At 44.7% G+C, this 144,179-nt stretch overlaps 1 pseudogene; it reads left to right on the top strand.

The window, feature by feature from the left end:
- Positions 1-123,076: 123,076 nt before the first annotated feature.
- LOC144095425 (uncharacterized) lies at positions 123,077-124,299 on the top strand (annotated as a pseudogene).
- The last annotated feature ends 19,880 nt before the right edge of the window (positions 124,300-144,179 follow it).

Raw genomic sequence — 144,179 nt, 5'->3', positions numbered from 1 at the left:
GCGCGTGAATACGACTTCTGGACTTGAGACAGCAGAGCCAACAAGCCGAATATAGGTAATTACAAAAATACACCACACTGCAAAAGAGAGCGTTGAAAAAAACGATGTGATCGTCACATTCGAAACTCGCCAAGTCGTGTTTTCTTGATGTCAGCTGGTGACTTGGCAGACGATAGCGTGCGTGTAGTTTGGTTCTTATCATGATAATATAAAACAGACGTGTTTAAAAGTAAGAGGAACACTTAATGACTGATTGCAGGGGATAATGCGATAACACGTGCCGGCACCGGTTGGCGCTCGTGTGTCAGTTCTTGGGCAGTTGCTGGGCATGGTTGGCAGGTGGTGAGACGAGGGATTTGACAGCTGGCAGGCTTTCAGGCGGAACATAACGTCATTTGATGATGTCATTACTGTTTGTGCCAATAACCAAGTTTTATGCAAATTACAACGCCGTGTTATTTCCATGATGAGGCTTTTAATGCGGATGGGAAGCAGGGAGGGGTCAGTAGGGAGAAGAGGTAGTTTAGTAGGTGGCAGGCGGAGAAAGGGGGCGTGTGCTGAGGAGTACAGCTGGCTGGTGAAATGTGCGGTTCGATCAATCAGCGTAGTTTGTAAGAGATCACAATGCGAGCAATCAGCAAATGTTATGAGAGACCACAACGCCACGCTTTTTCGCGCTGAGGCTTCCAAAGAGCAGAGGAGAAGGAGAGAGCGGTCGCGGGGGAGTGAGGGTGGTTGGAAGGTAAGGCTTGAGAGAAGAGGGGGTGGCGAAGTCGTCGCAGGCAGCACCTCACGCTACCTGATGATATCGCAACACCGTTGCACATAAACCAGCATCTGAATGCGACATGTATATAATGATCCTATCGGCTGACTAAACTTGATGCGTACCTTGGCATTCTAGGTCATGACAGAGAGCCGGATTTAAATTCTAAACCCATTTTCCTGCAGCAAAAACAGGAATCTTTTTTCTTTTAAAATGTGTGCCGATTTGAAAAAAAAACATGTCATCAAAAGATAAATTCAGGTTATTTTAAGGTAACAAAAATATTTGTCGCCTCCTCACTTTCGTGTATGAGAATGTTCAGGTTGCAAAACCGACACTCTGTTTTCACCAGGCGTAGAAAGTAAGCGCTATAAATTTTATCTTGCAAGACGGCTCAAGAATTTATTCTAACGCTCGGCATTCATAAACTTTAATTAGAAACCCAATGTTTCGGATCCTTCATCAGGGGTGAATGGGGCCAGTAGCTAGCGTCTTTAAGTATAGAGGTGAGGAGGGGGTCAAAAGAACGAAAACTGTGATGCGAAAGGCGTAGGGCAGGGAGTGGCGAGGGGGGGGGGGATTTAAGACTGTTAGTCACGTTGCCGCACTGTGGGAAGGCGGTCAACGGTAACTTTTTTTTCTTTGAGTTGGAGAGGGAAGTCCCTGGGCATATACTGGGGGCACGGAGGCGCCCTGCCCTCCCCCTTAACAGCGAAAACAGCTTTGACGCTAATCCCTCGACGTGTTATCGCGTCCTAAACTGTTGTATTGGCCTTTAATTTGCACATTGCTTTCCTCGCATAAAGTTTCAAGTTTCAAATAGGTTTTGTTTTTCAGATAGGAGGGCGAATTTCAGCTGATAAACCTGACTAGGTGCCGCATGTCTGCGTCATAGTAAAGCTTGGACGCACTTTTGAGTCATCTTGTATTAGAGTGGCTACTGCGGTGTCTGCATCAGTTAGTAAAGGGCGCTAGGAAGAAGGCATGCGTCGCTTACGCGTAACAGTAAGAGTGTCAAACGACATGCGTGCAGGCTATGCAGAGTTCTCACGTTGGCGTTCGTGAACTCTTTACGTACGTGAGACTAAAAGTGCCTGTTGTGGCTTTACGTGCGTGCAGGAACATAGACGTCTCTAAGAGTGCAGCTGTTTATCATCAACATAATTTAGTGCGATAATAGCCCCCTTTTAAAGGGCATGTCTTGGTCAAGATTCCGTTCGTTTTTGAGGGCCTAAACTCCTAATTATCAAGAGTAAGCAGGGCCCAGACGGCATGTAGAAGCAAACGCGGCGTTCTACATGGAAGTGAGCCGCGCTTTTATCCGCCCAGCTGTGCTTGCCGCGTTCAGTATAGGACGTGAGTTGCCATCCACTAAAACGACCGCAAAGAAAGAAGCAACGAAATAGAAACAGCATTAACTGTGTCTTGGTCATGCACCGAAATACTGTCTGGGCCTAAAAAAAAATTGTTACGGCGTTCCTTTTTCTCAGTCGAGAATTGCACGCAAAAAGGCGGCGATGAATAGGGTCCTGGGATAAGGGCACCAACCCCTTGAGCTCTCTCTTTAGCCATAGTTCCAATTGAAGAAGTTTTCGCTATTTTTCTCTTCTGTTTCTATGGAAGCCTTTTCACCGTTTCCTGATGAAGGAGCCGCAGGATTCATAAATCCTTTTACCTTTGTTTGTTTTCCTTTCTGCCCAGAGAGAGAGAGAGATTAAAAAGCATGAAAAACGTCTCATTGGTTGTTAGAAATTTGGACCGGACAGTAAGGTGTAAAGGGTGTTAAATAGTGCCTACGAACTCAATTTTTGCCGTAGCAAACTTCCCAGTATCTTCACCGCTACGGCGTACGATATTGCGCTTCGCACACTGTAATCATTGAAGTCTTTAGCCCTTGGCTAGACATGAAAGGTGTGGCGTAAATTTCTAGGGGGATATAAGCTATACCGTTTTTTCTTGCCCAGTCCGTCACCTTCTGCGTGCAGTACAATTTATTTTTGCATGTACGAATTGTGTTTCTATCACAAAGATACCCCTTAGGGTTGCTTTGACGCTTTGCGTTCCTTCCGTCGTGTTCGTTATTAATCTTTAGTCACACAGGCTTCCTTTATTAGCTCCTTCCTGCTCTCTCAAAGTACTATATATTTCATTTCGTTTTTTGCCAAACATGGTACATGTAATTTGCATATATCCTGCTCTAATGGTCTTCTTCGGTCGCTTGGTTAAAACGTTTTGGCAGTAATGTGCCCAAAATTATTTATATCAGACACTGACGCAAATTGTGGTCGTAATAAATAGTTTGCATCACGATTTCACCTGCTTTCGTTTCCTCTTAAAGTAGAGCTGAGGGCAAGCTGCCGTTATAGATGGAATATAAAATTCCCTTCATCATCTGTTGATTGTGTGTTCTCAGAGAATGTAATGTAAGCCTCTCTTTATCTTCATACGAAAAACATGTTGGCAGGAACAGAAACAGAGCTTCCGTCTACTGCAAGGAGAAAGACACCAAGATATTTATTGGCACGCTGAAAATTCTAAACCCTTGACCTAAAAAGGGAGCTTGTGAAAAATGGCTCAATATCACGAAAGCCGAACGGATGAGGTGGTGAAAAGGGCCGTTTATTGCTGCGGTTGGCAGAAGCTGAAGAAAAAAATGCTCTAAGAGAGCAAGCTGACGCAAGAGATCGAATACCTAGAATGCTCCGTTTTATGAGGCCGCCGATACATGGAGATGGAAAGGTTTGAGGTGAGCTGCATTTCCTGCCGGAAACCGTAGAATTCATTGCTTCCAGACGGCTTGGCAGGTTATATATCCTTGCTGACTTGAGTTTCAATCACTCGAGGTAAGTTTTGTTTCCTGCTTTGCCGGTGTTGACTCCAAACAATTTTTATCTCGAAAGTGTCTGAGAAAATTCGCTCAGTGATATAGGTCATGATCACTTGTAGCCTGGCTTTTTACCAGTACGTCACTGTGCCTATAATGCTCATTGGGCGCTTCCACTACTAAACATACTTCTCATTATCAGTAGCGCACATGAGATTGTAGTTTTCTTGTTAACTACGCCGTTTTTTTGTTCAGCATAATTCCTTGAAAAGAAATATTAATTTTTGTTGAAGGAACAAATTTACATCTTGAGCAAAAAGTGTTTTTATAGGAAAGCGGGCTGTTTTTTTTAATTGGACCGCTAACCAATATTGTGTGGTTTCAACTAGAAAAACGTAAATGGGACACAACGCAAACAGCAGGCACGAAAACTGTGCGCTTTTCATTACTGGTACTCTTAGCAAGCCAATTGACACGCGAAAATACAATGTGGAAAGGATCGATCAAGCTTCAGAAAAGTAAAGAATCGTAAAGGTGGCAAAGACAACATTGCGTTTAAACGAAACTGCGATGTACGCGCTGAGAAACAAGCACAACCGAGTAACACGGAAACAGAGTAAGTTTACAAGAATTCTTGCGGCCGCCGAAATGGTCAAGACGTTAAAGAGAAAGGCTGGAGTACTGAGGAAAATTGATATCCTACCTGTACTCAACGCGGAAATTGAGAAAACTGTACAACTACCACAGATTAGGAAAGTGGACGTAAGGGATTAATTAACTTTAGACCTACTTAAGGATAGCGAAGCTATTTTGCTAGAAATACTTGCCGCCTTATATACTCCAAACATCAGGTGCTCAAGTGTTCCAGACAATCAACTAAAGCCAGCAATATCCTTGTTCGAAGGAAATGTACACGGATTCAAAAATGTAAACAGAATTGTGTACCATTGATTCTTTGCAGGATGTTTAGAAATAGGTATCAATAATAAGTTTAAAATAGATATTATTAAATGAAAACAGAAGTCTTCGACTGAAGTCAAGCAGGCTATCACGCTGGGCTGACGAAAGGTACTTGACAATGGACCATTCACACCGTCATTCAGGTTAGAAAAGAATCCGCAGAGTCTAGAGAGCCCTTATGCGCCCATGTAATCTTGGACAAAGCACTGGACGCATTTGAAACCTCAGCAGTAATCCTGCTTTTTCGTAACCAGGAACCCAGAACATAAAAAATACACATGTAATGGTGCTAGAAATATCTGCAACGACAGCATAGTAATCACAAACAGCTATAAAAAGGCTATGAAATGCCAATCGAGATGTGTGTTCTCAAGACGACAAATTGTGTCTCGTGCTACTGACCGCGTGTTTATTGTTTGTATTGAGAGGGTAGTACTGACAATATAAATTGAAACAGAATTTCTTATTAATCCTAGATTAACTGATGGCACCGCCTTGGTGTCATTGCGTCGAAAAACCAAGTGGAGGTTATGTCTGAAGATTTAGAAACTCAAAGGAGGACGCTGACACTAATATTTAAAAGTAAGAAAACTAGAGTGAGCAACAGTTCACTATGACCCACGTTGATATCAAAAGTTTAGAAGAATTCATATCACTTGGGCAAAAGTAACTGCAGATCATGACCATGAGTAGGAAAGATCTAGAAGAACAAAAATAGGGTGAAATGGACATGACAGGAAGGTACTCTTAGGTCATAAATAAAAGCTTTCCATTACCCTACAGGAAAAATTTTATATTTTATCGTAGGTAAACCGAGTAGGACGTGCGAAACCTTTGGCGGACAGCTGGAAGGTGACGGAGAATACGACGGGCAATACAGAGCTCCAGAGTGTGTTGCAATTTAACATGAGCCGTCATCGGCTGCGGATATATCATAATGCCCTCGTGGAGTAGCCAGCGAAGCTGATTTGTTGCTGGCGCCGCAGGTTCAAAACCCAGGTGCGCCAATATTTATTTTATTTCTGCTGGTCGGCCAAAACCAGCCTCACGTTCATGTAAGATACAAATTTCGTGGCTGAGTTTGACCGTGTTATGGAGAGCTTTCCCAATAAAAGTGCATCATAATTGTGCATCTATAGCGTTCACTTGTTAGACAGAAATACGGAAGCTAACAGGAAAGGTTCAAGGTAAACTGAACACCGTACGGCTAGCTTTCGAAAGAAGTATGCTGCGGAAAAGTCTGACTAGCCAAAAGATCGCTTAGTGGGCATTTAAGGAAACGAGAGTTAAAGATATTCTATAGCCTAGATCAGGAAGAAATGGGCAATGAGTGCGCATGTAATGCGGAGGCCGGGCAACCGGCGACCTCTTAGGGCGACGCATCAAGTTTCAAGGCAAGGCAGATGATTATAGTATGCGGGTAGGATGAGTTAGGTGGACAGACAAGGTTAGAATCTTGCAGAGATAAAGTGGCTGCACGTGGTGCCTTACAGTGTTAGTTGCGGGTCTATGGGAGGGGCTTTTGTCCAGTGAACGGTTGTTAAACTGATGCTCATGATGGATACAGCTCAATCTGAACACCCTTATACAAGGCTGCTGCAGTGTGAGGGTAAGAAAGACTGAACAGAGTTTTTCTCATCAAGCAATCATATATTACACGAAGAAATCTATAGAGTTTAGGCATTGTGGATTCTCTATGAAGTAAGCGTGTCAAAGTATTCATAGTTTCACCTCCTAGCCTACCAAATTGACTTGCAGAGCTTAGAGTGTGACTACTAGCGCTGTTTTTTTTTTTTTGAGAGGGAGGAAGGAGATGGGTCTGATAGTCTTTTTACTGGTTCCTGAAGTTCGTTTTTATGCGCCGAGAAATGTTCATATCGATTTAAATCATTGACAAGAGGTGCTGCCCTTTTTGCTTTCATCAATTTCTAACGTAACATACGATAATTTACTCTTTGCTAACTTTTATAATCTTCAGAGCATCATATATTTTTCAAAGATAAAGTATGGCAACATTACCTAGTAGTGTACTACTCATGTCGGCAGCAGTGTTCGGCCGATGTCCCATTTGTCTGAAATTACGTCCGGTTTGCTCTTTAGACACCCCCAATTTGCACGCACGACCAAGCAGAGCTAAGTGTTGCCGGGTGTTCAAGCGCATTGAGGTGTTATCTTCATTGATTCCTCGTCGAATGCGTCCACAAATTATTGCAACGTAAAAGGTAAACAGAGCTGAAGATAGTACGGAAAGCTAACAAGTTCAGTTGTCAACGACGGCATGTCTGAAAAACGAAACCACGGTGACTACAGGATCATGCAAGATAAAAGCAATGATTACAGCTTAAATCGATGATTCCCAGTAAGGAAGAAGCACTATCGTGCGCAATGGTTCGAACGCACGACGATGGACGGTAGCTTCTTTCCCATCCCCAGGCATTTGATCGATAACGCTTTCTAGAGCGCGCCGTCTGTCCCTGGGTAAATTGTAAACATACACTGTGCAGATACTGAACAGGAACGACATATGAAATGTAGTGCAACAAGACTCTTTCGATGTTCGCCTCTCAGTTTTCCGCCTTTCGCACGGCAGCATAGAGACAAGTCGAAAGCAATAACTTACATCCCCCAAGTAAAGAAAGCCTAGCGCTCGTTGCTATGCCGGACCTGATTCGGCGTGTTGTTGCGCTGGCCGCTATGGGCGGAGGAATGCCCGGAGTTGCGAATTCGGTCACAAGAAAACAGTGCTCGGACGGCGTTGCCAGTTACGAGGGCTCAAGAAGGTTGGGGACGTTTGTGATGCAGCCGTAGTAATTAGGTGGAGCTGGTGCGTGCCTTAAATAGTTCAGTGTATTGTGGCCATGAATAACGACAATAGATATTAAGCGCGCAAGCAACTGGCATCTCCAGACGCGAGAACGCATACACCTGGAGCCAAAGCGTTATTTACTGAGTGCATGATGCGGCAAAGATTGGTATTGGTATCACTGCGACGTGCGGCGCGGAGGTAAGCCAGGTAACCGGGGAAGCCAGTTTTGCAAACAGGAACAGTGTTCTTCAGCGCTGATATATCAATGCGCGGTAACGGAAACTTGCCGCGCTCCACAAAGAGAATGGTTGAGAAGCTTGGGTAGTGAACAGCGCTAAAGAAGACAGAATGAAGGTAGGCAAGACACGATGAAATCTCACTTGCAATTGTATCGTTATTAAGAAGGGTATCGAATAAAATAACAACCTTTGTCTGCATTCTTGTCGGGATGTTCGTCATCCAAGTATCTGAACCAACCAACCAACCAACTTGCCCAAAAGCACTTCTCACTCAAGAAATTGTCCTGGCACGTTTGCCTCTTTCGTGTACGAGTCCCGTTGAGATCATTTACGTGGAAGAACGCGCTACGCACGAAGTCAGTGCTTCTTTGTGACGCCCACTTTTTTTTTTGCTAGCTTTGGAGCCCCTTTTTCCACTTGCCCATCTGCTTGTCTCGAAGCAGATCACCTCTGCGCTTCGCGCGATTCCCAGAAGTCATTGTTTTCCCGCTGTCTACCGCTCTGCTCTAAGCTACGGCAGTGAGTGGCGAAGAGGCGTTTTCTACTTTTAACGGCTCTGGAAGGGCCTCTATTAGCCACATTTTGTGCTCAAGAATCGGTAAAAAAGGGGGGAAACGAATGTGTTTCGGAGGCGGAAACATGTAATCTTCAGGGGCCGCAATCTAGAATTTGCTATTTTTCTATGCCTCACCCCAGGAACTTCTTCACTCCGACCGATTGAGAGTGTTCAGTTTCATGGATTTTGCAACTGCTCAGTGCACCAGGCTTTCTTTATTTACGCAGACCGTAGCCTTTTGTTTTCCTCAACTCCAAGGAACGAATAAGCGGGGTAGAATATGCTGTTTTTGTCTTTTCCTTTTGTTTTTCCGGCCAGCTTTTCCGATGGGACTCCCATTTATCGATTTCGACACGCCTCTCTTGAATATCGGTCTGCCTGTGCCAGCTGTGTGCCTTGTTCACCTGTTTAATGGGGCAGGCAGATGGCTCTGGTTTTTTTCGTGCAGACATGGACGGCATTAATTGTTTTCAAGCGAATCATATTTTTCATTTAACCGCTACATCAGCGCTCTGCCACCAAAAATGTGACTTTTCAGCCTATTAGAAGACACACTCTCTTGCAGCGTCATTAATAGCGATCATACGGGTGTCACCTTGGGCAAGTGCGAACAAGTAACTGGAGCGCATTCATTCTTCTGTTCTAAATAAAGTCATGTCTCTCCCAGTGCATGTTGGCAAAATGGCGTGCCCGCGTATAACAGCAGCCGCAATATCTTTATGCACACATTTTTCACACCTCCGACTGTCAAGCATTCAATGCGCAACCAGGATGATAATAGAAAGCGCGCTCCATTTCCTTAAGCCGCGTCAGTGCAGACGTAAAGATGCTCAGTTGTACTCAGCGCTCTGATGGCTTTCCAATGGCCCCCTCTTGCGCTCGATTTTATATTTGTTCTTGGCGGCAGGGCTTTCAATAGCTTTTGATATATGAACTGAGCCCATTACTCCAGTATCGATAAAATCTTTTTCAGCCTCAAGGACTCCGATTAGCGACGCAAGTAAATTAACTACAGCTCCGTTCGGGTATACACTGGAAAATCGTGTCAAGAATTCTACACATCACATTAACACCAAGTGTCCCCACGCTTCAGTGTTGAAACAGTTCAATGCTAATAATAGTTCCTTAGTTTCGTATATCTGCATTCTCAGTGACTTTGGTGACCATGGGGACCAGGAATGCCACACAAGGTAGCGGATAAGAAACAGGGGATGCAGACAGTGTTTCGACGGAGTTAATATTTGAAAACTAAGGTGTACTGATTTTAAGGCGGGTTAATGAAATATATTTCTACGATAAACTATTCTGCCGTGCTTTATAACATCGAAATACATCACCAACAACGCGTTTTTTGTTGGTAAAAGTAGTTTTACGTTGCACTGGCTATATGTCATTCTAAATTATTACTTCATTTAGATGCCTTTTCCACATACTAGTAGCAGAATTGTTATGTTAATGATTTAAAGCTGGTACAGTCAGTGAGATCGTTTTCGTAATTATAATCCTTATTTCCAGCCACAAAAAGAGGTAAGGTGCCCTAACGAAGACGACAAAAACCTGCGGATGTAAAATAACCTATGCTTCCGGTGTATTTACGAAAATGCGTAAATACGGATGTAAGAATACCAAAAAAAATGGGCGCGCACATACGAACCTTATTTATAAGTAAATCTGCATGCACGCAAACAAATCAACCTCGGCTACGATTTGTAAAGGCTCAATTCTGTTTTCCCTCCTCAAGAGACGTGACAATGGGCGGGCTCCTTCAAAAGCCGGTCTGCCGCCCAACGCACGTTTCCTGACCCTTCCTTTCCGCTTTGGCCTAAACTGCGTTGCCACGTGTATGCGAGCTTGTCTCTTTTCGTGGTTACAAAAACGCTGCCAGCCGCTCAACGGCCCTTTGATATCAACTTCATAGCGCTTCGTTAACTTGTCGAGCTTAGATCATGACACATTAGATTTGAGGAACGCACTGCTTGTTGCCGATTGTAGGAAATAGGGTTGGACAGTCAAGGCAGTGCTTGGCCCCGGTGTTCTCGGTCGTGAAACCAGAGACCTGGCTTTCTCGAGCAGAAGAGCAAGGTTCCGGGCTAGTTGGTAATGCATTGTACTTAGAAACAGCGCGAAAAAACGCGGACACCACGAAGAAATGGCACACACTAGCGCTCGTGCGTGTCGTTTCTTCGTCGTGTTCGCGTTTCTTCGAACTGTTTCTAAGTACAATTTCTCGAGCAGTTCGCCTGAGCAGGTGCGAGAGCGCACTTCGTAGGCACCTTGTGTCGTACACTTTGGGCGGCACCGTCGCTATCAACCACGTAGCGCCGAAGCATGTGCTCGTTTTGAGGTCCCAATCATGATAAGCGGGCATTTTCAGCCACTCGAGCACTCCTATGTAGAGAAACGTCATGTCTGTAAACAAAAGCGACACTCCTATCTGCAGCGACGCGGGGTGTAAACAAAAACAGACTTCCTAGAAAGCAAAAGCTTAGCATGCCTACACTGCACGAAGACACACTGTCGTTGAAATCAATTCTCGTGCACTAAGATTTCGAAGCATGCACATGGCTTGTCGTTGGAGATATTTTTGAGAATATATGGAGAGTAGTTCGGCGTGTTTGCAACCTCTTCGCGAGATTGAATTAGGAAGCGCATACTTGCTTCCTAGCATGAAGCAGGCATACGGCTATGGGGAGAGAATAATTTGATTCAATAGCATGGCGTGAAAACGCGCGGTATAGAGAGAAACAGCTTCACCAACCATCCTATTGTTACCGACAGTTTTGTCGGTAAAAAATGGTATTTGTTTGAGTAATAGTAATATTGAAATGATTGAGTATGTTTTCCTAGGGGCAACTTTATTGGGGATTTATTTTTATTCACTTATTCAAGTTACTCACAGGCCCATTTTAAATAAGAGCATTATCTGAGTGGGGCAGTATATACATGAATTCAGAAAGCAATAGAGCAAAACAAGGACTGAAGAGAAATGTTGTATAATAGTTAGCAACAGACATTCAGCAGAATGGAAGTAAATTTTAAAAGGCGTTATAAAAGTTTTCAAAATGCGGCAAGATTTAAATGAAACATGATTTTTCACTTACATTAGCAAGGACACATTTTCATTCATAATATAGAGCAGTAAAATTGTTTTTTGGTAAAACCACATAAAACAAAATATTAGACGATTTTGGTGCTAATCATATTTCGAAACGTGGCAGGATTTCTGGCGTTTGCAACTTCGTCAGGAAGGCTATTCCAAAGGCTTATTACACGTGGTAAGGCAGACAATGCTTTAGTGCAACCAAAAATACGTGTAAAGGTGTTTTGATTGTAGAGGCGATGTTATGTACGACATGGCCGTGACAAAGGCAGATTGTGACTGTGAAGACTGAGAACCATATTATGAAATAAGCAAAGGAGCGCAACTGTACGACGTGATTCTAAAGACTCATGTGATTGGGATAACTTGATGTTAGTGACCTGGAATGACGGTTATAATCTCGCGCGATGAAGCATGCGGCATGGTTCTGTACAGATTCGAGGCTACGTTTTAGATATATTTGGTGGGGTGACCAGATTGGCGATGCAAATTCAAGTTTCGAACGAGAAAATGTCTGGTAAGCCAGTTTTCCAGTGTCACACGGTGCACCGTAAAGATTACGTTTTAAATATCCGAGAGTGCGTGATGCCTTAGCTGTGATTTTATTTATGTGTGTTCACCAGGAAATGTTTGCAGTAAGATGAATGCCGAGATATTTGTATGAAGACGCTGCTGTGGCTTGTTGTCTGCTGAGCGAGTAGGTGAAGGAGGAATATGACAGTTTACGGCTGAAAGTCCTTACGTTACACTTACCAGTGTTAACTGCTTTTAGCCACTTAGAGCACCAGTGTGTTACATGGTCTAGATCTTTCTGTAGAGCAAGATGATCGGCTTGAATAGAAATTTTACGGTAAATAATACAGTCTTCGGCAAACAATCATTAATTTACACTTATCAGTGTTAAACGTCATTAGCCACTTAGAGCACCAGTTCGTTATATGGTCTAGATCTTTCTGTAGAGTAAGATGATCGGCTGGATTAGAAATTTTATGGTAAATAATACAGTCATCGGCAAACAGATGGATGTTAGTAATAATGCCTGTTGGCAGATCGTTAATATATATTATAAATAGTAACGGACCGAGAACACTGCCCTGGGGAACACCGAACGATACTTCAAAGAGAGAGGACGAGCAACTATTCATACAGGTGAATTGTTTGCGAAATGAGAGGAAATTTCTAATCCATGATAGTGTTAATGAGTCAGTATTTAACGAGGAGAGTATGGCAATTAAACGACAATGTGCTACCCGAACGAGCGTCTTAGAAAAGTCAGTGAATATACAAGCAGTTTGCTGGTTATCATTCATGTTACACAAAACATCGTGAGTAAATTACATGAGTTGTGTATCGCCCGATAGTCCTTTTCTGAAACCATGTTGATAAGGGTAAAAAAAGCTGTTTTGTTCATGATGATGCGCAACGTTTGGAGCAATGATATTTACACAGTACCAGCCCATCCAGTGGCGCCAAACAGCGGCCGAACTGTTTCAGCTTGGACTTGTAATGCCTTGCGCATTCTAGGGGCTAGAGGATTGTCATCTTCCTCGCTCGAGCACCCTGCTACCTTTTCTCGCCTAGCAAGTCTAGTTAAACCTGATCTGTGCTTCGACCGTTCTTCGGTGACATATTTGGTGGAGGTGCTGGATAGCGTCCCCTGTACTCTGAATACGAGAACACTCTTGACGCCTGTTCTCCACACGTGGACTCAACACCCGTCCAGAAGGCGAGCCGCTGTCTACGAGGCCTACAACCGCAGTTCGGCCAACTGACAGCGCCGGTAAGGGCCATGACATTCTCCGCGTCTAGCCAGACGACTCAGCATTCCTGCAATGCCCCGCCTTTCGTCCTTCGCACATCTCGGTTGCCGCCACCGTTCCACGTAGAGAGGTTCGAGGACGTCGAAGACGGGTTGGCCAGCTTTGACCAAGTGACGGGTTTCAATGAGTGGGACGGTGAGAGCACATTGCGCAACGTCTACTTTGCGCTGCAGGACTCGGCCAAAACGTCATTTGAAAACCACGAAGCTTCCTTTACCACGTGGGAAGCTTTTCGTGGAGAGCTGCTGGCAACATTTACCAGCAGAGAAAGAAAAGAGAAAGCTGAAATAGCTCAGCACTCAAGATCACAGCAGCCGAACGAGTGTGTCGCGATGTTCATAGACGACATGACGCGACTGTTCAATCGGGCCGACCCTGCTATGCCCGAAGCCAAAAAGGTACGCCACTTAATGCGCGGCGTAAAAGAGCAGCTGTTTGCCGGACTGATCCGTGAGCCGCCAAGAACCGTGTCCGACTTCACCAAGGAGGCAACATGTATCGAGCGCTCTCTGCAGGAAAAGGGCGCGAACTACGGACGTCAGGCTACAGTAGCAGCCGCTTCCCAGTACACGCATACGTCGCTGCCCGCCGAGGAACTTCGGGAGCTTGTATGAAGCCTTGTGCGCGAGGAACTGGTGAATCGTCGCTTTGAAGCTCCACAGGTTAGCGTCGCTGCCGTAACGAACGTGGTCCGTGAAGAAATAAAATGAGTTGTGTAGCCACACCCAGCTCCAAACCCGGCGCCCTCCGTTATGGCGTACAGCGACGCGCTACGAAGTCCCGGGCCAGCGATGCCAGCCTTTTCCCCCGTCGCTCCTTTTCCACCTCTGCAGTACCGAATCGTAACAGTACCCTCCGTGCTGCAGGAGTCCAGGCCCCCCATGAGCAAAGCGCACGTGTGACGCACGCCAAAAAATAGGCCGCCCTGTTACCCCTGCGGGGAGCCCGGCCACATCCTCCGCCACTGCCCCTATCGCAGAATGGGTTTAAAGGGGTTTTCACCTAACGCGCCTCGACCGCTTTACGGTGAATGACCACGGGATATCGAATAGCACCTGGGTGATAAAGTGCAGTCCTCGGCGTCGCAGCGACGACAGTCCTGATCGCCATCCCCAAGGCGCTTCTCTTCGCCCGAAAACCCGTCGTCCTCTGGCCAGTTCAGAGGTACGTCCCCACGTCGGGAAAACTGAGGACAGCGTCCTCCGGGGTGAGGCCGCCGCGACTAGACCGAGTAAAAAGCCTCCACCCGACGATTCGCCGCGATGCCTCGACCGACGATGACCTGACCCGACGACCTCGACGAGGCGCTGCGACCGACTGGTTGTCCGACCAACGCGTTGTCCGAAATATCGGCATCCGTGGAGGCACCGACCTAGTCCCATAAATATAGTCGTGAACCTGAACCTCCAGTCTAATCAGAAACGCTCTCTGGAGAGCATTATTGAATCTTTCTGCGACTGTTTTGCGTCGACCTCCAAGGCTAGGCAGACTCCGCTTACAAATCACCGCATTATAGTTGATGCAAACAAGCGACCGTTATGCCACCTGCCTTATCAGATCTCTTCGAAGAACCGTGATGACTTTCGCCGAGAAGTTCAAGAAATGCTCCAAGACGACGTCATACAGCCGTATGGACGTGATGGAACCCTACGGTTCTGTGTTGATTACAGACGTCTAAACAAAGTCACCAAAAAGACGTTTATCCTCTCCCACGCATTGATGACTCCCTGGACCGGCCACGCCATGCCACGTACTTCTCGTCGCTAGATTTACGCAGTGGCTATTGGCAAATCGAGGTGCACGAACGCGATAGGGAAAAGACCGCCTTCATTACACCGGATGGTCTGTACGAATTCCGGGTGCTCCCTTTCGGCCTGTGCTCCGCTCCTGCCACCTTCCAGCGGATGATGGACACCGTGCTTTCCGATCTAAAATGGCAGTCCTGCTTTGCGTATCTGGATGACGTAGTCATCTTCTCCGCCGCGTCAGAAGAGCACCTAAGGCGCCTGCGCGCTGTGTTCGCAGCAATTCATTCGGCCGGTCTTTCCCTCAAGCCCGAAATCTGTCACTTCTCCTTCCAGGGGGTCTATTCTCGATATTCACATTCGCCGGCCGGCGCCATGTTTCCTCCCTGATTGGCTGTCAGAAGTGTCATTCAGCGACAAGGCAGGGCAAAGTGGGTGTCAATCATCGTCTGTTGCATACGCACTTTTCGCGCCGACGTCAAATTGACATAGCACTGAAAAAACATTTTCAGCAGCGCTATTCTTGGCGCCCGGCTTGTAAATATAGGTGATTGTGTATGGAAAAAGAAGGTGCAGGCGGTACGCTTGAGAACACATGCTCTCAACTTGCCAATTTAGAGAAAATAGATGCACACTGAAACCTGATTGCCTGGAACAATGTCACGTGTAACACGTGATACGCACACATTTTGGAGTGACGTAAAATTGGCGTTGCATCATTTTTACGATGTGCCGCCATTGCTCAAAAATGACAGCAATTCGCCGCCATAATTTCGCCTGGCCAAAGGTACCCGAATTATGAAAATGAGTGAATGCAACGCTGTTTTATACGACGTTAGGTCGCTGCAGTTTGACAGGTATTTTTTGATGCCAAAACTAAACATGTAAAAGCCTTGTTTTGTTTGCAGAATGGAATGAAACGGCGTTATAAGGGCACATGTGAAATAAGCAAGAGATCAGAGCGTTATTAGCCAGGCCTTAAATGTGCAGCCGCATAGGGGCGCTAACTGCTCTCCCGTTGCAAACCCTTCGCTCGCAGTGGGGAATCATCTGTCCAGGAGATCGCAATCGTGATCATTAGTCCTCGCCTTTTACAGAACACAGACAAACGCAGTCGACGCACTGGCTGTGGCCGAATTGCGTTCAGCGAGTATAACTGTTACTGTAAAGTACTATTCTTTGTGGATACTCGTTCGAAGTGCCCGTTTCAAGGCAAGGTATATTCTGCCCGCTCTCTTTTAGGCATGGAGTCGGAAAGCAGCCGTTATCACGATCATCGTGACGTCTTGGATATGGCTGAAGAAATGTTCCGTGGACATTGCTGACTCACGATGGATTTGGTGATGTGGCTGTGCGACTAACTGCGCGACGATCTTGAGCGGCAGCGCATGTACAAAAGTACTGCTCTGACAGTGGAGCAACAGGTGCTGTGCGCGCTCCGCTTTTACAGCACAGGCAGCTTTCAGGGAGTGATTGCCAGCTACGAACATTTGACTATTAGCCAGCCAAGTGTCAGTCGCTGCATTCACGCAGTAACAGACGCCGTTTAAGCTGCGTGGGACAGGAATGGATTTCGTTTCCATACACTGCGGCGGAACTGGTGACTGCGCTGGAGGGGTTTGAGCGGCTGGACAGGAGATTCCAGGGGTGCATCGGCGCCATCGACGGAATTTTAGTTTGCATCCGCGCACCATCTGACGCAATAAACAAGCCGGCGTACTTCTGCCACAAAGGGTACTACGCAATGAACGTCATGGTAGTAAGGGCGACAGTAACCAGTCTTGTAATGGTGTTTTTCGATGCCCTTTGTTCATTTGTAACATAGTCGAATACAAGTCAAGATTGAAGCGCCAGGAGGCCGTCCCGCCAGTGGTGTCGACCGATTTTCATGACGCCGCGGCTAATCAGGTTGAGACGTGTTTTAGCTCATTGCACCTGCGAACTCCTGTGACCTTATGCGAACATGTGGAAGGCGATTAAATACAGAATAACCGTGCCGTCAAGAATATCTCACGATACCACTGTCTGGAGGGCCTCCTTTGAGGAGTATTTCGGTATGCACGTGCGCTGCTCTTACGTGAGCATTTGATTACATTGAAGAGAAAACATGCTATTGGAGAGTGCGGGTTAACATATGTGACCGCAATGGAAAGCATAAAAAATGGTTCGATCATGACTCTTGAAAAAAATAACATGCAATGCCCGCAATGTGCACAGGGACAGGAGTTCAATCGTTCTGACGTTCTAATGAGTGCTGTTTAGCCACGTGGCATTGAAGCAAAAATAATGATGCACTAGAGAGGGTACTTCTCTCAGCAGCGCATGTCTACATTAGTATAGAATCCTATTCTGTACATTAATGGATTAAAAAATTAACACCAACATGATACACGCAAAACTCACATGCTCTCAAATAGGACATGCACAATTACTGTTAGTTTTTAACGCTACGATGCTTGGTGCTGATGCTATGTCGTCACGTTCAGAGTGAAATTTATTTTGAAAGTCACAAGTCTACTAAGTGTTCCAGGCACTTGTCTTGGAAGCATGGGCAATATATTGCATTCAGTGTGTTGCTTATGATGCGTTTTGTTGTACATGATGTAGTAGTAATATTATTGATTCGAGAAATTTCATTTACAATTTTGTTTCATTTCCTCTGCACTGCTCCTAGCGAGGACTCCAAAGTGTTAACGGATGTAAGTACTTGCAAGCAAACTGACATGTACAAGTAAAAGCGCGCAAGTAACAGGAGGAGCAGTGCTGCACATGGCACAAGCAAAAAAAGTGTGCCGAACATGAGATTACTACTTGTCATAAGTATTGCTTAAGAATAACATCTACTGCAATAGCATAAATAAGCAAAACACTTGCATCATAACATGTATGGCATACGATAGTAAACTGAGTCAAAATAATACAGGCATTTGTGCACATTTCTTAACAGGTGTGCAATTCAAACCAGCGTATCAGGGCACTGGATGCGACATTCCCTGGATCTGTTCACGATTCATTCGTGTGGTGTGCTCACCCGGTACAATATGACCTGTGCCATCACAACTTCCTTCTGTCTGGAAATATTTAATAGGTATGTGAGTGGTGGGGAAATATCTGCACTGAACAAATGTGAATGCAGCGAGTAGCTTTAACAGAGAAGTTTAATAACAATATCAATATTAGTAATAAATCTTTTATTGCACATAACGTGTACAGGGCAATGAAACGGGCCTGTCAAAGCCTCTAGTGGCTTGAGGGACGTGGCCCGGCAAAGTCGGCAGACGGACGTGCAATATAAACATAAAATATGAACATAATATCAACACAATACTAACACGAAATGAATAGCGACCAAGGTTAAAAAGGTTAGGAAAAGTAACATGAACAACTAATGAAAATAAACTGCAAAGAACCTAAGTTAAGACAACAGTAGTTTAACAATTTGTGACTGATCATGAACATTTTTCAGACATATAGGAACCGTGTTACAATGAGTGAACCATGATTTTAGCACTTTTTTTGATGTCGCGGAAACACTTCCTCTGGCAAGTCATTAAAAATTTGGGGAAAATAAACTCAGCGCCTGGCTTCCCCATACCTTGTTGAGGAGCGCGGCACCTTAAAACGAATGGAACTACGCAGGCGTCGGGAAACTGTATTTCGTGTTTTGGAATTACTGTCCCAGAAATGTAGTACGACTCCAGTATGTAGAAAGAGTGTTCGAAAGCATGTAAAACGAAGGGCTGTGAAAATATTATCAGACACAGAGAAGGGGGCGTTATAGGCTATTATTCCTAGTATGTTTCTTAATAAAGTGTAAACTCTGTTTTGCCATCTGGCGGAGAAAAAAGCAAAAACAGTAATCCCATATCGGAGAATGATGTACACTAGAGCATGCGCAATATTTTTTTTTATGTGAAAAGGAACAAAAGATTTTATATGAAAAAACAACCAGGCCGCGCTCCGAAGCTTATCACAGACGTGATAGCTGGTTTTGCCAAGACATATCACTGTCGAAGAAGACTCCCAAGTATATTACCGAATTCACATAGGCGACCGGCACGCACCGACAGGGAAAACAGCCGTGAATATGTAGAAAAACCGGCGCATCCATTACTGTTAGTTTTAACGGGGATCTGAAGCAAACGAGTTTTGCTTTAATCGGGTTAACCTCCAAGCAGTTATTAGTGAACCAAGTCATTGTTTTTGTATATTATTCTGGAGATTAGTAATGGCCATGCTGTAAGAAAAGTGCTTGGAAAGAAAAACAGTGTCGTCGGCGTATTGAAATATTAGCCCTTTGGAAATAACCTAAAATAAGTCATTAACGAACAAATTGAACAGAAGAGGTGATAATATAGAGCCCTATGGAACCCCGGCCTTCAATGGAAGATGACTACTTACATTTGTCATCCCGGCTAAAACAACAACTTGTGAACGACCGGAAAGGTAATTCTTGAGCACATTGTAAAATGAACCTCTGAAGCCTATGGAGTGTAGTTTTTCGAATAAAATACCGTGATGAACTGTTTGAAAAGCTTTAGAAATGTCTAAAAATAAAGCAACACTAAACATATTTTGATCGAAAGCTGAAAAACATTAATCGGAGAACTCTTCCAGAACAGCTACAGTACCACGACCGGAAACAAAACCAAACTGGCTGGTGACAAAATGGAAAATTTGTCAACAAAGGATGACATGGATCTCAAAAGAAATTTTCCGATTATGTGGAAAAGTATAGGCAATACCGAGATGGGTCGATAGTTTTTCATGTTGTCTTTTTGTCTTCCTTTAAATAGCGGTTTAACTAAAGAAGTTTTAATGCCATCCGGGAAAAATGCAGTGCGCAGAAAACCATTCAGCATGAAAATCAGAACATCAGACAATGCCTCGAAGTTTCTTTGAAGGAAATTTTCTGACAAGCCGTCAATACCAGGAGGTTTATTCCGCTTGAAGCTAAAGATTTTATCACGCAGTTCTTGTTTTGTAATGCTGGCTAGAAAAGCGGACGCAGAGTTTGATTCTTTCAACGTGTATTGGTATGTCTGGCTGGAAGATGCTTTCTCTGAGGCCAGCGCGAAAAAACGATTAAAACTATCTGCGACTTCGATGCAGTCTCCCGGAAAGAAGGAAAGCGGGGACGTACTTGCAGAATTTTTGCCCCGAAAGTGGTTTATCATTGACCACGTTTAAGCGGCATTCCTTGACTACTGGTGAAATTCTTGAAAAAAGTACAGGCGCTTCGTGAACCTTAGCAGAGCGACCACCCTATTTCTTGCCGCTTTATACTCCAGCCGTAAGGCTTGATGTTTTGGTACCCGTTTACACCGTCTCCAAAGTATGCATCTGTATGAAATGGCACGCATTACGACAGGGGTCAACCAGTTATATTCTCTTCGGCGCTTTTTTATTACGACGCGTTTAGAATTGTTCTCAAACTTCCTTATTTGGTCGCAGAAGATACTATAGACCTTCTCCGGTGAATTAGACTCAGTTATTGCTAGCCAGTTAAAATTGCTAATTAAGCTATCTAAGACTCTATGTTCAGCAAATGTAATATAGGTGAGGTTATTTGGAACAGCGTTTCGTGAAGCATTTGATAAAGGAAAAGATTGAGACGAACGACAAGCAACCAGATAGTGATCCGCGAAGCGCTGTAATACAACACAGGAGGCAAACGAGTAGTTAGGAGCACGTAAGACAATGTGGTCTATACATGAACTAGTTAGGTGATCGTTAACCATTTCTTCACGAGTAGGAACTGTGGTCGTATTTATTAAACCACATGAGGACAGGACAGACAAGTAATCGTAAACGGTGCTCATTGTAGGGCACAATGTATTTTTGTTTAAGTCGCCAACTAAACATATTTCTTCCAAGTAATTCCAGAGGTGCAATATTTCTTCGAGTTCTAGCAGAAATCGGGTGATACTAACGCATGGCGGCCGATATACAGCCAACAAACTTAAACACTGGGCGCCGCAAGTTATCTTCCACGCTAAACATTCCTCATGCGTGAAGTTCACGTCCATTGATGAAACATCAAATTTATCACTTACAAAGATGGCGATTCCACCACCTCGACGATGAGGCCTTGTCACAAAACGACTTTGATAGCCTGGCACTGAAAATATACGCAAGCAAGCATCTGAAGTATTGATTTCTGTCAGCACGACTACATCAACGAATCCAATTCCTGACGTAGCGACGAGCTTGAATTCCTCCCAGTATTTGCGAAGGCTCCTGATATTTGTATTTGCAATAGTTAAATCATTATCAACGGTCACACCAAAAGTGTCCTTGAACGACTGGAAGTGTGGTAGCTGGTAGCACGTGTTAGCCATGATAGCTACACAATGTTGTCAAAGTCTGCATGTCGCATTATTTGAAGCAGAGACGATCCTTCACTCTTTTTCACAGAAATCTTGCCACGCTTCACCTAGGCAAACTTGTACTCCATTTGGTTTGCTCTACTCCTAGCACGCCAGAATATGTCACGGTTTAGTCTTGTCAAGTTTTCGTTCAAAAATATCTTTTCAAGCGAACTAGCTTCTCAGAGTTGTACAAGCTTTCCTCGGTCATTGAACAGAACGTTTATGGCAGCAGTTGAAGTGAAGCGCACAAGGACCCTCGGAATAGAGTCACGTTTGCCGGGCAGATGATGAATCACCTCAGCCTCCGACAGAGAAAAATTCTGGAGGTGTAATTTTTCAGCGATATCACAAAGCACCTCCTTCAGATTTTCATTCTCTTTTTCTGGGAGACCATTGATTTAAAGTTCATGTTGCGGCTGTATTGCTCGCTCCCATTCATGTCAATCTGCAGGTGCTCTAGCTATTAATAATAATAATAATAATAATAATAATAATAATAATAATAATAATAATAATAATAATAATAATAATAATAATAATAATAATAATAATATTAATAATAATAATAATAATATATGATTGCTCCAATTGTTTAAAAAATGTTCAAAAATCCGGCCTGCCAAAGCCTCATATGGCTTGAGTGGCAGAGCCCGAGAGGCAACGGAACCGCGCAGACATACACACAGGCATAAACGATCATTATAAATTACGGAATATCAAATTAGTACAGTTGCAAAATAAAAATAGACTGAAAACCCGTGTTACATGCAAAAAAACCTCTTCAGAATAAATTGCGAGGAAGGAAAACCAAAATGGCATAACAATACCTCAGAGAAGAGCCAAAAATATAGCAGTAACTACTGAAATCACAAGATTTACAGAACAGGTGGTAAAGCATATGTTTACAAAGTCGTAAACTTACTGATTAGTGTATCGCAGCATCCTTTTTATTTTATATTTAATTTTTGCCCGGCGAGCACTTGTAGATAATCTGTTAAAGTAAAAGGGCACGTAATAATCTCCTACTCGCTTTCCATACCTTGTACACCGTCCGGGAATACAAAAAGTTTCCGTCGAAGAGGCCGTGTGGGTCACTAAACCAAAATTGTTTCAGTACAATCGTTTCCGTCAAAAAGGCGATCAAGATCAGGTAGCGAAAATACCTTAAAGACATCAGAATTACAGTGAAGGCCAAAATCGTAGCCGATATTTTTTAACAAAGGTCGTAGGAGAGAGTTGATCCTGTACTCGCAACGAACTGCACAGTGACCATAAATCGTTATGCCATAATGCAGCACGCTATAATCAAGAGCGTTTACAATAACTTTGCATATTGAAAGCGGCATGTAGTACCTATTGTTGTAAAGCACACAGGAGACGGTTCGGAGCTTTTTAGAAACGTGGGATAAGTGATCATTCCATGAAAGAGCACTCTCAAGGTGCACTCCTAGGCATTTCACGATAGTTGTATAGATCAGGGGAACACAATAACATTGAGAACAATCAGATCAGTGGAGAACATCTGATGGTTTAAATCTACCTTCTTCATCGGGCTGTGAAAGAACCAGTCCATAGCAATAGTTGCTACAGCTTGAAGAGAAGAAAGTGAGTCAGAGTAGTTCGGCAAGTGGGATACAAGGCCTGTATCGTCAACGTACTGATACAGGCCTACAGGGAAAGCGTTCGGATTGTCATTCACGTACACGTTAAATAAAAGGGGTCTAATTATGAAACCTTGAAGAACGCTAGCTTTTATTAGCAAAGAAGCGCTCTTTCCCCGCTTAATCAAGACGTATTGCGTTCTGTGCTGTAACAAATTTTCGAAAAGCAAAAGAACCAGTCCACGGAAGTCTAACCTGCACAGTTTCCACAATAACACACTGTGACACACGCTTTCAAAAGCCTTGCTGACACCCAGAAACATTGCACACACTACTTGGTTATGTTCAAAATATCGAATTAACAAGTCTAAAGAGACCTCAAAAATCATTTCCACCCCTTTACCTAGCACAAAACCATCCTGAAGCGGTGACAGGATTTTGTGCTCATCTAGAAAGCTTGTAATTGTGATCTGCAGATGTTTTTCTAATATTTCAGTCAAACAGGGCACGACTGAAATAGGACAATAACTGTCATAACTATTAAGTACACCACCTTTGTGAATTGGGGAAATAATAGTCGCTTTCATGTTCGCCGGGATCATGCCTCTTGAGATAATGGTGTTGAACAGCGATATCAACGCGCCTTTAAGTATGTCGAACTAGGTTCGAAGATCATCAACTGACTTCCTATCTATTCCCTCAGATGTTGCGCAAAAATAATTGAACGTGCTTCATGAACACAGTGAACACTCGAACACTTGCCATGCCATATGGATATCACATTGATGGGAAGTCACAAGCCAAGGAACAGGACGACATGATGAAATGTGATTTAGTGGCTGTGGTCCTAGCAGAGCGCTCCGTCCTGCGCCACTGCCCTCTTATTCTGCGTAACAATATGAAGGCTTTCCAACTTCATTTTATGAGACATATGTGTTAGTTTGAGGACCATTTGACTGTTAACAAAAATGTTTGCTTGGAGTATAAAGCAAGGAATACCGTGTATAAGTTAAAGGCACACTGAGGACAAATATAATTTGGGCTGTATCAATAAGGTATGGCGTTGTAATATCAAAGAGACCACTTTCTTTCAGAAATTAGGTCTTATAAAAGACAAAAGGCCAGCAAACGAGATACAGGCTTCGCCATCACCATCAAATTTTGCAAGTAAAACGTGTGGACCAACACCAATTTTTGGTCGCTGGTTCCACGGCTATTTACTTCACAGCGGTGGCACGCGCTCTTTATAGCAAGGACATAAGAAGTTTGAATCGAATGCGGGAAGAATTTTTATGCCAAATTCTTCAGTGGCAATTGCGTGTATTGTTGCAACACACACGTTAACATAGGCAGAGTCACAGAATCCAGTTTTACTGACAACAGTTGCTGGATGGAGTGTTCCTCAGTGTCTCTTTAAAGAATGCAAGCAAATAACACAGAAAACATGCATAAGTAACACAATATCGAGCAATACATAACTTATAATAAGGGACATATAAAATTAAAAACAAAGATAATTCATAAAAGATGAAATAAATATTCATTAAATAAAAACATTGCGCCACTCAAACTAGTGACGTTGAAGATATATAAATAACGTAATAAATGAACAATTGGTATTGAAAGTTATGTTGGCAGACATAAGTACATACAGGTAAGCATGAACAAGCAGCCTATAAAAGAAAGTGTCAATAGTTTCTAGCATAAATAAAAAGGAACAAAAAGCAACAAACTCTTATATTGAACAATGGTCATGAACAGACCCTAAAATGTTGTTTTTCATTCACATGCAGGTGATGGCGCCTACCCATTGCAGCCATGGCTCATCACGCCTATCCCCGTGCATCATGCACATGGCAGTCCAGCAGCCAGATTCAATAGTGCACATTCTGCACTCAGATCTGTTGTTGAGCGGACAATTGGTGTCCTGAAGAGTCGGTTCAGATGTCTTCAGAGGTACCAAGCACTGCACTATGAACCGGAGGTCGCTGTGAAGATTATTGCAGCCTGTGCAGTGTTGTACATTGCGTGCATTTATGTCCGGCAGCCTTATCTCGACACCTATGAAAGTAATGATCCTGATGGGGACACAGACCAGTGTGAAGAAGAACCGAGAATCCCCGCTCTATACCGTATAGGCAGGAGCAAGAGTGAGCAGCTGCTGCAGGCATTCGCTCACAGGCACCACCGGTAGACATCCTGTCTGCTCCATTAGCTACCGCACCAGCACCAGCCATGTTGTCAGCACCACCAGCCACGTCCACGTCGTTAGTACCGCCAGCCACATCACTAGCACCTTCAGCCAAGCTAACAGCACCATAAGCCACTTCACTTACATCTCCCACCAGTTTTTGCAGCTCTGCATGCTATGTTTCAAGCAGTAGCAAATATGTTGCCGCTTTCGGTTTTGTGTTCAAGTGTACAGTGAAAACGCAATTGCAACATTTTTCCCCCATGCGTGTGTCATGGCGCGGGTTCCATGACATGGTGCTTTGCTCCGTCCGTAAGCGTACAGAGCGTTTTTTTTTTCTTGCAATTTTTTTCTGAAACAGGAAATCCGTGCTTCTTGCTGTACATCAGTATCAACTGCATGTGATCTGAAAAGAGTGCTGAAGTGATACTGAAAAAATTGCAGTACACGGTGTACTTCTTTAAACTAGGGGGGGGGGGGGGGGGTTAATGGCATGCGAGGTTTCGAGCAGCTGGGGTTCTTTAATGTACACTGACATATCACAGCACATGAAAATGCTTAGCATTGGCCTCCACAAAAATGTGGCCGCAGCTTGAATCTGCAACCTTGTGATGCTCAGCAGCCAAACCTCACAGTCGTTCAGCTGGAAAAGCAGTGCCTACTTCCAAGTTGCAAGCTCTACGTGTGGATTGTGCAGTGATGTGTGGTGGTGCAGTATTGTGAAAAAAATCGGCTTTGTGCATACTGTGCTTGTGTGCCTTGTTCATCATTTCAGTTGTCATTGAAGAATGAACAACGCATGATATGCGCTTTGGTTCTGTGCTCTTTATGTGAAAAGTGGCTCTACTCAGTGCACCAGTGCAGTGCGAGTGTGTTGGCAGCACGCCAAAAGAAAAACCACCACTTTCGGCACCTGGCCATGAAAGAATATCGATTCTTTCCCTTCAGTCTCGAGCTTCACTCTCATGGTGGAGTTACAGGCCTTCTCGTTCGGGACAAAACCCACTAGTGAGCACTATATTAGTGCTATTTTATCATTGGCAGTTCAGTGGGCCATGAGGTGTGCGGTCCCAATTTGTTATGCTGAATTCTTTTGATTGCATTAATTGCATTCACATTTCATGTTTTGTGTGCCGGTTTGTGCATCGTGGACAACTTCTTTTCTTTGCTGCCTTGGCAAGGATTGAGCGCAACTTCCACTTCATTGAATTGATTGGTGAGAGGGCACGCTCAGCCTGCCAAGATAACATAATATTCGCGAAGGCGCCGCACGCAGCCTGCGCGTCTGTTGAGTTCAATTATTGTGTCAGCATGTGTGGCCGCACATCATGTTTGGTTTCGTTTAAGGGGTTTACCGTCTCAAAGACACTCGGGCTATGAAGGATGACATAGTGGAGGGCTCCGGATAATTTCGAAAACCTGGGGATCTAGCACCGTCGCACAGTGCACAGGCCTCTAGAGTTTCGCTTCCATAGGAATTTGACCGCCGCGGCCGAGATCGAACCAGCCTCTTTCGGGTCAGCAGCCGAGCACCATAGCCACTGAGCCATCGCGGCGGCGCATACAATATGTGTATGGAAGCAAGTGCTCCCGCTACTGCAGTTTTCTAAGCCATCGCGCTTGAGCTCATGACCCCAACGGAGCCCATAATCTGAATTGAGCCAGTGGCATCGGTAACCACTAGACAATTATTGTCTGTGCCGGACAGGTATTTCACCGCATCGACATATAGCAAGTATTGGTCACAGCCGTATTGGAACATAATTGCCTTGACTCTGGCTGTTCTACAGCCAGCGTGGAGCTCGGGGTGCATGGTGCTCGGGACTGGGGCTAAAGCGATCTTAGCTGCGAGTTTGGGCGGAGTGGCGTGGTACCTCTGCTGTAACGGAATGGTCCTTTGGGCTTCCACCAGCTCTTCTGCCGTGTTGTGTAGCCCCAGCTATAGCAGGTAGTGTGTTGAGGTGTATGAGAGCAGTTCGATGGCTGTCTAGACCGCCAATCACAGGAGGACATTCAGCTGATTCAACTCGCTTCGACTGTGTCGTTGGTAAGGTGCATGGAACTTCACACGGCTGATTAGCAATGCCTGCACGATTTGTATGGTGTCATTTTGCATGACTCTTGGTGGATAGAATGCTGGCTGGCTGGCTGGCTGGCTGGCTGGCTGGCTGGCTGGCTGGCTGGCTGGCTGGCTGGCTGGCTGGCTGGCTGGCAGGCTGGCAGGCTGGCGGGCTGGCGGGCTGGCGGGCTGGCGGGCTGGAGGACTGGAGAGCTGGAGGGCTGGCTGGCGAGCTGGCTGGCTGGCTGGCTGGCTGGCTGGCTGGCTGGCTGGCTGGCTGGCTGGCTGGCTGGCTGGCTGGCTGGCTGGCTGGCTGGCTGGCTGGCTGGCTGGCTGGCTGGCTGGCTGGCTGGCTGGCTGGCTGGCTGGCTGGCTGGCTGGCTGGCTGGCTGGCTGGCTGGCTGGCTGGCTGGCTGGCTGGCTGGCTGGCTGGCTGGCTGGCTGGCTGGCTGGCTGGCTGGCTGGCTGGCTGGCTGGCTGGCTGGCTGGCTGGCTGGCTGGCTGGCTGGCTGGCTGGCTGGCTGGCTGGCTGGCTGGCTGGCTGGCTGGCTGGCTGGCTGGCTGGCTGGCTGGCTGGCTGGCTGGCTGGCTGGCTGGCTGGCTGGCTGGCTGGCTGGCTGGCTGGCTGGCTGGCTGGCTGGCTGGCTGGCTGGCTGGCTGGCTGGCTGGCTGGCTGGCTGGCTGGCTGGCTGGCTGGCTGGCTGGCTGGCTGGCTGGCTGGCTGGCTGGCTGGCTGGCTGGCTGGCTGGCTGGCTGGCTGGCTGGCTGGCTGGCTGGCTGGCTGGCTGGCTGGCTGGCTGGCTGGCTGGCTGGCTGGCTGGCTGGCTGGCTGGCTGGCTGGCTGGCTGGGCGCACGGACGGACGGACGGAAGGACGGACGGATGGAAAAACTATTTTCGTCAGAACGCATGTGCGGACGATTCCGTGCTAGATGGCCATCAACCCGTGGCTGATGGAGACCTGGGTGGCCCAATATACGGCCCTGGTCTGGACGACCGTGTCTGAGTTGGCCAACACGGCCTCCCACTGCTCGAGAGAAGGATCACGCAGAATATCAACCGCTGGCGGCGCTATGCTACAGCTATATAATATGTGATCATAGGTTGCCAGTCCCTGGCACCATTTGCATTTCGGCTGAACGTCCGGCTTTATTTTGCTGTGGGTAATGCTGTGGTGACAAAAGCACAATTGTCTTCCTTGAGGAGGCATATTTCTTCAGAGTAAACCCGAAGCTACGAGGAACAACTTGTGCAGTGAATATTAATAAATATTTGCTGGAGAAACGCTTTAATTCGATGATTCACCTTGCTTTCAAGTACCAACTACATGAGGCATGCAAAGCTGCTGTGAAGTGGTTTATGTCACAAACCTTGATTCACATCACCATGCTCCTCGACGTGTGGAGCCGTTGTTGTAGGTGGTACCCTGGGCTCCTTGGAGGGCAAAACGTGGCTTCCGTGCACAGGTGGAAGCCTATGCGGCCGCCTGTGCACAGGTGGCACTGCTTGGCGAATGGTGGCTGGTGATGTTGAGGTGCTGGCGTGGGCCTCTGTATATATGTTATTCCAGTGTGTTGTGAACACCTTTCTGAAATACTGGAATAATTACTCATTACCGTTCACCTAAGTACAGCCTTATGGTTAGAAAGGAAAACCACACAGTTCATTGCAAAATCATCGTGCTCCGGGTATTGAGCCTGGGACCACCCCCTGTCTGGTGCAGTTGGTGTGCCAAGCAAACCAGGATGGCTAACAGATGGTAGGCGGAGAACTAATCGATCAGCAGCTCAAATTGAGAATGGTGCATGTTCAATTAGTTTAGGAGTCAATTTCGACTGAATGCCTATGCGTAGAAATGTGGATATTTCACATGCCGCGTATTTATGGCATGTATACTGTTATTTTCAATCTTTTGCTTTACTTAATTTGTGCCATCTTTAGGACACAAACTAACTGTTTAGCTCAGGTAGTATTCGCTGAAGTGTGCCCATCAAGCACATCACCACTTGGCCACTAATTCATAATGGTAATGCTGTAGTGACAAAATAACAATTGTCGCCCTGAAGGAGTAAATCCGCAGCTACTAGGAACCACTGGTGCAGTGTTTATTATAATTTGCCGGAACAAGGCTCTAATTCGATGCGTCACCTTGCTTTCAAGTACCAACTACATGAGGCATACAAAGCTGCTGTGGAGTGGTGTAGGTCAAGAACCTGGATTCATGTAATCATGCTCGCCCGGTGGAGCTGTTGTTGATGGTGCAGACCTGGCTGCCTGCAGGAGATGAATTACATTACCTCATGCATCATGTTTCAGTGGGAGCATGTTGCCTATTAAGGCGTTCAGCAGTTTGTTGCCATGTTAATTTGTGCAGGAATCCTTTTACATTACAGGTACAATTTTTTTTGTATACCTGTGTGCAGCGCTGTTTATACGGCATGCTAATGAACCGTGTAAGTTGGAAGCAATCAGTGTGGTGCTTGTTTGTGTGTGTGCACACCCACTTAGAGTACTGTTTGCAGTAGAAAGGTACAAATTTTTTTTAGAACGTTCACAGAGAGGGATGTACTGAAATTTTTTTGTACATTTCAGAAAGTGCACTACACTCATTGCCAGCATAGCTCTGTGCATTTGTGTGTTGTGAAAATGTGCGCTGTTTTCCTCTCAGTAATTTGAATAAAAAGGATTACTAAATGTTTTAAATGTCTTCAAATCATTTCTCGTCAGGTATCGTATGCTGCACCACGTTGTCAAAAGACTTATGACAGCGACACAAAAGCTGCGTAACACTTTGCATTCTTCATGTGCAAACTTATATTCTTGAGCATGTAATGCACATCTGGAACTGCCTTGCAATTTCACACTTCCTGCCCACTGGCAAGTCCTTTTTTCTATTCAAAGCTGAAGACATTTTTGGCAGCAAGGTTTCTCACCTGCGGAGTCTCTGCCCGTGGGAGTGCTCCGAAAACAGCGGGGGCCCTGCAGCAACCAGAGCAGTCCTGGCCGATGATGGTAAGGATCCATGCGTCGACCTTGCTTAGGACTGCTGCAGGGTTCGGCAGCCCTCCGCCCGTTCTCCTGCATTAATAATACGACATCTACTACACACGTGCACTTCAGTGGACGGACGGGCAAAAGAGAACATGTAACTGTGGCATGCATTCCATGTATTATTAATGCAAGTCAAGCCTCTGTGACGCCTGCTGCACTCTGTAAGTACGTAAGCTTACCTTTACAGCAGCCAGCGCTGCATCTTTGCGGGCGACTCGCACCCGCTCCTGCCATAGCCGCCTCCACACTTCAGGCGAGCAAGTGGCCGGCCCTATGGCATTCAGCTGGGCTGCCAGCTGCACCGACAGCGCCTGCCTGTCCTCGGCCGATATTCTGTCAATGGCCGCGTGGGCCAACGCGTGGTTGTTCTGCATGAAATTGAGGAGCTCTTCGAGCTGGATAGCGCTGCTCGCTATCGCCTTCACTGCTGCCCGCTCCAGATTCTATTTTAGATCTGCCGCGATTTCGTGCTTCGTAAAGCTCTCCCCCCTATGTTCCTATCGAACGTTCGTGAATGGACAAAGCAACAAATTTTTCATGCAATTTCGTTTCTTTATTACATTTTCTTCATGCGACGAAAATTAGTTATAAAGCGGTAAATATTCAGTAAATCATTTCCTTCTGCCTTCATTGTATGACCGCGAGAATACTCTCCCCCGTTTAATGCCACATGTGCCAACGAACGGCAGTCAGGGTCTGCCAAAAAATTCTCAGTCATAGCGTTTTTCACGCTCTGCCGCCAAATTTCCTCGCTTCTTGTAGATGTACCTTGGCACCGCACCGATATACGCGTCACGGGTACGCCTTGCTCTGGGCGGATCGGCAAATATCGTGAATAGGACCCCAGGAGTAGAAGTTTCTCGGCCACATCGTGAGCACTAAGGGAGTCAGCTCTGACCTCGATAAGACAGCCGCCGTCGCTGCTTTTCCCGTGCCAGCCGATAAGCGAAGTGTGCACCGCTTTCTGGGTTTCTGCGCCTATTATCGGCGTTTTATGCCGAACTTCTCCCAGATCGCTGAGCCCCTCACCCGCCTCGCGAAAAATGCCAAATCGTTCTTCTGGGGCCAGGAGCAACTACAGGCCTTCAAAGACCTCCGCAGTCGTCTCCAAAGTATGCCCATCCTTGACCACTTCGACGAGTCAGCCGACACTGAACTGCACACAGACGCCAGCAACATCGGCCTCGGTGCGGTCTTTGTGCAGTGGCAGGATGGTCTCGAACGCGTCATCGCATACGCAAGCCGCACCTTGTCACGCTCGGAGGCGAACTATTCCACCACTGAAAAAGAATACCTGGCAGGTGTGTCGGCAGTGACCAAATTTCGCCGGTATTTATATGGCCGCCCTTTTAGAGTCGTCAGGGATCACCATTCATTGGGTTGGCTGTCGAACCTCAAAGATCCCTCGGGATGGCTTGCACGATGGAGCCTTCGCTTTCAAGATTTCGATGTCACCATAGTTTATAAGTCCGGTAGAAAGCACAGTATTCCGACTGTCTGTCTCGTGCTCCTATCGAGGACAACCGAGCTGATCTTGACCACCGATTCTGTTTTTCCAGGCGCCGTCTCCACATCCGTCCTCGCTCAACACCAAAGAGACGACAGTGAACTACGGCCTCTCATTGAGTATCTTGAAGGAAGCGCTGAGTCACCCCCGCGAATCATGTCGCGTGGACTGTCATTCTGTTTGCGCGATGACGTTCTGTATAAGAAAAACTACAACCCGTGGAAAGCTGCCTATCTGCTCGTCGTATCTGTGGTCTTGGGCGACGAAGTCCTGCAGGCATGCCATGGTGACCCATCTTCTGGTCACCTGGGTTTTTCCCGCACTTTGGAGCGGATACGCCAAAAGTACTACTAGCCTAGGGTTGATGCAGTTGTCCAGCGTTACGTCCGAACTTGCCGCAAGTGCCAGCGTCGCAAGACGCCACCGACTGAGCCAGCTTACTACTGCAGCCTATTGATCCGCCTCAAGTCCCCTTCCACCAAGTCGGCATGGACTTACTCGGCCCATTTCCGGGGTCCTCGCTCGGTAACCGCTACATTGTGGTCGCCAACGACTACCTCAGCCGGTACTGTGAAACTAAAGCTCTCCCTCGTTAACCATCGTTTTAACTGACAGGGGAACGGCATTCACCTCGGCCCTTACGCAGGAGGTTATGCGCCTTAGCGGCACAAGTCATCGCAAAACAACCGCTTACTACCCCCAAACGAACGGACTCACGGAACGGCTTAACAAGACGATCGCCGACATAATTTTCACGCATGTTGACGCTGACCACCGGAACTGGAACGCCATACTCCCGTACGTCACATTTGCTTATAATACTTCTCTACAAGAAACGAAGCGTTTCACTCCATTTCGTTTAGTGCATGGTCGCGAAGCCACAACCATGCTGGAAGCAATGTTGCTTGCGACTAGTAGTACCCCATCTGTTATGGGTGCTGCCCAACTCGTTCGTCACGCCGAGGCCGCCCGCCAACTCGCCCGACAGCGCATCAAGCACCAGCAAGCCCACGACGCTCGCCGCTATGAAGTTCTCTCCCAGGGAACAGTTCGCTCCTCTAGACGGCCGACCTCCGATGTTGTCCATCTCGCACGGATGAAGCGCACCACGCCCGTTAGCGCTTCAGGCACGTCTACACCAACCTCCAGACACATCTGACGTCGCTCCTCTGCCTGCTTCTCATTGCTGCGGCACCGAGTCGTTGCCCCTGAGAGAGGGGGAGTAATGCCTCAGTACCAATCCATCCAGTGGCGCCATACCGCGGCCGAACTGCTTTAGCTGTGGCTTGCCATGTATTACGCATTCTAGGGGCTAGAGGATTGTCATCTTCCTCGCTCGAGCGCCCTGCTGTCTTTTCTCGCTCAGCAAGTCCAGTTAAACCCGGTCTGTGCTTCGACCATTTATTAGTGACAATATGTTCAAATAGCTTACATGCAATTCTTGTTAAAGATAAGGGTCGGCAGTTACTGATATTACTTTTGTCCCCAGATTTGAACACAGGGATAACTTTGCCAATTTTGCAATCAAACGGAAGTTCGCCTGCAGATAGAAACTTCTGAAAAATGTGACACAAGAATAAGCTACTTGAGTTTAAAGTTAATTTAAGGATCTTGGCGTTAATTCCATCTGCACCAGAGCTAGTGGGCATTATAAGGTTTTTTATTAATGATTTGACGCCTTCAACGGTCAATTCAATCGGGGTCATATATCTGTATCGGACTTCGGCGGTGGCGGGAAATTTAGAATGACCTTCTTGGGTGAACACTGATGGGAAATAATTGTTGAAGATGGTCGCACTTCTTTCGTCAGAAATGAAATTTCCGGCCTAATCCTGTAGAGTGATGTTTGCCTGCATGTTAGCCAGGGAGATAATATGGAAAAAATTTTTCGGGTTGTTGGACTGATAGCTTGAAGTTCATGCGAGTAAAATTTATGCCTAGCTTTACGGATGGCATGGCAGTATTGTTTTTCACAGCGTTTCTGTTGTATTTTCAGCGAGGGGGATGTAGACTTTTTCATTGCTTTGAATAAGCGCTTCTTTTTATTCCTAAGTTAGAGGAGCGACCTGTAATACCATTTCTTAGAACTGTTGACCCGAAATGAAATTTGTGGTATATGAGCAAGCATTAATTCCGGAAACTTTTCTTTTAACATGGTTCAGTTTTCATTGACAGTACGGGAAAAATTGTAGAAAGGTATGAGCAATAAAATTCCTGCAGACCTGTGTTAATGGCACTGCAATCTGCTTTTTTACAGTTGAAGATGAGCTTAGACGTGGATAGCCGTGTATAGGATGGGGACGTTAACTGTAACAAGTAAGAATCTGATGGTCACTGAATCTCTCGCTAGTAGAAATGGTGCTTGAGTTCTCGGGGCATGACGTTAAAACGAGGTCAAGAATATTATTTCCACGTGTAGGTTGGTTTACTAATTGTGCAAGCGAAAAGACCAATGTTAAGTCGATGGATTCCTTGGAGCAGCGAGAGCTAGAGGTGAGGTTTTACCCGTCAATGTCCGGGTAACTGAAGTTGCCCATCAGAAATATATTACCTTTGTAAAATTTGACTCTAATGGCAGTTAGGCTATCGGGCTATCTCTGGCGGTTGGTAACATGCGCCTATTATTGAGTTAACGAATGATTATTTAATGCAGATCAAGATAATCTCAAGAGGCCTTGTTAGGTTAACGAGATGGGATGCAATGCGTTTCCTGTGGCTATTAAAACGCCTCCTCCCCTTTATTTTCTCTACCTTTGCGGTAGATAAAGTAGTCTTTAATATCTGGCAGTACATCAGTGTCGGAAATATCAAGGTTAAGCCACGTTTCAGTTATTGCTAAAATACCACACTTACTCTTTTCTTGTTACGAACTTAGTTCGAAACGTTTAGGTAGAAAACTACCCATATTAGTGTATGATAACTGTAATAGTGATGGCGTGTGCGTACAACGTGAATACCTTGAATGATTTATTTTGCCAGCCGTCATTTCTCGTGTGATTTATCTTTCCAATCGAACAACAATCCAGATACAGCTTTAAACAAGTAGGTGGTGTCACCCATGCGCAAATTGTTTACATTAATTTTATACGATGGATTTTGTGACTTCGCAAACTCAAGTAGGCGTTTTCTTGCTATCCGTGTTTTCAAGGAAACAATCTCGTACAGCATAATGTGTACACTGTAAACTGGGCCCCTTTTCCAGAATCTGCTGTTTGTCTTTCAAGTGTGAAAATTTCACGATAAGTGGTCTGAATTTTTCTCCTTGGTACTTTCCAAGGCAATGTGCAGGCTCTATTTGAGCGTGCAAATGGTTTTCTGTATAAGAGTACTAGTAAATTTGAAATGAACTGATTACTTTTGCGAAGAGTATGGCATCGTTGATAGTTATATTTTCTGGTAACAGTTACAAAGAATTTTTTGTGAATTAATTTACTTTTGTGGCGGGCAATATTCTCGGTGATCCAGATATGTTTTCTTTAATCGAGCATTCGTAAACTGTTCATGAATTGATTACTTTTTGCAATGGAAAAGGCTTTCCGTGATTCAGCTATGTTATTTAGAAGGTATTACCTACAACTTTTTACCGAATTATTTTTGCAAGAGGCGATATTCTGAACACAGCAATCTATTTTTGAATGAGGTAAAAGTAAATATCTAATGAAAAATTATTACTGAAACCGACTACGTTCTCGATGACTAAGCCATGTTTTCTGTAATCGATTACGAGTACATTTAAAATAAAACTGCATACATTTTGCAATGGGCAGCCTTCTAGCAATCCAACCCTCTTTTTTAGAATCGATTGCAAGTAATTTTTAATGTATTGTTTACCTTTTCAAACGCCCAAAGATCTCATGACCCGTTAATATTTTTTTTGTTTTGATTACCAGTATTACTAGTTATTTTTCAATGAATGGACTATTCTTTGCATAGGGCAATGTTCTCGTTAACATAATTATGTTTCCTGTAAACGAATACCTTTAACTGCGTAATTAACTGATTCCTTTTTTTTGTTCAACAGGCAATGTCCTCTGTGATGAAATTATGTTTTCTGCACACAAAGGTATTTATTATTCATTGAATTCATTACTTTCAGCAACCGGTAACATTGTAGGTGATCCAGGCATGCTTTTTTTCTCACGGTTACTGAAATTTTCCAATAAATCTACGAGTTTTTGCCATGGGCAACGCACTCAATAATCCTGTTTTTGTTGTGTGTTTATATAACCAACTACTACTAATTTTGAACTGAATTGCATAATTTTTCAATGTGGAACGGTCTTCGTATAACGATTAATTTTTTTTCGGCGTTCAATATTTAGTAATTCTTCAGAAATTGATCAATTTTTAGAACCGGTGACGTTCCCTGTCATCCATTTATGATTTCTAAAATCAAAAATCGATTACGATTAATTTCGAATTCAACTAAATATTTTTCGGCACGGGCAACATTGTCGCTAATATATATACGTGTTCTGTGTTTTCGGTTGCTATAATTTTGCAACTGTCAACGAATTCCTTGATCCAGGTATTATTTTGCGTAATCGATTACTACTCCTTTTCAACTGGTAACAATATTTTTTTTTTCAAACATGGAACGTTGTTGGTATAGCAACTTTTTTTGACTAACCTATTACTGGTAGTCGAGCAATGAATTCATTCCTTTATGCGATGGGCCATATTATTAGTATTCCAAATTCGTTATCCGCAATAGATTATTTGTAATTCTGTTATGAAACGAATATTTGTGATAGCGGCAGAGTTCTGTCCTTGATGGAATTTTGTTTCGTGTTTGTAATGAATTGATTTCTTCTTGCAATCGGCAATATGCTCACAAATTAATTGCGAATAATGTTTCATGAATTCATTAACCTTTGCAACGGACAACTTTCTCGGCAAGACAATTATATTTTGTCAAATTCGTTATTTGTAATATTGCTCTCATTTTACCTCATCTTCTACTGTGAAACGTTATCCGTAATTCAATTATGCCTTTTCTTTATAATCCCAAGCAATTTTTCAGTCAATTGAGTATTTTTAATGTGCAAGCTTTTCTAGCCTAGCGGCGCTGATTTCGACGTGTCTGCATGAGTGACATGGAAGAGGAGGAGCGGAGCTGCTTAAGCAATCACGTGACGGACTACGCGACTCTCATCAGCCGCTGCCCGAACAGCTGCTCACTGCCTATGCAGTGCCTCGCTATGAACGAAGGAAGCCAGCCTGAGGCGACTCCTTCGAGAGTAGGTACTCGCAGACGTCGGGTCGAGTCGGATCATTTGGTCGAGATTACCAACCATGTGAGTGATTTAGCATTCGACAGGGATCGTAAACACGCTGAACGTGCTGCCGAAACCGAAGAAGAGCAGGACCTTCTAAAGCTAAGGAAAGGCGCATAACTGACGCCTGGGAAAGTGGAAAGACACCGCAGTAGCGTCTTAAGCTGCGTGGCTGTAGTAACAGATGCACGCTCCATGCATTGACATTGGCAACGTTGCGGCACAAACGCAGCACTGAGGTACGGCCGTCAGTGTTTATTGGCGTTGGAAATGAAAATGAATATAGGTTTTTGGGGAAAGCAAATGGCGCAGTATCTGTATCACATACCGGCGGACACCTGAACCACGCCGCAAGGGAACGGATAAAGGAGGGAGTGAAAGAGGCGCCGTAGTGGAAGGCTCCGTGATAATTTCGACTGACTGGGGATCTTTAGCGTGCACTGACATCGCACAGTACACGGGCGCCTTAGCGTTTCGCCTCCATCGAAACGCAGCCGCCGCGGTCGGGTTCGAACACGGGTACTCCGCATCAGTAGCAACGTTCTAGACTCCGATAATTTTGAGGAAAGCAAGAGACCAGTACTGGCTCCCTGGGTCAGTGGACGCCTCAGTCTTGCTTTGAAGTACGTGGCGGGGCTTAGAGACAGATGTGGGCTGCATGCGTTAGCGCTGACAACGTTGCGGCAGACAGCGGCACTGCACCAATAGGCCGCAGGGTTCATTGGGTGAGCAAACTTCTCGCGATATATCGTTAATTGCGACCTGCCTGGGTGAAAGTTGAAAATTAGTTTTTGAGGACAGAAAATGACGCAGTAACTGTCTTGCGTACCTCGGTGGACACCTGAACCGCACCGTAAGGAAAGGGATAAAGGCGGCGGTGAAAGAAGAAAGGAAGGAAGATGTGCCATAAAGGAGGTCTCCGGAATTATTTCAATCAACTGGGAATCTTTAACGCGCACTGACATCGTACTGTACGCGAGCGCCTTTAGCATTTTGTCTCCATCGAAACGCGGCCCCGCGATGGGGCTCGAACCATAGTGTTCCGTGCGCGGCTCGCATCATTGCCAATATGAGCAGAGGAACTTGTTTCAGGAAAAAAATACATGAAGGAAGACGTCTTACATACTCGCAGGAGCAACACAGGCCCTTATTTACGGATGCTGATGCTTCACGGGCCACTTGCGTTCTAGCGCACAACATTTGCGCGAGGAATGAAGCCCTGCAAAGTCTATATAGTGATCATGGCAATGATCGATTGCTTTCAAATAAAGTCCAATTGAAAATATACGAGTACAATGCCCACATGGCCGGTCATTTGACATGAAAAAGGATATTGTGAAGTGTGCAGGCGGACGTTTTGTTTCATGCTAGGTAATAACTTCGGCGTTTCGATCCGGCTACTGCAGGGTCGAGATCCACTATTGTGAGCCCTGGCACACACACAGCGCAGGCGATGCAAAGTACGGCACCCAGCTCATCACGGTCTCTGGGTGAAGGCAAAATGTCTGGTTTGTTAATAGAAAGAAAAAAGGCCAATTCTTAACAGTAGCGTATAAGGCCGATGAAGCAAGGTTGGCTAAGTTCTTTGGTACGGAGAAAAGTAGAGTAAACATGTAATTACGAACAAGTTGATGATGATAATGAGGAATTTTTATGGCGCAAGGGCATCTCAGGCCAAAAGGGTCGATTCACAAGGTTCTTTCTTCTACTCAAGGTGGGGTCAAAGAACCATATCCTAAGAATTTCACTCTTAGAAGCCGATCACCAGGCACGGGAAAGCTTGTAGCCATTGTACCACCGGTGGGTGCCCGGCTGCACTGGGGATCGAACACCTCACCTACGGCATTTCGATGCGGATGCTCAACCATAAGGCCACCACTGCGGTCTACGAACATGTTGAAGAGAATAGCATTTTAGAACGAAGATCTAAAGCCACTAGTTTATATTCTTGAGACAATGAGCTGAATATTTACGTATTTGTTGTCACTGTGTCTCAATCACTGCTCATAGATGGGATAAATTGTGCGCATTTGACCAATACGCCTCGAAAATCACGGTCCTGCACTATGCATTGTCTTAGCCAATTTGAGTCATTTCTTCATGCCGCTGAGTCTTCTAGTATGGTGACAGTGATTATGCAATCTCTGGTCTTTCTGGGTTTGGCGCACGCCGTGAGCTTTAGCTAAAAAATATCTGCAATGCCAAAGCGGGGAATCCTTAAAAGTCTAGAATTTCTGTGCGCAATCATGTCGTGGCAAACTTAGATGAGCAAAGCCAGTATGTCGAGGTGTCGCATTTTACTTCTTCAAAAACACAAGTATCTTTCGAATATTACAATATTTTCGTTAGCTATATGAGGGCTGTACTCCCCTACATAAAATGCCACAAAACAACCCGGTCTGAGTCATGGGGGTGACATACCTTTGAGTCATACATTAGGTTGTGGGCAGGAAGTAAAGGATACAAAAAGCTCCCTATTTTGAATAACAAATTCAGGCCGAATTTAGCCTGATTTTATATGCAAGGAAAGTCCCCACCAATAAATTTGTCCTGACTCAGTTATCCAGAGTGGCATTACCATATAAATGTGGGCCAAGTACCGAGAGAAAGTGAACGAAAAGTAGCGCGCGGAAAGTTTCCCATCGCAACTACCGCCTCTGACCGGGAATGCAACCTCAGCTGCATAGGTTGCATCTAAATGTGGAAAACTTGAAGCCCGACTATGCTAAAATCAGGAATGATATTCCATCCCAAATTCAGATCAACGAAAATGTCAAAGTATCTTCAGGGAGCCTTTTCTTGTATTTAAAAGATTGTTTCGACCTCTTTGAATCAGACTATCAAAAATTGTGTGAACAATGCATTCACAGGCACAGCTTAGGAAAAAAATACAATTTCTCCCTAGAAACTACATAGTGTTTTACATAAAACGCTTCATCCATACGATAAACATTGGTACGAGCGTTAAAAGAGCTGTAAGTGTCGTCGGTGATGAGAGTTAAGAAACTTCCAGTTTCGCATCCGGAGTTTAAGGCAGAATAGGGAGGGGGATGCCTGTCCTCATTTCAGGTCGAAAAGTAAGCCGGTGCAGCTCAGAAGTTATATGCGATCAACCTTGAAGAGATTACACGTTGCGAGCATCAAGCTGCGACCATATAGCTTGTGTGGGCTGTATATTCATGCATCCCCAAATATACTGATATTGGTACTCCTTAGAACAGCCGGCCATATTTCTTTCTGAAGTCATCATTTAAAAGCCGACGGCAGGAAATCTATTCTAGAAAATGTCAACAGTGTGAGCAATATGGCCATGCATAGGCCCACTTATCAGTACTTTGTCGCAGCAGCGTTAAACTGGAAAGAAATACGCCTTGCTTTGGGGGAGGGTGGAGGGGAATTGAACAAAATGCAATAGAAGAGCGCTCGTCTAAGGGTTGACAGAGTCTAACCCCTCCTTAGCCGCCACTACTCCTAAGCGTTTTACAGCGATAGCTGTTAGGCGCCCGTCCTCGGCTTGCGCGTCGGCGTCGGCGTAACCACCCACTGGTTGAATGTCATTAACGCACCGATCGGTCATTAACGCACTCACCTTACATCACGGTCAACCTGCGTCGCATAAGCCTACGGGTGGCTCTGTTTGTAACAGTCGCCTACCAGTACAGGGGTGCATTACTTGACCTCTACATGAGTGCGATATATCTTTTCCACTTCAAAACATCCCCAACTTAATTCCTAAACAGCTACCACAGAATATTGCGTTACGTAGTCGTAACCGTCCTGTGAGTCTTTTCTGTTGGGGTCACGCTGTGATGGTGTCAATCGGCTCTGTGTAATAAACCTACCATTGATCAGGTTGTCGTAAATGATCCTTCAGTTAAGCTAAGGCTTGAGTTATGATTAGAAGTGCATGTGAACTTTTTTTAATCAGTTCAAGGCTGCTTGCTTTCTGGCAATCAATATTCAATGCATGTTATGTCTGGAAAAGAAATTTGTACAAAAATTTAATCAGCATGCACGCCACGAATTCACAGGGAATTGGAAGCGTTAGATGACTGCTCAGTTCCAATTTTTTGGCAAGACGCAGGGCGTCTTTTAATACATTAGGCAAAATTCCAGCAACTCTACTAAAGACATTTGCTGAGAAGACAATAAAATGCAGCCTACCTTGCAGAAATGGCTGGCGATACAAGAAACAGGATAACTCTTTTTATTTTATTTTCACGCTCCGTGAATCCATGGACGCCGCTCCCCTCCATCGCTGCCATCAGTTTTCGACGCGCGCGGCGGCGCCTCAGATTTCACGCGTCAACCTGATCTCGCTTGGTTCAGTGCACCCAAATCTCATATCGAGACCAAAATAAGTAATGCGCACAGAAAGTGACCCCACCTTGTTTATGGAGGACTGAAGCAGAAAGGCAGCTGCAATCCGCCGTAAATAAACCGCAGATTTTATTTTTTTAGAGTTGGACCTTTTACAAGTTTTGCTTTTTTTTTTGCCGCGGTATATTGGAAATCGAATGTATTGGGACGCCTTTATTCTGAAGTCATCTCTTGTGGGTTCAAAACTGTCCGATACGCATTTTGTGCTGTTTTTTTGTTCTGTACAGAGAACGAGACGTTGCTGACGTGGTGAAATTGAGCGGACTACGCATTATAATCTTATTTAAAAAGACAGGTTTCGTGCATACTGACTATTGACGGAAATGATGCCCTAAAGCGAAACCCCACCGAACCAAGGCCACTACAACTTAGGAATCTATGCCATTCTTAGCTTTAAAAACAGCGCCGGGATAACTCGCAGAGCGAGCATTCAGAGCTTAGATGAATTCCCTCAAATGTTTCGGTCGCAGCGTCTCTATGCAAGCATCTATATATGTTTAAAACAAAAAGCAGAGCTTGCAATATAGGAGCATATTTCCTTGAAAGGAATCTGATCAAAGGTCCAGATCCCACTAGTACGTAGTATCTTGCTGTATGCTAGGCATTTTTACTCCCGCAAGATCCACACTTCTATAGGAGCGAGACATTTCGCGACACAGGGTGTAATTAAGACGTATTTGGCGTTTTTGTAATTAGCTGTGCAGTCTTACGGCCTACTTCCGCTTGCACGGCCTGAAAATTTCTACATAAATATGTTCATTTGATGCCTTTACACGCAAGATTATGTCTCATTACCCTAGTGTATAAATGGCTCAACAATTCCCTACGAAAGAAGCCACTGCTTCCTTGGAGTAATCATCGATTGTAATCTAACATGGAGCCCACATGTCTCGTACATGAAAAGCCGGCTGACATCGATCGTTCATGTTCTCTCCTTTCTCGGAGGGAAGTCGTGGGGAGCATCAGTGCAGTCGATGCTCCAGCTGTACATTGCATTATTCTTGGGACTCCTTCCGTACAGTATCCCTGGACTAGGAAACTTGAGGAAAACGAATATACGGTTTCTGCAAAATGTTCAGGCTCAAACTCTGCGGACGTGCCGAGGACTGCCAAAATGTGCGTCTACAGCCGCAACAGTATTCATCGCTCAGGAGAATCCAGTGACTGGCTATGTAACAACCGAAGCCTTGAGAGCGCATATTCGTCACCTCTCTCGAATTTACGCTCACCATCTTGCCAGTCTTCCTGCTAAACGGCCGCGTACATCCTTTGCGAAAATTATTGATGCCCATCGCAACTTTCTACCACACATATTTACACCAGCCTCTACGCCGTCTTCTCCATTATCGAGTCTTCACCATCCTCGTGTGCTTCTTTCTATACCGGACATCAAAAAGAAGGCTCAATTATCGTCGACAACACTAAAACAGACCACTCTAGAATATTTTCATGAGAAGCACGGACAAGGACTGCAGGTATACACCGATTTATTGGTGACCACTTCCAGTTGCTCGGGCTACGTGGTCATCCCCGTAAGGACTACAGTTAAAAAGTGAAACCATCCCACCAGACTTCATCGACTGGTGCAGACTGGTGTTATTAGTGTCGCCATTGAGCATATCAGAGAAGAAACACCCCAGCAATGATCTGTTTTTACTGAATAAACAGCAACCCTCAAAGCGTTACAATCTGCTCTTCGTCATGGGTCCCATGAACAAGTGGTCGCGGAAATCCGAGAGCTACACACAACCACCATCAATAAAGGGCACGATGTTGTCTTTCAATGGCTGCCCGCACAAAGCGGCATCGCAGGCAAACACCGCGGGGGCAAGGCTGCGTGTACTGTTCACGACGAGGGCGATTTTTTTGTCCATCGTCATCTCGAGTGCCTACACAGTGGGTAGGCTTCGAACGCTCACGCGGGAGATCACGCTTTCCTTGTAGAATTCCGCCCATTTTTCGAACCCGAGTCTATTATGCCTGGATCCTGACCTGAAGCAGCGCCTTCCATCCGACCTACCACGACGTGAGGCAGCTTTGCTGTGTCATCTGTGGCTTGGTGTCGCATTCACAAACGACTACTCTACTCTGATCGGCATGGCTGATAAACCTGAATTTGACATCTGCAGCCGCGATGGGACCATACCCCACAGTCTTCGTGAATTCCCAGCGTACATTTCTGAAAAACATTATCTACGCCCTGCGCTGGAACGCGTCGATTCACGCCCGCTAACGGAGTCCAAGATTTTTGGGCGCTGGCCGCGGCGATCATCGGCGGTGAGGGTTTGTCAGGCCCTTCTGCTGTTAAGAGTGTCGAGCCTGCACGAGAGGCTGTGACTTCGCCAAAGGATTTTTGCCCTCTGGTTTTTTTTATCACTCCATTTTCTTCCTCACCTTTGTATGCCCTCGTAACTTTTCCCCCGTGCAGGGTAGCAAACTCTTCCAAACTCGCCGCCTTTCATCCTTATCCTCCTAGATATACATTTATTTCCATCTCTTACTTATTTAGTGTACCTGAAGAAGCATGTACTGACCGGTTACGTTAGAAGTTGGATTTAAATGTGGGCGTTAACAAAAGCCGATTATCGATGGTCGTGGTCCGCTTCGATGTAGTATTTAAAAATGGTTGGTTCGGTTATCGCAGCAATTTGGGAGGGCACGTCGTTGCAGTCTTTCGAGGGAACAGTGTGTGTTGAACAGTGACTGTGTACCCACAATGAGGATAAGCGGCGTTGCGATGGCTCTCTCGGAAAAAGTTACGCACTAGTCTGAATAGGTCACTCCTCACGGGATATATGTGCAAAAATGCGTCATCAAGACAGAAGCGTGGTGTTTTACAGCGCAAGGCAAGGCTCAGGAAGATAAAGGCGTGATTTTAGAGCACCGATATTTCCGCTGTAACACTAGTTAGAAACGATATAACTTTCCGCGTGGTCTCGGACTCACTCCAGAAGATTGGCGAAGTTACGCAGGCTGGGTTCAAAACACCTTAACTATATTTAAAGGTCGATGACAAGAGAGTCCTTTTCGTTAGTGGCTTATTTAAAAAGGGCTTGGGGGATTAGAAAACCTAGTGCACGGAATAGAAATCCTAGTGCACAATCTGATGAATTTGAAATGTTTTCGCTATTGTGAGTCCAAGTGAAGCTGCTGGTAGTATCAATGCGAAGGTATTGAAAAGAGAGGGAGAGTGCTGCGCGGTGGTGATGTAAGTAATAAGTGGGAGTGGCCTACATGCGGTGACGGCGAAGAGTTTAGTGTCGCCTTCCTAACGTTATGTGATACAAGACATTCGTTACTCCGGGTTTGTATGGAGGCTGCGCCTTTTTGGGGAGCCTGTTAATAGAAAGTGGTGCTGATTCGATTGCATAGCACGCAATAATCAGCAAAATGTTGAATATCGAAAGTGACGTTCAGTGGCGCATCATTTTTATGTAGAGAATAAAAAGAAGTGGTCTCGGTACGATGCCCTCAGCAATGCCAGACAGCATTGGTTCGAGGCGCGATGGATGAGAGTCGACTGTAACAACTTGCTGGCGATAAGTTATGAAAGAATTGATCCAGTTGAGTGCATAGTGGTGTAAGTTGATGCAAGAAAGCTTGGATAAGAAATAGCTATCAGGGACGTTGTCAGTAGCTTTTTCGAAATAGAGAGAAAGAGCATCGATGTGAGTATTTAAGCGGCGGCTAATGCGCAATCGTGACGAAAGAGAGCAGATTGTGTCGCCCTAGATGGTACTTTTCGAAAGCGGTGATGGTTAAGATAGGAAAGGTTTTCACGCGTTATAAATGTCGCGTCGTGTAAATTGAGGATTATTCTCGGGCAGACACTTGTTATGGCAAAGTGGAAATTGTTATTTGGCCTCGAGTCCTCATCTTTTTTAATCACTGAAGCAATCTTTCCTATCCGCCCGTCAAACCAAAGTTATATTCTATCCGGGGGCATCTAAAATATTTTTCACCAAAGGCAACCAAAAATATGATGAGTAACTTTAAGCATTTTTGCGTTAAGATCTGCCAATTCCTGTCGACGTTGAATTTATTTGTTTGCCAGTTAAATTTGAGTGTCTAATAAAATAAACAAAATTCAAATTCATTTGCGACAGATCCCAACGGAGAGAGTCTGGAAGGTTATTGGCAGGTACATAAGTTAATTAAGCAATAAATGGGAAACTCAGCAAGCTTGCAATGTCACACTGTAAGGTAACAGAATCGCTGCTTTTGGATAATGAAACTACATTACAGTTTTAGAGGAAAATGTCCTCCCGAAAACGCTTAAAATCTTTGCGACCGCAAGGAGGCTAAGGAGATGCCCCCATAGTAATTTGTTTGTTACTCTAATTTCTTCAATTATGTAGCTTTTCATATATTACTGGTATATGGGTCTTCTGGCACAACAAAACGACCATTTTTATCATTGTTAGAACGCTTTATGTTTGTATTGTATTGATGTTACTGTGAGCGCTGCTCTTATAGTTTGTATGGCAATATGATTTTGTGTGGCATGTCAGAGTTTAAAGCAATAGATTGGCTTCGTCGGTGCGCAGGTGTTACTGGAGGCAAAATGTTCAAAGAAAACCCTTAACTCGCCGCTTCGCGCTACAGTAGCCTCCTTTATTGCACAAAGTGAGCTGCTATTTAGCTTATAAGCCTTCAAACACGTTGATAGAGGTGGACCCTTGTATTCACTCTTATTTGTAGGCATCCGGGATGGATGGATGGACAGTGGTTTTCACAAAAAATTGCACTCGATGGAGAGGATATATAGTTCTTTATACGTGTCGTTGTACGTGTCGATAGGCAGTTATGAAGAAGCTGCCCTATGGAAATTAGCACCGGTGAGGGGTCGATAGACAGTGCCAGTGAGCACACGTGAAAAGTGCCTGTTAAAGTGGACCCAAAATATTTCGAGTGGTGCCGGTTAAAAGAAAACAGTGGTAAACAACGAGCGAGCAGCTGCAAAAACGACACCGCATCATGTGTCGACGGGACTGTGTTTTTGAAAGGTATCAAAATTATAAATATCGTGGAGTATTCCGCAGTCGAACGAAACTTTACACCACGCCTCGGATAGAAGAACTAAATCATTTTTTGGAGTTATACTCCGGCTGTTAGAGTACATGAACGAGAAACGTACACTATGTTACCCCACTTTATTTGTTGTATACGTGTCGCTAGCTACCGAATAATTTAAATTGCCTGCAAGTGTTATAGCCAAATACGAAATAATTCAGCTTGAATTTAAGGCTGCGTGCCTTTCCGATCTCGATGATCTATCTTTGGGTGAGCAGCGTGCTCACAGAGTAGTCTCGAATGGCACTGTAATTGCCAGCTTTTTGGTAGATTATGTACGAGTTTCCTATACTTGAAAGGAAAGAATCGAGCAATCATTGGCCTGAACTTTATTCCCATCCACTGATTTCGCCACTACATGTCTGGCCTGTGGGCAACCTGGCTTTTAAGTGGCAGTTGGACCACCTAGGTCACGTGACATTGTGACTTCATCACAGCATGCCCAAAGGATTGTTACAAACTGCCCACAGTGAGAGGTGAGAGTTCAATTATTGGTTGGCGGCAAGAGGTTGCTCGTGGAAAACAACCTGAGTCTCAGAAGCTCTACTGCTGGCAACACCCTGCATCGCAGGACACTGCACAATTGCGCCAGGAGCGCTATGCCCCTCTGAACCACCTCTGAATAGACAGTAGAAAATGACCGATTTGGGATATATGGGCATTAACCCATGCGTCAGAGTATTACAGCGAAGCTTAGGCGTTACTCTCCAATTCTGCCGCTCTGGCGTAGAACCTATGCCTAGAACTAAGGCCCCCGCTCACTGACTTTGCCGATCATTGTCTGAAGCCTTTTCGGCCTGTAAACCGAGCGTAGAACGAAAACCGAAGCGGAGGTGAAAACAGAAGTGTTCGCGCACCTAATTCGTATTCGACTCAACAAGGCTAAGTCGTCTACCAATTTGTTATATATATTAGCTGTATGTGCACTCGCTGTGGTTCGCGATTTCAGACCGACATCATGGTGACTTTGAATCTTTATGGCTCAAGAGCAGCTATGGCCAAAAAGCGCCATGGCATAAGGTATTTTTCTATTACTCAAGGTGGGCTCAAAGACCCATTTCCCAAATTCTTCACTCCCCATAAGCCGAGCACCAGGCCAAGGGAAGCTTGTACACATAGTATATGTACACATGTGCGTAATAAATCACAAGTTGAAAGCTTGTACGCATTGTGTCACCGGTGGGTACCCGGCGGCACTGGGGATCGAACCTCACACTTCCCGCAAGCGAGGTGGATGCTCAACCACTTCGCACAAGAAACCATCATCACACAAGAAAATACAAGTCGGGCCGCATTTATTTTTTCCAGGCATTCACGTCAGAGCTCTACGCAGCAGATAGCTTCCATGTTTCATTACACTCATTATACCAATCAGAGGCGTAGCAAATAACGATGCCCAGAATGTTACGTATAAACTTCAAATTAATTTTCTGTAGTAGCTACTGATCCTTAGACTCAATGAAAGAAAATATGTGTTTCTGAAAGTTTCCCTTTTGGCAAACAGAAGAAGAGATATGGCAAAGATACAACGTGTAGGTTGTGATGGAACTCACTAAAAATGGCACTGATTTGAACATTTGTCCATGGACAAGTTACTCGAACAGGTTTCCTAGTGTGCTGTTGAATAAAACACAGCAACCCTTCCTGAGTGCCTGCCACTACAAGGAAGATAAAATGAAGACACATTAAGACCAAAGGTGCTGTTTTCTATCGGTGCCAGGAAGTCGCACCTATAGAGGTGCCTTAAAAATAAAATGCAGCAAACGTGCATCGAAAAACTTGTATCACAGCGCTCTATATCAGCGGTTGCGCATGCATACAGCTTCTGCGCATGTGGCACATCCGTCTCACTACTGCTAAACTTTTGTTGTTCGCCTTATCACCACGCCGGATGAAGAAGCGCAGTTTTTGCATCATGGAAGCGTGCCCTGTTTTTCTTTTCGGGTACTGCACCTCGATTGTCGTCGCATCTTGCTCCTTCAAAAGACGGTAGCAAGAAAAGTGGCAGCATAGAAAGAAGGTGAGCTTTTTAAAGGTCGATTTTTAAACATCGATTTTTCTTTTATCTCTGCTCTAGAGCTGATGGTGGCGAGATTTTTCAAATTTATCGAATGTTTTTCATTGATATTTTTTCGTGCTAACAGCAGACGCAGCATACCACAGCATTGTGGTATGCAGTTTGCGAAACCGTCAAGACTGTGAATGTCAGCTTTATTCATCATTTAATATGGAGTGTTTAGTTGCGGGCAAATAGGCGGCTCAATGATATTCTACTCTATGAGATTAACTATAAAAGCAGGCCTATAATAGAAATAGTTTTCTCGCTGAGTTCCTTTTAACTATCGTGAAAAACTACAGTACCGAAAACTTTCGCTGAACACCACTTATTGTGTAGAAAACCGCATTGAAGGCTAATCAGATTAAAAGGAGTGGGGCACTAAAGGCAGTTAAGTTTACAATGCCCAAACATTTTTGAAGCGATAACTCTAAAAGCCTCATCGTGGAAAAACACGGCACGGTTAGTCAACACATTTGCTGATTGGGCGAGCCAACGATGATTTAATGGGGTCACGTTACATCGCCGAACGCTGATTGGTCGTCGGGGTGTTTGACACTACGGGAGCACGCGACATGGCTGAATTTGCGGTAGCGCTGTTTACTTGACGAGGTCTAACGCGCTGGCGGGCTGGACGGTGGTTAGCAACTGTGCTTGGTTGTGTGCCGACGCGTCTGGATAGCTCTGCATATCAGGCGGGGTTGGAGCTAAAATAAACGCCTGCTGTGTCTGCCGTAGGGGAAAATCTGCACAAGCGGAAATAGGCCACCATGGATGTATGTTGCTTTAGACATAGCACTGCCGGCTGCACAGGCTGAGAGCGAGCAGCATAGAAGAACGAGCGGATCAAACTTCCGACTTGAAAGCTGTTGCATTCTCAGCACGTAATGCAATTCGATGTCCTCCAAATTCTCCTGCTTCCTGCTTAACTGACATCACAAAGATGGACACTCCGTCTAGCACTACTGCTCGGAATCGTAGATTCTTCGTGTGCCCATCTAGCAACGAAAATAGGCTCAACGCGTCTCCCTGTCGAACTCAGTTGCTAGTCTTCTTTTAAATGCAAACGTTTTACCCGCACACGAGTTCTCATAATGCTTCTCGCACCTCACTTGAAAAACATTGTCTGTGCTCCTTCCAGACGTAAATGCAGATGATGACGGCATGCTCTAGCTCATGCATGCGAGAAAGTATTTTCTTAAATTATATTTTATTTATAATCTTAATCGGCCTGACTAAGCACACTGCAGGCCAAAACCCTCTCCCTGACAACTTCAGTTAACCCTGTCCTCTGCCAGCTGAGGGCACAGTATCAGCGCAAACTTCTTAATCTCATCATCCCAGCTAAGTTTCTGCCACACCTAGCTATGCTTCCCTTCACTTAGAAGAGAGTCGCTTACCTTCAAGGATCATTAGTTATCTTGCCTTCGCATTACGTGAGCTGCACAAGCCTATTTCTTCTTCTTGATTTCAACTAGGATGTAATTAACCTGTGTAGATTGTCATTAACCTGCCAAGTATTGCCTGCTGACTGCCAGCTCACATAAATACCCTGCCGCCTCTCGAGGTCTCACCACGTGACACCCCGTCGATTAATCAGCTAATTTTATGACAGACGACGCCGGACGCCACTGGTCTTTTTTTCTTTTCTTAGGCCTTTAATGGTATGGTACTATTTATGGTATTTAGTAATATTTGTGCAATTATCGTCAAAGAAAAGGGACGCTCAAAACAACCTTTCCATTCAGAAAAAAATTACTGAATTAGAAAATAAATCACTTTAGAACACTGTGGGATGGCAAATAGATATTGACACAGTTCTCGTAGTGTAGAGTCTAATCACGTCACGTCGTATGCTCGTATGAGCCATTATGTGAAGGTCCTTACATTGCTGCTGGCTCAGGAACACCTGAAACAGACAATTCAGTGAAAACTCCACTGGGTGCTAACTGATGCTGCGCTCTTTGTGTACCATATAGTTCTTCACACATTCTCATGAAACCGTGCAGAAGGCCGTAATTCTCATTTTGGAGTGCCTTCCGAAGCCAATGAATAACGCAGCCTATCGTATAGAGATTGCAGCATTTTCGGGCTTGCTATGGAGGCCGCAAGTAGCAGCATGTTCAGCATGGACGATCAGGAGTAATAAGCAGTGCACGCATCACTCAAAATTCTACCGATTATTTCTTCTCTTCAGGAAGCACTAGCGTGTATGCGCTGAAAGCACAAGGTACTTTCATACCAAGCAATTCTGAATAAAAGCATTTTTGTGCGGCAAACTGTATATGAACGCAATTTTTTCGTATAGCGTAAGATTTCACTATAACAATCTATATATACTCAGATCACCCGATGGAAGTTTTGCATTTTTTTCTATTCATGTTTTCGCTATCGTCACAAGCGTTTGCCATTGGTTTTCTATGGCAGTCTTAGCTGTTCGATGCGATCGAGGGAAACATTTTAAAGTGAAGATTTTGCTACATGTCAGAATAATGGATCAGTGCCTTCATTATTTCCATAACAGTGCCTTACAAGTTTGCAATTTTCAGAATTTTGGCCCGAAAAAGCTGGACTCTGTTCAAAATTTCCTCTATTCGTACTCGGTTGCCACGTGTTCCGTCTGTCTTGTCGCACTGCTTCCTTTGCAATCACATTAATAATCACCGACTTACAACACCCTTTACTTTGCTCAGTCGGCACAAAAATGGGCCTAACGGCCGAATTTTTGGCTCGCTTGCTGTGCGATGTTGGTCACGAAAAAAACAACCAAGGGTCGACAACAAAAGCTACACTATGAACTCATTCGTTTCTCACAACCGTAGTAATGCTAACAGAATGCTTTTGACGGCGATAAACCGCTGAAATGCACAGTATATGTCGAAAGCATTGGAGATCTTCCCAGTCTAGAGCTACATCGACACCCGTGGGTGGTTCGCACTCAGCGTTCAGATTCGTTCCGCCACAAGAAAACACTAAGCTTTTGTGTATTTAGCTCCTCCCTAGAAGCACAGGTAACTGGCCCAATATTGGAATCGCATTGGCAAAGAATCATATTGGCAAAGAACAAAGAACCAGTATGACACCATCCTGTTGCTGTATTGGGCCGATTACCTGTGCTGCTTGGGCTGTTGCTTGGTCCTAACTGTAACAGCTTGAGTCAGAGCGATGCTAATTCTTTAAAGGACGGAGAAAGTAATAGCAATAAACACCTCCGCAAAAGAGTAGCGGGAGGGGTAAAATCACAGTGTCAGGAACTGAAATTTTGAGTCAGCAAATTTGCGAGAGCTGTGAACGCTGAAGGAGGAATGGTGACAGATTGAGGTCGCGTAATTGTCTGGTCTGTTCAGTTTTTTTTTCTTTAGTCCATCAGCGCGCTCGTTTTAAATGTTTGCATTGCAATTACGGCGTTTGTCCCGTGCCCACCCTGTATTTCCCTTCTGCAGGGCTTTTATTCGTTTTTTCATCTTTATTTGCAACAAATTCTGAGAAAGTCCTTTCCTTTAGAGACAGGCATGCAAGCAGCAGAAATGACAAATGATTCCACGCGTTCCTAGGGAGAGGTGGCGCCTCTTCCCTGTGCTTTAAGCAAATAATTCAAGAAACCACGAAGGCGTCATTTCTGCAGATACTTTTATGTAGTCTAACGAAAGACAGCATAACAAGCTGGCCAGGTCTCTAAAAAAGACATTCATGCTGTGGACCAAACAAATTTTTGAGCGCACACTTTTTCAAAGGAGCAAACAGAAAGATGGTCACAACAAAGCAGCTTGAAATTCCCTGAAGGGCGGTAGTAGCCACGAATATTATTTTACTCTATGTACTAGAGAAGGCCATTTACTAAGTCACTGTGTAACAAAATCAAAAAGTGAGAGGAACATTTTTATTATGACCAATGTAGAAAGAAAGGTGAAAAGAAGTTTGTGCTCTAGTGGGCCTCTTAAGAGGGTAACGTTACACGCCAGGCTTTTTTTTTTAATTTTTTGCGTTTGCTTACCTTTCACACGTTTCCGAATCGAAGATCACAAACCAACCACTTTTTCAGGCAGCCACAACTCCACATTTCCCGCTGTAAGCTTGCGCAAAATGATAGCAGTGCTTTAGTTTTCATGGCGATGCACCTGACCAGCTCGAGCTTCACATCTAGTACTAGCCTTGTGCCCTTCCTCCGGTTAGAGAGAAAATGACACTGAACCAAGCAAAAAAAAAAGCATTGAATGAACCATGATACTATCGGAGCAGTCAGGTACAATATACAGACATTTATTGATTTATTATTTTTTGAAATAAGGCGGTTGATTTGGATGCAGCTATTGCAGTAATGCAGCTATTGGTACGAAAAACTGGATATTGGACGAATAGTGAGTGGACATTGAACGCTGGCAAGAAGAAAGCCACAGAATGAAAATGTTAATTAGGCCCTGGACAACACTTAAACATTTACACCCGTCGGAAAAGTTGCGGCGGTGCAGAAGTTGGTGGCGAATGGTAAAATGCGACGATTGTGGATGCTGAAAAGTTCAATGGTCGGAAAAGAAAGCGATGATTGACGTTATCCATAGATCGTTCCGCTGCTTCTACATCATGTCGTTGACGGTAAGAGTGTAGAAAATGGCATTGGTTCCGGAACGAATAGGAGAAGCATCAGCAAGCAGCAAGAGAGAGCTTCGGCATTAACATGTTTACTCCCTTACCTGTCGATAACATCGACTATTTTTGGAGGCCGCCTTGCCCATCGAGCAAAGCGGTCAGACCACCACCACTCGTGATGGTCTGTCACAACATCGAATCACTAACCATACGAGAAGGGGTGGGATTTGAGAAGCAGTGAGAAGATGGCCAGATATTCATTTTCTTTTACTGCGTTATTAGTCAGACCGCAATTTTTATTCTAATTAAAAGTTAGTCTAGTAAAGCTTCTGCTCGCATGCCCCAGCACGTATTCATAACACCACACATTACTATCAGCCAGCATAGCACCAAATCTAGCTCCATTCACATACGCCTGTACATGGGGCAAAATTAAGCAGAATTTGCGCAGAGGTTACAAGCCCACGCAAAGGACGCAGAGATAGAAGGAAAGTTTCGACGACGCGATGAAAGTAGGAGCTGAGTTTACAAACTGCTATTGCTTCGCTGTCGTTGCTTCATGAAATCAGCCACGGCACCCAATTTAGAGGATCAGGAAAAACGCCATCTCTTGAAACTAAATGGCTGCCAATTGTCAGGCGGCAAAACAGCAACACTTTAAATTAAGCAAAAAGCCGGCATCGGAGAAAAACAGTCAGTAGGGTGGCCAGGCGAGTAAGAAGCGTCATTAAATTAGAAGAATCTATAGCATGCAGTGCATCATTTAGGCAGCATAGGCAAGTTCTGCTGTTCAGACCCCATAAAAGGTTTTCCACCGCTCGTTGAAATATCGGGGGCCCGTTACAGAAGCCGAATGCCATAACCTAAAATTCATATAAACCATCAGGAGTGTCAACGATAACCTAAGAACGTTCATTATTGGTGGGGAGAATTGGCATGTATCCAGAGTGCAAATCCAAGGAATAAAAAAAATCGGTGCCGTAGTGACAGTAAAGGGCATCGTCAGTCAGTTAAGCCCCGTACCCGTCTTTTGCGCTGCTACCCGCCAGAATATATTATCAAGTCACCCATTTAGCAATTGTACGGAGCTTCGATCCTAGTACTTCGAGCTCTGCTAGTTTTCCTAACGCTAATCTGGATAACCCGGCCCTCTTGGCTTCGTTCACTGCTGTTCATGTGAGCGAAGCTCGTGTTCTATCTTGCTATGCACGACAAGGCTTGTGTCCTCCTGATCTTCAGTTGAAGTGCGGGCTTCTGCAGACATCGAAGGGCCATTCTCGCGGAATGCGCAATGTACTGTCATCGAAAGGGGGGCACTAGGGCCCCATTTTCAAAGTGCGCCTGCGAGTGCAGCGTAGCACTTGTGCTGTGTTCCTCCCACTTTGGTCCCCGTCTGCTGCGCTTCTACCCTCAAGAAACTATATGCAGGTTACGGAACATCAAAAACGCTCGAAAGAATGTTGGAAGCTAAAGCGAACAAAAAATTAAAATCCATGGGCGGGAATTTAATGTTAGCAGTGTGCTAGAGGGACGTCTGTGTCGTTAACGGTTTAGACAAGATAATAGCAGCGCCATTCTGCATGGACTTGTACCATAGCCGAAATAACCATGATGCTAATAGCAGAAGTTTCAGAAAAGCGGATACGAATATTCTGTGGATTATTGACGAGTAAGTATAAAAACCCAAGAGAAGAAAATCAGTTATCTGCGCATTGGTCGCATTAGTTACCTGCACATTGTCTGCACATCGCTCTAGAAACAGTGTTCTACTTTGTTTGAGCGATTTCTTGGGCCCTGAAGCATACCAGAAGCATATATGGCGGACCACTGCGTTTCATTAGTCCATAAAAAAAGCGGATATTAAGCAACTACCAAATACAATCTAGACGGTGCTTTTCTTTTTGTTGTTTAGAAGTAATTTCTTATCATAACTGCTCATTGAATAAGAGCCATATAGTCACCACTGTGGCTGAGTGGTTATGGTGATACGCTGCTGACTCGAAAGACGTGGGTTCGGTCCTGACTGTGGCTGTCACATTTCGATGGAGGCCAAATGTTCGACACCTGTGTAGTGTGCGAAGTCGGTGCAAGTTATCGAACCCCAGGTGGTCGAAATTATCTGGAGTCCATTACTACAGCTTAGCCTGACAATGGACCGACCGACGGACCGATCCAACGGACCGAACCAACGGACGGACCGAAAAAGTAAGCGGAACATGTGGCTCGAAATATTGATATGAGACTGCGATATTAAAAACACTGCCTAGATAGGGCTGATGATAGTGGTGCTAGTGGTGCTGTTGATGACGATGATGACCTTTGCCTCGAGCATGACTCACATTTAGTTTCTCATAAATCTATACCAAGCACAGCCTGAAGTCATAAATGTGATGAATCCACTCCGCAGGAAGCCATTCAAGTGTTACTGTCAACTGCGTTGGCGTCTTTAAATTTGGGGACTGGCGTAAACGAACCATACTTGAAATTCGGAGTCATGGAGCAGACATGCACATTCTTCCAGGTGTTCCAATGACACTCCAACCGACATGAACTGATACTTAGTTTTGACTGTTTTGTGTTTACAGGGTCAATCATACTTTTCCCAGAACAAGATAATGCATTTGTTTACTTCTCTGTATATTTGCGTGAGGAGTCCGCACTTAGGTTGCTGAATTGCACTTTTGTTTCTGAATTGCTTTGGAATGTACTGAAAGGAATCATATTTTGGATTAAAATGAATCGAGCAAAAAGAAAGGCATGGATTGCTTGAGACTACATTACGCAGTCGCATCGGTGCACAAGAAAATCCAGGCAGGTCTGCTAGCGGCAGTGAGAAAAATCGACGAGATGCAACTGCTGGACACGCAGGGACGACTGAATCGAAGCGTGGAGAAAACAAGACAAAGAGCATATAACAAAATGTAAGCGCGCAAGCCACTGTTCGCGAACGGAAGATACTGTATATGTGCAGCCAGTGCTTTGTATGCCGAATCTGGAGAAAAAAGGATGTTCCCTGCGAAGTAAAGAAAATACTATTCCGCCGAGGAATGTGATCAGGACTCAGAGCAGTAAAACTTGTCGTGAGACAAAGAAATATAGCAGGCAGCTTCTAAATTGGAACACCGAAAGACTACTTGTTTCCTTGCCTAAATACATTTTCTTTATTCCATATTTGAAGCCTCAAGTGGTACATAAGCCTCACGCAGGCTGTCTTTTGGCCAGTAAAGTCTAGCTGCGAATCTTGAACTCTCGGCGCCCTACCTGCTTGCAGAACAGAGCAAGCACAGGGAAAGAAAACTGCATACTTCTGGAAAACCCGCGAGGAACAAAGGTGGTCTGGCTCCAGTCGAACTGCATGAGTCTGTGCAGTAAGCTGTAAACCGAACAAAAATAAGCGTCAGTGCACAGCCCCTGTGCGCCCTATTTGCGTCGACGTGAATCTACGCAGACTTGTACGCTTCGTGCAGCATGGCCACCTACAGTTGCGGCCTCCTACAGCAGCAAGCGACAACCCGGTTCCAGTCAGCAAAGTGATGTCCTGGACTGCCAACACGCTTTCCGGTCCGGCCACTGCAGTCCTGTGTCGATCACCCTTTTCCGAAAATGGTGGCCAATCGATATTGCGCTCGATTCGCTTGTCAACCTTCTGGGGTCGCGTTCCGGGTTACCGCTGGTTTTCTTGCGAGTGGCCTGGCTCTTCCTTTTCGCCACAACGCACTGGAATAATTGTAACGGCCAACCGGTTCAGCTAATTAATGCCACTGTACAGACGGAAGAGGCAGTTTATCGTACCCTTCTTGCGTGGCAACGAATTTATTTTGGTTTGGTGCCCCAGCGTGCGTCGAGTTTGCACTCCAGCCTACATTGTGCATCTGTTAGTGTGCTCTGGTGCATCAGGTGTATCGAAGATTGTCGATGGCATTTCAGAGATAAAATCTTAGTGGGTCTTCACATTCCCTGGCAGATCCTTGAGGATAGGCATGCTGCCATCGGTTTCCAAATAGGTGATCACCTGGTGACTTTTAATTTTATGTAAACAGTTTAATCCGGTGTTGGGAAAAAATATTTCATTTTTGTACCAAATTATCTCAGAAAAAGGTAAGATTTCTGTAGCGAAAGCGCGTCAACACAATCTGGAGACTCCATGCAGTCGATATTCAAGAAAAATTTTTTTTCAAGCCTAGTTGATGCTCCATTCTTTAGATTAAAGAATTAGCGAAGCATAAAAAAGGCTACAGCCGAGACAGTCTCACATTGTCTCATGTGTAAAAGTGTTTAAAGCGCGCTGCCGATTTAACCAAACAAATTAGAAAATCAGCATGAACAATAATTTTGTAATGCTGTCATCAGTGTTCCTTTAAGTGAAGTATAGGTTTCCGACCCAAGACTGTGCACTGGAGTAATGTTTCTCCGAACTCATCTTTGAGCAAGTGTTGTTCATGAATGGTCGTCAGTGCACCTAGATTCAGGTAAATTTTCCGAAAAAAAACTGTGGCAGCATGTTCGGATGTGAGCTATCAAGGTGTGCCTTAATGATGAAGCACTTGTTCACATCAGGCAAGTCAGAAATGGCTTCTCGCTTCTGTAATGCTGTCATCAGTGTTCCTTTAAGTGAAGTATAGGTTTCCGACCCAAGACTGTGCACTGGGGTCATGTTTCTTCGAACTCATCTTTGAGCAAGTGTTGTTCACGAATGGTCGTCAGTGCACCTAGATTCAGGTAAATTTTCCGAAAAAAAAAACAACTGTGGCAGCATGTTCGGAAGTGAGCTATCAAGGTGTGCCTTAACGATGAAGCACTTGTTTACATCAGGCAAGTCAGAAATGGCTTCTAGCTTCTTAAGGCAAACAGCACGATACATCTATTAAATTAACGTGATAGCGCTAAAGGCCCCGTTCTCCCGAAAATTCGATTTGGGCGTTGTCGGCGCCGGACACCAGGAGGCGATTGGGCCGCCTAGGTCACGGGACCTTGCAGAGTCATCACAAACTGCCTACATGACAGGTGGCAGTTAAAGTAACCACTGATCACTTGATAAGAGCAGCCTGTGCCGCACAAGGCCCACTGCTAGGAGTAGCTGCCATAGCAGGGCAGTGGCGCATCCCTAAACCGCTTCACCACTGCGCCAGGAGGAATAAAGGGATTTCAGATATGTGTGACCGAAAAGTAGAGAATGACCTTCTGCATATATGGGAATTAAAACATTACGCTATCGCATCATAACCTTAATGCAGAGCTTAAGTGCCTCCTCTTGTTTTGTTACTGTTCATTGTTTGAAAACATATGCTTCTTTTAACGTAATCAGCGAGCCGTTCCATCATTCTTCGTTGAGGACGAAAGCTTTCCCTAGCCCTCTACACGACCAGGTATTGCTGAACGGCATGTTGTCACCTTAAGCCATTTATTCACCCATTTCTCTACTAAGTATAACATGCAACGGAATGTTCTAGCTAGTCTGAAAATACAGAGGAGTCGAAGGCGGCGTCCATTTTCTTCCTCTCAACGGCCGAGTGCGTCAGCAATTCAATAATTCCAGTACGTTCTGGGCCAGGGAGCACTGCAGAAGAGTGGGTGACATATAAAACTGGCAGAGAAAGTAGAGAAATATGCTAAAAAACGAGATTCCCTATGATATGATTTTGTACGGCAAGTGTTAATACAAATACCTTGCAAAATGCATATATCAAAGAACAGTTAAATATAGCAGGATATAATGTGAGGTATAAAGGCTAATTTCTGAAACTTACAGAGAAAAAATCGGCCTCATTAAACAATTGACGCTAGCGGAAAACAGCGCTCTGTGACAAGCATTGCCTGAGAAACCACCAGCAGGAAAAATGACAAACTTGCACAAGACTGTGTTGCATAGGCGAGTAAACTGAGCGCAGAAGGCAAAATAATTGCGCGTCGCACATGCAGAGTGGTAAGGCCGCTCGGCTGCTGAGGCGGGGGAGATGAGTTGAATCTCGGCCGCAGCGCACGCGTTGCGAGGGATGCGAAGCAGAAAAGGCGCGCTTGTGCTAGGCGATGTCAGGGCACAATAAACAACTCGCAAGCGGTGTACACTGATCCGGAGCTGCCCACTCCGGCGTCCCTCATAGGCCATGTGCCGCTTCGGAGCGTTACGTTATGCACTATTTAACAAATATTTCTAAGCCTTTACGCGCCAGACAGGCGGCTAATTAGCAGAGATTTAGGCCCACAGTGATAAATTGTTAATAAGACATGCTGCAAAAGGTCACCCCAACTTGCAGATGTACTGCGAAGAACGTGACATGACGCTGCTGAATTCTATACGGCAATAACCGATGCCAACTGAAATGCAACGTGTTGACATTAATAATCTGTTGGTGAGGTGTAGTTGGCATGATGGGTTTTCTGAAAGAGGGAAACGCGGGAAACTTTTCTACTTTGCGACGGCAGCGGTAATGATAACTTTGTTTTAGTAATGATTACGCTAGAGTGGAGACACTGATTACAAGGGATAAATTGAGCCATCCTGTTTTTTTTCCTCTGAGAAGATAGATGAGCATCTTAGAGCATAGATATGCGTCACTGGGCTAGGGGGGCGATACAGGTGCTACATACTCCTGTTTAGTCCATTTAGTACAAAATTTTAATGAAGAAACAGCGTTATAGGGCTAGAAGAAAGTAAAATATTGTGCCATATATAGTGCCAGGATGCGATTATAGTTATTGAATGCATGATTCAGCAGGAATCCTAAACCGTTTTCGACAACTCGAGGTACATGACACGAATGAATGATTATGCATTGATTTGCAGAAGTACGGCTGGAGCTCTTGCGAGAGAGGTCCTTAGTTGAGGACCCAAGGGGCTTCTGCTGACTTCTTGGCAATGGTGAGCTACGACTCCTGGCCTGCCAGCGGAGACGATCGCTAGGTGCACCTCGTACCCCGCCTCAGCCAGCTTAAGGTGGTTGGTTGCGCGTTGCCATTTCCATGGCGTATGGGTGAAAGTATGGTGTCGCCGCAGCAAGGACATGCATCTGCATATAGTGTTTGGTGAAGGCGATCGAGGAGGGTATGTGAGTGCCTGAACTCGCCGGAGAAGGTAAGAGCTTTCCGGGGTAAGGTGTTTGTAAAACGAGCGCTATAGGCGCCTTGTTGGCACGCATGGATTCTAGGCGTATGGACGTGGCATTAACGTAGTGGGTAGATAGGGGGTATAGCTAATTGTGAGGAGACCCCGCTTGGTGAGTGTAATATCTAGCTAGGGTATCAACATTTATGTTTCCAGCCCGGCCCTCGCGGCCGGGGAACCAACTGATGACACGGTCTTGTTGGACAGTATGCCTCAAGGTGCGGAAAGCTTGCCTTGGAATGTGACCGCTTCTTTATGCTCGACAGGTGACCTGTGAGGTAAAGATATGTGAGCTCTGAGTCATAAAATAAATGGAGAGAGCTATAGCGATTGCTTCAGCGGCGGTGGGGTGTAGTGCCTGGTAGAAAGCGGCCAAGCATAGAGTGTTGATGCAGACTACTGCTATGCAGGCGTAAGTTTACTGGTGGGCATAGGATGCAATATCCACATAGATGGCGGTGGTGTTCTGGCCATGCAGCTTGCGAAGGTGTCGAAGGTGGTCTGGTCTTCGGTCCATTTGAAGTCCGTTGTAAATTTCAAGATGAGTGGGGTCAAGGTGGGTATCGGTGTGAATGATGGTGTGGAGTATGGCCGTAGCAGAGGGGTCTGGTGGGCTATAGGGGTCACTAATGTGTCGGAGAATGGCTCTGCCTGCTGAGGTGATGACTACACGAGTGCTCTAAATAGTGAGGACCGCGTCATGAAGTTCTTCAAAGGTGCTATGAGTGGTGCCCAGGGCAAGCAGGCGGGCCGTAGTCGTGCACATTGTAGAGCAGTTTTGTAACGAGATCTGATCACGGTGTCGCCCTGATTCATGTCAGTGCGTGTGAGTTGGTGGTATTGGGGGCCTATATTAGGTGCTGCTCTTGGCGATCGGCAATCGCTGTGACCAAACGAGTGACGTCTTACTCATGCGTGCATTTGAGCAGTCCTGCTTGCAACAAATCATGCGGGAAATATTAAGAATGGATGTGTCAATTTCAGTGATGGTGTCCATGGGTTTGCTCACATACACAATGATAAAATTATTAAATGAAATGCTTCGAGATAAACAGCCCGTTCTTAGCAAACAAAGATTCCTGCTTTCGAAAAAAGCCAGTAACGGGGCTGTACAACGAAAAAGAAAAGACGCAAAATAACGATACGTGCCGGAGTGGCAAAATAGCTTGCCTAAAACAAGGAAAAAAAGTCTAAGGTGTAAAATGAAGCCGTGTTAAATAAGCCATACAATACAAGTTTTTTGGATTGCTTCGCTGCTAGTAAAGGATCAGCTAATTTTAGCCAAATTGGTGGTTTTGTTTTTGAAACACTATTTTTATTGGAGAAAGCTGCATAAGATGAGCCGTGCCCACTGCCCACTTGCTTTCGAAATGAAAAGTTTTCCAGTTCTGTTCAAGAACGAACATAGAGCCACTCAATAATGTCCCGCGTGGTGCCTGTATTCGAGTATGGCTAAAAATAGAAGCCTTTTTCAACTTCCTTTACAGTGCGGCCTTCAAAAACAGCTGTAGAAGTAACGGCCTCAGGAGTACATTTTTTTCAAACCAGTGATGCTCCTCACCTGGACAGGTACGTGAAATAGCATGGCACCGAACTTTATTGCATACCTGACGGGAATTTTAGTCATTTTAGAACACGAATAAAACGCCTAACTACGAACTTTAGATTAGAGGTACTGATATTAGGCACAATGCTCTTCCTTCTGGTGCTAACCAGTCGTAATCTTATTATTTTCTAGGTACTGTTCACTTTATTCTCATCTAGTGTAGTACATATCGCACTGGTTAAAAACGGTAGTGCGTGCATCAAAAGCCTCTTTAGCCATCGGCCTGCAGGTGAGCGTCGTCGGCTGTTCGCCATTCGATCGCGCTTATGTGCTTCCCTCTATGGGCGTCGCGCCTTGAGGTCATTTAGGGACGTCGGAAAGAGCTTCCGGCTCCTGGCATCGTTTCGCACTCCCTGCATGACTCTAATCTTTTGACAGATGGGGAAAGAATCACCTCCTCACTTAGCGCACCCTTAGCTCATACTCGAGTTTGATGCAAGGAAGTTTGGAAGCAGAAGTGGAGGCGTAGCAACCAATAAACACGAGCCAGGGGTGTTGTCAGCGTCTCAGATAGTGCAAGGCATCCGGTCAGTATCATCAAGTTTCCGCCAGAAATATGCCAAAAAAGAAATATGCAGAAAACGTAGCTGCGCAGCGCAGAAGAGACCCTTCTTCAGCTATATTTATTATTTTTCTGAGGCTGTGTGGCAAGGTTTTGTACCAGCGCCAAACATTTTCTGCACTTGCAGTTTTGTTGCCGGCAGAGTAGTTTATTGTAGCTTTTGTATTACATGGTCGTGTTTATGATAGCAGTGTGTGTCATTGAGTATTTGGTGTTGTATTTCGGCCTTGGCGTCTCGGAGCGACACCAGGCTGATGACTGACGCCGGAGTGGACAACTATGAAATAATTTGGACATACTCCGGTTTTCAACGCACGCTGACATCGCACGCACTTAGTATTTTATACTTTCAGGCAGCGAGCAAGAGTGCGCAGAAGTGATAAGTAGTTGCTGGGCAATTTTACGATATTTTAATATGAAGTGAACTGTTTCACAAAAGAGAGCCGCAAATTTTATTTACTACCCTGCCGGTATTGAATGACGCATCACGCATTTGTCATGCGACCACATTTACGCATTAGAGATTGTATCTTTAAGTTCACTTTATTCCCATATAGAATTTACAACCGCTCTATGCTCAAGGCAAGTCTGAAATAAGTGTGCTGGAATTGCGAATCTTTCTTGAAGAAAATGCAATGTATTCGCGCGAATGTGGACCAGGCGATAGATTGAGCACCTACGAAAAAACAAGCAGGAAGAAATAAGAAACACCTAAATTTCTTCACTCTGAAAATAAATGCATTCGCTTAACGTGAGTTATTCTTCAGAATTCAAAAGATATGTCCGCCATCTTCCTATAGTATACCTATAGTACTGCAACGAGGTAACAACAGCGTATGCGTACAGGCAAGCCGAATTTACTAGAGCAAATATATCATTAATACTTGATGATAAATAGCGCGCCTGGAGGATCCCATGACGAACACACTGAAATAGTGCTTAAAAGCTTGAAATGACTCGAATAGTTGGCAAGGTATGTGCAGTGTTTCGTTCGTGTAGCACGACTGCGACGCATTTATTCCTACCACGCAGGTTACAAAGGTGAAGCGTCTTTGATTCCTCATATTATTAAGCGGTTATACGATTACATATCATGCATTAGTCGATGCCCACATCGCTTATTGTTGTTCTCAATACCAACGTAGAGTTTAGAGCGTACAGAAAGCTCTTCTTACCCTGAGTGCGTATAGAACCGCGCACGGGTTGAGTATTTGAACGAAAGAAAATGTCTTCGAGCAGCAACTGTATTTAAAGATGGCGGGTCACAAAAAGTGCACAATTTTCAGGCCCACTATTGAAAAGGACTCCACTGTATTCAAAGCTGGCGGGTTACGAAAAGTGCACAATTTTCAGGCCCACTATTGAAAAGGACTCAGCTTAGTTTTTTAGACGGGAAGCGACCAACGCTGCACGGAAGTACCGCAGCTCCTAATCATCTATGCACCACATTTTCCCCGTCAAACACTCCTCAGGCATTGATTTTTAATTTATATTGATTCTAATAGCAGTTGCAAAATTTTTGTCTTAATTAAAGGCGGTAACTATTGTTGCAATTTTCCCCGTCAAACACTACTAATGCATTGATTTGTCATATATATTGATTCTAATAGCAGTTGCAGAATTTTTGTCTTAATCTAAAGCGGAAACTATCGTTTGTATTTGATAAATTAGCCAATATTTTCTCCTACTTTGCATCCTCGAACAAAGGGCAGTTAAAGACAGATAGGGAAAGGGCGACGCTTGGGCAGGAAACCGTGTTTCATGAAATGCCAGCGTTATCTATCTATAGGAAAATCAATATCAATTCAATTTTTTGTTAATATGATTTTGTATTTCAAGATATGTTCATATTCCCGTAACATTGTACATGTCGGACAGCAGATGTAGAGCTTCTTGATTGTTTCCCTAAAGCTAAATTTCTTCCCTTCTGCTCATCATCTCCACAGTTTGAAGGTGCACTAAAGACGAATCTGAACTCGTCTTTTTACCCATCAAAATTTCGCCTCCATTAAAATTCGATCTCCGCGGCCAGGATTGAAGACACGTATTTTCGGTCAGCAGCCGAGAGGCGTAACCACTGAGCCGCCGCGGAGACCTTCCAGTTTTTAGTTGGGACGAACTTTTTCTGCATGTTGAGCGTTCAAATTATCATTTGTGGATTTTATTGACTACACGAGGCTTCTGACAAAACTATTTAAACAGACAATTACAACGGCTAAGCCGTTGATTTACACGAACAGTTCACCAAAAAGCTTTCCCCGTGACGGCGTTGTCGCAGCTGGTTGGCTCTGTAAGCCGGATGTTGCTCCTTAGCGTACGTTTTGCAAGCGGCCGCTCCTACTGGGCAGCGCAGAGGGTGCAGCGCAGTCAGCCACCCTTATGCCATACCCCAACTTTTAAATATCAGATCCTAAGAACATCCTTTTTGCAGCCTGCCACCTGTGGCTTCGGCTAGTCGAGAGCAAATGAGCCATGGCGGCGGCCGCAGTACAATGCGCACTATTTTCTCCTGCTCGCAGAGGCTACTTTTCCTTTCGAAATCGTCCTTCCGGGAGTGAAGGAGCGGCCCGCGGGGAAGGGCAGGGATGGGTGCGCTCGAAACGCAGATAGACACATCGCCTTTGCCCAAGCAATGACTGCTGCTAATTTATGACCGCAGCCATTGCTGGTCATTGCGACGTCCGTTTCGGGTCGTTCGCACAATTAGCTGTTCGGCAGGCAACACGCGTGAAACAGCAGCACCAGCTGTGCTTCTGATGAGACTGCTCCGGGCGTAGTTGAGCTCCCTATAAACACTTATTGGTTCAAAATCTGCAATATCCGTGAATTTCTGGAATACTCTGAAATCAGCCGGGATTCATCTCACTACCTCCTGCTGGGTTCTCACATTTAGGAAAATATTTCCAAGTTTTAGATGTTCAAATCCACATGTCATTACCCTGTGCTGCGCGCCATGTGAAAAAACTATGAGAAACGAGCAGGCAGCGCTGTCTGTATCTCTTTTTACAGATAAGTACACGTGACTGCGCATCTGTTACAGATATTTGGAAAGACCATGGGCCAAAAGACGCGCTATACCAGACAAAATTATTGGTTTTGCTTCCTAGGCTGAGTATTTATACTTTCTGTCGGTTTTATTTTCTTGCCTCATAGTTTGACAGTCTTCCTGTTCTATCAGCCAGCGAGTACCAGGGTGGCACGAGAAGGAGCGCCAATGGGAATGTTTGCTCTGCCGTTCAAAGTTTTCTTCTAGAAACAAAACACCTACCTATAAAAGATTTCGTACTGCATTTTAACCTTATTTGAGTGCTTTCTTTTTCGTATTCCAACACGCTTTTTCCCCTTCTTCTTTTTTGTACTCACTCCCTTGCCAAAATTTGAGCTTGTTAGACCCCCTAAGCACCCGCAACCAATTCTATGACGGAAACTGAGTCGGCGACTTTTTTTTTTTTGGTCATCCTATGTTTGCCGCATGCAATTTGCATTGCAAGTAGACACCGCCTGGTTATGGCCAATCCCCCTTGTGGGTATGTGCCATTTTGTGAGGCGCACAACAGCAACAACGACGGAGCGCTCGTTCTAGTCCAGCGGCCATTAAAATCATCTCTTGGCCAACGTTCATAACGCGTAATTCTTTGTCTGGCCGTCACGTAAAAATATAAAGTTGCTTAAAAGAGGCACGCGTTGGTCGAGGTCAGAATAAGAAAACCCAAAACGAAGCCGCCCTCTTAAACAAGGAAATACGACTCGCCTCTGCAGATACACTTAGTGAATGGATGTAAATGATTGTAGAAGGAAGAATAGAAATTACTGAAGTCACTGTTTGCAACGTGGCACTTCTAAGTAGGCTGCCTGCTTTTTGTTGTGATAACTGTGACAAGCCCTGGGACCATGTTTTGCCTATTCTTACTTCTAAAAAACGCATTTACCACAGCATTTTCTGTATAACATTGCCGAACACTTTCAGCATGTACAAAACTGACCGCACATCACTGTGTCATCCACAGTAAGATAAATTCACCATGTTACGCATTAACCTGCTCAAGCTCCTCTATGAAGGAGCAAATTGATCTCAACTCTGCAATGTGAGCCTGAATATTGAAAGGGGCCTCATAAGGTGTTTTCATACACAGTGTCAAGGCCTGACACTAAATATATCTAGACGAAAAATAACTACAATAAGTACGTAAGAATTCGATAGCGCTTGGAGTTTATTTTAATGAAACACGCAACTAAAGCACCTATATGCACTAAAAATTCAGATTACGTAGAAGTTTTCACATCCGAAGAAATTTTGAAGGCGCTTCGAAAGATGTCAAAGAAGCACTGTTATTTAATTGTGATATGCATCCTAAAATAAGAATTTATTATTTCGGCGGCCTGCTTATTTTGTGAGCATGAAACACAGTTAGAGTTAATCTACTCAGTTCACAAGATTTATAACTCATTTTTCTTTATTTCAGACAAACGACATACTGGCATGCAAAACTCTTAAGTTCTTTACGTCTGGTACTAGTGGCAGAAGTTCGTCCATAAAATGTTTGCGTTCGGAGCCCTCGTAAGCATGGGTCTTTCTTGAAACCACTGTCATTTTGTCGAGCATGAAATCTTTTCCTAAAGTTTTTTTCTGGATAATTCCGTGCTCATAAAACGCTTCCTGTAGAGTCTTTGCCTCGAAATCTTTACAACATTTCGCATTACGTCGCTAAAAAATGAAAAAGAAGACCTCATTATTAGCTGGCTTCAGCGAATCCAGTTACTGGATTTCGTGCCGACGGTTGTTATGTGGCTCAGATGCATCGTTCAGAAATATTACGGTCTTCGCTACTGCCAGTCCCACGAAATGAAGTCTTCCACAGACCATCGCCACGAATCACCTAGATAAGTACTGCATTTTATTAAAGCACTGGAAAATAGATTTAGCTCTTCCACCATTTCACAGAGACTTAGTTTACACAATTGCATTGGCCTTGATGGAAGGCCATTACATTTGCTGGAGTGCCTTTTGAAATGAGCCTCCAGTGACGAGATCCGCTTTGTTGCCTGCGGCCAGCCTTTTCAGATGGCGAGCGGTTTCTGCAGTCATTGGCTACTTACAGCATGTACGCTAAATAAGCGCACTTCGTCAAGAAATGCTGCGATCATTTTGGGAGCTGAATAGGCATGCGGGCGTCAAAACCTCACGAACAAACTCACAAAAGTGTGCATTCTAAGAAAACTCATAACAGCCATATTTCTCACTGATTCCAAGATTTTACAAGGAAAGAGCACGAGGAGTCACAAGTGTGCTCTACCTGGGCTATCGTCTTTTTCAGAGTCGGCATAGAAGAGCTCGCGGCCACTGTCTAACTTTAATGCGGCAAAAAAAGGCAGTATATATATTGTTTCCATTTGAGCAACTATTAAAAAAGACGCCCTGAAAAAAAATGCCTGACAAAGTTGCTTGCCAATTTGGCTTTCGCGCCCTCATCGCAACTACGTTAGGACGCTCTCATTGTAACGTTACCGGTAAGTAAACTGATATTCAGAAGGCATTTCACTTGACTTTCAAACCGTCCTTCACCTTTCACTCCCCAGGATGTAAACATAACAATGAGCTCTTTCTTACCCAGCCACGGACGAGCGTCAGCATGCAGGCACATATGCTCTGTCAGCTTGCTATATTCAACGTTGGCGTTTATTGTCATCCATAAGAGAGATTTTTGTAGAAACTTCAAAGAAAATTGGCCTGAGTATATAAAGATATACAAAAGTATCACAAGATAATAACAATACTATCATCAGCAGAGGCAGTGGAACGCACGCGAGATCATTGCGATATTATCAGTGTATGATTTCATACATTGAAAAGAAACGTTGTTCCAATTGACAGCATGAAAAATATCAGTGGCCCCAGCACATCTAAGCTCCTTTATAGAATGTGTTTCGCGTAAGCCAATTTTTAAAAATGGGCTTTTTTTTTTCAGAAGAGCGCTTTTCTTGGCATAGCATTGTCAACGGTGCTGTACATACATCGGAATACTGTCAACACATGCTAAATAGCAGGCTGGTTAACCAATATTGAATAGCTAACTTTTTAACAATTATTGTTAGGTTACTTAATTGCTGAGAGGCGTGCAGTCCACTGTCAGTATTATATATATCATTTTTATAATTTCGAAAACATGGTACCATGGGCGCTGTATCCCAGCAAATTTTAGCTACATCGATATTAAATATATGCGCTTTAGAGAAGGTTGGAGGCAAAGCAACCTCTACAGTGCGCGTAACTCGTCGAAATGGCGAAAGTTTTCTGAGCCGCAAGGCTGATGGTAACTGCGTTTTAAAAATTGTAAAAACTGATATGGATATTACTTATGACGGCCTATACGCCTCGAAACAATTAAGAATACTAACAGTAAGAGCTCGGAAGCTAACTATTCAGTATTGATTAATCATCGTGCTGGTTAGCACGCCTTTGCTGTATTCTAATGTACTACACCTTTGACAATTATATGCCGAAATAACCCCTCTTCTAAATCAAAAAGCCAATTTTTCAAAACTGCGTGAAGTCTTATGTGAAGCGCCTTGTATAACTTTTAGAGAAGTGGCTTCCGAACCCGGGAAGTATTAAAGCGGCATCCGTCAAGGTAATTGTTTTGTGCCGGTATACTGCCCACGAGGGCCACCACCTAAAGATTTTCAGGGATACGTACTTGGGCACGGTTTTGCGCTACCTCGAAATTTCTGTGAGCTCAAGATTATCTCGGGCAAGCCATCGGTGTTCAGTACCTTTTCCATTGCACTTAAAGCGGCAACCTCTGCCTTCATCAACGTTTCTAATAAAAAAAGACGTTCCATTCAAACAACACAATACACAACATATAGTTTGCAAAATGCACTGGTCTGCTCAGCACCAACCGCTCTCTGTTTTCGGTCCTCGGACAATAGTTTTCTTATTGGAAAAATGTGGTAAAAATCGTAGTGAGAAGGGGAAGAGAATGCATGAGAAAGAAGAAGAAAATGACAGTAGTAGTCATTCTGGATAGTAGTAGTCACATTTGCGGTTGCACCCGAGGCCGACCTCTCTCAGGAAACGGTTTCTCACACAACAAGCAACTCTTTTTCGAATCCGGCAAACGGATCTCTTTCTCCCCTGTTGTGCTGTTCAGGAAGAAGAGCGAACAAGGAGGAATTAAATCGCGTGTTCGCTGACGCTGAACTAAATTTTAGTGCATAGAACAGGAAGGAATCTGAGTGAAGAGACGAATCTGGTTGGTCCCTTCATGTGCAAAGGTGCATCATAGTACGAACTTGAGCATTATGCGGACCACGAGCACGACGTTGATTCCTGTATGTGAGCACAGGCAATGGGTGCTTTGTGCAGGGCTGAAGAATGATTTTCGTATTTGGAAATATGGCATGACCAACCTTAAGCTGCTTATATTGTGAGGCAGTGGGTGTGTAGGCGATTTTTATACAAAGTTGGAGCGAGCTATTGGATTCCAGCGCTTGGGTGCAGCACGTTTCCTCGGTATATATCGCACGTGGGTTAAGGTGAGGATAGGAGGAAGTGTTGAAAGTGGTACCTCTAAGCTGGGACGTGTCTGATGCATCGGTATACTATATGCTTAACGCAGCGGTAGCCAAGTACATGAGCATCCGCCTCTCATGCAAGAGGTGTGGGGTTCGATCCCCAGTGCCGCCGAGTACCCACCGGTGGTACAATTGGTACAAGCTTTCCCATGGTCTGGTGCTCGGCTTATTTAGGGTGAAATGCTTGGGAAATGGGTCTTTGATCCCAACTTAAGAAGTCGAAAATACATTGTGCCATGGCGCTCTTTGGCCATAGATGCCCTTGCGCCATAAAAATCCATAATCATCATCGTATACTATATGCATCCCTTGAGGTAGGTGCCCGGATGATACCGGCAGGGGTTCAGTGGATCGGTTGTCACCAAGGGAGTTGCCTTTAAACGATGAAGTTCAAGAGACAATGCGAGCTGTCTTTACCGCAGGCTGGTCCACGAGTTCACCAAGTCAAGATTTATAGCTTTAAAGCAGTCCCATGATCTGCGGGTGAGACGACTGAACAAAATTGTGTGTTTGAAGGAGGGCCCGAAGCCGGAGAGGGTAAATTGTGCCTCGCATACCATCTACAGCTGTAAGACTGACCAGACAAGAAGGCAGGCCGTATGAACAAGCGCGCCGCTAGAACGCGTAGCTTGCCTTGGAATGAGCCCGAGCTTAGCGGTTGATGCTTTACGGGTGACTGTGAGCAACACAATTCCAGTCCCAGGTATTTGAAGGGAAAGTAGAATACGAACAGTATACACCGAATTAGAAGAAATACTATCAAGCGCAATATTTAAAAGGGGTGCGTTCCCAAAGCTAGTTTTTTTCGGTGAGAACGAAGATTGATTTAGTAGGCGAGAGGGTAACTTTCAGAAGATTGAGGTGATATTCAAGATCTTCCGGTGCGTGCTGGAAGTCTGGCTGTTGGATGGACAAATCTGGATGATAAGACTGCTAAATTATGTCTCCTGCATGTGAAACAACGCCAATAGAAGGGTTCTTTTATGGGTGTCGAACAAGAGGAAAGATGGCCAGATTAAATAATGTTGGGGTGAGAACGGAGCATAAGGGTATTCATCTTACGAAGTAAAGTAGCCAAAGAGTTTTCCTTACACACGAACACTACAGGCTCGGTTTGTTAAATGGCGTCAATGTAGATGAAAAAAGCATGCGGGAGGCCAGTAATTTGAACAGAGGATGTTTTCGTATGCCTTTGTGGTGTGTGAAACGTCGCAAGCATGGAAGGAACACGACGACTGTGGGAAGAATGGTGGAGTACCTTAGAAGCCAAAGCACCAAGGCCGTCCTGCATTCCAATTTGTTGGCGAAAATAGATTCGGTATTTTGTGTAGCAACCACATTAATCAATCATGGTAACAAATGAGTGGAGATAATGTGACCGTAAAGCTTGGAGATTGGAGGCGTAAAACAAATAGGCCAGAGGTTCGAGAGATACACCGAGTGTTTAGCTGACTTAGGTGTTTGAAAACCAATACAATGCTTCCGCCCTCGCGGCCGGACATCCAATTGCCACACTTCTGAATGTATCAAGCTGGGCCTCTTAAGTATCAAATCTAGGACATTAATGTTCAGGTGTCTGGGCCAGCCGTGGCAGTCACTCATAAGCCATGGAGCGATAAGTCACTCATAAACCAAAGCGCTGTTGTATAAACGCAGTCACCCGTTATAAAAATATAAGCGCATTTCGGAAGTCAGAACAAAAAGATCACGAGGTTCATAAAAAAGTGTAGCCAGACTTGAACAAAGGTTGGTTCTGCACCAGAAAAGCTTTATACAAGCTTTCTGACTATATCCGAAGGCCGCCAAGAATCCCAAGCGCACGATAAAGGTACGTTTCTTGAACATCCAATATGTTGGCAGCGTGCTTGCCTACGTGCATTTCGCTGCCTGCATGAGCTTTGCACAGAATTCGAGCACTCTATATTAATTTCAGCTATCTGCCACAAAAGAATGCGACACACTTGCAATACTCTTACGCTGTGATTTCCTCTTCGATCTTTGCGGACATACAAGTACCAAGTAGTACGGAATGTAGTGTACCAAAGGTGGTGCTCAAAGTGGTACTTGGAGGAATAAATATATAGGAAACCGCTCTCCTCGCCGCTTGTTGAGCAAAGTTTTATTCTTTGCATTCTTTACTCCTAAACTTGGCACCTAACTCTTTCCAGCCCCTTTTATCTCTCGCCTAAGCCTTCCCTAGAGCCCTCATTCATCAAATTTGCCCTAATTATTGGCAGAGTCGCGTTACTTGACGACCCCCTCAAGTGTCTGATTGATCGACACGGTGCAACGTTTTAAGTGATGGTCTGGGCGTGCCGCTCTTTTCTAGGGCCCACTTCACGCTAAAGTATGCAGGAAAGCTACATGAGCTGTGGGATAACCCGTCACGAGAAGTGTTCATCGGAGAGGCTTCACGCGACCACACATGAAGAAGCCGTGAGAGGGCTATCTATATTGCCAGGTTGAATCAATTTGTTTCTGAAATTCTTGCTGAATATTTCTTTTGGTACCCAAGATAACCTGCGCCAAAAAACAATTTAGTTTCCCCTATCAGACCTAAAGAATATTCAAACAGAGTTGCACAAAAAGTAGGTCAAAATCTAAGAGTTCCTATGGCCACGGGGGAAATGTTTTGACGATGCTTCGAGAGAAACTGCAATTGACCGTTTTGGAAAGTAGGGACTCGAAGATTCAATTCTCATAATTTATCCGCAGTGTAAATTTAATGGCAACATAATTTGTTTAATGTTACAAGGCGAATAATCGCGTATCGAATAGGCTTAAGCATTTCCCACAAGGTTCGTTTCGCTGGGGTTCTTTTATTGCTGTATTGTCATGGGAATAAAATAACAAACAAGTGCTATCGCAGAGTACGTGGAGCTGTATCTAGAAATATCTGAGCACCCATTTGCTTTGCCGTCAAGTGTGCTGCCAACCCCACTACGAATTAAACGGTGCACAGTGCACAGCTTGAAAGCGATATCAAGGAATAGATATGAAACTTAATTTCTTGGTCTAAAAAATTTAGATACAATGTCAGCTGAAAACTCTGTAAAGCCAATGAAAGCCATGTTTGGCGCTGATTGGTCGGGATCGATGATAACCCCTGCGCCGCTTATATGTCGGATAAGAAAAAATACTGCTCAAGCGAAAAAAATAAAATAGCAGAAATGTCCCATTTTCATTTCGCGGTATGAGGCGTCAAATTTAGCCTTTTATATAGCTTATATTTAGTATGAACTCGCGTAGCAAACGTTTAGGTACTGTCAAAAACTGCAAAGCTGACGGACCATAGAAAGCATCCTCCTAGAGCACGAACTAATTTACATTTCTCTGTTTTCCTCCATTGAGCTTTACTTAAACTGCCTACCGCTTCTTCTAACATCGTGCGGCTGCCGACATCTATAACGTAGTCTGCTGATGGCTATGTTCGGGCTGCCAATGGCAGCAAGCGGCTTGGCGTCAGCATTTCATTCTGCCTGTCCACGCTGGCTACCGAAATGTGTACGGAAGGTAACGCACTTTACTTAACTGAAAATAAATCACTCTAAAGACAAGTATAAGCTAAACACACGTCGATCATAGCGCTTTTTTCCGGCTTAGGCCTATCATTGCCCTAACAGTAGTTTTTCTGGTTATCTATAAGGCATCAAACTATAAATATGCGAATGAAAGCCGCATAACGAACGTAGTGAGCCAAGATTGGATGGGGAGTACTGGCAAAAATTATTGCAGTGAAAGCCGGGTTCCCCACTACCCGCTTGCTTCCCTTCATTTCCACTCTCCTGAGAGGAAAACAAAAGAAAAAAAAGAAATTTGGACGGAACCCGTACCTAGCAGAGTTATCGCAATCTCAAGGCAATCAAATATCAAAGAGCGAGGGTCTGCACCTGGACAAAACATAAAGTCAACAAAAAGCGATTCAGGATTAAGAAAGCTGCAAGCAATGCCAGAAAGGTTCATAACCCAATGTTACTGCGGACAGAAGGCTCTCAGCGAATACTCGCGGGGGAAGCCACGATAAAGAAACGGAGAAGGTGACCGGAAGCCAATGACCTGTATGTCGCAAACAAGGAATATTTGTGCCTGTCAAGGCTGTCTGACGTGCTAGTATTATATAAAAAAAAGATCAGCCCCAACAGAAAAAGAGCGCTGGACATGACCACAGGAAATAAGCAGACCTACCACCCAACGTAAATTCGAAACAAAAGGATGGCAAGGAATAAAAGAGAGAAGAGGAAAAGAGTTGGAAACCCGCTAACCATCGACAATGTTGTTATCACAGAAAACAAAATAACATAAAAAATTTGGAATCCTGGTTTAGTTGTGCAGCCGCACGATGTAATTATGCGCGTGCATTTTCCGAAAACCAGGCACGTTAGACTCTGTTTCTGATGCCTAGCCACTGCGGAAAAATCTGTATGATGCACAGTTATACAGACCTGCTCAAAAGCTTCTTTCCTTCCTGCGTAAAGCATGGCATGTAGAAATGATTGTCTGCTCTTTGATACCTCCTCCTTTTTTTACCCGTTTTGACTTCCGTTGACACTGTTATTCGAGAATACTCGAAACACTTTTTTAGGCTGATATACTCGGGTACTGGTCAGCACGCCTCAATATTGTGGTGAGTAGATTTGCGTCGGAGAACCCCAGATACGTACTTTCAGCCCACTAAAGTCGCACGGTGATTTTAAAGAATATACAGCAGAAAATTAAAGTAATGATAGTCGTCTGGGCGGGGCAACGGGCGTTTACGTGGGTCGCGAAACACTAGGAGTGGTAGGGGAATTCATCCACTTACGGGAGGTAATCTCCACTGATCCATGCAGACCATCGGAATGAAAGAAATGCGAAAATAATAACAGGATGGACAGCATTTTGGAGCAATGCTCAGATCACGAAATTCCAGTTTGCCAGTATTGGTGAAGAAAAACGCATAAAATGCCTATATCTAACCGTTGCTACCAGACGGGACAGAAAAGACTGGCCGACAGCTGGAGCAGGAAAAGAAGCTTTTCACATAGGCACCATGCTTGCAATTAATCTTATGCACGAAAGAAAGTACCAAGTCGTAGCTTATTCAAATAAGCCATAAAGCCTCACGGCCGCATTCTGAGAGCAATAAAGGGAAATTTAATTTTCGCTTCTCCTTTCGTTACTCCTAGAACATAACAGGTGTCGCGAAGACGCCCCGTATATAGATGATTTGGGTAGACTGTCTACGGTTACCGCTTACATAAATAAAGAAAAAGCATTATCCGGAGATCACCATTTACTATTGGAGACTCACCACATCCATTTCCGTCTTACCTAAATTTCAAGTCTGAATTGTTCACAATTGTATAACTCCGACAACACAAGTAATCGAGAGAGAGTTTTCGCTCTTCCCGGAAACGTGATTTCGGAAATGTTTTGTTACACGACAGCTTGAAGTGTGCTGCAAATATGCTGACGCGGTCTATCCATTCGTTAGATTTGAAGTAAACTTTCGGCGAAATAATTTCGTATTCAGGAAAGCACACCTTAAATATATATCGCCAACATGCAAATGCGATTTCCCGAAACGCTATTTCCGGCACCAGGTTGTTCAACGGCAGCTTGCAGTGAGCCGCAAATATATTTACGCGGACAGCTCATTCCTTAGAATTGAAGTATACTTTGGACGAATTAATTTTGTATTTACCAAAGCACACTTTGGATACATTGGCAATATGCAAACGCGATTTCCCAAAACGCCAGTTCGAGCACTAACTGTTCAACGGCAGCTTGAATTGTACTGCTAATATGTTTACGAGGACAGCTCATTCGTAAGAATTGAAGTGTACTTTGGACGAATCAACGTCGCATTTAAGAAAGTACACTTTCAATCCACTGCCAACATGCAAAGACCATTTCCCGAAGCGTGATTTTGTGCAGTAGGTTGTTCTATGGCAGCAGTGGTCGAATTTCTATGGAGGCAAAATTCTTGAGGCCCGTTTACTGTGCGACATGAGTGCACGTTAAAAAACCCCAGTTGGTAGAAATTTCCTGAGCCCTTCACTACGGCGTCCCCATATTTAAGAAAGTACACTTTTGATACATTGACAAGATACTAAAACCACAGACATATTGTTTGCACGTATTTGAAACGTGCTCGAAGTATGCTTTAAGTGACGTATTTTCGTCCGAATTTAAGAATATGTTTACAATACTAAGCATAAAGTTTCGGGAACCTATTTCCGGCATATTTTTTATTGCATTCAAGAATAGAAAATATATTTAAAATACATTAGAAATACCTCGCCGTATATTCCAAACGTATTAGTTCTTGCTCAGGGGCGTCTGAAGAACTTGTTTAGTAGTGGCAAAAGCTGAACTATTTTTATATCTCAGCCAACGAAGTCTGCACCCTAGTAAATGGATTTGGGCGCTCAGCCGGACTTTCCGCGTTCGAACCCGGCCACGGTTGCCATGTTTCGATGGAGACGAAATGCAAAAGGCGCCTGTCTGCTCTACGATGTCAGCGTACTTTAAAGATCCGCAGGAATCTGAAATTATTCCGGAGCACTTCACTACGGCACCTGTTTCTTCCTTTCTTTGTTCACACCCTCCTTTATCTCTTTCCTCACGGCGCGCTTCAGTGTCCGCCGAGATGTGAGACAGTTTCTGCACCATTTTCTTTCCTCAAAAAGCAATTTTTTTATTCAAGTATTTTGAACCAATTTAAATTGCTTGTGTTTTGTAAAGAGCCGTGAAATATGTTATCGCTGCAAAAATTACCAAAATTTTGATGCAAGTTCTGGAAACAGAAGAGCCCTTTTTTTATCGGACATCTGTGAGGTTTAATTTAAATGAATATAAAACATCACTAGAACCTTAAAGCGCAGAAGGCTCTCTTACTCTGTATTACGCCGTTTTCTTTCATTCTTGTCCGCTTTCATCTGTTTTAATGATTTCTTTATGTGAACGCAATTGTGCGAATCCGTGTAGATCGTAATTTTCGACATTCTTTGGCCTCTTTAAACTTACTCGCGCTTGAGCAGCCTCTCGCTACAGTTAATTTAATATGTATTTATTAGGTACATGTGTAAAACTGCGCGCACGGATACTTGCATGAGTTATATTTTTTTAACAACAGACACCTAACACAAGTTTACCTGATAATTCCTTGCAGCGGTTATTAGCGCAAGCTTGATGGCATTTTCATCAAAAAACTAGGTCGTCATTAGAAAAAGTAGTGCTGCGTATGAGTCAAAGCCACCATACCGTCATTTCCTTAAGGTGTCAGGTCCTTAGGGTGAAGAGACGGCGCCAATGTAGGCGGGCGTCTGGAGCGAGCAGACAAACATTATGGCGTCGTTATCTCTATGTGACGCAATCAAGTAAAGCACAAAACACATTCCTGGGCGCCCGAGGTAAAGCATGCTGGGAGGTCTGAGTGACAAAAAAATAAGGACAGAGCCCGATATCAGCTCGGTCTACCTACCTCCTTGATTAAGGAGTCGCCTTTGGACTTTCGCAAAGACCGCTGCAAAGGTCGCTGCAAAGACCCCTCTCATCGTTCGAAACGTCCCTTGATTTTCCCGTTTCATCTTGGTGGTGCCGGAGCAGCGCGAGTCTCCAGAAGACGGCATGCTGAAACGTAAAGGCTTCCCTAAAACAAAAAAAAAACATCAGTTTTCAGATGTTTTTTCACTTAAGCAAGTTTTTTTTTAATTTTTTGCCACTCGTTTAAAGGCAATGTAGTTTATTCGGAGCAAACTGTTGGTACTTTGTTGTAGCATTTCCCTTATGACTCAAACGCCGATCTTAATAACCATCGAGAAGTATGGGATGCTATAATACACTCAGCAGGACGTACTACCAGCGATGAAAGCGTGAGTCCCGAAGGTAAGGTGTATTGTTTTCCTCATTCGCGTTGATATACTGAGGCGTTAGCGTTGTTTCGTGTCGTTGTTACCGTGTACCGCACCTTGGGGGTTTCGGAAAGCGACAAAAGCGAAGTTGCCATCCCTGTATTCGAATTCGCATATCAGCCGATTCTCGGCCACTGGCAGCGGCGATCGTCGGCGGTGAAGGCCTCCAAGGTACTGCTCCGCTTCTTTGGAACTGCTGGCTTGCACCATAGACTGCAATTTTACCGAACGCTTGGTGACTTCAATTTCCAGCTGATATCTTTTATCCTTCAATTTTTATCTTCTAACCCCTTTTCCCCCGTGCAGGGCAGCAAACCACTGGTACCTCCGGTTGATGATGATTAATGGGGATTTGCCAGGGTGCATTGCTGACACACTTTTCTTCCGGTTAACCTCTCTTCCTTCCCTTCCTCATCCACCTTCTCCTTCTCCCATGTCAACATGGAGGTTTTAAGATCACTTCTTTTGTAATCCATTGGTACTGCCTAATTTTTTTTCGGGTTCTTCATCGCTTTCTTCATTGTTAAGGAGTAGGGAATTGGGAATAAGTGTGGTCTGATCCCATAATATGAAGCAAGTGTTACTAAGTACACTACAGTAAAGCACAGCCTTCATTTTTCTTAAAATTGGTTGGATTAAAAAGTTTTTAGTTCTTATGCTTTAAATGATTTCACAACCTATAGGTCAGAAGCTGCGTTTGCGCTTGCATATAATGTGTTAATGACTTTGCCTTCTTCTGCATGAAATATATATTTTGGAAAGCAAATATTGGTTTCTAAAAAAATATCTCTCTTGGGTTTCGACTAGGCATCTACTGGCATAGTACCGTTTTGAGCAACGCTGAAATTTCTATACGCTGTTCGCTGCATTGCTCTACAACGTAAAAGAGGAAAGAGAGCACTATTTTTTCGTAACAACTTTTTCACTGTTTGTTTCTTAAATATGTAGTTATTTCAGGCGACAAACGAATAAGTAAAGGCGGAAACAGTCTAGTTTTATGCTTCTAGTGCGCCTCCCCAAACTCTCTTGTGTCCACAAGGCCGCTACGCTGAGCTCAGAAAAACATCCCCTTTTGTGTTGTCACCTTAGTCAACAAAATGGACTGCGTGTGAGTGCATATCAGCCAGAGGTCTCTCTCGGCTCCCTTTGTCTTTAAATACGGTTAGAAAAACCGTATACACTGAGCGTCGTATAACCTTTGCACGTGATGTGCTCCTGAGAGACAAGACACGATAAACGGGCTAGCTGAATGATAAGCTTTGGTTTATTGGAGTTCAACGTCCTAAAACGACCCCAGTTATTAGCGACGCTGTTGTCCAGGGCTCACGATAATTTCCACCACCAGGGGTTCTTTAAGGTACACTGACATCGCACAGCACACGGGCTTCTAGAATTTCGCCTCCATTTAAATCCGACCGCCGCGGCTGGGATCGAACCCGCGCCTGTCTTTCGGGTCAGCAGCAGAGCGCCTTAACTACTGCGCCACTGCGGCGGCCTGAGTAATAAAGAAAACAATACAGGTTTTTTGGTGCATATCGCAAAATAACCAATAGAGCCAACAGGTCAAACTTAAAAATATGCATATTTTTTTCGCAACCAGGACAGGAACACAAAAAGAGAGAGTAACACGAGCGCTAACTTGCTACTGATTTATTGAGGGAACCACGACGGCATATAAATTCATAGGCCTGCGGTGGCCCAGCCTAACAAGTCACAACGAAACAGAAAAAAAAAGTCATCGCACTAGACGTGACAAGAAATTCGCCTCAGGGCCGCCGCGGTGGCTGAGTGATTATGGCGCTCGGCTGCTGGCCCGAAAGACGCGGTTCGATTCAGGCCGCGGCGGTCGAATTTCGATGAAGGCGAAATTCTAGAGGCCCGTGTGCTGTGCGATGTCAGTGCACGTTAAAGAACCCCAGGTGGTCGAAATTTCTGGAGCCCTTCACTACGGCGTCTCTCATAGCCTGAGTCGCTTTGGGACGTTAAACCCCTATAAATCATAAATCATAAATTCACCTCAGCCTTGTACAAGCCAACTGAAGTGTCACTTACAAAATCTGATCCTGATTTCCCCCTAAGAGACCTGGCTGCATTGCTGCTCTGCTTGCAGAGCTTGTGAACCGCGTTTTCGTTGCGTGTCAGTCCTAGGCATAAATAAGCAAAAAACCTATCGTGAAACCATGGAGACATTTTTATAAGGAAATCAAGATCACACTGAGTGACACATCAGTTTCCTTGTACAACGCTGAGGTGAATTTCCTATCACGTCTAGTGCGATGACTTTTTTTTTTCTGGCTGTGTCCAACTGACTTGTTAGGCTGCGCCTGCGCAGGCCTGTGGTTTGATGTGCCGTCGTGGTTCCCTCAATAATTCAGTTGCAAGTTAGCGCTCGTGTTTGTTTCTGTTCTTAGTGTTCCTGTCCTGTTTGCGCTTAAATATGTATAATTTGTCACACATACAACTAGCCCAACATCTAATTCTTTTAAGGTCAAACTGTAATGGGATCACCCCTATTGGCTGCTTGATTACCATTGTGTGAATGACTAGGACATAATTAAAAAAACTTTGTGCAGAATAACACAGAACGGGAGGGAGAAACACGCACACAAACGTGAGCGCAAACTTGCATCTGTATTTTCAGAAATGGCACACCGCCTTAAGAAGCAGAGAGGGTGCAAGCGTACAAAATTCAGAACATCACGTGTGGGAAAAAAAGAGTACGAACATACATACAGTAAAGATTGCATCAAGAATAGGCACATGCAGAATCTTATCAGAACTAATCGGAATTGAACAACAAAATCAAAATATCTATTGCGCAGAAATGCGAGTTCTTTTTTGAGAAGGGCCACCGAAGCCTTACTCACGCGTGTGTGTGTGCTTGTTTCTCCCTCCCGTCCTGGGTTATTCTGCGCAAAGTTTTTTAATTATGTCACTACACCAACTGGCCCAACGTTCTACCTTATTAAGGACTAGGAAGAGAGGAAGAGGATAGGTACAGACTCTTGTGCTTCGACTGCGATCGTAAAAAAGTATTAAAATAAGCGCTGCCTTCTGCTCTATGTAATAAAACAACGAAGAACGACAGAAGGAAATCTGTGACGTAGATTGACAATTATGGGGAATGTCATACGATGCCTGTGGGTACCTGAAAGGTCGTCTATACTTTCCATGTTTACCTATAAGACATTTTTAACGTGTCGTCGTATGAAGAACTATGTAGAAACAAACGCCGGGACTGATTAGCCTGCTGGAACCTGGTAAAGCACAGTAGCTGTGAATGACTTCAAATTTAGTTACAAATCAATGGTAAGTTCTCCATGCTTCCTTTTAGGTCATTTCTTGTTTATACGTCCTAATACACCGCACAAGCCGTATAAGAACAGGGCTGAAAAGTGACGATGTCTCACGCATGTAATTGTTAAGAAGGCGCACTCCGCCGCATTGCAGTTAGGAATCCCACTGGGCATATCATTCGCGAGAGTGTCGACAGCCTAAAGACAGTGTTCGTGAGGTTACGAGCGGACACAAATGTCTCAGTGAGGAAAAGTCCCATTTCAGATATTGCCAAGTGGCAAAATGCAGAAAACTTTGGACGCCATACAGGAGGCGGAGTATTGTTCTCGAGAGACCCGTTCACAGTGCCAAGCAGCATGGCTTTGCGACAGCCATTAAGAAGGGCCCTCGGGTGATTTTTCGCGCTATTGCCTCTGAGATAGTGATAACACGAGTCGTCCCCTACAAGTTCTAGATGTCATTGAGCCCCTTAGTTATCGTCCTTCCCTGCATTCACACCGTCTTTGAGGCTATCGGTTTTAGCATCATGCTATGCTTTTGCCCGAAAGCCATATTGCTGAATGGGATATCAGTTTCATAGCAGCCACAGCTCGAATGTAACGATAAACTTTCTTTTTTTTTCAACGCTCGTTCCGTGTTGAACATTTACTGTTTCACTTTTCGGCTGAGAATTTGTCACTGTACCTGGCTGTGACTTTGTACAGGCTGGTGCATTGCTTTTAAGTTAGCTAGTTCGTTCGATAGAAGTGCTGTTTCTCCTCTGACTTTATTAATTAGCGCGAAAAGTTTTAGCTGGCATTTTCTCCAAACACAGGTGATACACTCCAGAACTTTCGAAAACCTTGTAGTGGAACTAACAGCCCGCAGAGCCTTTCTATTCGAAGAGTATCCAACCGGATGCTGAAAAAAAAACTTTTCTCTTTTCCGAGTTTGCAGGCTCTTGCTAGAAAATTTATTTATGGGAGCATTCGCAGATGTTACGGTGGCCGCCATTTTGTTATCTCTGGAGCGCTTCGAAAGCCGCCGGCATATCGAAAGTGGTTACCGCCGCTTACTCAGGCTTGCACTACTTACGATACGCGCTGAACAACAAAATGGCGTCCGTTACGCCACGTGGATACGCCCTATGGAGCACAGAAGACAGCACTTATAAATGAAGCCGACAGTAAACGAAACCAAGTAGCATAGAGGAAAATTCGCATTTTTTTTAATTTGTGGCGTTGATCAGTGAGAGATTAACAGTGTTAAGCTCCCCATTGATAAACACCACGCATCAAAAAAAAATCACAAGCATTCTTCCACGCTCCTTGGTTTTATTGACTGTTCGCTTCCATCATATATAAAAATTCATAAGAGGGCAGTGCAAAAAACGGCACAGAACAGAGCAGAAACACAGAACAAAGAGCGGTGTTTTTGCTGGTGTTCAGTGCCGTTTTTTCCGCTGCCCTGTTATGATTCTGGTGTGAACCAAGTAGCCCACACACAAATTTTAGCCACTTTTACAGCGCAGAAATGTAACTGTGTCCACCGACTAAATGATAAACAGCCGAGGGTGGAAACTGCTCCTTTGAAGCAAAGCTCTTGTAAGCCGCAGCTCTGATATCAGATTTTGTTGTTGAGCGTCTGCGGCAGAGAACATCAATCATCGTCATCGTACTCGTCATCCATGCTCAGCGTGTTATGCGCTTCTAGTTGCTCGTTTGGCAGTAGTGCGCCTGCAGCTCAATGGTGCCAGATTGGTTGAGATAAAAAGCGTCTTCTGTGTAAGGGACACCGCATAGGGGTCACTCCGAAGGCGAAGGCTTCGGCTGTGTTGGCAAGGTGAATTTTATGTTGCCGCATCCAAAGGCGACAATATGACCGAAGATCAAGAGGGCCATGGAAAAGCGTGCGAACGCAGCGGCACTCTAAGCATCGAGTGCAGCAAGGTTCGCTAAGTACGTTGCCCTGGAAAAAAAAAATGATAAGCGGGTAATCCAAGTGGCATTATCTTCACCAGAATGAGTATCCGACTACGCCCGGAGGTGTAAATAGGCCTCCCATATATATATATATATATATATATATATATATATATATATATATATATATATATATATATATATATATATATATATATATATATATATATATATATATATATATATATATATATATATATATATATATATACCAAAAGTGATTTCTGGCAGCTGATTTCGTCAATATAATATAAAATCACCAAAAATTGAAGAAACATAACAGGATTTAATTCACGACGTTTCGGCTGGAGGACCAGCCTTCTCGAAAAAGGCTGGTCCTCCAGCCGAAACGTCGTGAATTAAATCCTGTTATGTTTCTTAAATATATATATGTATATACATATATACATATATATACATAATATATATATATATATATATATATATATATATATATATATATATATATATATATATATATATATATATATTCGTGATCTCATTCGCCCACTCAACTTTCTGCAGACCCTTGCTACGCTTGCCTTATTTTGAAAGCCAATCCGTTAAAGCTAACGTTGGCGTTAACTTCGTATTACATGCCTTCCCCAAACCCACTTAATCTTCTGGATTTCGACAAGAATGCAATCAACTCGCCTTTTGTTTCCTCTCGCACTCTGCTCTCTTCCTGTCTTTTAACGTTACACCGATCATATTAGTAAAACACCAACACCGTCGAGCTGGGACGTTGGGCTGCCGCGCCAGATACAGCGGCTGATGGCAGCAGCTCGTCAAGCCGGGAAAGTTGCTAGAGTCGATGGCGCTTTGCCCAGAGTGACAAAAAAACTAACACCAACTCTTTGCCGAGAACACAAGTAAGCATGAAATGAACTGCAGCAAAGGCCTAGGTTATTCTCTGACGGCGCACAGATATTGATAGCCGCACTGTACTCTTGGGGAGCGTCCCTCATCAGCCGCTTTTATTATCTTTCCTTTGCGAACTACAGCACACCCGGCTTTCTTCGCCGCTTTTTAAGTGTAGTGACTCGCGCGACCAGAACTCGCCACGTGCCGATGAACAGGCGAAGGTGCAGCCAAGAGCGGACGCCGCCACCGTCTGTGCTCCGTCGACCACTATGTCGAATAACAAATTAAAGCTCTGTACTGGCTCTGCTAATGGATGGCGCCACAGGGTCTGAGTCGCCGGCGCGCGCAGTACGTGAAGACGGCAGCCCGCACTGTGCTGTCGCCTTTCCTTCTGTGAGCCATTGCCGCCTCGCTCACCAAACGCCACCAGGAGTGCGCGTGTGCCTCTCGGGTCACAAGGCACAACTTGGGCTGATTCTCGTCGTGCGCTGACTTTGGCCATCGCATGCCAGCGAAGACGCTGTTGTTGACGTAGGTGCCGCTGCAGTGGTGGCGAACGTTTGTGTTGGCGCAGAACGTAGGCATTAGGAGGTGAAGGGAAGTGTTGCTTAGGTTAGGTTTCGCTGAGTGTCCTGCTGCGTTTTGCAGCAAAGTCACCCTCGGCACGCCCATAACGGGAGATGCAAACATTTCATGCTTAGAAAACGGGAAATCGGTGGTACGTGGAACAGCTAAGGGCACGGACCGATACCGATGTAAATATAGGGCTAGTTTCATCATGTGCACTCATAGAATATGCGATGGCAGCTTTGCACTACATTTCCTGCTTACATCTGCTTGCGGTGACTGGCGTAGATTTTTTGTGTGTGTTGTCGTTGACACTACGCACTTATTTCTCTACACACGTAATTTATGTAGACAAAGTAGATATACGTACAGGCAAGAAGATAACTAACTTGGCTCTCACGCGTTCTTCCACCGTAAAGCTTTAGTTTGGTTGCATATTATGGGTAATGAGAGCTAAAAAATTAAACATTTAAGAGGAAAGTATAAATACATTTAAGTTAAGAGCTGTCTACATTGTCTCTCTTCGTGCCTGTCGTTTGTTCTCTTCCCAATTATCAGTGCCCTTGAAATCTGAAATTAGTGAGGTTGGGTTGATCCATGCTCTCCTCTTCACTTTATAAGCCCACGATGACGGGTAGGCAAGAGTAACAAGTCGTTCTTCGGTTAATCAGACACTAAGTTCTATGGTGCGCCTTGCGTGCTTAGCTCTCATATCCGGTGTCATTCCTGTGCTTAAGGGAGCGGGGCTCTCATTCGCGCGTTCAAGAGAGCCCGCGTGCTGAACGCGTTATTAAAACGAGTATGCATTTCGAGGATGCCCCCACTTTCGCAGCCCTCGCACTCCCATATTTCGCCCTGTGTTTGTGTCTAATGAATCTGGCTTGGAAATGAAGCAATCCTCCTGGTCGTAACGTCTTTGCCCTGGACATGCGAGCAATTAGCGGGCTCGCAGTCAGAGCGGTGATTGTGCGAACCAACAAGCGGACGCTATGCCTCGTAATGTTTGCCCAGTCACGCTCGGTGCTTGTCTGTGCGCCTTGAGCAGCGGAGCGGTGCAGGAGCTTCTGACCTCCTGACGGGTGCTGATGTCCACATTTGCTACAGCTTTGCAGCCCTACACAAGCGCTTCCGTAAGCTCACTCTTCATTTTGATTCCTTTTTTCACTACCACAGTTCGTTAGATTAGGGAGTAGGTTGGTATAGTGCTGGTATTATGCTAACATTGCACTAATTGTTCTTTGTTGCTTTGTCACCAAAAGGTACAGGAGAACCTCATGAAATATGTGAGCACCTGCTAAATTCATCCCAGCGCGGATACTTAAATACTCAGCTCAGCTGCCTGAATATCCAAGGAGCAAGCAACGTCACTGAAACGAAGGGGTTTTTTTTTCTCTTTTCTGTGCAGTTGAACCGCAAAGACATTTTGCAAGGATATTATGGTATTGATTTACAATGTACTTCAAGAGGTCTAAAGCCAGGTGCACGCAGCGACGTCTGGGTCATTATATAGAACGGCGCAAGAAACCTAGAAGCTTAGTTTCCTCCCTTGTCGTCTTCCAGCCATCACCTTGATTTCCAGCCACTGCCGCCATTATGGTTTAGTTAAATTGAGCAAAAACTCTTTCGCGTTCGCGCCTTCTTTTTTGCTCCTTCAGTACAAAAATATTTAACCAGACCAGGTGAGAGTTGCCGGTCCTCAAAGCAGGCGCTCTGCGCTGAGGCACTTTTGCAGGCAAGAAAACACATCAGATGACTTCAGCGTGCCATCATAAAAACTCGTATCCAAAGTACCTTTCTCTCAGCCATTGTGCACGCCGGAGGTGTTTTCGATAGTGGACGAAAATCATCTTTATTTAAAACGCAACCTTTATGGTCAGCGATTTCTTCAATTCTATGGTATTAAAATGTGGAACGACATCCCGCTTCAGATCGAAATGTCCATCAACGTTTAATACTCTCAGAAATAATTTTCTTCGTAATATGTAGACTTACAAGCAGTTTTTCTTATTTTGTTTGCTTCTTTTTCTCTTTTTCTATGGTATGAAAGGCATGCTTTTGTGCTGTGTGGATTTTCAGTTCATTATTGTGCTGCCAAGTGTGCTTGACTGTGGCCCCAAACCAGTTTTGGCTACGAGTCTATGAAATTGTGATGACTGATTTATGTGCCAAATACAGCAAAATAATCGCTAAAAAACGCTGTTCATGCGAGCCGTACTTTGTTCGTTGTTGTTTTCACTGGCTAGAAAAAAAACGCAGGAAATGTTTCAACAAAGACTATGCGAAAAGAAGTCCTGCGTATGGAGGGCTCACCGGCTTGCCTTTTAGAGGTACATTCTTTGTAAAATGCATAGAGCCCAAGTGGTCTGTTTCTCAGCCCTGCAGTGCGGCTCCTTTTGCGTTCATAGGGAACTCAATGTCGCGAAGGCAAAGGAAACTTGAGTCGTCAACCCTCCCAAGCTTAGGAATGTCAAATGTTCTGGAAAGCCCCGCTACACTTCTTGGAAGCAAATACCTTGGGCTGTATTCAAAGACCGCAACCGCACTTACTGTATGCGCTACGAAGGCAAAGCTCTGAATCATTAAAACGAAAAATCTACCGAAAAATGGAAGTGACTGTGGATGTAAAGAAAGAACGTCGTTACCCTCAGACTTTCTATAAGTTCTATAAGTTTCTAAATATATAGCTTCTAGGATGCCAGAGGAATTTTTAAACGTTCATGGATTCCTAGGACCAAATATGTAGTCGTTACTTCATTAATGCAGCCTCAGTATCAGAATCGCAAATTCAAATGCACCAGTCGTTCGTAAAGTTAACAATGGTTAGCTATATCTGCTTAGAAGAATAAAAGTACCAAACATGGATTGCTCTGATATCAGAGAAAGTCATACCTTCATTATGTCTCGTGGAAGCCAGGGTGAAACTGTGAGCGGCCGGTGAAATACATTGGCACGAATGACAAAATGATAGCCGTCACACAAAGGTTTGTATGTATGCTAGTGTCAATGGTATAAACCTGCACGATCCCTTCATAATGGCACTTCGTCTGGCCGGCTTTCTTTTTGTTCTCAGGCATCTCGTTTATGCTCAGCTGCAGCAGAGGCGCACGTATTGGGAAATAGGTGCCTATTTTCGAGCAGTGAGGCTCTGCGATATGTATTTCCTTATCTGCCACCGCCGTTTTTTCCGCAGCTTCTTCTTCTTCTTCTCCTTAGTAAGCATGGAACATACCCACGCAGGGGGATTGGCCAAGGTTCAGTCGATAATCCCAATGAGGTATTTGCGCGGGGAGAAATAGGCGTGAGAAGACTAAATAAATATAAAAATTGGAACAGTCAAATGAATTAAAGAAATATGAACTACCAGGAATAGAATCGAACATTTTTGGACAAGCGACAAAATTTTGTATACAGCTAACAAGGTAATCGATCAGTTGCACTTATGTAATCATGAAGGCAGCCGCAGACACTGCTTAACGGGAATCCCTTTGCGCTCGCACCGAACGAAAGAATAACTGGAAGAGACAATGGGAGTCCTAGCCTCGAAAGAGGGACCTCCAAATACTGTTTTCTCTGAACTGCGAACCGCGGGCAAGAGATGAGAAAATGATCTATTGTTACAATTTGCCCACATGATACACAAAGGTTTGTCGCAGCGAACCCACATCTGCATAAGTACAAATTTAAGTGAGGGATTCTGCATCGCAGAAGCATCATTGACACCTCACAAAGCCTTGGTTTACACCACCGGATATTCCATGGGAATCTTATGTGGCTAAAATCCACGGTATTGAGCAATGAAAAACTCAGGTTGGCTGAAATATGTTGGATGCTCTGGAAACGTGAAGTTTCTAACAGAATGAGGTGAGGTACGGGATAGATTACAGGAGCGCTGAGAGCTGACGTTGCCAATAAATCATCCACCTCGTTAAAACAGACGCCCGAATGCCCAGGTACCCAGACAAAGCGGATCTCAAGCACTGTGCGCGGAACAAAAACCTAAGCGAACGATTCAATAAAGATTACCCGAATTTTGGAGAGAGACTGGAACTGAAAGGCAGTCTGCAAGAATAAGAACCCGCGCTAAATGCTTAGGAAGTTTGAGAAGAGCCAAACCAATGGCCAGAAACTCTGCGAAGAATATAGGAGTATAATCTGGGATTCTAACGGAATAACTCCAAGCCAGCTCCTGCGAATATATCCCAACCACCGCCTTCTCACAGCTGCAGGAGGCATCAGTGGAGACAACAGTATGAAGAGGAAAATTCTGCAGGTGTTCAGAAAGGAGACGATTTAGGATATTTTTGCGGGCATGTGTTTCGCATGGGACTGGAAAATATGGTCATAATAGAAGACGGGGTCAGCCTGCGTATCTGCAACTTGTTGCAAGGAGATCAGATTAACCTTAAGCGAGGCTAAGAGATTCTGTGTGAACCCTACTTGCGGAAGCTGATAGCGTGGCCAGTGATTAGTGAAAAACAGGTTTGGTTGGGATAGAAAACTGGGACTACGAACTCCGGGGACCAGGCCAAAGGACCTGAGGAAAGTACGCACTGTGAGAAGTTGGAAGCGGGAAAAGAGATCGGGATACGGGCTTCCAGATAAAGGACATCGTTTGAAGCTGATTTTGGGAGCCCAAAGCAGAACCGTAGGGCACGCCTTTCCAGTAAAGCTAATGGCTGCAGCTTGTAGTTAGCGCTACCAGAGAACAAGACACAACCAAATTCCAGAATCGGTCTCATATAAGCCTTATAGAGAAACAGTAACGTGTCACGACGCATGCCAAACTTTTTATTGGCAACTCGTGTCAACCGGCCCAGAGCACGTTCCCCTTTAATAACATTAGTCTTAATATGGTGTCGCCAGTCCAAGCTTTCATCACAAGTAACGCCGATGTATTTAACCGACTCCACCTGCGGAATTGGAGTGGAGCGGTATACTAGCGAGATGTACAGAGGAGTGTCGGGTGGAAATACCAGCACACCACATTTGCGACATTAAGTGATGAATTAATTTGGTTCAACCAGACTTCAATAGCATTCAGGTAAGCCTGCAAACACTCGTATAGCGCATGAATATCGTTTGCTGATGCTAAAAAAGCTATATCATCTGCGTATACATAAACTGCAATGTTTGAATAAATGGGTATGTCCCGAACCAATATATTGAAAAGCAGTGGAGACAAACAGATCCTTGCGGCACACCTCTTGATTGAACATAGGTATTAGAAAAGAAAGATCCGTCTGTAAAGAAAAAATTTATCCTTTAAAAATTCACAAATCCAAGCATAGATGTAGTGTGGTGGATGTAGCTGAGTAAGGTTGTTAATAATGACCGTGTGTTAAACGCTGTCATAGGCTTTAGCAACATCAAGTGTCACCAAGGCCGCAACTTCTCTCTTGCGCATTGAGAGTCGTATTCGGCTCTTGAGATCCACATGCGCGGACCATATGGAACAACCGCGACGAAAGCCATTCTGTGCGGAGCTGATGCCGTAAACTTGATGAACATGCTCTGTGAGGCGACTGTGTACTACTCTTTCTATTAGCTTTACTAAGTTTGAGGTTAACGCAATCGGCCGAATATTGTCTATATGAAATTCATTGTCTGCATTTTTCAAAAGTATAACAATTTTCGCAATTTTCCAACTGTAAGGAATACAAGAGTTTTCGATGACGCATTTACAATACCCAGAAGGTGAGTTGGTAAGCTTGTTAACCGAACGCCCTCTTCTTCAACGGAAGCTGGTATTAGGTTCCGTTACAGAAGCGAAAAATGCATAACGAGGCGTTTTAACACATTTAAAAATCAAATCCGCAGGCACTGCTGAATAATTTGCTTTCCCTGGTTTTCGCTCCACCCAAGTACGATTCCACTGAGTTTGACCTTAATGAACATTATGTACACGTACAAAAACATAACGTCTCGGCGTCCTCAGAGAGGAGATGCTTTCTTTGACAAGCTGCGTACAAGGACTTGTCATTTTTGTAATAAATGTAAGTTTTGTGTCGTCTGAAAATTGTGCTGTTCAAGTTTTCTTTAATTAAGAACTCTTAATAACTTCTAGTGCTCTAATCGTAATTTACGATTGACTCGCGAAGCTTATGAAGGCACATATCATACGAAAATTCCTTTTGTGTGCTCCTAGCTGCTCTACATTTCTTCTAGCACCACTGTGCCTATTTTTCCTTTTTGAATTCCACAGCATTTATAAAATCAGCGTGACAAATAAACTTAGCGACTTCGTTCTTTTGCCAACATTGCACCTTTTCCAAATCAATGCTTATGTAAGAGATTCCTGCAACCAAACTAATTGCAACCCTCATTGGTGTCTGCTTAGCTTTGCCTGAGTTCTAATGTGTTGTTGTTATCTGCTTTGTGTTGTCAAGCTTCTTTAGTGTTGATTGGCAGTTTTTTGATGAATGCCTCTTTCACATGCATAATTTCTTTCTCATAAATGCCGTACTGAAATAAAAATGCAGTGATGGACTAGTGACTAAAATTGTCTAATTCATAACAACTGTGTGATACAATGCAGCTCCGGCGTTGGTGGAAATTTATCCCGTAAGTGGAACAGGTGGTTTCTTTTTCTGAAGTACTTTTGCACTTCGGGCGGAAATTGCAGCCTCATACCGGGTCACTTTCCTTGGGATACCGTCACATCGCCTGTAATGTTTCTTTCTTGTTTGCTGTGTTCTTCGCGCTGTTATGAGAACTCGTCTTGACACTTAATTTACGAGCTGTAAAGACTGTATGGCTTTAAAGCAGCGCCGGAATAACTGCGCCCCCAGCGAACTAATGGCAGAGTACCCGGCAGGTACGTTTCGTTTCTTCTGCAAAGTGCATCTCCAAGTCCAGAAGATATAGCGCATCGTGAAACTGATGTGGGGTTAGAAGGCAACCGGGTGATATACGCGTCTAGAATAGAACACGCAATTGCGTGTCCATGCAAATCGCGGAACTTTCAGATGTAGCGCTTCTTTGAACAGCAGCATCCATCATCTGCATATTTTGCGATATCGATGTGCGAACAGAATAAAGTGCAGAAGAGCTGTAAATTGCTCACTGTCGACGACAACTGAAGCGAGGTCATTTCTAGTAAAGTGGTGTGCTTGCGAGGCAGGCAGTTGCCGTCTGCCGAGGAGGAAAATGTTCCTGGAAATACTGCGGACAAAAAAGGTTTCAATCTGCATTATATAAGGGAGTACGTGTCGTCGCCACGTTCCTTCGCTTCAAACTGCATGTCGAAATAGATGATTCCTATCCCCAGCAAGGGTAAACTGAATTTTGGCGAGAAATGTAGTGTTGATTTTGGTTGCAGTTTTTAGATGCTGCTTCGAAGCTTTGTCCTAAGGTGTATTTCTTTTTCATCCGAAGCTGCGTGCTACGCTGATGCACGTGAAACAAGGCATGCGCGATTTCGTGGAGCCGCCCACGTATGTCGAAAACGCTATCAGTCACCGAATAGCGCACGTCAGAGACCGAAGACTCTTTTCCTTCCTTTATCTCTCTGGCTAGATAGTATGTGGAGTATTCGCCAATAACAGGGTACCGACGAATGCGAAAAAAAAGACATTGAGAGGGCAACTAATCGTTATTTCGCTTTACGTAATATTTTGTGCCAGAAAAGTAGGGATGGTGTTTTTGGGAGGACATTGCCAAAAAGAGTCTAATGTGCCTAATTTCCGGGAATCGTGGTTTTGTAAGTGAGCGGCTTAAGTGGTGCAGTGGAACGAGAGATATTAGCTTTTTTGTATTCTTTCATTTTGATGTCGAAGAACTCACCTCTGTGTGGCATGCAATCCGAGTTTGTCCCAGTAATATCTGCGCTTGCTTCAGTTCAACTTGTAGTTCAGTGGATTGGTTGTGTTGTATTTATCAGCATTTTCGCACCTTTCTGTCGGAAATAAGCACGAGCAGAAGACTATATACCCTGAAGGCTCAGGAGAACTGGCAAAAAGAGGTATTAGCGACGAACGCATAAAGTGTCTAGCCCAGTCCTATAGGCATGAGTATAGGAGGTTGTCTAAGGGTCAAGTCGAAGCGGTGGAATCTACGTCAACATTGAGTGGATTCAGCTGAATTTAAAGATAGGTTTTGTAGTCCTTGGAGAAGACTTTGAGCGCACGAGTACATTCTAAAATTTTCGCCTGAGATAACTGTGATAAATAGATTTTGGGCATCAGATGCGAACTCTACTTTTCCTACCAGTGTTTGTGAACAATTCATATATATGCCAGGAACAAACAAGTGACAACCACTCCGTCACTCGCATAACCGAAAACACAAAAGGTGATACCCTTAAAATAAGCAATCACTACTTTACCCATCCGAAAGGGAGATGTATTTCATAAAACAGGGACAAAGCTTGCGTAAATCAACATATGTGAATTGTGGAAAAAGCTCTGATTTCAATGTCGCGCAAAAACTAACCTAACGACCAACCAGGTGTTTTATCAGGACTTCATAAAAATGTTTTCACCATTTATTGAGCTTTTTCAATTATTTTTTTTTTCTAGGCCAGAGAACAGTGAAGGAATGAGTGACAAGCCACAAATTACATTACCGGAAAATATTAACATGAGAAATTGAAAATACGGTGGAAACATTGGCAGACATTTGCGATAGGCGGCAATGCGAAATTTGAGCGCAAGAACTCATGTGGTAAAAGCCAGCGCTTTCAGTTAACGTGTTAGGCTGCTGGCCACCGTCCACGATCTTTTCTTGGCAGCCACCTTCCGGTTTTTCATTCTTCCACTGTCAATTTGGCAGGTGGCTTTTCGCTCTGCTAGTACTCGCTAACATGCCACCTGCAGACGCCTTAACATGCCAACTCTCAGGTGGCGTGTTGCGTCGACTACGCCGATGACGATGACGTCTGTGACGCCGAACGCAGGAACGGTCCGCTAAGAGCACCGCTCTAAATTAGCAGCCCTGAAATTAGCAACGTTGGAAATGGTAGTGATGGAGGAAGGTGGTTTCACTGCTAGCTAGTTTACAACGGAAAAATTGTTATATGCTCCTTCAAAACGGTACGCTAGCTTAAAAATGTGATCTGAGCGGAATGAATGTTTTAGTCATGCTCGCATTTTTTCACACCCGTCTAACAATAAAAAGGATCATGAAGCAAAGTTTCCTAAAAAATACTGTCGCAAACACTTTTGTACGGCAACTTTTTCTTAGAGAAGTATCGTCATAACTTTCTGGCCTACTTTTGAGCTCATTATAAATTATTGACAGCCTTTCTGTCCTTTTTATCTCTTGTTTAACATGTTCGATCTAAAGCATAACAAGCGAACTTCCAGAAATGGCATACGAAAACTGTCAGAAGTTTGTTTTGAATCGCATTTCACATCAAATTCCATGCTGATGTGGTTCAGTGAGACTACAATTAACCAATAATTTCAGACGCGAAGCTTGTAGAAATTCTGCTATCGATTTTGTTTAAAAAGACAGTTTAGTTAGAGTAGATTAATCGCACAAAAACACAGCACAAAGGTAAATTATAACACGAGACAGCGCCTGTGTCGCGTTATTCTTTACTTGTGTGCTGTGCTTTTGTGCGCTTCATCTACTCGAGCTATGCACCAACTTGCCCCAGAACATGTTCTACTGTACATCTTAGACGAACCGATAATTGCTGGGTCTGAGCGAAGTTCACTGTTGTAGAAAGGTGCTGGTGGTCATCTACCACTTTTGTGCTATGGTGGACCCACGGACAATTCAGCTGAAGTCCATCATCCTCTCAAGATAAACCAGCTTTCTTTTTGCTTTTTTTCTCAGTCAGTGCTTCATTTCAAGCTCAAAATTTATGATTTCGAGAGTGCCTTCGCCCGCAGACGTCAGAACTGAAGGGCGAGGCTACAGTAGAACCACGTAGTATAGAATTCGCCTCTAAGACACATTAAACCTTACCGGGCACAGATTCCCGCCGCTGCAGTCATCAAGCTAAAAATCGCAGAGCAACGACACCACAGACTCTTCAGTACCTCCACGGACGGAGACCAGGACGAAAGCACTCATGGGCTAGCACCCTGTATTTCATGAATGCGGCAGGATCTTCCGAAGACCACGCAGGCTGCTCGCTGCGTCAAAAAACACGAAGTCCTATCCCCGCATTTCAAACATGCGCTTTTCAGAAACGGCTGACGAGAACGTGGTTGCTGTCGCTTACCACGACCTTTGATCAGGAGGTGAGGTAATGCTAGGTTTGTGCGAAGCTACAGTCAAGCAAGTTCACAAAGCTCCCCTTTCGGCGCCGCACGATACCACATGATGACTGGGCGCTGCGGTGGCTCAGTGGTTATGGTGCTAGACTTCGGTCCCGAAATACGCTGGTTCGATACTGGCCGCGGCGCTCCCGTTTAATTGGAAGCGACACGCTAGATGCCCGTGTAGTTTGCGGTTTCAGTGCGCGTTAAGTAACTACTGGTGGACGAAATTATCCACAGCCCTCTACTTAAGCGCCTACCGACAGCCCAAGTCGCTTTGGGACACTGACTACCACATATCAAACAAAGGGTGACTGGTGAATCAGCTTCCAAGAATATGCTGTTTTTTACTACCAGTTATTAAACCAACAGCATTAGAGCTCCTGATCACTGGCCTCCTCAGACTTGAGAAAAATGACGTTTTCTACTTTCAACCTCAGAACATACATAAACTTGAGTTTCAGTTATCGCAGTCACGACTTGGCTGAAAATGCATGTCCCCCTACAGGGACACTTGGGTTCCTATCTCTGTTTCTCATGTAATTCAGGATATTCCCATACTCTTGTAGACATCCTCAAGCGCTTTCAGTATGCCACGCCACTCGGAACTTGAAAGAATCAAATATTTATTATTCACAGTTAACAAATGAGCTGCATGGCCAGGTTTCTAGATCTGGGTCATCATTTTGTGAAGCTGAACTCGCTGCTCTCCACAAAACACGTCGCTGTAAAGTTTGATGGGTTGGTTCGCCACTGTCACTGCCATATGAGGCATCAGATTACTCCTCAGTACCATAATCGTATGCATCATTATCCTCTTCACTTTCAGAGTCAGATATATTGGAGTTATCACGGTTACAAATTGACCTCAAAATCTCTTCGGCATTGCTAATAGGTGAGACTGAAACAAATAACAACGGTGTTTTAATTTCTAAGCTGCGTACATTGAACGAAAAATTTCATCACCCAGAACCAACCAAGGAATTGCAGGAGTGGGAAACAATGCCCCCTGCAGGGACATTTCTTTTAGTGTACCGGAGGCGGCAGAAAACGAAACTTTTCACAATGAACAGCACTAAAATGTCCTTTAAGCCTTAGCGTTTCTAGACATATCGAATACAATGCCCATCAAAACAGTTTTCAATGGTAAAATGCGTCTTAAGTCTCCGTCCCATGTAAAACGTTCTCGTGCTGATTCCCGTCGTGTTGTCCTCTGTTCGGAGCGAGATATCTCTCTGCGCTCTTCAGAGATGGCGCCGCAACGCTTGTCCTCCGAGGGGGACACTACGTCTATGTTCTACACAAACTGAGTTTCTCGTCAGGAGCTGAGAACCAACGTCCCTGCAGTTGGACAAGGGGTCTCAAGAGGCTAGAAATGCCAACTTCTGTCCGTTCCAGTAAGATCTGTTCCCATAAAAGCTTCGAGTGATGCGCAGTTAGTAGTGCCACCGAGAAAACGTTCGCACGCACACAAAACTTGTAGGCAAAATTATTACAAATAAGAAGAGTTCCTTGGCACGCAATCAAACAGTTAGAAGTGCGTGGTATTTGATTTCTCGCACGTTGGAGTGAATTTTCTTTCGGTCCTCGGTAGTGAAGATTAGATTTGAAGACGTAGCAGCTTGCACCGAAGATGCGCCCCGTCCGAAACGGTGATGAAAGCCTACGAATTATTTTTAGTTAGGTACGAAGATGTCAGTGGGAGTTTGTGTACGTAACTTACAATATTTACAGCAAGCTGGGCTGAAAAGGTACATGGATCTTACTAGATAAGCATACCTGAAGAAGTATACCTCAAGCCGTAGCACAGAACAACCGACTTGCCGCCGGGGCTCAGATTTAATGCTTCGAGGTCCAGCCCACATGAGAGTCGCATTTATTTGCAGTAATAGTCAACATGATAGGTCTCTTGCTGCTTGCAACGCTGTGTTGAACTTTAAAAGTACTGATAACTCTCTCTCAAGGCATGTACATGCAAGCAAGGAGAGCCTAAAATTATATACAGTTCAGCACCCCCCCCCCCTCCCTCTTCACAGAATACGCGACACCCTCTGTTTCGAAAGGGAAAAAAACACTAGGCACAGAATCTCCCCTTCGCATCTGCACAAAATCGCACCAGGCCTTCTGAACGCTTTGGTGATTAAAGCAAATTCGGAGCACCGCTTCCTTGCGCCCTTCCTAAAAGTCCCTGCGCCTACCCTGATAAGCCGCTGCAGTCTCGATCTTTCCGTTTTCCTGATAATTCCGCCTGTCGTTCACCTCTGACTCACCGACGCGGTTTAGAAGGAGGCCCGTAGCCTGGTTCTGTTGACAAAAGAAACCATACAACGAACCCCGTCCCCGCGAGTAAATTGCTTTTGTTATACCCGTGCCTGGCCTCAACAACCCCTACGCGCCCCTCTTTAATCCCAAAGGTATTGCCAATCTGCGAACGATGCTCGCGCGCTACCGGTGTCCACGAGGCAACTTCGCCAGTCAATCCGCTATGCTTGTCACTTCCAAGGCCACCAGAAGGTGCCCCTGCCGACGTGCCCCTTAACATCAAAGGGAATTACCGGGACCGGGTGCTGACACCTAGAAAGTCTGCCACGATGCCGCGAGCGTACACCTACTTTTGCAGTTACGCATAACGGTTCACATCGGGACTACGAGAACTTGGAGCTCGCTAATGAGAGGCAAATAGCTTGCTGACACTTTATAATTTTATTCCCAAGTAAATTTACCCTTCAGTCAAGCCTCTCATTGCGGATGTTTAGCGACATAGTGATGTGGCATGGGTGGTTCTTTAAATTAATGCTCTAGATGAATTAAGTGATCATTCAAGTTGCCACTTCGAATATACGGCATAAAATTGTGTTTTGTTTTGTAGATTTTAAAAAAATTCATTAAATTAGATTGCTTGGTGTCAATACGCTGACCTCAAAATTTACGCATCTGCGTGCATTTGCTGAATGTAAATTTATATTGAAGCTCTTTGTTACACTTCGCAGAGAATTAGCCCGAAACACCAATTTCCCAATATTTGACCAAGGTTACTTTTTTAGCTTAGATGCCAATTTTATTGAAACATCAACTTTCGACAAATTTTGACCCTTTTTTTTCAGGAACAAGAAACGCCTAAAACACACACCCAACCTGATAAACACAGGTGGGAGTTTACTGAAGCAGAGGTGTAGAATAAATGCAAAGAATTTCGTTTCATAGAATGTTTATTGTCCACTCTGGCTTGAGGATTGGGAGGGTCCAGCAAAAAAAACAACAATAAAGAACTGGTAATGACCACGGCAATAGCAGCTGCACCCCATAAGTCCAGTGAAATACGTACTGCATTCATCAGTAAAATTTAGCTGCGCCACCATAGGGGTCCCGTGGTTGTAACAGACTGAAGGGAGCGCTCTTATGCACTGATCAAGTGGGCGAGAAAAACAGCGCGCAAGCTACATAGATTCAAACCCCAATGAACTAGCTGAAGTCAAACTTGCTACTTCAGTAATCCAACGTACCTTAGGCTATGTGCAACCTCTCTATGTTTCGTGACCAAATAGCGCGTAGACTTATTTGGTGCAGTAGCGATCGTTTCAATAAGAAGTGAAAAGTGAAATAAAGCGAAAGAAGCCATGCATGCTTCCTAGCTAGCAAATAAGACAAGATAAACTACCCGGGGCATTTCATCGCAGAGCAGATGCCCGGACAATTTTATCTTAGTTTCCCAGATTATGCTTGCATAATGCAGAAAGAAACTAGACAATTGAAGCCGAGCGAGCAACTACATAACCACTAGTTCTGCCCTATGCAGCGTTCAAACCAACGCTGTTCCTCAACCAATGAGCCTGCCGTCTTTCTCAATGAACCAGCGAAACCTGCGCTCGCAAACCCAATGGTAGCTGCCGCATGTGTTATGGTTTTCTCTTCCTGTTTACTGCAATAATAGTTCACCCCTCCAGCAGCATTGCACCGTACCATGACGTGTTTTTTCGTCGTCGTGCTGTTTTTTCCCTGCGCTCTTCTGTTGTCGTGCTGTTTTTTTCGCTGTGCTGGTTTGTCGCTATGCCGTTTTGTCTGCCGTGCTGTTTGGACGCGTGCTGTTTTTTTCCTTGTGCTATTTTGTCGCCCTGCCTTTTTTCCCTGTGCTGTTTTGTCGCTGTGTCGTTTTTTCCTGTGCTGTTTTATCGTTGTGCAGTTTTTTGTGCGCTGTTTTGACGGATGCTGTTTTGACGTGTGCTGTTCTTTCGTGTCCCCTTAGTAAACATTGTTCAATATAGCTACAGTAGAGCGGTAAAAATTTTTTCCATGTAATTCAGTCTGTCAACTAATTTTACTTTGCAATTGATTAGGGCCAGTATCTTGGCTCAGTGCATAGTGCAAGTGAGACAAAACTTTCAATCCTTAGTCGTCGAATCTAGCCTCCTATGTTGTATACTGTACCGCGGCTGTTTTAGATTTTTTCATGCTGACAAACTTCCTCTCTGATAGACACTTCTCCTGACGTTTCTTTGAGTCCCGCCCGTCATCTAGCCAATTACTTCAGCGTTCAGCGGGCGTGTATTAAAGTGGGCTAGCCCAAACCATCAGTTCGCGTGAAAGTTGCGCCATGTCGATCAATCAGGTGGTTTATTGGCCGTCACAAGACTTCATGGACCCGAAAATTGCTGTAGATATGATGAATGAGAACCCTGGGGGAATTGAGCGTGGAAAAGTTTGGTGATATGTAGAGGAACAAAAATTAAAGCAAGAAAATCCGGAGGAGCAAGTAAATGCAGTAAGCACTTTTCCGTAATCTTACTTCCTAATGTTTTTTCGCATCAAGGGTTCTAATTCTCTCCATTGCACTTGTCAATGCATTTTGCTTCTATAGCTGCATGTGATGGAGGACTGATAAGCCTTCCATTTTATTTCACGGAGGCAATAACTAACAGTGCAACAATAGTGGATCTAGGCCAGTACTCTTCGGCCTTTCTTACGCTAATACATAAATATAGCTTTATATGAAAACGGGAATAGGGGAGCACAACAATCTGGAAATGTTCGCTAATGTGTACAAATCGTACGTCTTTGTGCGACCGTACAGGACTGTGCTGCTACAGATGCTATCTTTCCTCCTGTAAATGTTTAGAGGCTATAAGCCGTCTAAAGAAGACTTGGGGAATTTCCCCGGGATATAAAGGTGTAAGCTGCAAGCGATATCGGTAACTGTAAGCTCAACAACGAAGCAAGAATTTTCAAATCGCTTAGTTTCGGTGGTCCTTTACTGGCACACTCAATGATCTTATTTTTTTATATTTCAGTAAATTTATTAGCTGGATCAAGAATTATAAAGTTTTTTCACCAGGCTGCACACAATGCGAGCAGTGTGATCTCGAGTAATATTGCTTGCAGCGCTTGTTGCTTAGTGTAAAGAGCAATGAATTTGATGTCTAGCATGCATGTAAATTGCTTGTTCTGCAAATTAGATTTGGTGTTATTAAGGATGCGGCTAACTCTGCACTAGGTCTGCTCCATTTTTTCATGACACACACATAACAATGAACATTTACGATATCAGCAGGGTAATTCTGCAAAATTTCAGAGAATTTATGACTGAAGCTAGGACTGTAACTTTGGTTCAATGAGGTTTCGCCTGCATTTAAATGGCAGCTTAAATAAGCGGTATGTGCACTTCAACAGCTGTTTTCTGACGACGCGACTTCTTTCGATGGCTGTGATTGTAGAAAGCAGAAGGTGCACCTTGCATCAGAAGTTTATCTAACAGGCAAATTGCAGAAAACGAATTTTTTTTCGCAAATCATAAGAATGGACCAAGAAAGGTAAACCTGCAGCTTGTTCTTTAGGGCGTGAACTTAGCAAAATCCTCCTCATTTTCAGTCTATCTGCCTTAGCCTAAATGAAATAGCGTTTCTCGGCAACATATGTGCGTTGCAAATCTTTGCGCCGTATGTGTGTTTTAGTAAAAAATACTGAGGCGTAGAGTGGATCTCTCTCCTCCTGCGTCGCGACCGCTTGGCCTTGCTCTTGTTGCTGCTACGCCTCTTGTCCTCTCCCGTCTGGTCCATCTTCAAATTGCCTAAACTGCCCGTGACTAGATATTGCTTATTTTTGCTTTCATGGAGGCGAGGGCGAGGATCCTTATTTTTTCAACTCCCGACAACTAAGCTCTTCTATATTTTTACTGGTGATGTAAGTAATTATTTTAAAAAGCTAGATACTTATTGTGTCAAGAATACGATACAAAAAGGAGTTGTTTAATGAGCTTCTACGTCGACTGAGGTTAACTCCTCCAATGAAAGAGTTAGAGAGTTCATGTGGCTGATTTCATAGTTTTTGTACACGTAATGCTTGTGCGTATGGCGCGTGGTTCTCAGGACGCGAAGGTGAACAAATGGAGCTATGTCACACGCTGAGTGGAGAGCGCCCGGTTCGTCACGATCATCAGGGCTGCTTAACGCGCTCACGTTCGTTCGACAGCAGTCAGTGGCTTCAGCGTAACCTGGCGCAGGAGGGTAGTTGCCACGGTAATCACCCGGAGAACGACGTTAACCGTTAAACGAGGGCGGTATGGCGAGATTTTGTGAATATTAAACGGGTCATCTCTGGCGGCCTCAGTGTAACCCACCAGGGTCTCAAATCGTCTGCAAGATTATATCACGGAATAAAAATACCTGTAAAGTTGGGTTGAAAATGTCCACTGTCAAGTGTCATAATTGTACGGTGAGATTTATTAAGCTTGAGATGCATAAGAATTTGGCCTGTGTCGAAATGTGGACGAAGGTAATTCAATGACCGTGTGTATAGAGCGTAACGCCCGCGCTGCTGCGGCATCGGGGAAAGCGTATAGCACGACGGCAATATATTTCTTTAGTAAAAAAAAAAAACGCGCGTAGACTAGCCTCGAGTTTCCGAACGTCTTTCTGTTTCTAAATTTATGCTAAAAACTATAAAATAATAAAATAATAATAATAATAGTAATAATAATTAATAAAATGAAGAACGTCATGATAATACTTACACAACATGGTATCCTAGCCAGGCATTTCCACTAAAGGTGCAGCGCCATACTTAAACGCCGCCGTCCGCTTTATTTCGATGCGCTGCCTTTTATTTTTTTCTTACCACAACTTACGACTAATTTCATCGGTCGATTTCAAGCTGGATACGGAATCCGTGCAAAGCAAGCAAGTCTATCAAACAGTGACACAGTCCTGATCGACAACCGATACCCGAATATGCTCCGGTAAGCAAGCCGATGGATGCCCTCATGCACAAACGGTTGCGGAACCTGGGTTTGAAATCCGTCAGCAGATTTTCGCTTGACGGTGAGCAGCGATGATTGCACAGTTCAGTCATACCTTGCGCTTAGCTTGTGAGATGTGCCGAATTTTTCGAAGCCCAACAACCAGTGACCACAGGGCTGAACACTGGGAATATGTGTGTGGCTTGCGTTTGTGTTCATGTAGCTTCGGAATGATATTTGCGCACTGCGAAGTCGAAATAGCAGAGGATTTGTTTACCGTTTGTGAGTCTATTCAAGTACTGTTCTTTAAAAAATACCCCTAAGTGAAAAACCCTTTTCACAATCGTCATTGGCGCAGGTCTCCGGTCTCCTTCAACCGCTTTCTTAATTATTCTGAGCGAGGAGCCGCATTTTTAGACCCGACAACCACCTCATATATAAAAACAAACGCGCAGGGTTAACTGGCAATGCCTCAAACAGGGCAACACAGCTGCGCCATTCTGGAACTGACGCCAATGCACCCTAAAAATTACGGATAAATCCACTTCTTCACGGCGGGTAGTGAGAGCACACGGCCGCGGAGCGATTTGCTCCAAAATAACAAATGGAGCTCACAGTCTCTATCAGGATCGCCTAGTATAATTCGGCATTGTAGTTATTACGAAGTGTCTTCAAAGCGCATAGATTTCGCGCCGCCTTCAATAAGATATTATTTGGTATATAAATTACATGACACCAGTGGTCGTCACTGTGGCAAATATTGCGACATAATAAATTTTCGGCAGAGTCGTTATATCAGGCTACTGCCGCATGCCAGATATGACCTCCTCGTTATGTGAACAGCGGGACTTAGCCTCAATACGGCGGATTTGGAAGGTTGCTTTTACGGAATGCTTTACAGCAAAGCTTAACGGTTATGAAGAAATTTGTACCTATCCCAATACGACACAGCAGGCGAATATGTTATATACAAAAATTTTGCACCTAACATGAAAGTGCAGTTAGAAATGAGAAATTGGTTTGATGCTGCCAAAAAATGATGTACACTAAGTTGTAGCGTTTGAAGTCCTGAAACGATACAGGGGCTATAAGAACTTTGTACTGAAGGATTCCTGTTTTTTTAGAGATATTTTCCGCTCTCTAACCTTTGTGGACATCGCGCAGTATTTCAGTGTTTTGCATTTCGCCTAGACAGAAAAGTAAATTCCCATGTGAAACCTGTAAATTTGTGGTCCATAGCCGTTAAACCGCCGCGGCGTTTTTGGATTCCATCCTACCTCACAGTTGCTGGCTCGAAAAGAGATTGCAGCTCTCTCTGAACAGATTCTCGGAAGGTATTCTACGACAACTTGCTTGCCTAGAGGAGCAGTGCGTGCAAGTTTTGTTCTACACAGAAGTAATTCAACACACTCGGCTCCGCTGCGTGCCACGGGTTCGCGCATGTGTGGTGGAAGCAAAACACATAATTGTGACCAGGCCATGGGTGTGTACCCATGGGCTGAATAATGTGAAAAGATACATTGGAAGCCAAGGTTCTAGATGTGATTTTTCAACTACTACGGAAAACATAACTCCATTGAAAGCTTGGGAAAAGGCACACCAGACCTATAGGCAAAAATTTAAAGCTGGGTATAAAAGGAAAAATGTTGGCGTAACGGTTTACTTTTTCGTCACTTCATGGAATGGCCAGCTTGTAAAACTTTACCCTGTGCTCATATGTTGAAACATTGTGCGCTAAAATGAGCAACAGGAACTAAGACTTCAGCGACAACCTAAATGTAAACAGTAAACAATAATAATAAAATTTATTCATCACCAATGCCAAAATTACGAGCTGTTTTCATCGTTCGTAATTATTAGGCCAGAAATTATTGTATTTTCAAGGATACCTCAGATATGCCCGCAAACAAAGTTGCTTTTTGTTTGCGTTCTCATGAAACTCATCTTCCTGCCCTCTCTGTAAAAGTGATTTATAACCTTAACGCGATATCATAAGAATTAGAAAGCTACTGGGCGGAGGAAATGTGGTTTGAACAGACTGCAAATAATAGAACAAACAAATCTTTCAACGCTTTGGTAAAAAAAAAAGATTGAATGTTTCCGTGGCCTGCTTAGCGATCACTGTGCGAAGAAAAAATAAGTCCGTTTAAGCAATTGCCATGTTACTAAGGAAGCAACAACAACAACAACATTGAAGCGAGGCTTTCCTCGTGAGGATGCGTTTCTCGGATAGCACGTTGCCACGCAGCAAAGAAAGCCACCACCCTTCTCCTTCCTTGGCACTTCCACTCGTTTATCAGCAGTCAACGCGTGTCACGGTGAAAAATGTTCCTGCTGTCGTACGTGAGAATAGCGAATTCGATAACCACTCTGGGACACGGCTGGATACGCGTAGACGAGAAGGGAGGCTTAATCAAGTCAGGGAGCCACTAGGCGAAGGAAAAGGCGCATTTCTCTTGCGTCGCGCTTAGCCAAAAGCCGGATGTCTTAAAAAAGAAGAAAAGAAGAATGAATATAAAAAGAAAGGCCTGCGGAAAAAGATGGCAGCATAAAATGCAAGCATGTGTTCAGCGAGCGCTGCCTTCCCGGAACTAGGTCGCGAGGAAAAGATATGAGCGGGTAGACACAATTACGGACCTGGCCCTGTTTACTGCCGTCACAAAAAAAAAATCAGGCGAAATTTATATTTTAACACAATTCATGTAAAACAAACAAGAACCTAAGTTTATAAGGCGTTTTATGTTCAACTACATCGCTATGTATAAATGCGTGCGAAGGTGCTGAAAAGAAATTTCTGCCCCTGTATAGGTAGGCTTCGTACGGAATTGAGTATTTGCAATATCCATCGTTTATGCAAGGGTTTGGGCAATTGCTATATGATCCACCTCAATGATTGTAATACTGAACCTATTATGCGTTGTTGAAGTCAAACTTGTAATTACTAACACTTACAGAGAATGTTCCTGGAGAGGTTTGATGAAAAAAATGAAAGAGGGCAGGTGTACTTGCTCAGCAAAGACTGTCTTGACATGAGCGCTTCGTCTGTACTTAAAGAACCGAAAACTGTAACATATCAATAATTTTTTTTTATTGGGGCCACATAAAGATACGACGCGGGAGACCAGCAGTAAACGTTGTCAAAGTCTTCAGCTTGACAAAGCAGCAGACCTTCTTATACGCTTGGCAGCATGACACAAGCAAGGAAATGATGTATTTCTTAACTGACAGGAAAGAAGAAGAAATAACGGGGATGTTTCTGTAATTTCTTGCAAAATATTTACTACGGAAATATTAAAAGTGTGTTGAAGTGAAGCTAGAAGCAGTTAAAAAAGGAGTCTTACGTAAAGGCAGCACTAATAAAATATACAAGTGCTATGATAATGAGTTAAGAAATATAACAAATAAATGAAGCAGATTTGTTGTTTCAAGCGAAATGCAGATCAAAACTGTACAATTATTGGACGCCTGAACTGCGCCGTAGGGGAAGGAATAAAGGAGCGACTAAAAGAAGAAAGGAAGAAAGAGGTACCGAAGAGGAGGGCCCGGAATAATTTCGACCACCTGGTGATCTTTATCGTGCGCTGACATCGCACAGCACACGGGCGCCATAGCGTTTAGCCTCCATCAAAATGTGGCTGTGTACCCGGCCACGGCTGTTGAATTGCGATGAACGCGAAATTCTACAGGCCCGTGTACTGTGCAATCTCAGTGCACGCTTAAGAACCCCAGGTGGTCGAAATTTCCGGAGCTCTTCACTACAGCGTCCCTCATACCCTGATTCGCTTTGGGTCGTTAAACCCTTTAAATCATAAACCATAAGCTTGCCTGCCTACCTTCTTGCCTGCCTTGCTTCCTGCCTGCCTATCTCTCTACCTCCATTTATTTAAGATATTTCTAGAGTCCTTCACTCAGCGGCACTCATGTCCGGGTCGGAGCGGGCATCCTCTTGACCGAGGTTGCGTCGAGAAGCGGCACCGATGCCCAGCTTCAACAGTAGCCGGTAAACAACGCCTATAGTGAATGGCATGATGGGAGAGAAGGCACCTTCGACTATAAAGAAAGTCGTCAAAGCACTCACTGATATGTCAGCCCGCTTAGAAGCTAGTCAAGAAGAGCTGAAAAATGTCCCCACAAAGGTAATTGAATATGAGCTGGAACCAGTGCGAAAACTCATAAAATTCAGTAACTCAAATTTCGAGGAATTTAAGAATGCAAAAGGAACTGAAATGTGTCAAAGCTCAAAACTTGAAAAAAAGGAAGAAAACGGTAGCCTAACGAAAGAACTAGAGGAGATAAAGAAAGAAGGAATTAATTTGCAGCAGTACTGCAGGAAAAGTAACTTTTCGATCAAGGGACTTCCTGTAGTCGAGGGTGAAAACCTTGTCTCCTCCTTGAAAGACATTTCACGGCATTTGCAAATTGAAATAAAAGAGAGTGACAATGATGTCGTTCACCGAGGGCCATCGATAAAAAAAAGAGTCGAATATCGTAGTCAAGTTTCTCTCCCATGCTGCTAGATACAAAATGCTGAAAAAAAGCCAAAAGACGAAGACTGAATGCATATTCCAACAGGGTTTCACCAACTCAGTGGAAGAGAGTTCACCAGTTTACGTGAACGAGAATTTGTGCCCGGCGAACAAATTTCTGCTAGGTAATGCTCTGAAGGCAAAACAGAAAAGGGATGGAAGCATGCTTGGGTCACAGAAGGTAAAATGTTGATGCGGAAAACGAAGAACTCGCATGTATTCCATGTGACAGAAATTGCAGACTACGCCCAGGTCTTTTAATAATTTATCTGCGCTGTAAGCGGTCTGTGCTTGAATGATTTACAGTTCTTCCCAAAACGAAAACAAATGGTTTGATCGGCCTCAGGTATCCGTGTTGCAATGTAAAATACGGAGCGGTAAAAAAATTTTTGATCTCTTGGTTGCTTATCTCTCGGACTACTCATACCAATACGGTGTCATTTCGCTCACAGAGACACGGCCTAAGGGAGATGAAAGTGTCGAAATTTCTGGGTACAATTTTCTTTCGCGACCGTGGAACAGGAGATCATGCGGTGGTGGCCTGGCACTTTTTGTTAGACATGAACTCAGTTACTTTTGCTGTCAAATTACAAGTTCTGTGGGAAGCACAATTCAATCTCTGTTTATACGGCAGCAGGAGGGCATCACTATAGGAATTTTTTACCGCCTACTGATGAATCTGGGCATCGGTGTCGCTTCTCGACACAACCTCGGTCAAGACGATGCCTGCTCCGACCCGGAAAGGAGTGCCGTTTAGTGAAGGAGTTCGTTACTGGAGAAAGACGACTTGGTTTTAATTACAATTTACAAGCATGCGAGTTTAGAATTGAGCTTCTTCAACTGCACCCGCCGTCCAGCTTTATACACTTTTTCCCTAAATTGACCATTTGAGGAGAAGTTTCTGTGCATGCGTGGTGAAGGCGCAGGCAGCGCCCTCTCGGGGCGGTTTGGTTTTTGGTTGGAAAACATGAGCCAGCCGTGCATTCCTGCGCTGTAGTGCGACGACTGATGTGAGCTGTAACTTCCACGTAACTGACATGTAACTGCAACGCGATTTATCTGAGCTAACCACGTGTTTTGCAACAGCGAGACTTGTACGTAATAAAGGCCGCGACGACATACAAGGCGCAAAAGACGAACCCGTTGATGGGGCCAGTAATGCGCACATCCAGGACGTTTCGAAACGGGTGTTTCTGCTTTATTTCGCGCTTACTGCCGAGTACACACTGCTCGGTCGTTCTAGAAGAGTGACGCAGGAAAACCGAAGATATATACTAGTATGAACATTCACCATTAATGCTACAATGTGCTTCCTGAACAGCGGGAGCACGGCCGAGCGCAGCCTCGCGTATATCCGCGCATTCTAACGCTCCCGCGGCCCGTTAGCACGCAAAGCAACGCTCTGCCGTATCAGCACGAGCCGGGATTGAGATAGTACAACGGGTCCTTTAATAATAAGCTAAGTGTGCCCTGAGGCAAAAGGTGTTGTGTTAAGTTAGCAGAAACTCCGGCCCTATCAAGGAAGCGCAAACGTAAACGTCTGTGTGCATTAGGAAAGTGCATCCCATTATACTGTCACACTCGCCCGCGCATAGGCGCACATTCACGCACATTTTCACTTGGTCATTCGGCGCTCCGTTGAGGTAGCAGAGTGCAGGTATTGCCACACATGGTCGTTTTTCAGGCTACAACGCGAAAATAATTCGCTACACCCTGTTTCTAAAAACGGAAATGGGATGTTCTCTTCCATCATACTCTTTCGTTAGCTGACACACATTTCCGGCCAATAAACAACACTAAAACAACAAAACAAGCGCACGTGAGCTGCTGAACGCTGCCTTGCGCATGCTTGCTCGAGAGCCCCTTTCCAACCAAAGGTACCGGCGGAGCTTCTCTGTTTGCACGACAGGCGGCGCTCGCTTTTCCGAAAATGGTCCATTCCCCAGGTTGAGGACGCCCTCGCCAAGGTAGGGGTGGCCGAAAACTTTCACTCGCACGCACAAACGGACACCTCCGCACACATGGAAACGCCTCGAAGATAAGTTGAGCCCGAGAGAGAGGGGGACGCTGACGGAGTCCGGACGGTCCGCGGGAGGTGACGTTGCCGGCTCGCCAAACTCCCATGGTCGGCGACCCTTATTCTTCATTCGAAGAAGCCGGCGCGCAAAGCCGGAGTGCCAGGTCGGGAGGTAATCCAAAGTGGTTTTGTCTTTAGCGAGGCTGACGACTGCTGTGGACAAGCGGCACCGAAGACCTCTGAAAGGGTGGATTCCCACGCTTGAGCTCTCGCTCGTTCAGATCCCGGGAATCCAGATTGGTTGTGCCATTAGCGGTCCCGGAGAAGGGTTTTAGACGGCCGCGGCCGCTTGCTGGCGGCGGTGGCGGTGGCGTCGGGGACTCCTGAAAGGGTATTTTCTCAGAATTCTGCTCCCCGTTTAGTCCCACGCAACGACCGGGCGACGCATGGAAATGGCGCCACCCTGACACATGGTGAAAGTTTCTGTCTCGGTGGCAAATCTCTAAACCTGCCGGCGCCCATCCGAATACTATCTAGCGCTTGTATAAGCAAATTCTATTCAGTAATGGAGAGTATGCTGCTACCACTTGAGACTAGTATATCATCTTTAATTGTCTGAGTTGGCTGAGTTGGCTTTGTTGAAAGATAACTGGTGTGATTATCTTATGGTGTTACAGTCCTTTAACTGAGAAAATGCTATAGCTAAGCCAACTCGAGTAACTAATCAATCCGCCACTCTGATTGACCACGTGCTTTGCAACAAAGACAAATGTGTTTGCTGGTGTCTGCGACATTGCCATTTCAGACCACAATCTCACTTTCGTGCTTTTTCTCTGTTACCGTATGCGCTGTTATTCTACCCAGACTCGAGAACGTGCAGCTCGAGTTGATTACGCTCACGTGCGATCTCTGCTTCAGTGCACCCACTTCGAAGGCGTGTATGATAACGATATAGATATTGAATACCAGAATCTGTTGGTCAAAATCACTCGTGTCAATGAACAATCGACTCGCACATATGCTAGGCGTATTATACTAGGCGGGCTACACTCGAAGTCCTGAAGAAGAAAGATTCGTACCACCACAAGTGGAGAAACAATCAGGCTAATAACTACTACGGCGAACAGTTTCGGTGCTACCGAAATAAGTCGGTTGCAATGATGAGGAAATCAAGGAAAAAATACTATGACAAGTTAATTACACGGCAGTAAGCTAATTCAAGAAAGATATAGAGCATCGTAAGAGTTATTGTTGGTTTAAAGAAAAAAAAACACATCGTTCCTTATGTAATCTCTGAGGAGGTCGCTAATACTTTCAATAATCATTTTATGGATTGCGGAAGGAATTTGGTTAAGGCATTACCGTCAACAACACCTGGGTTAAGCCCAGCTACAGTAACGCATAATACCTTTGCCTGTCATGAACTAACCGAAGATGAACTAACCGTTTATGACGGAATACAACAGAAGGTGTTAAAAGACGGTGTGCTGAGACTCTGTGCGTCCCCTTATGGAAGATTTTGAACCATGCGATAATTAGCTGCAAATATCCAGCAACTTTGAAGATAGCGAATCTAGTGCCAATCTACAAGACTGGCGATCGCAATGACCCCAATACTTACAGATCTAGATCTGTGCTTAGGGCAATAGGTCCGCATTTCGGAAAACTAATAGCGCTACAGTTTAATAAGTTTCTGCTTGATGATAACGTATTTTGTGCAGAGCAGCATGGATCCCTTCCAGCTAAATCAACAACAACTGCCATTGTAATATTTTGGCAGCAAATCAACCGTGCTCTTCAAAAAACCAGCTGGCAAGAGTAGTATTCCTTGACATAAGACATTTTAATGCGTCTGTCACTCCCTAGTTGCTGGCGAAATTAAAAGCATGTGACCTTAATAATAATTGTCTCCAGTTCCTCGCTAGTTAACTCTCCGATAGAAAACAGAAAGTAGTTGTGCAGAACACACACTCCGCATTCCTATCCAACACTTGCGGGGTTCCGCAAAGGTCTGTATAAGGTCCGCTTTTTTAATATTTTCTTGAATGACTTCCCGCAAGCCGTTCGATTTTCAAAGGTTCTAATGTATACGCGGATGACACTGCTCTTTTGTTCCGAGCTGAATTGCTCTCGGTCCTAAAAAGCAGGATAACATCTGAACTGTCTAATATTTCCTCATGATGTTCCGTAAATAAAGTAACAATAAATGTAGATAAGACTAAATATTTAGTACTCCAATCTTGAAAAAGAAACATGGGTAATGGCGCGATTCACATATCATTAAACAACCGTAGGACTCAGCAGGGGTCTTCGTAGAAATAGCTCGGCGTCATCTTTGACCAACACCTGTATTGGCAAGGACACATCGAAAAGGTGTGCAAACACACGGCTTTCAGCTTCTACGCACTCATTAAGGCAAAGCCGTATTTTCCGTACAGTGTACTCCGTTCTTTGTACATTTCGCTGTTTACACTGTCACATCAGCTGCTGCTGCGAATCGTTGGGCCAAACATAAAAACCTATTTAGTTCTCATACAGAGGCTACAGAAGAGAGCATTGCAGGTAATTGGCCATGCGTCTTCAAACAATAGCTGCACTTTGTTTATACAAGGAGCATCGCATACTATAATTTGAATTCATGCTTAATTACAAACTATGTGTATTCGTAAATAATATTATTAATACTAATACTCCTATACTACTCAGTTTATTTTTATTAGCGTACCTTAACACAAGGAATGCATAAAATGGAAATTTCATGTTGCCTGCCGGTAGCATTGTATTCGGGAACGCTTAGTTCAATTTTCTGGCACAAAAGTATGGAATACAGTGCCTATTATTGTGAAGCTTTCAAATGACTTTAAGCTGTGCTTCAAGTTTTTCTTTATTAACAAAAAGGAAGGGCCCTTACCTCTACCTTTTTTGTAACGGTTTGTTGACCTTGATGAACTTTTCTTTCCTGTTTCGTATCACTCTGTGTTTTTTTTAAGTGTTACTTCAAGTTCGCATTTTGTTCTAAGGCATTCTTTATTACTGTTCTCGATTCTTTTCTTTAGTTTTTGCTCATTATGACTATCTGGTGTATTTTATTTTATTTTTGTACTGAACCTTTTCCCTAGCCGCACGGCTATCGGTCCAAATATTTTTTATGTAACGCCTTGTACTTTCAAAATCAATAATGCTTTGACTTTGACTTTACCCAACTACTCATCCATTCATACACTCTGCATTCACAAAATGCGGAAGTACTTCGCCAATAAACGTTTGTATAGCTGAATTAATATCCTGAAAGACTGCTTTGCTATGAACAACAATGATATTTACTCTGTAAGAAAGAGAGGTAAGCGCGAAGGCATGCGAACTGGATTGCGGATTTATCCCTTTGGTCTAGCAGCACAGTGAAGGATGCGACAGGAGTTTTGTAACCACAGGATCAAGCACATATGCACCCGAATGGGTTACGCAGGTCAGTTTCTATTAGAGATAATTCAAACAACGATAGATATCAATGAAAGCTAATGACTACGATTAATTAGTAGTCACGTTTGGGTTGGCATCAATCCACTTATTTCCTTGAGGATAAAGTCAACGATATGAAAAACTGCCGCTTTTGGGTATGTAGCAACAAAACTTTTCAAAGGAATAGTGAAGTTCATCACGCAATGTGGCGGCAGAATGTGCAGGCTGACAACAAAAGAAAACTAAAACATCGTGATGTTTTAAGCTAAAACGTATACGAATAAATTCAGGTTTTCATTTCAACAGGACACCATAGGTACTTCTGCCTTCACAATTCGAAATCAAAGTACTATTCTCTGAGTGGCCGCTGCTGTCACATTTTGCCACTATATATTTATGTTCGTAAGAAAAATAATTGCTTATAGAGTAGAGGCAGAGCATCCGCCTCGTGTGCGAGAGGATTGGGGCTCGAGTCCCGGTGCCGCGCAATTCTGCAATGGGATAAAAATGAAATTCCACGTGTCGATAGAATTGCATAACCGGGCCTGGGGTGCAGCCTGATCTCGGTGGCCAGAACCGGCAATGCACTCCCTCACCAGAGCAGGGTTTGGTCACCCTGGTGTAGTACTTGGCCACAATCTTCGAGGAGCAAACAAATTAACCCTCGACCTTCAGTTCCCAGCAGAAACGGAGCAACTGACCAAGGCAGCTGTCATAGCTGTGACGCAGCGGAGGCTAAGTTACGGAGAACGCAGCGAGCAATGGAAGCAAAAATTGTAGGTGTAACTTAAAGAGAGCGGAAGCGGGCATAGCGGGTGAGTCGAAATCAAGAGAAAGAAATGGGTTTGGGCAGCGCATGCATTGCGAAGACAATGCAACCGCTGGAGCGGATTCCAAGAGAGGGCAAGCGTAGCCAATGGCGGCAGAAAGTTAAATGGGCGGATAAGGTTAAGAATTTTCTGGGGATACGGTGGCCGCAGCCTGCAAAGAGAAAGTGTTTATTGGTGAAATATGGGAAAAGTCTTTGCCCTGCAGTGGGCGTTGTCGGGCTGGCGCTGATGATGAAACCAAACGAGAGATCCCTGGGAGTTATCATGCACTTCCTGGCGCACTGGTGCAGCGGTTAAGCAAAGCGCCACAGCCCAGCGATGAGAGGTGCTCCCAGCGGTGGGCCTAGTGTGGCCCACGGTTGCTCTTCTCGAGCGACCAATCATTAATTTAGCTGTCACCTGCCACGATGGGCAGTTTGCTCACTATCAGGTGGGCAGGTTGTGATGACACTGCAAGGTGACGTGACCTAGGTGGCCCGCCCGCCTCCCTGGTTGCTCTCTGGGGACCACCTGCCGGAGCCATGCGCGTAATTTTTCGCTCAGAATGCCGACGCCGATGACGCAGAGCAGAAAATTTCTGAAGGACGTGGCTTTTACAGCTGTATATCACCTTTATCACCTTTCCAGGAAATGAAGATGCTCATATAAAATGTTGACTTAAATCTCAGCTGTTTACAACAGGTCACTTCAACAAATGCAGATATCGGTTTTGTTTTTGATAATACTTCACCATTTATTAGATGGAACTTTTCCGCTGAAATATTAAGTGGTTTCCTCGTTGAAAACAGAGAAATATTTTCTCATTACACAGTCGTTGCTATACGTGCTTCTGGGCGCACGGAGAAGTCGTCGACCGGGTTTTATGCTCATTCATGTACTGAAAGTATTCCGTTAGTGGCCATGATTTCACGCCGGTATTTTTCGTGCATTTTTTGGCACTTGGATTGCCTCTTCATGAAATTCCTTGGAATGCGCCTCAGGTTCATTGTTCCCGTATATTGTCTCGCTCTCTTGTTACCTTTGCAAGCCTTGCAGAGTCCTCTTTTTAGCTGGTTCTTTGAGCTCTTTGCTCCCCGCAATGTTAACGAAGTGTGCTCTGTCTGGGTCCTGGGGCATTTAGGTGTTTTCAAACGAAACATGTGTTACCTTGGCTCTGTAGGCTGTCTGTGTACCTGTTGCATATCCCGTTGCTGATCTCATCCTTTCGACAACGTCTCGCTTTAAGCTGTACCAACACATCGCTAGCCGATGCCGTCATTAGTTGCTTGCTATTTGCAATCATCAGTATTTAACTTACCCCAGGAGTTTATCCCCTTGTAGACCTAGGCAGTTTGAGGTGCCGCTGACTCGCTGACGATACAACATACCTTGCGTAAATTTATATTTATGTCCATGTAATTTCACTCCAAGACACCTTTGCAGATCATGCGGGGTAGTTTATTCCGCAGAGCTTTACATGCTCTGTGGCAGACGGTTCGCTCTTTAGAGAAGGTCATTTCTGAAAATCCCCTTCACTAGGTTAGAGCTCACTCTATCAATTCCCGTTCTTCTGTCCTTCAGTATGAGAGGCAGGAGATTTGTATTGAATTCTGTTTCTGAATATCTTCACGAGTTTTTAATTGCGACCGACAGATTCCCTTGTTCACTGTATTGAAAACGGTTCCAAATTGTGTGGTGCTTGCAAGTGTTTTCGTGTTTTATAATTTCTAGTCAATTATGTAATATTTTCTGTGTAAATTAGTTTTCTCTTTTTGTTCCACTCTCGTTCATGCATGCTTTATTTGCCCTTCAGCTTGCAATCTCTACATTAACTGTCTGAGTGTTCCTCTCCAAACCCCAGTGCTTATGTCCTATGTCTGAAACAGAAAACAACTACAGCGTGGGGCTTTCAGCAAAGATCGAACCAGCGGGTGGCTGCGGTTGTGTTTTTTTTTTTCACCTAAGCTCAGGGTAGGCCCATATGATCCAAGTTCGGGGCGCTTACTCTCCGGCCTGCCAGGTATGGTCCGCCCTGACTCACGTCCAGACTACCATACCTTGGCCGGTCTTCGTCGCCATCCCGGGCTTCTAAATAGGGGCTGCTGTCACCATTCTGAGCTGTTCGTCGACTGCGACCTTAGAGCTCTGGCCGCGATCTGGGGTACGAGACTCGGGCCGTCCCTCCACCGTTGGCTACAAACTTGAGTACCGAGGCTGGTTGACCCGCATTAGGGAGCTAGATTCGGCCCTGCTCTGTCACCCGCCTTGGACGCTGCTTTGAGGTCCGTGTGTTGCGGTCTCTGCTGCAGCTTGTACGAAAGTCCTCGCTCTCTTCCGGCTCTTCGCCGCACCTCTTCGCCTGACGCCTACGTGTCTGACTGGGAGCCTGGACGCACTCTCTTGAACCAATTTTATTTTTTCTCCCTCTCTCTTTTCTGTTTCCTTATTTCACGTTTTTCCTGCCCGTGTACCTTAATTCTTAAATGATAGTTTTTTCCTGCCATGTTAACAAACTTTTACGGGGGGCTTCCTGTGGCGAAATATTTCTCTCTGCTCATCAGCCGTGCGCTGCAAATAGTAAAACTGTAATGGTCGTTCACGCGGAAATATTTACGGCCGTTTTGGTTTCGTCTTTGTTATTCCTAGCAAATGAACAGCTACTTAATCCTGGGCATCCAATTCTAAGTAATAAGCTTCCCGAAAACGCTAACGGCTGATAGGGTTCCTCACTAAAGACGTTATTAAATTTAGCTGAAAGGCATAACAGGAGCGACGGAACCTCTTAGACGAAGCGCATCAGTGTTATAGACCGTTGTTGTGCGCTAGTTGGTGTATTTCATTAAAAGGTAGGAATGCGCAGGTAACACAAGGAGGGCAGACATAGGCTCGAAGACGACACTACGAGCGCAGTTGTGTTGTTTTCGTTACTATCTCTCCTGTCCTTGTCTTTTTTTGCGAAATCATACATTTAATGCATTAGTGTAGCAAGCTCTATAACAGTGAACAGTTGTATTAATAGTCTTTATGTTTCCAGGATTGGCGGATTATTACTTTTTTTTCATGCCAATACCTCTTTTCCGCTTTTGACAGTGGCTGGTAACACAGGGTGTGGCTCATTGATATCTCCAGAAAATAACGTCGTGGGTCACTCTAGCGTCCAAAAGGTGCGATGCCCATGCGCTGTGTTCCGATCAGCAGTCTGATGAATTTCGGAAATACCTGTAACCTTGAAACTGACTTCGAGTCAGAGGTCTGAGTACTTTTAGGCACCATTTATTTTCAATAGATAAACCCTGAGGTTTCTGTTGATCAAACACGCCTAAGCAGTATCCATTGCACTGAAAGTGTTTTTTTTAGGTTAATCAGTTAAGCGGGTTGTAATCAAAGAAAACCTGATATTTTTATTTCGAACCTACTAAAAGTGTCATTTCTGCTTTTTTCAAATACAAGCATCATTGTTTCGAGAGTTTGTGTAGAGGATGAGTGGTTGCTCCTACTCAGAAAGGTTTTTCTTATAGTCACTTGGCGTAGTTTTTTTTTCTGTTATATGAATTGTCTGTAGTGATTTCATATTTGACGCTAAAAGATGCATGTATGTGAAGAAAAACCTCTGATTTTGCAGAATTCGAGAATTCCTACATATCGTATGATATGTGAAAGACAACTGAAATGCTGCTGGGTCTACTAATAAATGCAAGCAAATGCGGCAGTGGGAGCCAGTCAGTTTGTTATACGAGCTGAAGGTACTTGCGAGTCAAGGCAAAATACAAAAATAATCCTGTGGCGTGAAATGTGAATTGTGAGTCGTGAACTCGGGGAGGCAAATTCGACGATGTGACTGCTGAACGTGAAGAAGCTGATGTTTATTTCATGTGAGTGCTTGTTTAGAGTTAGGGATGCGCATGATTGTGAGCCGCAAATTTTAACCCGCTAAAGTGGATACTCTCACAATGAGCGCACGGTAAGAATACCACGTGCTCGAAATGAATTGGCAGCTCTCGGCTGCGCATTTCCTGCTAACCCACGAACGGCTTCTTTCACGTTAGAACTAGCACACTCCAATTATAACCCATATGTGTGCGGTTCACTTGAATAAATAGGCCAACAAGAGACACCGAAAGAATGATGAAAGAACAGCATTCGGTGGCTGGAGATAAAACGGCAGAGCAAAAACGTAATAAAGTACTCGAACTACTGTCGATGCGCTAGTCTTGCTTAGCCATTGACCATGGGAAATTTCACTCTCAGACATCGAACTCGTGTTTTCTTCGCGGAAGTTGTTTTGGTGGTTTTATCTTTAGTAAAGGCATATTCGCCATGGAAAGCATAAAGTGACATTCCACAGGAATTGAATAAAATCAGCTCTCTTGCATCATCACGATTTCACAGCTATAAAAAACCACACCCATCAGTGTTACCTCTGCTGTGTCAGAAAGCTTCGCTCTTCTCGGTAGCGCGCTTTTATCTGAAGTGCACTATTTCTAAGCTGGCGGCAAACGCTTCAGGCACTCATTCGAATCCCTTTCCTGTTATTTTTTTCTTCGTGGCATTCTTAACTGAAGCACCGATGCTTTCGAGCCATGGAACACGAATAGGAAGAAAAAAATTCAGTCAAGAGAACGAAGTTTCCTATAAACTGCCCAGCGCTGCTCACAGAAAAACCATCGGGCGCAACCGGCGTGAGATCAGAGGGGCGAACATTAAATGGCGAGGGCCATTCAGCGAAGCATAAGCAGAATTTTGGCCACGGTGTACTAATCGAGTTAGATTCTCTCGCTTCCAGAGGGAACTGTTCCGAATCAAGCTGGAAGCGTACAGCCCACCAAGCGGAGCGCCAAAGAGGTTTATTGAGATTTTGTTAGCTTGGCACACATTAAAAGGTGACTTCATTTGATTTCATTCTCTGTTAAGTACAATTAGCCTACTCCGACCTAAGGCCAGTCATTATCAAAACTTTCCCTTTCCTCAGTTGCTTTACTAAGTAGAATGCTGGCAAACCTAAATAAGAAACTGCTCTAAATTCTAGCATTCTTACTACGCGAATGGTGGCACCGAAACCAGGAAGTAACGAGAAGGAAAGGAAAAAAAAATATTTTGAACGGCTGAATTTGTAAAGTCTTCCTGCTACCAACTGGGTTGAGCAAATGCGTCCTCATTGTGAAATGCTAGAAAGGTATTTTAGAATAAAAATCAATGAATTCTGCAACCTGTTATAATTACTGGTAGAGAAGACATAGAGGAGCAGCAGCGGTAGCATCGTTATGCAAGAAATGTTGAAATTGTCTGTATATAACAGGAGTCACTGAATTGTTCACGAGAAATGTAAGGGCTAATAAAGCGCAAACCTGTTCAATAAATTGCTTTGTCCTCGAAGTCATGAATAAAATTAAAACCAAGGAAAATGTTCTGCTATACTGCAGTTATCCAATCTTACTGCCAGCCGTCAGCTGCAAACAAACCCTTTCTTGCATGCATGGAATTGATGCGACAACAAGCTGTGCTGGAAGGAAAAAATTCGCAGTAAAGGTACATCAGAGCTATCCAATGAATGGTAAACACTATTTTCCACTTCACTTGTATAATGTAGCACGCTTTACTGTGTAAGTGCAGTTCAAGGATTATCCCAACGTAGTATAATTTTTCCAAAATACCGAACTCAAACAACTAGAACATAACTGACCTGTTCCCGTGATTTAAGTGAGTAGTGCTCACGGAGTTGAATCTGCTAGATGCCGAGCGGTGAATGAATTTTTTTTGCACTAATAAAAACGATCAGACAATTTCATACAAATCAAACACCGTCACAGTAGCTCAGTGGTTATGGCGTGATCGTCTGCTGAGCCGAAAGGCGTGGGTTCGATCCCGGCCGAGGCGGTCGCATTTTGGTGGAGGCGAAAAGCTAGAGGCCCGTATCTTATCCGATGTCAGTGCACGTTAAAGTACCTTAGTTGGCCGAAAGTATTCGGAGCCCTCCACTACGGTGTGCTTTATAGCCTGAGTCGCGTTTGTACGGTAAAGGGCAACTACTCATGTTTTAGATACCAACAAGCTTAAAGAGGTCGAAGATGCGAAGTTTCAGGTAAAGCATGTAGGGACAATTTGGGACAACATTCGAAGGGTGACCTAATCGCCTATAAAAATCGCGACGGCTTTCAAGCTTCTCCGCAGAGCACAGCACAAAGTTACGTGCTCATCATGACGCCATTGAGGTATCGGTACATTTCCAATGCAAGAACGCTTCCTTTGATTAAAAAAAAACAAACAACGCCACCGAAGGAAATGGCCGCCGACGTCTATTTGTCAGCGTTCAACGAGGCACGGCAGGGTGTGGTTGACGGCAGTAGAAACTTGACATCTTACCTTCCGTGACGTCAAACCAAGCTTCTCGCACTCCTCCTTTGAAGTAAGGATAAGCCTAAAATTTAATCCTCAACTGCGGTAGGCTAGTGGTCTGAGAATCTGCCTCGCCCTGTTGCGCCGGTTGCGCCGAGTGCCTATCGGTGATACAATGGGTGCAAGCCTTTGCCCTGGTCTGGTGCTCGGCTTATTTAGGGTGAAATGCTTGGGATGGGAAATGGGTCTTTGACACCACCTTGAGTAGAAGAAAAATACCTTCTGCCATGACGCTCTTTGGCCACAGATGCCGTTGCGCCATTAATATCCATCATCATTATCATTATTTTATGTGATATCGCAAACATACAATGCATGCTTTACCTACAGCCTATATATATTTGAATGCTTGAACATCGCGGACTTCGCGAAAAGTAGTGTAGTTGTTCTTTAACAGCTTCATTGATGGTAAGTGTAAACGCTGCACGGATCAGAGCCATGCGCCGCGAGAGGAGGGCTAGTTGTACCGAGAGAAACACTCTGCACACCTATCACGGTGGCTATTACTACCAGCATTTCTATGCATGCTGAATTTTTGGTTGTTCGAAAATATTGGTTGTTACCAGCATTGAAAATCTAGTCCGTGCTTCGAAGCAAAAGACGGGAAAAAAGTGGAAGAACTGAGGCGGAGTGAGCTCTTTCTGTCTGCTTCCTGCCATTTTCGCTCTCTCTTTTGTTTTTGGTTTCGATTTTGTTATTTTTCTTATTATGTATTTAACTTCTGTAAATCCATCTGAGTATCAGCCTGAAGACTGCAGCCAGGGCTGCCCTCCATACAGTTTTAGATAAATGAGTGTTAACTGCCGCCTCCGCAGCCCGTCTGAGTTATTAGCTCTGAATTTGCATCTTATTTTTGCCGGTTGTGTGTATTCGTTATCAATGCATGCACGTGTGTGTCTCTAATATGCGCTGCGCTCGAGAATCACATTTATTTCTCATGACTCGCACCAGCTATGAGCGTGGAGCGAGACAGAGCCTTCACTAGAATAGGAGGCCGTCAGGGTGGAGAAGTACGTCTCGTGACTGGTGGCTCTTCAAGTCATTTTTGCAGAGATAACTGGCCATTCACTGAAGAGACGAGGCGGCAGCCGTCGGTCTTCGGAAACGACCCCCACACCCTATCGCCTCGTCCTCTCCATCTTTTTGCGACCTAGAACACCACCGAACATTTTTGTACCCTCACTGAAAGCGGGTGGCGAAGCTTGGCTGTAGGCACAAAAAGGGCTGTGTGTGTGCCATCATTCGGTCCTTACGCCGGAACGGACTGGTGTCGACGCCCTCTGCTTGCGATGGAAGCATCGCCTCGAGCCTCTCATCAAGGAACTCCCGCTAAAACGTGACATCAAAAGTTCCTGTCCCTGTCTTATCACGAACCTCGTCTTTCCTTTACTGAGACATCTCTTTAAGTGCAATGAAGGAAAGTAAAGTTGAAAAAGCCTTTATGTTCTGATAAGAAGACATCCGTAAAATAAATCATGCATTTCTAACCGTAGACTTGATATAGGAGCGCTGAATATTCAGTTCTCCTTTTTGCACGATCGATGCCATTCGCCCTGAGGAAAGAAGCATTCGTTGCTTAGAAGTTCACAGCTGCCTTGTAGAGGAGAACCAAGCTTCGCTCATTTCAAAAGTTTAAAACCTTAATTGTGAACAGAATTTAGTGCTGTCACTGGAGCTTAGGCGCCATGAAAAGGACCAGTAAAAAGGCAGGCAAGGAAGACTTCCAATACACATTAAATGTTATAACGTTTCCTTCCGGCATCACAGTTTGAGAAAACTATAATTTTGCAAAATGGTAATTTTTTGCCCAGTATTAGTAACCAAAAAATCACGAGCACGTTACCATAAAAATAATGTTCGTATCGTCAACAGATTGGGAGATACAGCAAGTTTTCCAACCTTTGCTCTGGTATTACGAAACTAAAATTTAAATGCATGGGTTTTGGAAACCAGTGACGCTCATTTTATACGTCCTTAATGTCAATTTTTTATAGTTTATAGCTGCAACTATAACTAGTATTCTGATATTTGATTACGGATTTAAGATTTTTTTACAAACTTACAAAAAAGCCCAAGGGTCATGACCACACTCGAAGAATGCTTGTTGGTTACCTTCGTCTGCTTTGGTTAGACGAGACTGAAGTGCTAAACCTGCGTTTCGCAGTTTTACAGGCGCTTCAACAGAGTATTTACAGCATTTAGATGGTAATCCGACTGGTGTGGCTAAGGTCAGGGCACAGAGAAGACGGAAACCCAAGTTCAGAAGGAATCGACACATGGAAGACCATCTTTCTTCCGAGTTACTGCTTCCGGATGTTTCGGCGTGTGCCAGAAGCTTGGGAACATTGCGAAAACGTGTAAAGCTCTGAGACCAGACTCTTCTGTCAAAGGAAACAGAATAACTAATAGTGGTATCTTTACTTCTGTTGCTTTTTTCGAGGCCTGCCCGCCCTGAACTCTTCGGCTTGTTTAACTCTCTTCACTATATTGCTAATGACATTGCCCGCTTTGTCTCTTCATCTGATTTTTACCTATGCCTAGCTTCCTCTTCACGGCTTTCAGGCTCTCTCGGTTTCTTTAGAGTATGCTCGATTCTCTCCATTTTAAACTTTTTATTCCGGCTGCCTTGCGCTTATTTTGTTAACTTCTGTAGCTCTGCTAGTTGTATTCTGTCTGTAGGATTGGCGTTTCTTAATCAGATCATTAGTCTCCTGAGATAGCGCCCCGCTATCCTCCTATACTATGCTACCGCTTGCATCTTAGCGCACTTCGTATTGATATCCGCGAGACTGCCGTTCATTTTTCAAACATTAAGATCGTCTTCTTCTGTCAAACCGAAATATCTGTTCTGCAGCGAAATCCTGAGTTCCTCTACTTTCCCTCTTTGTACTAACTCCTCAATGGGCTTCCGATTCTGTAGTTTTTTTGTTGTCTCTTCAAGCCCAGGCTACATTGGCACAGAGTACATATTTCCCAGAACCTCCACATCTTGCACGATGCCAGGGTGAGTGCATAGTATGAAGTATCACTTTTGTCTCCCACTGGCGCTCAATATCCACTTCCTGCGGAAAAAGGTATTCATGATCAGTAAACTATTTCTATCTGCGAACTCTATAATAAGTTTTCGGTGCTATTCGTAGAACATATTCCATAGTCGCCTACCACCTGGTCGCCAACCTGCTTTTGCCTACCTTCGCTTTGAAGTCACCCATCAGTACAGTGTACTGTGATTTTACTTCATTCATTGCCGACTGGTTACGTTTATAGGAGTTGAAAGTCCCAAAGCATCTCAGGCTTTGATGGACGCGGTAGTGGAGGGCTCTGGAAATTTCAGCCACCTGGCGTTTCTTAACGCGCACTGATTTCGCAGTGTAGACGTCCTCTAGAATTTGACCCAATCGGAATTTTCCCACCGCGCCTGAGATTGAACCCGGGTGTTTCGGGTCAGCAGGCGAGTGCCATGACAACTGAGCCACCGCGGCAGCGTCATTGCCGATTCCACGTCTTTATAGCAGCTTTCAACGACCTGGTCATTATGAGTGGAGGTAGGCGAGTAGGCCCGAACCACCTTCAGGGTGTATTGCAGTAAATTACGATAGCTGCCACCCTCTCGTTAATAGTATAAAACTCCTCTACATTGCCAGCTTTGTCTTGAGTGATCAGGAATACCACACCTCGCTCTCGTCTGGTCGCTAATCTAGAATCCCATAGTATGCTCCCGCCCTTTAGCACTGCACGTGATTCATCTGTCCTCCTAACCTCACTAAGCACCATGACGTAGCAGTGCTGTTCAAGCACTGCCAGGCTAGCCTCAAAGGATAGGCTATAGTGTTAAACGTTGCCAGTTTCGCATTCAAATCATGGCCTGTTCGGAGCCTAAGATGCTTAGTACCCTCCGCTGCGCCATAGCTCTGACCTGCGCTGATTAAGAAGTTTGCGTGGATACGGTGGGATTAGCTGAAAAAGGAGAGGGCTAACTGGAGAGACATGGAAGAAGCCTTTGCCCCTCAGTGGTCGTAGTCAGGCTGATGATGATGACGATGATGCTTGACCGGAATGCACATACATCAATAAAGCTCGAATAACGCTCTCACCAAGGGATATGCTCTACCTGTGCAGTTGTGTGCGTTGAGTGTGCGTTCGAGCACTCGACTTAAGCATGGAAAAGGGTGATGCGTGCAAACGAGAACAATGTTCGAGTGGTGTACGCAGTGCGCCACTCAAGGAAGGGGCATGCAGGTGGAGCCTCCACCACATGTCAACACCTGCGCTTCAAAAGTAGCAGTGGAGTCGATGGCAGATTCTGGCTGAAAAATTAGTCGCGTCGTGAGGAGCGTTGACTGTGGTGTTTCGCGTGGTGAAACATGACAAAAGTGTGGGCAGTTTTCTTTGAACGAATGTGTATCTGTGACAGAGGAAAACTTGTTCATAATGAGGCTCTTTCCAGCTGATTAAAATCTTGCAAAACCAAAAGCAAGCTGAGCCCAAAGAATGCCTGTGGTTTAGCTCTGGTTAAACCTGACTTGAAGCGATATCTGCAGTAGGCCGAGTGGAACTCGCTCAGTCGAATTGCAAAGTCAGACTTTCGCCTCTGCGTTTCGTGGGCGTTCCTTCTTCATCTTCGCCCCTGGACGTAGATTCACCCTCTCCCTCTCTGCACTCCTCCCCCACTCGGTTTCTCCGGGGTGCCGCGCCGCCGGCAGCTACCACGGTGGCCACGGCGCCGCCACGCTGAAGGCTCGAAATGCAAGCGTAATGTAGGCGAGCGGCACGCATACCAGCTGCGTGCTCTGACGTCACTCCGCGCATGCGCACAACTGACGATCCAGGTGGTGTCTGCTCCGTCGTCGGCGCAGCGGCGAGGCGCGCGCGCACACCAGCAGCGCGCTATGACGTCACTCCGTGCATGCGCACCGCTGGCGAAGCGGTGGTGGTGCGGCTCAACGCGCAGCCACGTTGACCTCGCGAAGTGGCTGGCATACTGTAGCTATCACTACAAAAGTGCTGCGTACCAGGAGTGGAAAGCAAATCGCACTTTTTGCCAAGCAAACAATGAAGGAAGGGCAGGTAGTATGGAGACTATTGGCTTGTATAGAATATTTCAGATATCAACAGCAACATTATAGCTTTGAAGCAACTGAACTACTACGGCGATGGCAATTCTTAGAGGTAAGTCACTGTAAAGAACATGTACGGAGGGAGCAGCGTGCAGAATCTTGCTTGCATTGAGCGTGTCCAGAAGCGTTTTGGCTGCTGCTGCTGAGGTGATAAAGAAAAGCTAGTTGATGCCCTTATCGACCGCCTGCAAAAAATATTATGGGGTTGCCGTAAACCAAATGTGGAAAATATTTCGACATGGAAACAAGCCACCTTAGCTAGCTTCTTTCTCTAGGGCTCTATAGCTCTGAAGACAAGAATTCAAGGCACCGCCTGTGCCCGCCTGGACGGCACAGATGGTGTGGGTACAAAACGGTAGCAGCACCCGGCGGAGGAAGATAAGTGCACAAAAGAGGGCTTCCAAATGATTTTGCTGAACAGACTGATAGCTTTGTATCTATGTTCAGGTAGATTTCTATCAAGTGTCTGCATGGAAAAACATAAAGTGAAAATCAGTGTTTCAATGTGCTCATATGGCAGCGGGCTCCAAAAGAGGTGTACGTAAGCTTCTCTACACTGCTCTTTCCCTTGGTTGATGGTGTGCGACACTTTGATAATGGCAGTGTAAGCAACCTGGTTATATTGAGGCAGGCTGGCATCGAACCAGGATACTACACGACAAAAGCTTGCATTGCAAGAGACCACCAGCACGTGCAGAATGCGCCACACAAATGAAATTACGACACAAAATGAGCTAGGAACAAAAGTACACGACACTGAATTTCTCCAGGGCTTCAACTATCAGCCTGGAGCATTTTAAACCTGTGTGTGTGTTTTTTTACACCTTTTACTTGGTATGAAATCCTGACGTGTTTCTCAAAATAGTGTTTTACTCCACCTCAAATTATAAAAATTTTGTTGCGTTTTTCTGGATGAATATTTTGAAATCAAATTTTTTTCATTCATTCCTTACATGCAGATTGTGCAACAAACTAACAGTAAATGATTCGATCGAAAGCTTCAAACTTAAAAGCTCATTTTCGGTATAGAAAAGATGGCAATGGGTAATTTTTCAAGTTTCTTTTCTTTTCAAAAATTAATTTCTAAATATTCGTCACATTACATTTGTCATTATTATTTGCTTAGGTCACTCATTCAGACACATAAATACCACATGTTTCATCAATTTAACTTTTCAGAAATTTCTTATTATTGCTGCCGCGAGTAGCAAATTTAACTCATTTTATGACAAAAATAACTCCCAAAAATAATTAACAAATTTTGTTCACTTTAAATAATAAAATCAGTTAATTGAAATATGCTTAATCGGAAAGAATGTTACAATTCTAGCTGTCGTATAATTTTTTTTTTAGCGCGCCCTCCCACCTCAATTGCGAATATTAGTCCTTTAAGTATTTCGTGAATACACAGTCTGAAATTTATGTCACAATAAAGAAAATTTATTTGCCCTGCTATATACTTCTGTCGCGGATGGGTAACGCGTCCCCGACTGCGAAAGGGGACCGCTATTGCGTGCAGGTTCGACCTAAGCACCAAAGAGATGAGACAAAACAAAACGAAGCCGTATTTACAATTAAAAAAAAAGAGCCGATACGAAACGAAAAAAAAGAACAAACACACTCAACACGCGTACAACAGTGCACAATAAAGGAAAGAGTTTGCCAGATGTGGAGTGTCTCGTGTGAAGCGGAGTTGCCGTGCAGACAGGGCGGACGCGGGTGGATGTAGTGCGACACGTCTCTGGCGTTGCGTCGAAGGAAGCGTCGGAAGGGAGCCAGGTGGTATTGGGAGCGTAGAGAATCACAGGGAGATGCCAGTGGTCTCCCGCGTCAACAGCCCGAAGAACTTGGCAGCAGCAGGAGAATCGTAGCCAGATCCCGTCGACGGCGGCCCGAAACTCTAGAGACTTAAAGCAGGCCATTCAAGGGTGCCTTTAGGCAGAACGAACCCTCAATTCATCGGCTGCCAGCTCCACGCTGGCAAGGAACGCAGGAGGCTTGCGTCAATGATCCAAGGGAGGTCCGCGGCAGCACGGACCCAACGTCCGACGGCTGCCACCTCCACGCTTGAATGACCAAATATCCGCTGCGCTGTCTCCCTTCACAACTCGGTTTTCTGACACGTCAGCACACCGCTCCTCGTGCTCGCAACGCTCTTTGTCGCCGTAGCCTCGCACACAACATTCGCACACGCGTAACGCTGGGCTGCCACGCGCAACGCTCCGCCGTATGGCGCACCACAGTCGACGCACCGCGTTCGGAAATCCCACGACGATTTCGTGTGCACATCACAACTTCTATGCGACAGATAGGACATAAAGCAGCCCGACCGCAATCTTTCAGAGCCTGTTTCTGAAAATCAAGTTGCAGTGTGTCTTTCGTACATATTCCTCAGCAACTGATTTACTAAAAAAGGACTGAAGAACTTTGCAGCATTGAATCATATAGTTCTACGGTTTACTGGTGCCTATTATCTCAACCCACCATTTTTAGTGCTTGCACAAAAAAAAAAGACTGTACCCAAATTTGCAAGCGTACCTCAAAATATTTGTGTCTACTGCCGTAACTATAAAGATGGCTGAGACTCAGGAGAATACACTTAAAATGAATGTAAGATTCGGCGAGTTGGTTCTATATTGTGCGCATTTTTCCACTTTCAGAGCTACTGCACGCGCAGGTGAACCAATTTCTATGCTCCATTCTGTAGTAAGCGGGCTAGATGTATGATACTCTATTTTTGTTGGTTTTGCTCCCCGTGAGTTCGGATGTGAGCAAGGCGCTTATCGCGCGTCACTTCGTCCTTCAATTTCTTCTTAGGGGCTCAAAGATAGGAGAGCAAGCGTGATGTCAAACCCAACATTTCGGATAGATGAGGGATCTCAGATCGCCCAGAGAGGAAACATCATATCAGCATAAAAGCCGGCGGTTGTTCGAAACCTTCATTTAATCTTGTGCTAATGACATTGCTGACAATTGACGTCAGTTGCCACTTCTCACCTTGTTCGCTTATTTTGTAAAGTGGTCATGAGAGCCGTTTCAGCGTCAAAGCACAAAGAGACCCAAGTGGAATTAGGTGCTGTGTGGTAAACAGCGGCAGAAAAAAAAGCGACAAGGATCGCACGGGCTCTACCGCTGAACCTTCAACTTATCATGGAAGCAGACTGCACCGTGAGGTCTTTTTCGCTGTCCGTTCTACAATAGGGAAGCAAAGACGCCGCGTCGCGCGCGCACAAACTGACTACACTTACACACACGAGGTGAAAGAGGGAGGCCGGGCTCCGCGCAGGCCTACTACTCCGTGCAGGCCTGCCCAAAGATCACATTAGACACGTCATTTTCTTGATACCGGGACACTCCGAGATAGAAGGCAACGAAAGGGTCGATAGAGTCGCTCGCGAGTACACTAACCGAGGACTTTTGAACGAAGACTTCTTGACGGTAATCCCGACGTACTCCAACATTCTAAATTATTACAGAGAGACAAGACTAAAGTATCCTCCTCCCCGGAACAAATTAATTCAGCAAGAAGCAGTTTACTGGCGGAAGCTGCAAACCGGAACCCTCCCTAATTTACACATCCTTAGCAAAATGTTCCCGAACCGATAGAGGGACATCTGCCCATGGTGCGGTGCAAAACCCACCCTATACCATTCTACTTGAGAATGTGTCAGAAATAAGGCATTCCATGGCTCAGAAAATCAGAGTGCGGAGCAGTGGGAGAGTGTGCTCTCCAGCGGCAACCCAATCCTCCAAAGACAATTGGTCATCCATGCCCAGCGAGCGGCCAAACTCAGCGGTTCCCTGGAATAGGGGCGCCGACCTCTGCAAGACGGAGGGAGACATCTGCTTGAACATGAAGACCTCTGTCTGACCGAAAGACCTTCTTAGAGCAATAAAGTGTGTCTTATCCTACTCTATAGGCTTTGGTTTGTTAAGAGACTGTTGTTCGCATTCATGTATTGATTTTGAGAGTTATTTACGTTTTTCCTTTCCTATTTACTAGGCGTAAGTTATTCCTACGAACACAAGCAAGCAGGACATGTGTCCTCGATATGCCTGGCCGCTGTATTCCGCTTCTAATATATTAGCTCCCCACTTGCCTAGCGCAGGAAGGTTGTCCGTTTCAATTTTGTATTCCTTCGGGAAATCGAGAGAGGCGCAATAAACAAAACCCTCATGGTGTGGGTATTTTAAGCTTCCGTACTGTCTTCAAAAGAAGCCTCGCTTGTTCTATAACTTTATGAATTCTCTTTTCTGTTTTTTTGCCTCCGTTGGGGCTGCCGAAGCGTGAGGAGAAAGGTTTTCACAGTGCACGGCTCACCGCTCACAAAATTTGTCAGCGTCGGCCAAGCGCAATTCATTCGTTCTCATGGAAGACGGATGGCGTTGGCACGCTTGTCGACGTTGTTGTCAGGTTCAGCTCTGAGAGAAAGCGCATTGCGGGAGTGTTCGCGTTGAATAGAACCGCCCAAAACAGCGGGGCTTCAGAGGACCGAAAGTTTTGAAGGCCGCCCGTGGTAGGATTGACTTTCAAAGCAGACGCAGTTGAGTAAAATTGGCGGGATGCGGCCGCAGCCAATTCATCTCCGCCAGATGAAAGGACACCAATGTAAAGAATGTAATATGCGGCGGTAGGACGGATCTGGTTGGTGCGTACACGACGGCGTCCATGCGCTGAAGCGTGAATCCGCCATGATACCGTCAGACATTTCATCAATATCTTTAGAGGCAGCGAACTGAAAGAACCACGGTAGAATTGAAATGTTTTGAGACCGGCTGTGACTGCTCGCCCGTATTTGTGAGCATTGCTAAGCGCTTGCATTAGATTCCGCTGCGGCGAGAGACTCGTTGAGTGCCAGCCCATTGTTAGGCCTAAAGTGCGCGGAGGTTGTAAAAAAACCTTTGCGGTATATGCACTTGCTTTTGTGATATTTAGCGAATCAAGGAATTGAATTCTTGGAGAAAACATTATTTTCTGCGTGTGTTTAACGCACGGTAGGATTCTTTCCTTGCTCGCGCGGCTACATCAGTCTGAAGTTTCAACAACCGGCCCTTGTATGGCAAAAAGGTATAATACTTCGATTGCAAAACAGGCACAAATTGCCTTCTCGCGATTAAGGAAGTGCATGGCATTTACTTCTATGTAAATGCTATGAAACTACGATATTACTCGCAATGTGAAAGCAAAGACAACTCGATTGCAGGGCTGTTAGTCGATTCCGAGAATACTGCTGCTGTATATTTTTTTCATCGTTACTTCACATTGTTGGCAGAAATATTCGTTCACTACCAATGTGAATCTCATTCTACTCCACCAAGGGCTAACGTCAAAATATCTAACCTAAGGTTTTGATGTTCGAATTGAATTCATACCTTTATTCCACCAATTCGCGAGCGATATTTAATTTAGAAACAATGGCGGCACAAGTATTGCTTTCAAAGCTTAAACACGCCAGTGAGGAGCAAAGTAGTGGACGTCTGCGTAATCATTTCGAACAACTAGGATTATTTTGCCCCCACCAGAATCTGAACTGGCGAAGGATAAACAGAGCTCATGTTAACCATTTTACAGCGAAGCTGTGTACCTCTACCGTCCAAAGAAATTTTCCTGTCGTCGGCGTCGTCAGCAAAAAACGCCTTTCTACTCTGAGTGAGAAAAGTACCCAACAGCATAGGAATCGTGTATCATACTGATCATAAAGCAGTCGTGATCTAAAAAAATAAAAATAATAAAATATAAATTAGAAATCAAAATACACAAAGATTTAAAAATATATAAAATAAAAATATAAAGGAGTAGAGCACCAAAAATGTAAAATACATAAAGGATAAATCTCTTTTGCAATCAGGCACACAGCATACAGCTCAGTACTCGTTTTCATTAAGAAAAAACACAAAACAAACATCAAAACCACATGATGGATGATAAGGCGCGTGTGAACAATGGTAACACCGTTTCACCAATGCAATTCAACATAATTGAAAATTTAAAACTGGTTTTTGGGGAAAAGAAATGGCACTGTATCTGCCTCACATATCAGTGGACATCTGAACCGCACCGTAAAGGAATGGATAAAGGAGGAACTACGAGAAGAAAAAGAGAAAAAGGTGCCGCAGTGGAGGGCTCCCCACTCCACCAACCAACATTCATGGTTGATGCGTTGACTTAACTTTAGCAAAGAATATCTATACACTTCGAACTGAAAATCTATGTGCATATCATACTGATCATAAAGCAGTCGTGAACGTCATCGTGAACTAATAAAGAGTAATATAAGCACATTTCACTTGTCTCTGGTTTCACTTTTTGTAGAGCCACGTGTGTGAATTCTCAAGTGATGTCGCAATGGGTAATTGGGTGTCCTTTTAGAGCCTCGCTGTCCAACCACCTTTACAGCGTGGATTAGAGCCATAATTTTTTTTCTGAAATTTTGTGGTGTTCCAAGTGCTATGCGAAAACTTTAGTCATGTGCAAAAGACGGTTGAGGGTGCTAAGTAAGTGGATACAAAGAAAGTCATCGAAGTCTAAAATTGCAAATTCATTTGCTGAGACCTTCCGCAAGGTTCCCAGCCGCTGTTTCCTTATAGACTGGAGATCTGAATGATATTGAGAGCAACAAAAATGTAGGCCACACCGCAGTTAAGGATGCCTGGAAAGGCGGGTACCTGAATGAAGGGAATGTAAGAGCGTTCCGTTGAAAACAGAATAGTGTCGGAGACTGCGAGGCTAAGAATCTTTGTTGTACATTTTTACAGTTTTCTTTACATTAACGCAAACCTTTCACTGGTTGAGGTTCCACTACCTGTTACGTTATAACGAATGTCATTCATAATATGCGGTCCTAAAGTTATTGTCTTTGTTTTAGGCCTCGATTTAGGAGCCCGCTTTTCCGGGACATACACGGCAGTCATGCTAATGCTCTATGGCGCTTTCTAGAGAACTGTGTACATTGCGAGCTTGTACCATTTTCCCACAGTGTCTCCCCTACAGATCAGTGATTTCTTTGTTTCAGGCCAATTTAACGTCCTTAAGATTAAAAACTGGGTGCTTCTTTATGCCTACGAGCGAACGCTGCAAAATAATATGTCGGAAATGTTGTGCGAGGCATCACATTGTCTGTCATTCCTTAGCTGAGATTTTTCCACTAGCAATATTGTCAGCTGTTTGCTGGACTATTAGGGTAACGTAAATTTTCGAACAAAATTTCGCGACATCCGAGGCGTTAATTTCAATCATTCTGGTTTTTCGGTTTTACTGTTTCCAACAATTTTACGAGTTTTGAAGAAACGTTGTAAATGCCTCAAAAAAAGTTATCCACTAGTTTGTTCCGTCGAACAACCATTTTCTTGATACCTCGATGTACCATATAGGTGGAAAAAGATTTGTTCCGATTCGAAACTAAAAATTCGCCTTAAATTGTTGACATTAAGTTACCTAATAATCACCTAACGCTAGTCTTCCGCGGTTCTTTACAGTGCTGACAATAACATGTGAATGGGGGCTTCAAAGTGCAAACAAATTGCGTGGAATTGTCTGTGTACACTTAATACAGGCTGCTCATTACCCATGATCTGATGAATACTCTTATTGGTGCTACTGACTGTAAGATATTCCACAGCCACGTGACTATACGATCTCAGTGCACGTTAAAGAATCCCAGGTGGTTGAAATTTCCGGAGCCATTCACCACTGCGTCCCTCATAGCCTGAGTCGCATTGGATGTTAAACCTCATAGACCATAAACGAAGCATTGCAAGACTACTGCTTGGAACAGTTGCCAACACCATTGTCAATTTTCTTCTAAACTTCACCTTTCCGCCTTCGTGTTTGTTTTTCTATTCTGGCTCATAGTTACCCACTGTATCTTCGAATTCTTCAGGGTCACATCCTCTCCCTGCATAACTAACGTCTATGTCCGCCTATTGAAACGAGCTGTTAACGCTCTGTCAAGCTGACGTCGAGGAGAACGCCGCCGCCGCAACATTGTGTTCGAAGTAAGAATGAATGGCCACATAAGCTCTTATATTAGGACAGGGTGCAGTTGCAAAATGCACACTAACCCATGAAGACGCTTTTAGAACTAGCGCTCTCTTTCATAAAATAACTGGTAGAAAAACTATGCACATGTGTAAAATTAGTATTGGTAGCAAATTGTTATTCTTAAGCTGGGTCGTGTGTATGGCTCACAAAGAAGCACAAATACATAGAACAAATGGCAACAAATGAGATGGGTTAAAAAGAAAGCTCTCCGCTACGAAACGAAACGCATCTTTTTTATGGTAAGGTAAAGTTTGGCAAATATATGAAAAGTGAAACGTTACTGTTCTTTATTTAGAGAACGGATAAAACAACAATGCACGGCCAAAGTTTCCCACTTGAGGGAAGGCAGCGGACAATTGAATCTCGTTCACAACCGAGGGCAGCCGCTCCAAGCGCGCTGGACAATACTGCCTCCCTGCCAGAAAGCGATAAATCCCACTTTCCTCAACAGATTTACGAGACCTGAGTGAAAACTTGTTTCACCCCGCCCTCCGGCCCAGGTCACCCGATCGACTGGACTGGCCCAGAATGTTAATGACGACGCCACTCTGCTCGAGCTGACGTCGCCAGCAGCGCTGTTTACAAATGAACACAGTTCCTGCCGCCCCGACGAGGAACCCCCGACAAAGCCCATTACCCAGAAACGGCGGACAGAGCAGGAGAGCTTCGTTTTTATTTCATTCACCTGGTTGAGTAAGCCGCTAAGCCAATAAGCTGAGCCGTGCTCCGAAAGCGTTTATACGCCTCGCCATGGCCGACGGCGCGACGAAAGGGGCAGCGCAGAATGTTGGCGCGTTCCTTTTCGCGACAGAGCGCACCCTTTTCTCCGCGCGCAAAGCTCTTCGAAATCCATTACAAAGAACGCAGACCGCGACATATGCCGCGTGCTGCCTTCTGTAAACAAGGAGCCCGGCGTGTGTTTCGATAATGCGCTGATGAAATTCGATAATGAGCACATGAAAGTGCAACACATCTGCGTTGATTCACAAGGCTTCGGTTTATTTGTGAATGATTGAGAACGCTGCCCTTTACACTGTTCCTTTGAGCTCGTGCTCTCAATTCCGAACATCTCAACAGTAGCCTTTGGAAAAAATTTTTTTTGTGCAGTGCTTAAAGTTGGGCTCATGCGAGTTATATATGTAGGTATTTCTGAACCCTGAAAACATACTAAAGACAGGAGTGTGTTAGATCAAATCAACGCAGCTCTTCGTGGTTTGGAATCCAGGTCCTCTAGTCATTTGCTGTGTAAAACTCTGCTTGTCGAAAACAGAAAGACTGAGATCACCTCCGAATATTGGACATGAGTGCATACCAGCGAAAAATGCAGACTGAGCTTAAAGCAAAAACTGAACTTCCTTCACCACGTCGTCGCCAGTGACTACACAAAAGGAGCTACTTTCCTTCCTTCACAGTAAACCTTTGTTTTTTGTCATTTCCCAGATATCGGGCTTCTAGAAGCAAAAACACGTGCATCACCACCTTGGAAGCTTTCTTTTATCACCTACACTTTTACTGCCCAGTTTCCGTTTTAGGTGGAGAAGAAAGCTGTGAGCAGATTTTTGGCAATCTGTTCACCCATCGTCTATCCTCTGACCCAGCTCTTAAAAGCGGATATGACATTCAAGTTGGAAGCGCTGCAAGCGTTAGCTTTAAAAGTACTTCAGCGTCATGTAGAGCTTCCATCGGTCTTTTGCGAGGAAGACGCCAATACATAAACTCATAACGACGCAAGCAGCGTGGGCTAGGCGCCGTCCTCGCGCAGAAAAATAATGGGCTGAAAAGTTCATTCTCGTACGCAAGCAGTTTCCCGTCAAAGGTCGAGGTCAACTGTATTAGAATATCCAGAAGAAGTCCACGGCCATCATTTAGGCTACATAACATTTCCACCCGTAACTGTACGGACGATATTCATGGTCGTAGTCGATCGCCCCGCAGAAGAAAGAAGTGATCAAGCGCCAATTATCGTCCACTTGTCTACGGAACGAAGTATGTATACGAAGAAGAATATAGCAGCTTCCACGACCACCTTTTTTTTAACGCATACAAGCCTTCGGGAAGAAATTCTTGAGGCTCCACATGACGAGACGACCTCTGTACAACGGGGGGCTCACAGGACTCTTGCGCCAAAATTCAAAACAAGCACTATTGGCCACGTTTGTCCATCGATGTCACACGGTGTCCCATGCCATTCGAGAAAGCCATGGCCTTCGGACTGGACGGACTCCCGCGGTGCCACACAACTCTCTCCAAACGTATTCGAAATCTTCTGCTCGATTTCAGTGTACAACAACGACGGTGTCGGTGGTCACTGCGGCCACTCTTGTGCGACAAAGACACTACCACGGTCAACTGCAGCATATGATTGTTGTGGGAGAAGTTTTTAGGCCAACGACACCGGCGAATTCGAACGGCGGACGGTCTGCCTTCATGTCGTCGGCAGGTGGGCGGCTGAGGGAAAACACGTTGATGAGGTTACGGTGTGAATACATTCGCACTTTCACCTTATCCGTATTGAAAATAAGCGAGACGAATGGCCATATTTCACATGTGCACACTTGAACACTCACCAGCGACAAGATCTTGCCAACTTAATTTTAATCGGCGACGACTCACTTGTCTTCCGCGACGACTAGGCCTAGCGAGTCTGCAGGGTTTGGTCTGTGACTTCGGCTGTGGTGAAGAGAAAATTCACAAGTTTTGCTAATGCAAATGGTCAACGAGTTCATTTTTGATACAGTGACCTGAAATAAAGTATTCCTTTCATCGTGGGGCGAGCATACGATGAACCGGCGGCACCGGTGTGACCCAGACGGCCGAGCGCTGCATTCCGGCCAGCAGCAGCCGCCGCCGTTGCTAGTTTGTGGATAAGAAGTTATTCCGTTTCAGTTAAAGCGAATGGTCACCCAACCTACAATTAGATAAAGTAGTTTAAAATTAAAGTACTGGTCACATTGGAAGAAGTCGGGACGATTAGCGGGAAGCCCCGGTCTTACACGATGCCCGCCTGTCAAGTGTTTCTCAGGCGAGCGATCGGAGCAGCGGTTCCCACATATTGTCACACTGCGTAAACAAGCAGGGGTACAACCGGTACAAAGGAAAAGGTTTTTTTAATAGAACTAAAACACAGATTGCGTTTTAAATCATGCAAAAGAGCATTAGCTGTACGTACGCAGCCATGTAAACAAAATTATGAGGGCAGTCGTCCTCTTCGGCGCACTCCTAGGTAATTTCGCGCTACGCGGTGAATGTTTGTTAGTGTACAATTGTCTTCCAGCTCTCACTTAGGCAGAAAACGAGCTATTTGCTAAAGAAATAGAAGAAAAACCCAGCAGCTGGAGTCGAAATGATCAGCCGCACAGCCGAAAGCAGTCGCGCGGCTCTGGGCGGGGCAAAGCGATGGTGGCGGCGACGACTATTGGTCGGTTCGGACTCTCCGTTTCGAAGGCATTCCAAAATCTGGAATGCCTCCGCGGAGCTCCGTCGACTCGAATGTCATTTGAATCGAATTTCGTTGTAAAACTTCGGGTAGCAGCGTAAGTTCGGTACACACTAAACAAATTCTCACCCTCAAGGGTGCAAATCAGCTGTCCCCAGACGAACACCTTTTTGGGGGTTAAAAAGGGTGCAGAGATCAGCACCCTTCAGGAAGGATGCACAGCATGAATGTTTAGATGGCGCGCATCAGTTCAAGGCTTTTGCTTCATGGGTAGATCAACGTGGAGCACCCTTCCAACATGCATTCGTAGAGGCGTTATGGAAAAATAGTACCCTTTAATGAGGGTGCTACCATTACGTCCTCTAAAGTATCACTAAGTGCACCCTTCCTTAAGGGTGCTGATCTCTGCACCCTTTTTTAGCACCCAACAATTGAAAAAAGGTGTTGGTCTGGGGACAGCTGATTTGCACCCTAAAGGGTGAGAATTTGTTTAGTGTGTAGTCAAGTCGAATGACACACGGATGGAAGACATTTGAAACGCCCGCATAGCATGGGTGTAGTATACGCTTTGTGTTTGTGCTCACACAGATTATCTTTTCCCACCCTTCGTAGCATTTAGCAGCGTCGGGACCCGATTATTTTTTAAGAGGCGGGTAATGCAGCCCATACATTTAATCTTTCTTGATCCTTCCCTAAAGGCGCCTGCGTGCGGCTTTATCACTTTTTTGACGCGATAAAGGACAAGGTGTACCATCGTAGTTACTTTGAGGCTTATGTTGCAGGTTCTTTGCAAACATTGAAATGCGCCGCGGCCGAGAGTAGTGGGCATTGTGTTCTTTGACGACCATCGATAACATTAGTTGCTACAGCCGTTGCCGAGCTGCTCAGTTCTTTCTGAGTGGTCAATCCAAGAAAAGGATAGTTTCAGTGACACCTCAGTGTGCTTGTTTGCTCCCGGCATTCTCAGCACCACCACAAAATGTGTAGAACCGGTGTTACACATTGCATCCGCGTTGAACAACATTTGGATTACAGCTGCGGTCTTATCTGCACCATTGTAAACTTTTTGTTTTGTTGCGGCCACGCATATATGGCTATAAAGAATGGCGGATTATAGACCATATTTCAGAATTAACGCTGCCAAGTTAGATTTTGCTACCACATTGGCGAAATAACATTTAACACAAAACTGCTGCAACATCGGCGCCGACATAGCAGCAGTATTAGGCTAAATGTTATTTCAGAGCTTTATTCTTAATCACATATATTCCGCTTACACATTATGGTTCTACATTGGCCGCAAGTATAAAAAGCAATTTTGGTGACTAACATTCAGCTATTTACTTGAACAGCAATCTATTTGTTTTCTTAGCTCTTACGACGTCCTCTGCAGTGCTCACATAAAAGGTATTCGTCCAACAGGCGTGCGTTTTAGAGACAGAGAGTTGGACGTCCTGCATTTTTTTTTGGCCACACCAAGATGTTGGAACCTGAGCAACCGAACCAGAAGCACGTATAAAAAGCTGAAATACGCGTATTAACAATGACTTCTTGTAGCCAACTGGTGTTGGCAACAGCCGTAACATTCTTGGTGGCGACTCTTAGCGACTGGCCCTTAGTGGTATTTTGTAGGACAAAATTTTCGAAACCACGCGACTACACAGTACTGTATACATGTATTCTGAAACAGTTTTTTTACCGCATTTGTTCTATCGCTTCACGACAGGGTGGCGTGTGTGTGAAGGGTATTCTTCGGCAAGCCGGTATTCTTTCTTTAAAAATTTATGTGAGTTTAACTTCTCTTTCGGTTTCTTTCTCGTTTAAAATCAGACCCTTTTGAATGGAGGCTATGGTGTCTATTTTTGCTCATAATGAGCCCAACATACGTTTGTTTTGTTGTTTTTTTCAGCCCCCAGAACGCAGTTCTTAAACGCTTTACCCCCGCGAAAATCTCATTACACAGTCTATAGACTTTATATTGACTTCTGCCTATAAACTCTCTAAACCTTCTGTTGGCAATTCCTATGGACTAAAGGCAATACCAATCATTCAGTTAGTCCATCGACAATCTACATATTTATGGCCGCTCATTTTAGCAGACATTTTTCGATTGACAGTCTATAGACTTTGAATAGGCAACAAGAAGTATGTATTGATAGCCAGGCAACGAAGACCGTAAGAAGTCAATAAATAGTCTTTAGACCATTTTTACAAGGGTAAATAGCGGGTTTCATAAAACCCGCTACTTTCCGAGACGTTTTTTGTCGCCCTACTCTTCTCAAAGAACTCTGCCTAAGTCCAGAAGGTGTCGCGTTAAATTAGGAAAAACTCTTTGGCCGAAAATCGACGCTCACGGCTGGCAATCGGGAAGAGCCCCGCGGCCGTGCTCTCTCCTTGGAGCCTCTCATTAACAGACGCGGCGGTTAGGCTATAATTTATGTGCGCAGGGTGCACCCACGGCACTCAATTAAATTCTCCGCGTCCGTGAATGCGCAGTCATGGCAATATCTCAGACGCCCTTTAATTTTGACATTGTCTGGTTAGAAAAATGTGATTTTTTAGTGCCTCTTATTTCTGTCTGCGTAGAAAGAATATTACAATGAGGCGGGGCATACCATGAATGGTGATCTTCGGATTAGCCCTCTCAGAAAAGAGTTATACGATTACAATGAAAAGTAAGCCGCAGTTGCTTTTTGCACCCCAGTGATTCGTGTGCTATTTATCTGGGGAAAGGGAGAACTGATGTGGGGCGGTTGTCTTGAAAAACTGCAGCCCTTTTAAGAATCAGTGATTGAGCCTTGCCTTGGGGCTTCATAAGATCACGAGGAAATCGATCTGATGTGGGTCAGCTAATCTAGGCAGGATTGCAGTGTTGTGTCTGTATTTTGAATACCTTATACTTTCACGACACACTTATATTTTATTCCCCACCCACAACGCTGCACTGCAGTGATGTTCTTCTCCCGCGGGATTCAGGAATAGATCGCCTGTTCTCCATGGAGTAAATTGACGCTGCGCTGGGTTGTTGTAGAAGGTAATCATCGTTGGGACCCGATGGTGTGACACACTCCGCACTCGCCAACCTTGGCCAAGAGGCACGACGGGCTCTTTTGGATGCCTACAAGAAGTCATGGTGTGACGGCATAATTCCTAAAGAAAGGAAAATTGTTTGGTTCCACTTCTTAAAATGGGAATATCACCACTTGACATTTCAGCATACCGCAAAATTGCACTCTCCAGCTGTGGCGCGAAAGTCATAGAAAGCATTTTGTTAACACGCGTCGAACGGTGCCTGCAGCGATATTAAATCTACCCAGGATTTATGTCTGGGTTCCGACGTGGCCAGTGTTCTATCGATCATGCGTTTGACATTCTAATATCCGTCCAGCACCAAGAAATTTGAAAAGATTGACCGTGGCGCTCTTCTTGGATATCAAGGGTGCCTGCGACAACTTAATACAGACCATTTTGGACGCATTACAAGCTGCTGAAATTGGAGGCCGCATGCTCAGCTCGATACGCAGCTATTTGTCAGAGAGGTCATATTTTGTCCAGACTGAGGACGGACCGACCTCTTTACATCTAAATTCGCGCGGAGTCCCACAGGGTGGAGTGCTGAGCTCAACTCTCTTCAACCTTGCTCTCATCGGCCTGGTTGACTCATTGCTACAATCTCTTCATATCTCAATATACACCGATAATATCTGTATTTAGGCATCAAGCGTGAGCCGTCCCCACGTTCGTGCCAGACTTTAAAAGGCGGCAACTATATTGACGTTTTACCTTCGTCAGCAGGGCCCAAAATATTTCGACCGTGTAATGTTCCGTCGTGCCTTTCACACGCAAAAATATGACAAGTTGCCCCATAAATAATAACTGCAACGCCATTCTCTATGAGAGAAGCCACCGCTTCCTTGGCATTGTTATCGATAGGAACCTTTCGTGGAGTCCCCATTTCTACGACATGGGGAAGAGTCTGGCAGCGATTTTTCATATCCTCTGCCTCCTTGGGGGAACGTCCTGGGGCGCATCTGTGCACTCGATGCTTCAACTGTACAGTTCGCTGTTGCGGGGCTACATGCGGTACAGGTTTCCCATTTTAAGAAATATTAAAAGACAAAGATCAGACACTTCGAAGTGTACACGCGCAAGCTTTACGTATCTGCCTTGGACTGCCTTAGTGTGCCTCAATAGCAGCCACTGTTCTTGTCGCAAGGGAGCATCCTGTTACTACATACATTGATGTTCACATCAAGACAACACAAATTCGCCACCGCACAAGAGTTCCGAGTCATCATCTCGAAGCTCTTTCAGTACTCAGGCCACATACTGCATTTGTAAAAGTAATTGAAGCTCATTTCGCCTACCTTCCTTCGCAGTTGACCCCTGCTTCAAGCCCGCGCACATCCATATGGAGTCTGCATGAAAACCGGGTACACCCCTCTTCCGGGAATTACTAAGAAATCTGGTTTATCAGTGCCTGCTCATAACCAAATGACATTGGATCATCTGCATTTCAACGATAATCACTGCATACATGTACACAAAGATGGCTCAGTAAACTCATCAAGTATTTCTGGGTCGTTGGTGATACCGGCCAGGTCAATCTTATGAAGGTGAGGACTACTTATCTCACCTCTTCAACGGATGCGGTACAAGCTTCCCTACGGGCTGTAGTTCAGTTCATAAGTCAGGAACCCTCACATGACTAGAAATTTTTCATCGCCTCTAATGATGTCCTTCAAGCCTTGCCAGTTGCACTACGCCGCGGGTCACACGAACAGCTCGTTGCAGAAATCCGCAAGCTGTACCACCACGCCATATCGAAAGGACACGACATAATTTTCCATTGGCTGCCAGGACACTGCGGTAATGAAAATCACCAGGCAGACAAAGCGGCCCTTTTGCCTACAACGACGCGATCCCTGTCAATATCCCGGTAACGAGAACTGATACAGCGTGTGGGCTTCGTTCTTTGAGGCTGGAACTCATACTTGCAGCGTCGAACACGGGAGAGTTCTGCACCCGTCGCCTCATGGCGCTGGACACTGGACAGCGCCTCCGTCTATAATGTGACATAGCGCATCGCGAAGCAACATTACTGTGCCGTGTATAGCTTGGCGTTGCCTTCACAAATCAGTATGCTTTTCGGATCGGGATAGCCGACAGCCCTTCCTGTGTAAACTGTGTCCAGGAAGAGACAATCAGTCATCTCCTGTGTGAGTGCCAGGTCTTTGGGGACGAAAAACATAAGCTGCGTTGTGCTCTGGACCGCCTTAATACTCGCTCTTTCACAGAGGACAAGACCCTCGGTCCGTGGCCCCAACAGTCGACTGCCATCAAGGCTTACAAGGCACTGTTTGGTTTGTTACGAACGATTGCCTTTATTGACAGATTGTGACTGTGCCTCCCGTTCTTTCTCACTTCCCTTTTTAATGCCCTCATTCCCTTGTCCGGTGCAGAGTAACCATGTTCAAGAAGAACAGCGCGAAAAGACAAGGACCACAGGATGATACACAAAGACAAGCGCTGACTTTCAACTAAAGATTTATTGCTCGGAACGTGGTAATAAATACATCAGGCTCTAAGCAACAAAAAGAACACAAGGAGAGATACACACTTGTCCACGCACACAAAAAATACCAAACAGATACAGCAGCATTACTTCCTTGCAGATAAAAATTCTAATTCTTTCTTTGACAAAGATATGAAGGGACTACTGATACATGCGTCATTTAGCCGGGCGATTTCAGCAGCTTCAATGATTTCTCGAGTCAGCGTATTGGGGTGTCTACTTAACACTTTTGTTTGTTGGAAGAATGGTTGGCACGTTTTGCTTTCGCAGTCTCGGCAGTGGATGCCGAGGTGCCCTTTAACAGTATTATAAACAGTGATATTATGTTCTCTTAGGCGCTCGTTCACACATCTGCCCGTCTGGCCAACATACTGTTTCCCGCACGAAAGTGGAATAGAATAAATGACACCTTCTTGGCATGCAACAAACTTATTTTCATGCTTTATGGAACACTTTTTTGGCGTGAATTCATCATTAACTCGTTTACACAATTTCCCAAGCTTTTCGGGAGCCGAAAAAACAACTCTTACTTGAGCTCGGTTGCCTATCTTCTTTAGCTTATGAGAAAATTTATGAATGTAAGGAACAACTGTTGTTTTTTCTTTTTCCTTGGCAGACTCTGTCAGATCATTCTTGTTGTTTTTGCTTAAACTTGCGAGCATCGATTCAGAAACGGACACGAGCAGTTGCTTGGGATATCCTGTCTTTACAAGGCGATCAGTTTGCTGGTTGAAACTGTCTTGTTGAGCATGAATGCAAGATTTATTTAGAGCGTTGTAATAGCATGACTTAGCCACGGCACGTTTAACTAGCTTGGAACGCGACGATGCGAATGGAAGTAGAGGCTTGTTGCTTCGCGGTTCAAACGACCAGCAGGTATGATTCGGCGTAAAGCTGTGGTCCTTGTCTTTTCGCGCTGTTCTTCTTAAACATGGCATACCAACTCGCCCAAGCACCAGTCCTAACAGAGTAACCAACCGGAAGCCTTTCTTGTTATCTATCCATCCATCCATCCATCCATCCATCCATGCATCCATCCATCCATGCATCCATCCATCCGTCTATCCGTCTGGTCTGGTCTGGTCTGGTCTGGTCTGGTCTGGTCTGTCTGTCTGTCTGTCTGTCCGTCCGTCCGTCCGTCCGTCCGTCCGTCCGTCCGTCCGTCCGTCCGTCCATCCGTCCGTCCGTCCGTCCGTCTGTCTGTCTGTCTGTCTGTCTGTCCGTCCGTCCGTCCGTCCGTCCGTCCGTCCGTCCGTCCGTCCGTCCGTCCGTCCGTCCGTCCGTCCGTCCGTCTGTCTGTCTGTCTGTCTGTCTGTCTGTCTCTGTCTGTCTGTCTGTCTGTCTGTCTGTCTGTCTGTCTGTCTGTCTGTCTGTCTGTCTGTCTGTCTGTCTGTCTGTCTGTCTGTCTGTCTGTCTGTCTGTCTGTCTGTCTGTCTGTCTGTCTGTCTGTCTGTCTGTCTGTCTGTCTGTCTGTCTGTCTGTCTGTCTGTCTGTCTGTCTGTCTGTCTGTCTGTCTGTCTGTCTGTCTGTCTGTCTGTCTGTCTGTCTGTCTGTCTGTCTGTCTGTCTGTCTGTCTGTCTGTCTGTCTGTCTGTCTGTCTGTCTGTCTGTCTGTCTGTCTGTCTGTCTGTCTGTCTGTCTGTCTGTCTGTCTATCTATCTATCTATCTATCTATCTATCTATCTATCTATCTATCTATCTATCTATCTATCTATCTATCTATCTATCTATCTATCTATCTATCTATCTATCTATGAAAATTTTATTGAAAGAGCAGGTTAATATCTTGGACACTGAGGGAATGTAAGAGACTGGATTCTGGCAAAAAATAAGAATGGAAACCATGTAGCAATTTTTCATCCATCGTGAATCGATTGCGGCCTGATGTGTCAAGAGCAATTTGGTCGGAGCGTACCCTGGCGGCTAAACATGCAGTGGCATTTTAAAAAAAAATTCCCCTAACGGAACTTGAGAGCATAGTTTTCTTGTACTTGTATGTTCGCCGTACTCGTTCCAAGGCGCTTGATGCCGTCGCTCGCAATTGAATCATTGGGAACACGGCTTTCAGGCCTGGGTTAATCTCTACGCCAGCCAAAGTATTTTTTATCCTTTCCAAACCTGTTACGTGGCCTTGCACGAATATGCGCCTCGCCGGCGTTTCTTCGTGCGTCAACACGTATATTTTTATTCAAGTGGAGGTTTAAACCTCGGGGATATTAATGGACAGGTCAGCTTTACATCGAGCTTGATGCAGGGACTGCAGTGTGGTTTTTGACTGTTTCCTTTGACCAAGAGAGTTTTCTCCTCTATGTTTTCGTTCTTGCGATATATGATGTTCATAATCTGTAAACATTCGTCTACAAGCGCAGTACGTTATGAAGCCCAAAACATCTGAAGACGGTATACGCTCAGAAAACACCATTATTTTTTTATCTCTAACGCTTGGGAAGGCATTCAGAAGCGCCAAGTGAAGTAGCGGCACGCTTATTATTGCTGTACAATTGCCGACGCTTCCGTTAATATAAAGCCATTATCTCCCGACTCATTACTTTTGCCTGTCGTAATAATTCAGCTCTACCTGTAACAGCAGAACCGTCAAAAACATCACTTAACAGACATGAAAGCTCTTACTCGACAACCAGATAAAAGAACACTTGACAAAACTGAAAACAGTCTCAGGCTGTGGCTAATTACAATAAAAGAGACCTTATAGTGATCGTTACGAAGGAAATCCGAGCACGCGATGCGGTCCGTGAAGGCTCTTTCCTCACCGGAAGTGTAAGGGGATGTTAAGCGCAAAGCGAACCGATACTGAAATCAGCGCTCTGCGGAGAGGCGAACAACATGATATGGTAATGTCTTGATTCTATAGTAAGGTATAGCACATGGCAACTCGAACATAAGTGCAAAAATTTTACCTTTATCATTTCGCGTCTGCAATACTGACTATTTCACTGTCTGGTCTATTTGGCATA

This window comes from Amblyomma americanum, chromosome 6 (assembly GCF_052857255.1).
Source record: "Amblyomma americanum isolate KBUSLIRL-KWMA chromosome 6, ASM5285725v1, whole genome shotgun sequence".
NCBI classification, from domain to species: domain Eukaryota; kingdom Metazoa; phylum Arthropoda; class Arachnida; order Ixodida; family Ixodidae; genus Amblyomma; species Amblyomma americanum.
This window is presented reverse-complemented; position numbering and strand designations above follow the sequence as displayed.